This window comes from Schistocerca piceifrons, chromosome 5, assembly GCF_021461385.2.
Source record: "Schistocerca piceifrons isolate TAMUIC-IGC-003096 chromosome 5, iqSchPice1.1, whole genome shotgun sequence".
NCBI classification, from domain to species: Eukaryota; Metazoa; Arthropoda; class Insecta; order Orthoptera; family Acrididae; genus Schistocerca; species Schistocerca piceifrons.
In genome coordinates, this window is record NC_060142.1 from 704,709,329 (window position 1) to 704,853,507 (window position 144,179).

A 144,179-nucleotide genomic window follows, 5' to 3' on the forward strand; every position below is an offset into this window, starting at 1 on the left:
GAAGACTTACAGTATTCTAGAGAGAGGAGTGGAAGCCTAGCCATGAAAGAGATCGGACGTGTGCAGTTGTAGTTCCGATGGAAATGATAAGTTGCCGGATATAGCAGTGTTTCATACATCAAAAGTGTTGGAAAGTGACGGGCATAATTATTCCGATGTGTGTGTAGAAATCTCGGAATTTCGAAGTGAATTTTGAGACGAGAAAAGACATAAATTCCGCGTCGCGTATTGAGTAGGTCGGTGGCTAAAAACTGTGACTGCATTTGGTACCGACAGACTTAATATTTGGCGGGCATTCTTAATCAAAAACAATCAGTATTTTTGTAGCTATTACGTTTTCGGGAAATGCAACACCATAAACTTGCTAACGTGAGTGAAAGGGATTGTGAGTGACTGTGTTAAGACTAGCACGGGCTTGGCAGTGATACTTGTTCACCTAAGTTTCAGAATGTATTAATTGAGGACAAAATTTCCAACCTTTCATTTCGTGTTTCTCCCGAAATGTAGATTGGTGACGCTAATTGCAGCCTGGTTCACGTCGAAGTACAGTAGGTTTCACTCGGCTTTCCTACTGATGATCTGCTGAGGCAATGTTCACAGGTAGGTGTGCAGGTCCGTCGTAAAGGGACGGAAAGAACCGCGCCGCCGCATAGCTCTTTGCTTCCAGATTTACTCATCCTTCGATATCGGTGACAGATGGTAGAGTTTTGTCTGTGGAAGACATACACAAAATTCACATCTCCACGATACGCAGGGCATCTCCGTGGTGACATTGCGAAGTTTACACTGAGGCGACATCAGTCATGGAACACAGTGTCGGACCGGACCGCCTTTTGCTCCACATAGCGCAGCAACTCGAGGAGGCAGGGACTCAACAAGTCGTTAGAAGTCTCCTGCTGAAATTTTGAGCCATACTGCCTCTGCAGCCGTCCATAATTGGGAAAGTATTGTAGGTGCAGGATTTTGTGCACGAAATGACCTCTCGGTTGTGTCCCATGAACCTTCGATCGGTTTCATGTCGGGAGATCTGGGTGGCCAAATCGTAGCTCGAATTATCCAGAATGTTTATCTATATCTACATCTACATTGTCACTCTGCAATTCACAATTAACTGGCTGGCAGAGGGTTCATCGAATCATTTTCATACTACTTCTCTACCATTCCACTCTCGAATGGAGTGTGGGAAAAAGGAACACTTAAATCTTTCCGTTCGAGCTCTGATTTCTCTTATTTCATTATGAGGATCATTTCTCCCTACGTAGGTGGGTGTGAACAAAATATTTACGCATTCGGAATAGAAAGTTGGTGATTGAAATTTCGTAAATAGATCTCGCCGCAAACAAAACCGCCTTTGTTTCAGTGACTGTCACCCCAACTCGCGTATCATATCAGTGACACTCTCACCCCTATTGCGCGATAACACGAAACGAGCTGCCCTTCTTTGCACTTTTTCGATGTCTTCCGTCAATACTACCTGATAAGGATCCCACACCGCGCAGCAATATTCCAGCAGAGGACGGACAAGTGTAACGTAGGCTGTCTCTTTAATGGGTTTGTCGCACCTTCTAAGTGTTCTGCGAACAAAGCGCAGTCTTTGTTTCACCTTCCCCACAATATTTTCTATGTGGTATTTCCAATTTAAGTTGCTTAATTGTAATTCTTAGGTATTTAGTTGAATTTACAGCACTTAGATTTGTGCGATTTATCGGATTTCTTTTAGTACCCTTGTGGATGACCAGGCACTTTTCTTTGTTTAGTGCTAACTGCTACTTTTCGCACCATACATAAATTTTCTCTAGATCATTTTGTAATCGGAATTGATCGTCTGATAATTTTACTAGACGGTAGATTACAGCGTCATCTGCAAACAATCTAAGGGGGCTGCTCAGATTATCACCTACATCATTTATGTAAATCAGGAACAGCAGAGGGCCTATGACACTACCTTGCGGAACGCCATATATCACTTCTGTTCTACTCGATGATTTACCGTCTATCACTACGAACTGTGATCTCTCTGAGAGGAAACCACGAATTCAGTCACACGACTGAGACGATACTCCATATGCAGGCAATTTGATTAATAGTTGCTTGTGAGGAACGGTATCGAAAGCCTTCTGGAAATCTAGGAATATGGAATCGATCTGAGATCCCTTGCCGACAGCACTCATTACTTTACTATATTACTTGAACAAGAACAATATTTTCTGAATCTGTGTTGGTTATGTATCAATAAGTCATTTTCTTCTAGGTGATTCATAATGTTCGAGTGCAGTATATGCTCCAAAATGCTACTGCAAATTGAGGTCAGTGATATGGGTCTGTAATTCAATGGGTTATTCCTATTTCCTTTCTTGAATATTGGTGTGACCAGTGCTACGTTCCAGTCTTTAGGAACAGACCTTTCGTCAAGTGAGCGGTTTTATATGATTTCCAAGAAAGGCGCTGTTGTGTGTGCATACTCTGAAAGGAACCTGATTGGTATACCATCTGGACCGGAAGACTTGCCTTTCTTAAGTGATTTGAATTGTTTCGCAACACCGAAGATATCTACTTCTATGTCACTCATGCTAACAGCTGTTCTGATTTCGAATTCTGGAATATTTACTTCGTCTTCTTTCGTGAAGGAATTAGGGAAAACTCTATTTAGTAACTCCGCTTTAGTGGCACCACCATCGGTAACATTTCCATCGCTATCGCGCAGTGACCGTATTGACTGTTTTTTGCCACTGGTGTACTTTACATACGACCAGAATCTCTTTGGGTTTTCTACCATATTTTGAGGGAGTATTTCATTGTGGAAACTACTAAAAGCATCTCGCCTTGACGTCCGCACTAAATTTCGAACTTCCCTGAAACTTAGCCAGTCTTGGGGATTTTGCGTTCTTTTGAATTTAGCATGCTTTTTTTCGTTGCTTCTGCAACAGTGTTCTGACGTGTTTTGTGTACCATGGTGGATTAGTCCCGTCTCTTATTAACTTATGCGGTACGAATCTGTCTATTGCTATCGATACTGCAACTTCTTCGAACCAATCGCAAAACAATTGTAGCCTGGTGTCATGGCGCATTGTTATCCATAAAATTTCCTTTGCTGTTTGAGAACATGAAGTCTACGAATGGCAGAAAATCAACTCAGTTGATTCATTTGGACCGAAGGATACGGTCCATTTCATTTGAACACAGCCCACACCATTATGGAGTTGCCAGCAGCTTGCACAGTGCATTGTTGACGACTTGGTCCATGGTGTCGTGGGCTCTACACCATACTCGAATCCATCGGCTCTTACAACTGAAGTCGGGATTCATCTGACCAGCATAAGGTTTTACAGTCGTCTGGGGTCCAACTGATCTCAAGAGAAGCGATGTGCGGCGCGAGTGGCCGCGCGGTTTGAGCCGCCTTGTCACGGATTGCGCGGCCCCTCCTCCGGAGGTTAGAGTCCTCTCTCGGGCATGGGTGTGTGTGTTGTTCTTAGCATAAGTCAGTTTAAATAGTGTGTAAGTCTAGCGACCGACGACCTCAGCAGTTTGGTCCGCTAGGAATTCACATACATTCACATTCAGAAGCACTGCAAGCAATGTCGCGCTTAGAGCAAAGGCAAGGTCCGTCACTTTGTTGCACGCAGTGAGGTGTAAAACCTGAAATTTGATACTCTCGGCTCACTCTTGACACTGTGGACCTCAAAATATTTAACTCCCTAGTGATTTGCGAACTGGAATGCCCCACACGTCTGGTACCAACTGCCATTCCGCGTTCGAAGTTTGCCCGTAACTGACGAGGTGACGTTTCTGTAACGTATACTGCGAGATGTGGTCCTGAGATCCTTAACTTTAAACTAAGATTTAAATTGCAAATCATTTGAAAATTTAATTTGTATTATATATCATATATAGTTACAACTATATAATTGTTGTTTAAATAATCCTTGTTGATTTTATTGCACTAAATAAAGCCAATAGTATTTTATTTTTGTATCAAGCAAAAATCACATTCTTCTGTGAAGCTTTTTCAATAGTACATAAAACGAAGTTAGAGAATGGAATTTTACGGTCTGAAAAACTACGGCATCACTGTCGAAAGCAAATTTTCGAACAAAACTGACTTCAGGCATCTAAACTTGCATATAAAAACTGAACACGATAGCCAGAAAAAGAAAGGTTTCAATATTAATATTCAGTACTGAGATCTACAGCTTTCTTTACCACCACTCACAACACATTTAATTTTAACTAACACTAAGTATTTTCGTGAAAAAACAGAAGGGTCCTCATCACCATTGTCCTCAAGTTCTTCCTCGTAATGGTCCTCTTGTTCGCTAGCAGAATTTTGATCATTGGCTATCGAAAATCGTTGTCTTCGTCTACTTCTTGTCCTATGTCACTGACATTTTCCAGACACTGACTAAAAATTTCATCCAACTTATAATATGTAAAATTGTCACATTCTTGCTAACACATTTTGTAATGAACTGACGAAAGCAGGTGCGTAGTTGACGAGGCGCGGTCTAGGAGACCCCATCAAATGACAACACCACATGTAAACAAAAATCAAATAAGACAATAACGTAACTCACAATAATAATTTCTATCGTTGGCGATTAAAAAGAGGATAGATGGTGTATAAACCGGTCATCCATAATTGACCTACGAGAGCGACTTGGAAAATTCTGGCACGAACTGAGAGACCACATCTCGTGAGTTAAGGGTTATTTCTCGTCGTGCGGACATAATAACGTCAGAAACCGTTTCACGTGAATCACTTGAGAACAAATGACGGCTCCGACAATGCATTGCCCTTTTATACCTTATGTACCCGATACTACCGCCATCTGTATATGCGCCATCGCATGACTTTTGTCACGTCAGTGTACTGCTAATAATTACAGGACAATCAAACGAGACGAAGCCTGATTCACAGGTCGTTAAGTCTGAAACACATACATCAAAAAAGTTTTGCATCACCCGGTTCCCAGAACTTCTGAAGATAGACGTTGACTACGGATATTGTATCAAAGACACAGTCTGACTGTTCAGAGATGTCACTAAACGTGCCCATGCATGAACAGCGCCTACTGGAGGGAGTGGACCCGACAGCCGATCAGTTCGAGTCATTCCACCAGGAAGTAGGTACGCTGCTCGCATTGTCAGTAGTTCAACCAAGCCTAGACGGTCAATTCCGCGGTTCGATCGCGTCCACGTTGCTACTTTTTGTCAGGAAGGGCTCTCAACAAGGGTAGTGTCCAGGCGTTTCGGAGTGAACCAAAGCGATGTTGTACGGACATGGAGGGGATACAGAAAGACAGGATCTGTCGATCACATGCCTCGCTCAGCCCACCCAAGCGCTACTATTGCAGTGGATCACCGCTACCTACGGATTTATGGCTCGGAGGAACCATGACAGGAACGCCACGATGTTGTACAATGGTTTCCGTGTAGCCGCAGGACGTCGAGTTACGACTCAAACTGTGCGCAATAGGCTTTATAATGTGCAACTACACTGCCGACGTCCATGGCGAGGTCCATCTTTGCAACCACGACACCATGCAGCGCGGTACAGATGGGCCCAACAACATGCCTGAATGGACCGCTAAGGATTAGCATCACGTTCTCTTCACCGATGAGTGTCGCATATGTCTTCAACCAGACAATCGTCGGAGACGTGTTTGGAAGCAGCCCGGTCAGGATGAACGCCTCTGACACACCGTCCAGCGAGTGCACCAGGGTGGAGGGTCCCTGCTGTTTTGGGGTGGCATTATGTGGGGCCGACGTACGGCGCTGGTGGTCATGCAACGTGCGGTAATGGCTGTACGATACGTGAATGCCATCCTCCGACCGAGAGTGCAACCATATCGGCAGCATATTTGCGAGGCATTGGTCTTCATGGACGACAATTCGCGCCCCCATCGTGCATATCCTGTGATGACTCCCTTCAGAATAACGACATTGCTCGACTAGGGTGGCCAGATTGTTCTCCAGACACGAACCCTATCGACATGCCTGGGATAGATTTAAAAGGGCTGTTTATGGGCGACGTGACCTACCAACCACTCTAATCAATCTACGCCGAAACGCCGTTGAGGAATGGGCCAATGTGGACCAACAGTGCCTTGATGAACTTGTGGATAGTATGCCACGACGAATACAGACATGCATCAAAGCAAGAGGACGTGCTACTGGGTATTAGAGGCACCGGTGTGTATAGCAATCTGGACCACCACCTCTGAAGGTCTCGCTGTATGGTGGTACAAACTGCAATGTTGGTTTTCATGAGCAATAAAAAGGGCGAAAATGATATTTATGTTCGTCTTTATTCCAATTTTCTGTACAGGTTTTGGAACTCTCGGAACCGTGGTGATGCAAAACTTTTCTTGATGTGTGTACAAACGTACTGTCTCATGTTTGGAAAATATAATCCGCCGGCTTCGCTTCTTGAGCTTCCGATAGTGAACGGTGGAAGCAGTGCCATTCAATCGGTGATGGTTCACCAATTCATCTACTGTCTCGTTAGACTCTCTTAGCGACAGAAACAGAAGCGGGTCTCGTTGTTGAATACCACAGAATACTGCTCAGCAACCAAGCTCTCTTTGGCTCTACATTATTTAAGTCGCTATTGTCGGCGGTATAGTGCCCGCGGTAAACGACGCAATGCAACCGATATCCCCGCCCAGCTTCCAGTAATATATTCCCGTCTGTATTTCGTGACACACTGCATGTAACCTCTGCCTGGATTTCAGCAGCTGTGATCGGTCTATTCGACAGAGGCACTCTAACAACCCTACGGTATTCCAGTGGGGCAATCCCCTATATGGTTCTCCTGAATCCGTCTTGTCAGCATTCATTCAGAACCCATTGCGCTGTAGCCAACTAACTTTGTTCTCTGTCGTTATGATGCTCCTACGTTGGCCACCCCAACGATTTAACCTTTCACAAAGTCCAAGCTCTACGTACAAGTCCTCTGGGCACACAGTGTACTGATCTACACTCATGCTCATAAATTAAGATTAACTGCAGAATGTGGTGCCACATAACGTGCCACTACACAAAACTGACGCTAATAGCATAGGCATATAGGGAACACACACGACACAGATCTGTAAGTCCACGTTATTGGTGATAAGTTGAAAAAACCGTCCCGAAACACATGTGCTACAAAACGCCACTGTTTCCTGCACATACACCCCGACAGCAGTACGGGATATGATCGCCATGCACACTTACACAGACCGCACAATGGGTTGGCGTACTCTGGATCAGGTGGTCGAGCAGCTGCTGGGGTGTAGCCTCCCATTCTTAGACTAGTGTCTGTCGGAGCTCCTGAAGTATCGTAGAGGTTTGAAGACGTGCAGCGATACGTCCACCGAGAGCATCCCAGACGTGCTCGATGCGGTTTAGGTCTGGAGCAAAGGCAGGCCACTCCATTCGCCTGATATCTTCTGTTTCAAGGTATTCCTCCACGATGGCAGCTTAGTGGGGCCGTGCGTTATCATCCATCAGGAGGCAGGTACGACCCAGTGCATCCCTGAAAAGGCAGACATTCTGGTTCAAAATGACGTCCCGATACACCTGACCTGTTACAGTTCCTCTGTCAAAGACATGCAGGGGTGTACTTGCACCAATCATAATACCACCCCACACCATCAAACCACGACCGTCATACAGGTCCCTTTCAAGGACATTAAGGGGTCGACATCTGGTTCCTGGTTCACGCCAGATGAAAACTCGGCGATAATCATTGTTCGGACTATACCTCGACTCGTCCGTGAACATAACCTGGGACCACCGTTTCAATGACCATGTACTGTGTTCTTGACACTAGGCTTTACGAGCTCTCCTGTGACCAGGGATCAGTGGAATGTACCTTGCAGATCTCTGGGCGAATAAACCCTGTCTGTTCAGTCGTCTGTAGACTGTGTCTGGAGACAGCTGTTCCAGTGGCTGCGGTAAGGTCCTGAGGAAGGCTACCTGCAATACTCCGTGGCCGTTTGTGGCCACTGATGGTGAGGTATCGGTCTTCTTGTGGTGTTGTACACTATGGACGTCCCGTACTGTAGCGCCTGGACACGTTTCCTGTCTGCTGGAATCGTTGCCATGATCTTTAGATCACACTTTGTGCCACACAGAGGGCCTGTGATATGACCTTCTGTGCATGACCAGCCTCCAGTCGCCCTGGTATTTTACCCCTCATAACGTCATCAATATGTATTCTTTGAGCCATTTTCAACACACACTCACCATTAGCACGTCTGAAAACGTCTGCACACTTTCTCGCTGCACTGTACTCTGACATGCACCAACACACCTCTGCGTATGTGAACTACTGCCAGCGCCACCGTGCGACGACCGCAGGTGAAATGCATCGCATGGTCATACCCCGAGGTGATTTAAACAAGCAAACCGCCCACCAGCACGTTGTTTGATCATATATCAGCATTATCATTAATGAGCATGAGTGTAAATCTGGAAAGTTCCAGTGTCGTTAGGCATTGCCAGTAGCCGTTATGTATTCACACAGTTCTTCTTCTGTAGGCATGACCTTTTTCCCGCAATGAAAAATCGTATTTCGTGTGGATGAAACCTTAATGTACATATCGACAGGCCTGGAATTACTATACTATCCAGTAGATGTCACACAAATTACTTTCAGACAAAACTTGTCGAACCTTAGAATTTATGGTGTAACCTCCCCACAAAATTTTTTTAGAATGTAAAGACAATACTTAATAGAAATGGGACCCAAACGTAACCTCCCTGCAATTAAATTTAATGACAATAAAAGTGAGAATCGCAATCTGACTCAAGTATAAGTTCTTCATAAAAAATTAAAGTCCATTCAGTGATAAGAAAATCTCAGTGATAATAATGATTCAATTAAACCGAAATATCGGTCTTTGGCCCTGTGCAAAAAATCAAAATTAAAATTCTTACCTCATTACAACACCTAATCAAATTTCTGCTCTTGTTCTTGCGCACCGCTTGGAGGAACTGCATTGCAAATAATAATATTCCCTTTTTTTTTTTTTTGTAATCTAATTGAAAACTGAAACTTTTGTTTAGGGGAAGTGGAACGAAATAGTTACTTCAATTAAATGAAAATTTTATGTAAAATTGCTTTTGAAATCAAAGTTATTATTGGGGGCACTTGTTGAAAATTAGTTACAATAATTAAACTTTACATTATCCGATGATTATCTTAATTAACAGTATACCTCATTCAGCATCTTGACCAGTGTTGTCGCCAGACCACATCACGCAACCCCACTGGGCTGCTACCACTGACCGACCGCTCTGCATGATGACTACTAGCGTACTGCACGCCACTGAACAGAGCTACTGCTCGCGACCACTACTGACAGAGTACTGCCCTCAACTAGACAGAGCTACAGACTCGCAACGACGACTGACAGACTGAGACTGCTCGCAACACTCGCGCGGTCAAGCGCATACTCTCTGGTCACAGATGCTACAATGCCTCGCCATCGCTGCTATGTTACATACGTGTTTCAATGGTTCTTTGAGTGTAAAATGATTGTAGCACTATTTTCCATCGTAGTAGTAGAAATGAACACAAACAAAACCAAAACAGGGATAGCAGATTATGGTCGAAATAAATCAGGTGGTGTGGAGAGAATTAGATTACGAAACCGGACACTTAAAGTAGTCAATGATTTTTGGTATTTGAGCAGCAGAATAACTGATGCTGGTCGAAGTAGACAGGATATAAAATGTGGCCTGGCAAAGGCAAGAAAAGCGCTTGTTAAGAAGAGCAGTTTGTTAACATCGAATATAGATTTAAGAGTTATGAAATCTTTTCTAGAAGTATATATTTGGAGGCTAGTCATATATGCAAATGAAAGAGGGACGATAAACGGTACAGACAAAAAGAGAATGTAACTTTTGAAATGTGGTGCTACAGAAGAACGCTGAAGATCGTGAAGATCGGATGGGTATATCACGTAACTAATGAGGAGCTACTGAATAGAGCTGGGAAGAAAAGAAATTTGTGGCGCAACCGGACTAGAAGAAGGAATCGGTTCATAGGACACGTCCTGAGACATCGAGGGATCACCAATTTAGGACTGGAGGAAAAGGTGAGGGGGTAAAAATCGTAGGAAGAGATCAAGAGATGAATACACTAAGCAGCTTCAGAAGGATGTAGGTTGCAGTAGTTATTCAGAGATGATGAGGCTCGCACAGGATAGAGTAATATGGTAAGCTGCTTCAAACCTGTCTTTGGATTGAAAACCACAAGAACAACAAAGGACCAGAAACGTGTGAATAATGAACATTATTCGTCGCCAAAAATACATGCTAATTAATGTACGTTACCTTGGTTTCAAGACAAGAGTCGAATTTATTGCCAAAGAATACAATATGGAATAAGCGTGTACTTACAGAAAATCTTAACAATATGGGGAATTCAGAGGTGGGCTGCAGGATTTGTTACAGATAGATTCGAACAACACCTAAGTATTGCGAAGATGCTTGGTGAACTGAAACGGGAGTCAATGGACGGAAGACGCTCTTTTTGTGGAACATCAGTTTAGAGAATCGGCGTCTAATGGTAACTGTCGCCGACATACATTTCGCGTACGGACAATGAAAGTAAGATCGGAGAAATTAAGGCCCCTAGGGAGGCATATGGATACTCATTTTTTGCTAGCTCTGTTAGCGGGTGGAACAGGGAAGGAAATGAATAGCAATGATACAGAGCACCATCCGCTAGACACCGTATTGTGACATGCGGAATATATATTTATATATATATAGAAGTCTCAAATATAGAATCATGGGGCCAGGAGGTAGCGAGTGATGGGAAGAAGAGTGAAAGTCGAAGTAACTGGTCTTCCTCTACGATTTTTACACCCCTCCCTCGTTCCCTTCCAGTACTTGACCACTTGACGTCGCGAATTACGAAACTCAGAGTATATTCTTGCCAGTGTAGACTCTAATAAAAAGTTATTTCCAGGTCAGGTTGGTATGCAGAAATGCAAATCCGAGTTTCAAGACTACGCAATAATCGGCAGAGTTTAGCAGCAGCGTTACACGGGTGTCGCTGGTGACGTCTTTGATTCTGATGATGCTATGGTTAGACACAGAAACCCATCTGTCAGGTACTCGAATCTTGTGGTGTTATACTGCGGTAGGCTGAAGAACGCTGACTATTCACCAGTGCGAGCAATTCCTTGCCGTCTTCTTCGTCTCTTCCATGCCATGTGGACCAGTCTACCGTTATTCTTAGCGATTTCAACGTATCTAATCCTTCCACGCAGCTCTTTTTCGACAGTGAACATCCACCCACTCCTCAGATTTCGTATTCAAACGCAGTTATTTCGATAAAATTTCAAGCTGGTACTATAGCATTTTTTGTTACTATTGCAGCAAGCTGAGCCGAAACGAGGCTGTCTTCCTCAGATGTTGCACTGGAATTCTTTTGCGCTGCTGCGGGGACCGCAGCGTACGTGTTTCCAGGGTGTCGCGGCCATCCTCGGGCGACGTCGGGCCTAAGCCTGAAATACTCGGCCCTTTGAACTGGGGGATCAGCGCCGCTTGCAGGAGGGTACCGGCGCCGACGAATTACGGGCTGACGCGGGGCGTGTAATTGAAATATGTAAATAGCCGAGCGTCGGATAGGCGCGCGTGCCGCAGACCTTAACTACCTGTTGCTGGCCGGCGCGCCGTGCTCTGTCCGACACGTCAGAAATATTTATTACCGATCCAGGATTCGGTTCTGGGCGGGGAGGGACACAACTTGTTATTCTCTATCCCCCATCATCACCATACAGATACATCACGCCATCACGCCTCCTTTCAACATGCCAAAGATGTTTTTCATTTTAATAATAATAACAATATCCGGTAACAAATAAAAAGTTGTTTCATTACACACACATACAGGGGATAGGCAAAATAATGTGAACAGTGGTAGTAATTGGATGGTTGTGTTCGACGGTCAACAATGCAGGCGAGGTACACGTCGCACTGGACTGCGCGTGTTCTGTACGGTCTAGGCCTCAGTGCAGGTTGTTTACGAGTAGTGCACACTTCGTATTTGCGTTCAGAGGCCGACGTCGACGTGTAATGACCTAACAGAGTTCCAAAGAGGGCAGATTGTGGGGGCCCGATTAGCTGGAGCATCAGTAAGGAATCCGACCGCTGCGGCCGAGCGGTTCTAGGCGCTTCAGCCCGGAACCGCGCGCCTGCTATGGTCGCAGATTCGAATCCTGCCTCGGGCATGGATGTGTGTGATGTCCTTAGGTTAGTTAGCTTTAAGTAGTTCAAAGTCTAGGGGACTGAAGACCTCAGAGGTTAAGTCCCATAGTGCTCAGAACCATTTGAACCTTCAGTAAGCAAGACAGCCAATTTACTGAATGTTTCAAGAGCTACTGCTTCAACTGTCATGACAGCCTAAACAAAACATGGAAAAACATCATCACGTAAGCGTAACAGTGGGCGCAAATCAAAACTAAATGATAGAGATGGTCGGTCGTACGTTAACACCAATTGTGTCGAAACAATTCAAAACTATAAGCGAGACGGAACAGTTCAAGTTCCTAGGCGTTCGGATAGATAGTGAGCTGTTGTGGAAAGCCCATATTCAGGATCTTGTTCAGAAACTAAATGCTGCTTTATTTACCATTACAACAGTATCTGAAAGAAGTGACACTTCAACACGAAAAGTAATCTACTTCGTATATTTTCACACGCTTATGTCGTCTGGTGTTATTTTATGGGGTGATTCTTCTTATTCAAAAAGGGTGTTTTTGGCTCAAAAACGGGCTTTTCGAGCTATATGTGGTGTAAGTTCGAGAACCTCTTGTCGACCCCTATTCAATAGTCTGGGAATTCTGACATTGCCCTCACAGTATATATGTTCTTTAATGTCGTTCGTTGTTTGCAATATTAGCTTATTCCCAAGAGTTAGCAGCTTTTACTCAGTTGATACTAGGCAGAAATCAGATCTGCATGTGGAATGCACTTCCTTGACTCTTGTGCAGAAAGGAGTGCAGTATTCTGCTGTATCCATTTTCAATAAGCTACCACAAGAACTCAAAAATCTTAGCAGTAGCCCAAACGCTTTTAAGTCTAAACTGAAGAGTTTCCTTATGGCTCACTCCTTCTATTCTGTCGAGGAGCTCCTGGAAGAGCTAAAAAATTAAGCAAATTCCAGTGTTACATTGTTGATTTTCTTCATTTAAACTTACGACTTGTCACCTGAATATGTTTCTTTATATTTAATTTTATCTGTTTCTACTATCGTGTTATAATTTCATGTATTGACTCGTTCCATGACCATGGAGACTTCTCCTTAATTTGGTCCCACGGAACAATAAATAAATAAATAAACTAAAGTGCTGCAGAGCCAGTAACCATCTTCGAGACCCCGTATCTACTCCATAAAGCGAATATTCATGGACGAACTTCTATACCAAAACCATTAGTGATGACAACCAATACAGAGAAGCGTAAAATATGGTGTCACGAGCATAAATCCTGGACGGCTGATCAGTGGAAACACGTCATATGGTCCGACGAGTCGGCGTTTTCATAATTTCCAACATCGGGCCGGGTTTACGTCTGGAGAACGCCAAAATTAACCTACAATCCCGATTGCTTGATTCCAACGGTTAAGCGTGGAGGTGGAAGTGTGATGATGTGAGCAGCCATATCGTGGTATTCTGCTGGTCCCATTATTACTCTCTTTCGTATCCCGCCTGGAAAGCGGCGCGTGGGTCTACTCCTGAGATCTATAAAATAGGCCGAATGAAGGAAGCGAGTAGGAGCAGGTGAGGTAAAGCACTTCGGTACTGCAAGTAAAGTTAAAGCACCTTTACTGGTGTATAAACATACACAAACACATTACTTAAATTTTGGTACAGGTGAGCATGTAGGTGCGAAGCCGTTCATGTGTCAAAGCTAAGAGTTACCAGAAGTTACAAAGGCAAAGTCTATAATGGCTAGCCCCCCTACGAGTAGAAGCTAAGGTGCTAGGTCGTCTGCTCTTGATCAACTGGGCAGAAAGTAGAGCGGCGCTCGTTGAGCTACACAGCGTCGGCTGTGGTCGGCGTAGTGCCAACCTGTGAGCGTGTACCTAGCTGTGGCATCGGAACTATCGAGACCACACTCTCTAAGGCCGTGTTACAGCCAATGATCATATGAATATTTCAGGTGATCAGGTGCATCCCATGATTCAAATGCTGTTCCCCAACAATGATGCCATATTTCAGGATAATAATGCACCCACTCACACAGCCAGGACATTACAATCGTGATATGAGGAGCATGCAACTGAACTGCAGCGTCTTCCCTGGACAGCACATTATCGAACACTTATGGAAGGTATTGGAGCGCAGACTCCGGAGCAGATTTCCCCCTCCCTCGTCACTACAGGAGTTAAAAGAGGTTCTGATCGAAGATGGTGTAACATTTGCGATGCCACTATCCGAATGTACTGTAATATTTTTAGACCACGCGGCATCGGACGTCTGGAAAGCGGCTATCGCGTGTAATAAGCCTGAATAGCTTTGCTATGTAGTTCAGACTACTACACGGAATTACTGAATAAATATTGGCGATGGCGTACAAGAAATCGAATGTTAAATGAACTCTGATTTTTATTAACAAAAATAACCTCTTTGGAGTGACTGAACAGAATGCACTAACTGGTGTACGTTAATCACGCCTAGCAGGCGGACAACATTTACGTAACACAATATACACACACATATGATAAACACTTGAACTTGCTATAAGTTAGATTGATCTACACCAACTGTCAGTAATAATTTTAATGTTACTGAATTTGCATTTTGCTGAAGGTACAATGGGTACTGTGGTGGCAATAAATTCTTTAATTGAATAATCAATGAACACTGTAGAACTGATGGTTACTAGAGATGTTAAAAACATCACTTTAGAATCATTTTGTTCTAATGAAACTGAATGAGTCTTTACGATGATAATGTACTGAAAAGCCACCACATCAAGTTGAACTGTAATTAATGTGGCACACAACCTGGCGTCTTCTGTCAGTTGTATAATCTGGCGTTTGTTGGAAATTTTCGGCGTTAACTCCGATTATATCCTCTTGCATTAATACGCCGATACTCACTGGTATCGCTGCACACACAGTGATGGATTGGAATAATAATGAACTATTTTCTGTAAATAATTGATGACACTCGTGGACTGCACTTTGCATCAGAAAATTATTATTTCACTCCGACATTAGACTGTAGAGAACTTGACTTGATAAAGACATAAACTGGTTCGCTAAAAATAAATGTACTTGTTATGGCGGCGGTATAAAATGCACTGTTCCTAAAAACACTACTAGTTCGTTGCTTGTGCTGGCGTGAGCTCATCAATGGATCTCATATGGTAGTAAGATCACATTGCAACATTAGCTGCACACACTGGTCACTTCATACCTTGCTGCTAGTCGCTGCAGTCCGCCGTAAATTACGTAGACTTCCACAAGGCATGCCATGTGCTTTTTGAGCGGAACAGCAACTATATCGCTCGCAAGCCGTCTCCGTCGAAATGTTGCATCCTGCAAGTCTCACTGTCCATTTGACTTGCTGACACACGATAAATCCAGTTCGTGTTTGTTGTAAGCTCACTTTTAACTGTCTATAAGCAACGTTACCGTACCGTACTTAAACCGTCACTTTCGCGCCGCGTCATCTCTGTTCTGCATCTGAACAGCTCCAGAACACATATCTCTCTACTGCCAAATTCACGCGCCAACCTGCATTGTCCGCGTTCTCGGGGATTTCCCTCACATTTAAACATTAGTTTACACTATGTCAAGTTCTCTATTTACAAATGGACATACCATAACATGACCACATTCAATTACAGTCATTATATACATATATACATATATATATATATATATATATATATATATATATAATATTAAATTAATATTTTTACTATACGTATTAATATTATCCTAGTTTAATGCTTCTTTATTTCGTCATCCAAGCGCAGCACTATTCAGATACTGTCTTACTTGTAGCGCTATTTCATTTGACTGCCGCCAGGTGGAAGCACCTGTGCTTTTGTTTGCGCCACTATCCAACAGATGGCATGAGCATTCACTTATTCAACTACTGCGCCTTGGCTATGCTTCGTTGTGGCATTACACATTCCACTGGAGACTATACAGTTATTATATGCAAGTATTTCAAGAGAGTCGCAGCTGTATTATGGGCAAATGAGGGTCAAACCCCTTATTAATAAACCATTCCCAAGCAAGTACATGTGTTCACATTATTAGCCTTTCATCTGTCTACCCTGTTTAATACAATCGTAGTATTACATTACTTATGCTTAACACCCTAGGAATTACGGTTCAGGGAAGTGCAGTGAAACACTTGTTAGCTAAGCGATGTACTCACAAATCGAAGTTTCTGTAACTGTGTGTGGAAATACGCAGCAGCTTTTGCACCAACCTGCTGACAGTCTCAACATAAAGCTTTTGGATTAGTATGGAACCTTCTGGTACCTGAATCCAACAATGCCGTAAGCTGGCTCCTCACATGAAGATCAGTTGGCGTGCGTAAGAGTTCTACGTAGACGTCGCGTCGCCGCTAGATTCTGTCGGGGTCTCCCTGATGTGAAACGTGGGGTTGTGATGAAGTTTTAATTCATAATTAATTAAACATTCCGGGCTAAGATGCCGTGTTCGAAAGGACTTTACGTTAAAACCCGACGTTTCGTCTCCATTTCGGGAGGACAAGTCGAAGGGGTGATCGTAGCTTCTTTGAGTGTCCGATTCACGCCCTGACTCGCTACTGAGTGCAGCAAAATTCCGTCTATACGTGCTCCCGAGCAGCGATGTCACGCCACATGCTTGAAATATCCGATCGCAATTGGCTGCTGTTGGTTACCGTCGTCCGCTGTTGCTATCATTCTTTACTGGAAGACTAGTGCACATCATCTTCAGCAACGGGATCGAAATGTAATTCAGTTTCAAGCCCTTCTCTTTCCTACTGAAATTCCTGAGATGTTTAACAGTCTTTGTGACCTCTCTGTATACCCTTAAATGGTATTCGCTTATGGCTACCAGAGTGTGAGTCCTACCAAAAGGAATGTGGCGGTCTTCTCGATGCCAAACATATTGTGCAATAGCTGATCTGTCAATCTCCGCCCTTCTGCAGTTGCCATTGCGCTCCTCCAGTCTGCTTTACTGTTATTTTTGTAGTGCCCACGCGCACCTCCTCACAGCTACACGTAGCCCATAAATTCCTGCTTTTTCCAGTAGTTTGCAAGCATTCTTGGTCCATTTTACGTGATTCTGTATATTCTGGGTGACTTTGTAGATTATCTCAATATTCCATTTTGTCAAAATTTTTCCTTTGAATTCAGTAACATCCTTAATGAAAGGCAGGAAAACTTTTGACTTTACAGGTGCTTGGGCATCGCTATGATTTTAGCAGTCGAAAATGATCTCGTCGTCCTCCTGAAAATGCGTGTCATGTAATGGCTTATTCATCCAATGAAAAGAAGGAAGTGATTGGGTACCATATCAGGAGAGTACTTTAGATGACATGAAATTTGATACCCAAAAGAAGCAGCATACATTGTAAGGTAGCAGAGTAAATGAAGGTCAATTCCACAGCTTTATACATTGTAATGGGAAGGTGAATATGACACCTGACTTACTTCGGCGGTAATGAACGGATTTGCCTACAAGTGTGTAATGCAAAAGGGACGACACTCAATGGACGGTATTAACACACCACTCCTATGTAATGCATGTCAATGAGAGGAAAGTGAAACAAGCATCGAGAGGAAACGTTTTGTATGGAAGCAAGTGCGAGCAGAAGCAGTGGGAATCAGTGACCGGACAGGAGACGCATACTGGAGAGCAATTAACGGGCCACCGGAAGTAGGACAGAAAGAAGCTTTAGAAAACTGCGTTTCGGAATTCCAAATGGATACAAACAAAACCAGTGATGCGGTTGGTCACGTGAACAGCGAATGGTGCCCGCTATAATTTTTTGGCGTCTGGAGCGGACACAAAATGTCCGATTGGCGGAAACGAACTAGGAAGGAGTAAAGTGCGGGGATTTCGACGCAGTTCATTGGTAGGGCCCTTGCGATTGGCAAAGAGTGATTCCACAAAATAAGAGGAATGTTCCTATTGGTCGAAAAAAGCAGTGACGTGGAGAATCTACATGAAAGACAAGAGCGAAGTTTTCGGGGGACTCTTCTCTAAACTGGTGTCAAGTGCAGAATGGGGCGCATAATGCTCTGTACGACGCAGAGAAGAAATTCTACATCTATATCCATACTCCGCAAGCGACCTGACGATGTGTGGCGGAGGGTACCTTGACTAACTCTATCGGTTCTCCCTTCTATTCCAGTCTCGTACTGTTCGTGGAAAGAAGGATTGTCGGTATGCCTCTGTTTGGGCTCTAATCTCTCTGATTTTATCCTCATGGTCTCTTCGCGAGATATACATAGGAGGGAGCAATATACTGCTTGACTCCTCGGTGAAGGTATATTCTCGAAACTTCAACAAAAGCCCGTACCGAGATACGGAGTGTCTCTCCTGCAGAGTCTTCCATTGGAGTTTATCTATCATGTCCGTAACGCTTTCGCGATTACTAAATGATCCTGTAACGAAGCGCGCTGCTCTCCGTTGGATCTTCTCTATCTCTTCTATCAACCCTATCTGGTACGGATCCCACACTGCTGAGCAATATTCAAGCAGTAGGCCAACAAGAGTACTGTAATCTACTTCCTTTGTTTTCGGATTGAGTTTCCTTAGGATTCTTCCAATCAATCTCAGTCTGGCATCTGCTTTACCGACGATCAACTTTATATGATCATTCCATTTTAAATCACTCCTAATGCGTACTCCCAGATAATTTATGGAATTAACTACTTCCAGTTCCTGACCTGCTATATTGTAGCTAAATGATAAGGGATCTTTCTTTCTATGTATTCGCAGCACATTACACTTGTCTACATTGAGATTCAATTGCCATTCCCTGCACCATGCGTTTATTCGCTGCAGATCCTCCTGCATTTCAGTACAATTGTCCATTGTTACAACCTCTCGATACACCACAGCATCATCTGCAAAAAGCCTCAGTGAACTTCCTATGTCATCCACAAGGTCATTTATGTATATTCTGAATAGCAACGGTCCTACGACACTCCCCTGTGGCACATCCGAAATCACTCTTACTTTGGAAGACTTCTCTCCATTGAGAATGAGATGCTGCGTTCTGTTATCTAGGAACTCTTCAATCCAATCACACAATTGGTCTGATAGTCCATATGCTCTTACTTTGTTCATTGAACGACTGTGGGGGACTGTATCGAACGCCTTGCTGAAGCCACGAAACACGGCATCTACCTGGGAACCCGTGTCTATGGCCGTCTGAGTCTCGTGGACGAATAGCGCGAGCTGGGTTTCACACGATCGCCTTTTTCGAAACCCAAGCTGATTCCTACAGAGCAGGTTTCTAGTTTGCAGAAAAGTCAAAGAAATTTGGGTAAACACTGCGTTCACTGATGCTGACATTCAGCTAGGTATTGGCTGTAGCGTCATTCAGCTCCAACTGTGGAGAAACGAAACAGCCAGTTGGTTAATTGTTCTTGCGAGGAGTGAGAGGGCATTTTAATACACATCCTGCTCCAGACATGCGCGTGCGTATCACCGTATTCCAAAACTTGGGATAGTACATGTTTTCTCGCATATCGACAAACATAGAGGGAATTTCTGCTGGAAAAATCAGCAAAGGCTTAATTAATTTTTATAGGAATTTCAGTGGGCGAGAGCAGCCAAGCAGATGACAGCTCAGCCGGCCGGAGTGGCCAAGCGGTCTAGGCGCTAGAGTCTGGAACCGCGCGACTTCTACGGTCGCAGGTTCGAATCCTGCCTCGGGCATGGATGTATGTGATGTCCTTAGGTTAGATAGGTTTAAGTAGTTCTAAGTTCTAGGGGACTGATGACCTCAGAAGTTAAGTCCCATAGTGCTCAGAGCCATTTTTTTTAGATGACAGCTCATCGCAGCTGAGGTAAATACTGTGGACAGAGTCGTGAGCACCATTGTATTTACATGTTTCGGAGATATGTGGCTTTCCACTGTTGGTTTCCACTTGTCAGTGCAATTTTACAGAACGACAAAGGCGGCCAGTCACGTTTAATTTTACACAAGCTTCAGTACCTTTGCTTCAATTGACGTATCGGTAATTCTATTTCAAACAGTAGATATAAAGTACACTTCCCGTGTCATATGAAATTCTTTACCCCCTTGAAAGAAAAAGTGGGATATGAAATCTCTCCTGCAGTAGCCTGTGAGCTTGGAGTTGCATAAAATGGGACGTTTTCGAATTGTCATTCAAAGCTAATGTTCACAACCTGTTCGTATATCCTCAAATTAAACCAATCCAGAGCTGTGTTCGAGGACACGACGCTACTCATATCGCTTGGCAACGCGGGTGCCTGTTTGCTGGCCACTGGTTTGCAACACGTTGCAAGCGATTGACTGGTGAGTCTCACTGAAGTCGCTCCTTATGTAGAGCAGTGCTTAACTACACAGCAAGTGATTCGCTGCCAACGCGTAACCAACTCACGTCGAATGCAAGTTGCTTTTGAGCCGCTTCGTGTGCCGAAGACAGTAGCGTCAATGCATAGCTGTGTTATTTATCATCATAGCTGCTGCGTGCTACGGATGTAGCGGCGGACACGACGCTTCAGAAACATTAAGACTACTCCAAGTAACTATCGTCTTATGTCCTTGACACCAATGTTCACGGAGTAGGGTGTTCCGAGAGTGGTATCTAGAGACGAATGCGGCCGCAAAGTGCCAGCTAAGGTAGCTATGAACCAGCATCGATTCCGAGCTGGACTAACAAGAAATGACGAATACATAGCGTGGTAGACAATTTATGTGCTATGGAGGTCGAATCCAGTCACTACAGGTTAGGCATCAAACGACAGTATAGTTTAGTTATGTCATGTTCCGTTTATAATTTTTACCATTATTTTATCCATATGATGTGGAACACGTCAGATTACAAGATTATATATACACTACTGGCCATTAGAATTGCTACACCACGAAGATGACGTGCTACAGGCGCGAAATTTAACCGACAGGAAGAAAATGCTGCGATATATAAATGATTAACTTTGCAGATGATTCACACAAGGTTGGCGCCGGTGGCGACACCTACAGCGTGCTGACATGAGGAAAGTTTCCAACCGATTTCTCATACACGAACAGCAGTTGACCGGCGTTGCCTGGTGAAACGTTGTTGTGATGCCTCGTGTAAGGAGGAGAAATGCGTACCATCACGTGTCCGACTTTTATAAAGGTCGGATTGTAGCCTATCGCGATTGCGGTTTATCGTATCGCGACATTGCTGCTCGCGTTGGTAGAGGTCCAATGACTGTTACCAGAATATCGAATCGGTGGGTTCAGGAGGATAATACGGAACGCCGTGCTGGATCCCAACGGCCTCGTATCACTAGCATTCGAGATGACAGGCATCTTATCCGCATGGCTGTAACGGATCGTGCAGCCACGTCTCGATCCGTGAGTCAACAAACGGGGACGTTTACAAGACAACAACCATCTGCACGAACAGTTCGACGACGTTTGCAGCAGCATGGACTATCAGCTCGGAGACCATGGCTGCGGTTACCCTTGACGCTGCATCATAGACAGGAGCACCTGCGATGGTGTACTCTACGACGAACCTGGGTGCACGAATGGCAAAACGTAATTTTTTCGGATGAATCCAGGTTCTATTTACAGCATCATGATGGTCGCATCCGTGTTTGGCGACATCGCGGTGAAAGCACATTGGAAGCGTGTATTCGTCATCGCCATACTGGCGTATCACCCGGCGTGATGGTATGGGGTGCCATTGGTTACACGTCTCGGTCACCGCTTGTTCGCATTGACGGTACTTTGAACAGTGGACGCTACATTTCAGATGTGTTACGACCCGTGGCTCTACGCTTCATTCGATCCCTGCGAAACCCTACATTTCAGCAGGATAATGCACGACCGCATGTTGCAGGTCCTGTACGTGCCTTTCTGGATACAGAAAATGTTCGACTGCTGCCCTGGCCAGCACATTCTCCAGATCTCTCACCAATTGAAAACGTTTGGTCAATGGTGGCCGAGCAACTGGCTCGTCACAATACGCCAGTCACTACTCTTGATGAACTGTGGTATCGTGTTGAAGCTGCATGGGTAGCTATACCTGTACAACTCATCCAAGCTCTGTTTGACTCAATGCCCAGGCGTATCAAGGCCGTTATTACGGCCAGAGGTGGTTGTTCTGGGTAGTGATTTCTCAGGCTCTATGCACCCAAATTGCATGAAAATGTAATCACATGTCGGTTCTAGTATAATATATTTGTCCAATGAATACCCGTTTATCATCTGCATTTCGTCTTGGTGTAGCAATTTTAATGGCCAGTAGTCTATATGAATAGTGCTACTATTAATATTACTGAAATTTTTAGTTCGACACATGCAGCTACATTTAGAGGTACAATTTTTTTTTACCAGTTCTGAAACAGCACCTAGTCCTTGGAATAGAAGGAGCTGTCCACAAGAAATGACTTTACATTTAGAACTTGATCTGTTACCTGCCAGACACTTTATGTTGTTGGGCAAAAGATCAAAGTTTTTTTTTTTTTTTTGCTGAATAATGTACTCCTTTTTGAGCAACTAACAACTACAATAACGGATAGGAAAGGTCATTTTTACCTCTAGTGTTGTACGTATGAACATCACTGTTCTTTGCGAATTGTGATGGATTATTTACAACGAATTTCATTAGCAAATATATGTAATCTAAAGATGGTTCAAATGGCTCTGAGCACTATGGGACTTAACATCTGAGGTCATCAGTCCCCTAGAACTTAGAACTACTTAAACCTAACTAACCTAAGGACATCACACACATCCATGCCCAAGGCAGGATTCGAACCAGCGACCGTAGGGGTCGCGCGGTTCCAGACTGAAGCGCCTAGAACCGCTCGGCCCCACTGGCCGGCATATGTACTCTGATGGTGCAGTTAAAATACCTAATTCCTTGAATAGGTGCCTACGTGACGTCCTTGTGTGAATACCACTAATTATTCTCACTGTTCTCTTTTGCGCAATCAATACTGCATGTCGAAGTGGCGAGTTACCTCGGAAAACTATTCCTTAAGAGATTATTAAGTGGAAATAAGCAAAGTACGTTAGGAGTATAATCTGTTTATTGCCAAGACTAGCGATTATACGAAGAACGAAAGAAGCTGAACTTGTTTGAGAAGCTCAGTAATATGCTTCTTCCAGTTCAAGTTGTCATACACGTGAACACCCAAAAATTTGGAGAAATCTACCCTATTAACTGAACCCAGTTCGTATGCTACATCAATTGTCGGTGCGACTCTATTCAAGGTACAGAACTGAATATGGTGAGTTTTTTTTAAATTAAGGGGGACATGCAGCTTAGTGTTAAAAGTGAACATTCTGGTAGACGCTTTGTTACCAATTTTACGCAGTTTGTAGTCCCACTCGCTCGAGGTCTCACGCGAAGTGTTGAAGAGCGGTTGTCGCAGTACCTGGCAATGGTAGCCGAGCACTGCTGCGATAAATTTGATGGCGCATGGCCAGGAACGGATCTTCACAGACGCTAGTGAGTACAGGATGATTTTGTAATTAAAGTGCAGCTACTCACAGAGGTCGATTGTGGACTGTAATTGTCGTATGGCAGCGAAACTCGGTAGATATTCTAATGCGTTAATATGGAACAGATGAATGCTGGAAAATGTTAGTTCAAATTTTGGCCACCAGCTTCAAATCTAGCGCTGTTAATGCAAGGAAGACGTATAGAAATGTTTCCATGTATAATGACTGAGGAACGGGAAGCGATCAGGGAAGTTGAAAGAAGTGAGAAAGGCAAAATACTGATTTTATTATTAACCACTGTTTACACAATTATTTGACCAATATGAGCACCGCTTCATCTGTAAAACGACGTGAGCAGCAGTTGTTCCCAGCAGCTCCGGTGGAATCTCAGCGACGTGTTCCTATATACTGGCCTTCAGATCGGGTAGAGAACAAAATGTATCGCTAGTAAACGTGTTCTCTTAGACATCCCTATAGCCAAAGGTCACATGGATTCAGATCAGTTGATCTTGCAGGCAATGCATCTGGAAAACCTCTGGAAAAGGCCCGTTCGTGGAAGGTTGCATTAAGCAGATCTTTCGATGTGCGAGTGACTTTAGATGTTGTTTCATCTTGCAAGAAAACAGTGGTTTCCACACAGTTTCGCCCTTTCGAAGTAGGAATCACACGGAGTACAAGGAGGTCTCGATACCATGCAGACATCACGTCATACCTCTGTGTGTATTCTCCTCAAAGAAGCACGCATCTAAAATATAGGTGCTGGTGAATTCACACCACACAGATACATACGGCGAAAATATTGACTCTTCGTGCACAACACGCGATTTAACAATACCTCAAATTCGGCAGTTCTGTGTATTCACTGCATTCTTCTGTGTGAAATGTGTGTCGTCACTCCACAGAATATTGCCAGGCCACATCTCATCAATCCGTGCGAGAAACTGATGAGCAAATTCTGAACGTTGCTGTGGACCATGAGGCCTCAGTTGCTACGCTGTCTGGATCTTGTACGGGTACGAGAGCAAAATAGACCGCAGAGCTTTCCGTACTGTTCACCACGGGACACACAGTTCTCGTGTGGCTGCAGAGCACTATCTCTACGCCAGGGCACGTGCTGCGTGTTCAGTTACAGCAAGAGTAATCTCGTTAGTAGCTTCCACTGTTACAGCACGCCCTCCTCTTCCACGTGCCCTGACAAACTCACCCGTGTTTTTCGAACTTCAGCATTATCAGAATCTTTAAACCATTTAATGACGTCGAGCTTCTTCTCAGACATTTCAGGCGGCGATACTCTCTCAATGCAGCTCTGTAATCGCTGCCGTTCACACAGAACAGTTTCACTGACAGCACACTGTCTCTTTTCTCAATACCCGTACTGTGCACTTCTCAGAAGACAGTGTGGATGTCATACCGTCCTACAAACACTGTACTGCGCCAGGTTTTGACTTGGGGCTGGAAATGGAACTAATTTCTCTCGTAGAGTAAATCGGTTCTGTATTTACGCGCCGGCCGGGGTGGCCGTGCGGTTCTAGGCGCTACAGTCTGGAACCGCGAGACCGCTACGGTCGCAGGTTCGAATCCTGCCTCGGGCATGGATGTGAGTGATGTCCTTAGGTTACTTAGGTTTAAGTAGTTCTAAGTTCTAGGGGACTGATGACCTAAGATGTTAAGTCCCATAGTGCTCAGAGCCATTTTTTTTTTTTTTTTGTATTTACGCTTTAGCGCATCTATCGAGTTTCGTTACAATACGATAGTCACAGCTAACTCTGTTCCCCCGTGACTAAGTGTACCGTAATTATAATCATCCGGTACATTTTGTATTGAAGTTGAGCCGGTGACACGTGCGTGATCGGAAAGAAGCTCGCGGCAGATAACATTAGAAGAGAAATTAGCTGTTTTAGCTGATTGATTTTGTTATATTGCGTCTTCTCTGTTCAATGGACTGTGTGTTCCAGTGAAGACATAAGAAGAACACAGTTTCCGTTGTGTACATCTTCCTGCATACCACAAATAAAAGGCGTTAAAAAATATCAGGTATTCCTACAGTAGATAGTATTTGTCAAAACTAAAAGAAAAGTTTCTGGAATTGTGTGTCCGGAAACCAATACCTGAGGTACAAGCCGGTTTACTTGTGACCAGTAATGTGTGGTGTTCGATGGTGTAGGCTGTCTTAGTCTTGCAGTTCACTGTGCAGTCTCAATGGCTGTCATCTGCAGAATACTGATGGTAACACTCATCGCAGTGCAGGAGTCTGTTTCATCGCTCAGCTGAGGTAGTGTTGCCCATGTTCTACGTTAGGAGAACAAGATTAGTGTTTCTGTGCAGTGCGAACCAACTGTAGCCGTAAACGCCTACTACTCGTCTCGCGCACTCAAACCCGACACGCAGGCTCAAAATACAGGATTAAGACGTGTAAAAAGGTGTCAGGATAGTAAAATATGAATGCAGTTATTGAAAAAAAGCAAAACAAGGCAGTTTTCTTTACTTGAGGTCCGCTTCTGTCACATTCAGGAAGCTACGGGCAGCGAAATCCCAACAACTATGTGACACGAACATTTGAAGTGGATCTGATGGATGCTTCTACTTTGTTAAAGCACAAGTGATATACACACATCAAAAAAAAGTTTTACATCACCTCGGTCCCGAGAATTCCGGAAACTGTACAGAAAATTGGAATAGAGATAAACACAAACATCATTTCCGCCCTTTTTATTGCTCATGAAAACCACACATTGCATGTTATACCTCTTTACCTTCAGAGGTGGTGCTCCAGATTGCTGTACACACCGGTACCTATAATACCCAGCAGCACATCCTCTTGCATTGATGCATGTCTGTATTCGTCGTCGCATACTATCCACAAGTTCTTCAGGGCACTGTTGGTCCAGATTGTCCCACTCCTCAACGGAGATTCGGCGCAGATCCCTCAGAGTAGTCGGTGGGTCACGTCGTCCATCAACAGCCCTTTTCAATATATCCTAGGCATGTTCGATGGGGTTCATGTCTGGAAAACATGCTGGCCACCCTAGTCGAGCGATGTCGTTATCGTGAAGGAAGTCATTCACAAGATGTGCACGATGGGGGCGCGAATTGTTGTCAATGATGACGAATGTCTCGCAAATATGCTGCCGATATGGTTCCACTCTCGGTCAGAAGATGGCATTCACGTATCGTACAACCGTTACCGCGCCTTCCATGACCACCAGCGGTGTAAGTCGGCCCCACATAATGCCACCCAAAAACAGCAGAGATCCTCCACCTTGCTGCACTCGCTGGACAGTGCGTCTAAGGCGTTCAGCCTGACCGCGTTGCCTCCAAACACGTCTCCGACGATTGTCTGGTTGAAGGCATATGCGACACTCATCGCTGAAGAGAACGTGTTTCAATTCTTTATCGGTCCATTTGACATGTTGTCCCATCTTTACCGCTCTGCATGGTGTCGGAGTTGCAAAGATAGACCTCACCATGGACGTCGGGAGTGAAGTTGCGCATCATGCAGTCTCTTGCGCACAGTTTGAGTCGTAACACGACGTCCTGTGGCTACACGAAAGGCATTGTTCAACATGGTGGCGTTACTGTCAGGGTTCCTATGAGCCATAGTCTGTAGTTAGTGGTCATCCAATGCAGTAGTAGCCCTTGGGCGGCCTGAACGATGCATGTCATCGACAGTTCATCTCCCTCTGTATCTCTTACATGTCGGAACAACATCGCTTTGGTTCACTCCGAGACGCCTGGACACTTCCCTTGTTGAGAGCCCTTCCTGGCACAATGTAACAATGCGGACGCGATCGAACCGCTGCAGTGACCGTCTAGGCATGGTTGAAATACAGACAACACGAGCCGTATACCTCCTTCCTGGTGGAATGACTGGAACTGACCGGCTGTCGGACGCCCTCCGTCTAATAGGCACTGTTCATGTGTGGTTGTTTACATCTTTGGGCGTGTTAGTGACATCTCTGAACCGTCAAAGGGACTGTGTCTGTGACACAACATCCACAGTCAACGTCTATGTTCAGGAGTTCTGGGAACTGGGGTGATGCAAAACTTTTTTTGATGTGTGTATCAGTTCTTTGCAGTCGTGTAGCATAGGGTGAGGCGCACGTGAACGCAGTATCACGCTGTTTTTTTATCATGGTATATTGGACCTCTGGCGTCGTAGTCTCTCTTTTCTCGTGGTAATTACGAACACAGATCATTACATATTTTTATTCACGAGATTCTGAGTTATTACATGTTCGGGTAACTATTAATCTTCTAATTCAAAAGAAATACTTTTACCTCTGTTTTACGGTGATTGGTGAATACCGCTGCCCAGCTATCCTCAAGGGAGATGCCTTGTCAAGCATACACATAATTAATGAAAGTGGCCGCAAAATTCACTCCAGTTGTAAAGATGCTATATGTTATATTCCCTCTTGTCTTGCATTGCAGCAGAATCACCGTAGTTACTAGAAGTTTCCAATTGAGGCAAATGCACCAAACAAACTTTATTTGCGATTTATAATTAGGTTTTTAATCAGAATTAATAAATATTTTGAGAAATATTTCACACCCTAAATGACAAGTTCTTGTAGTGATTATCAGTGTTTAAAATACCCATTCTTGATAGCAGCTGTTGGAGGATCTGTTCACCATCGATTAAACTTATTTCAGCAGAATTTCAGCTTCTATCCACAACACGAGACACGAAAAGAATTTTTAAATTGTTATAAATATCGTAGACTTTCATTACATTTGTATACTTTAAAATACCACAACATATATCAGTCGATCATCGAAAGTAACCTACAAAATTACAAAGGCGGGTAGTCTGACATTTACAAAGGGACCATTACTTCAGGCCACACCATCGATACGCTAGTAGCTCTGGAAGGCTGTTGATATGGAAGTGAGATATTATAGTTGAAATGACTAAGCTAGAGTGGTTTAATGTTTCGTCAAAGGATTATAGCTTGTGAAAGTGTACCAAAATAGCGTAATCTGCTCATTACTAACATCGTGAAACAACGAGGCTCAGAGTATTCTGAGGCCTTCAACTGGGCGCTGAATGTACGTTCTACTCAAAATTCCCTGCATCTCTGTCTGCTTTTCTTCTCGTTGCATGCTTCCCTGATAAAGGATGCTGGCACGTATTTCATGATAACGTGCAATTGACATAAGCAAATAGTGTGCAGTCGAGACCTCAGACTTGAAATAAAATATCTTATTTACACATTAACAATTCTAAGACCGTCTTCATTGTATTAGGGCATATCGTACCCGCACTTGGTTATATCACTGTGTTGTTAAAGTGAAAACGCTTCTGAAATTTTGGCGTCAAACGCGCTGCGTATGGGAGATAAAAGTTTTAATGTTAAAGAGTGTGTACTCGGAAACTGTACCCAAGAGAGCTGCGGTTCCAACATGTTAGAATTCTGTGGAAGCTGGCAGTTTGCGAACGGTCCACAAACCGTACATTCATTGCTCTCCGTAGATTTGTGCCATTCTTCGGTGAATTTTCCTTCCCCGCACTCCTTCCGTTGAAAAATGGTCAGGGAAACTCCCTAACGCCTTAGCGATTATGGATGAGGATAGCTCGGCAATGCTTTGATGGTCACGGACGAAGATAGCTCTGCAGTGCCTTTAGTGGTGATAGATTAGGATACATCATCAACGCTTTAATGGTCACCTATCAGGACAGCTTCTCATCGCCTTAGTGGTTATGGATAACGAAGCTCTCCAGCCCTTTCAGTATCTCGATGAGTCCATGCCCTTATGAATTGCGGATGTAGTCATCAAAGGGAAAAGTGCTGGTACACATCATTAGGTACGTGGCTTTAATTCAACCGCTTGTAATTGTGCATCCACAGAAACAACTAATAAAGATCCGATTCACAGATTGTCTCGATAGCTGATACCGCTCGCTTTCAGCTACCTGTTTCTCAACGACTAACGGTAGCACAGTGAGCCGTCTGTATACAAGGACCCCAGTGAGAATAGCATGGTGTGAAATCTGAGAACACCGTCTGTTGTTCGGGTGTGACCAAGGCTACACAACGTTTGTTAGCGGAGTCTCAACGCGGAAGGGCACTTCAGTGAAAGTCACTGAAAACTATGTTTTAAAAGCTTTTCAGAAACTTGACTGCCTCGGGCTACAGTAGCAGCAACATATCTAAGCACGTTACGGGTACTTATTTGGAGCTGTATACAAGACTGTACGAGGTGCATTCAAGTTCTAAGGCCTCCGATTTTTTTTCTCTGGACTGGAAAGAGATAGAAACATGTGCATTGTTTAAAAATGAGGCCGCGATCATTGTCAATACGTCCCAGAGATGGCAGCACCGTACGGCAGATGGAATTTTACCGCCAGCGGCGAGAATGAGAACTGTTTTAAATACTTAAAATGGCGACGTTTTCCTTACTTGAACAGCGTGCAATCATTCGTCTCGGTCGGGCACACAGTTTTAATCTGCCAGGAAGTTTCATTCGTTTACTGAACTTGCGTGGTGTGAAACCAACTGAAATTCATCGACAGTTGAAGGAGACATGTGGTGATGGAGTTACGGATGTGTCGAAAGTGCGTTCGTGGGTGCAACAGTTTAATGAAGGCAGAACATCGTGTGACAACAAACCGAAACAACCTCGGGCTCGCACAAGCCGGTCTGACGACATGATCGAGAAAGTGGAGAGAATTGTTTTGGGGGATCGCCGAATGACTGTTGAACAGATCGCCTCCAGAGTTGGAATTTCTGTGGCTTCTGAGCACACAATCCTCCATGACGACCTGAAAATGCGAAAAGTGTCATCCAGGTGGGTGCCATGAATGCTGACGGACGACCACATGGCTGCCCGCGTGTCATGTTGCCGGGCAATGTTGACGCGCAACGACAGCATGAATGGGACTTTCTTTTCGTCCGTTGTGACAATGGATGAGACTTGGATGCCATTTTTCAATCCATAAACAAAGCGCCAGTCAGCTCAATGGAAGCACACAGATTCACCGCCACCAAAAAAAATTCGGGTAACCGCCAGTGCTGAAAAAATGATGGTGTCCATGTTCTGGCACAGCGAGGGCGTAATCCTTACCCATTGCGTTCCAAAGGGCACTACGGTAACAGGTGCATCCTACGAAAATGTTTTGAAGAACAAATTCCTTCCTGCACTGCAACAAAAACGTCCGGGAAGGACTGCGCGTGTGCTGTTTCACCAAGACAACGCACCCGCACATCGAGCTAACGTTACGCAACAGTTCCTTCGTGATAACAACTTTGAAGTGATTCCTCATGCTCCCTACTCACCTGACCTGGCTCCTAGTGACTTTTGGCTTTTTCTAACAATGAAAGACACTCTCCGTGGCCGTACATTCACCAGCCGTGCTGCTATTGCCTCAGCGATTTTCCAGTGGTCAAAACAGACTCCTAAAGAAGCCTTCGCCGCTGCCATGGAATCATGGCGTCAGCGTTGTGAAAAATGTGTACGTCTGCAGGGCGATTACGTCGAGAAGTAACGCCAGTTTCATCGATTTCGGGTGAGTAGTTAATTAGAAAAAAAATCGGAGGCCTTAGAACTTGAATGAACCTCGTAGTGTCCAACAATACGTGCTCAATGATCTTACTTCCCGAAGTGGCAGCAGGATCTTTCTTCACCAACAGACCAGCGGATCTGCTCGATGCACATTAAAGGGGAAACGTAAGAGAGACATGTCGTTTGAACTGGCCGTTCGTCATTAGACGTCGAAGTGATATGCCAGCAAAAGATCAACAAAAGTATCTTTAGCGACAGTACGCCGGTGACGGTGGACGAAACTACACAGCTGCTGGATGACGGAAAAAGCGCCATTTTGCTAAATCAATCAATACACAGACGGCAGGAGTTGCTGACAATGTTCCAGTCTTCCAAATACGCTTAACGTCCTCACACATTAACGAGGTATCGAGAAACATAATGTTGCGTCCACAGCAATACTTTACTATTTTTATCAGCATGATTGGGCCCGGTAGTGGAATGAGTTACTTACTGAGTGTTTATCTCTGTGTTATGTTACAGGGTGAATACAGCTAACTCTTCACATACTTCGTGTATGCTACCGACGATACTCTACCAACGACTGACTTTTTCACTAATGCAGTGAGTCGTACGATAAGCAATATATCGTTAGCTATTAGCTTACAGCACCTTATGCACGAATCGAAACGTTAGCCGTCAAGATGAATAAGAAACATTTTACTGTTTTTGCGGTAACAGGAAACGGTTCGTACGTAATGAAAATTCTCCATCTAAGGCAACAGCGCCATCTATAGAGACGAAACTGGTTTGCAAAACTTCTAGGGATTTGAAGAGACATGTCAGGACAGCCTCGATTGGCTGTGCTTCCGTTGTCCAAGAAGATTTTGTGGATGATAATGGATACGTGAAACGTCCTGGTAGATTAAAGCTGTGTGCTGGACCGAGACACGAGCTCGGGACCTTCGCCTTTCGAGCACAAGTGCTGTACCAAGTGCGCTACCCCGCACACAGTTTTAACCTTCCAGGAAGTTCCATATCGGCGCATTCTCCGCTGCAGAAGTAAAATTTAATTCTGGATGAGTACGTGTTCCGTCATTTTCGTACCACAGTTTTTAATTAAAGCAAGCACTTCAGACAGATAGAATACAGCTCAGCTCACAGAAGGCGATCATGGTCTTCCTGAATTTCACTTCGAAAGGAAAAGCAGGACCTGATCTTCTAAAAAAAGTTAGCAGAAAATGTGGAAGTCATAGACAAGTGTCTTTGCGAATTATCACAGTGACGGCTAAGTAATAAATCTGCACTGGAGGGCATCAGTTGTCTTTTTTTTATTTTTTTATTTTTTATTTTTTTAAAATCTTTATTTACCATCAATAATAATATTTATACATCATAACCCACCACCTTATTTGCATCAGTTGTCTTGAAGCATATACAGGGAATCACGTAGGGCTGCAGTAGCGCGTTCGAACAAGAGGGTGACAGAAGAGTGATCACGCAAGTGAGAGTCGTGGATAATGGACAGGGACAACGCTGAAACAGGAGTAAGAGGGAATAATTACACAACCCTTTTCATCCTCAATGGAAAGTCGGCGATGCTAGACAGCGTTTCCGCTTGTCTTATACATATGTATCGCGAAAAATTGCTGAGACTAAGAGAAAAAGAACATAGTGCTAGCAGAAGGAACCCCGTGATACAAATATAAGGGACAACTTAACTATAACAATTCTAAAAGTGAATGCTGAGCAGCACACCCCATGTGATCAATGCTTCACCATTCGCATTTATGCTGTAACAGAAAATGCTTGCTTTGACTTTGCGTAATTATTACTTTGACAGAACGTGAATAGCTGAGGCAATGAAATTACAAGTTTTCCATGCTCATGTTACTGGGATTCATGTGTCCTGTTAACTGTTAGATACTTTACAAATAACATCTACTTACCAGAAAAATGAAGTTACATCGCTTTTTGTCACACGGTCAGGCCCTTACCTGAAACAAAAGGAAACACCCATATTAGTTTACACGTCATTATTTACGGTAAATTCCTATAGTACTAATATGATGATGAAAGACAACATTAAAATTATGTAACGCGGAATTCCCCTTTCAAGTCCAGTTTTTACACAGAACTAGGCTTTCATCCCTCATAGGGTAGTGTCACAGATTTTGTTATTTTAAAATTAAGTTTTTCTTTCCATACGATTCTCCGCAGTGCCTACGTTGGAACTGCTGCTTACTCGTCTGATGTTCTATGCCAACCACAGCACATTTTCGTAAAACTGCACAGAAAATTATTTACACCCATAATACTACTAATACTAATACTAATAATAATGATAAAAAAACAAAAGTGGTCCATTGTACATCTTTTTCTATGAAAAAGAAATTTGCCGTTTTCTCTTTTACACAAATTTAACCAGTTTTTTCTTTCTTAATCTAACGAACGGTGCAGTTTCTATCACACAGAAGATTTTTTTTTACTTACCTTGTTACCTCACAATTTGCGAAAATGAAAAATTCGTCGTAGAAAATCACTGTCTTGATACAGGAACACTTTTTACTTCATTTCCGTCGATTCTGGCCAATTTCTTTGACTATCCACTACATTTTCTTATTCACTGTTACTTAGTTCCATAAATAGTGGCGCGCTTTGACTCTAAGTGATAATCGTATTAAACAGTAGTTACGTACTTTTTCTAGGCTTGTCTACTTGTTCTCTCATATCTGTAACCGTTGCTGCCGTTTTCCTCTTGCAACATACTAAGATTCAAAGATACTTCTCTTTCGTCACTGTTAAAGTATCTTCTCTTCCCGAACGTTGTATGTTCATCAATTAAATCCCATAAATAACGATAATGGGTCCCTTCTTATTTATCTTAGGGAGAGTTACCTAAATTGTACCACTTCTGAGATTTTATTTTTCATAATGTCGGCAGTAAGATGCAGAATCAGTAAATAATGCCATCTTCAACTTCGATATGTTGTTCTTGGTCTGATTTACAGAATGTAAATTCCGAGAAAAATAAACACACTGCACTTAGTGGTCTAAACGTCAGAAGGTGCTACAGATTAGGAATCTGGTTTCCCGATTTGAACCATTGGGTACATCAACTATGTCCCTGAGCTTATAGATTAGATATTTACTACATTAAGGAAATGTTTCATATTTTATCTTTTACGTCACTATTTTCAGGCTTTCAAAACAACTTTTTCACTCATTACCCCACCTCTACGAACTTAACGCGAATTCGTATTTTGGATTACGTCCATCTAATCATTTTCTCCTTCGATATTCCTTGCACAACTCGCTATACTGCTTTACGAGAGTGAATTCGCCACAGAGTCGCCAAAACAATTCCTTTTGACAGGTAGAGTTGTAGTCTAGATTTCTTTTCGTTCGGTTGGATCTAAAAAAACAAGTTCCTTCGCTAGTTACTGGGGTTCATTTGTAATTTTTATCACTTCCCTCGGATGCGGCGATATTTTTTGGATGGATACCTTCAGCCAGCTTTTTGTCTGTCATGACTCCTTCAGCATTGAAATTAAGGAGAAATGAGTTTCGTTCTGGAATATCGATCTTTTCTTCGGCCCTTTATGCTTAAATCGAACGTCATCTCTACAAATGTGAGAATATGTTATTCCCATTCGTTTTCAGATGCGCTGGAAAAAACTTTACTGCGGTCAAAAATATGTGTATCCCCGTTTTCGTTTTTATTTTCAACATTCCGTTTAACTGTTGGCTTAGGTAAATTTTATATGCTTGCACATTCATTTAATCCATGATTCCCATTTAGATATACTGTTACAGCTAAATGCAGTTGGTCTGTGCTCCATTTCTCACAACGCCCTTTGGTTGGCACACCGGAATACTAAATAATATTTAAATAATAGCATAGGATAAAGAAGGCATTAGAAAATTCACCACATCATTTCCTAACATTATGTTTAATTAATAATACTAAAACCATGTTTTAACAGATATAATACACGCAAGTTTCTTAAACTGTAGCACAACAGTACCGGGAACTTTCAGCGATACACTATAGGCAGAGTCGCCATTTTCTCTTTGTCAGTTTCCTATAAAGAAACCACAACGAATACGGTTTCATGACTTTCTAAAACTCAACGTTACTTTAAGTATATTTATCGATAAATGAAACACTTTGGGGCATGGATGTGTGTGATGTCCTTAGGTTAGTTAGGTTTACGTTGTTCTAAGTTCTAGGGGACTGATGACCTCAGCAGTTAAGTCTCATAGTGCTCAGAGCCATTTGAACCATTTTGAAACACTTTGCTACTATTTACCTTCTAACAGTAATTCTCTTCGCAACGTACACAGAAAGTTATATGAAAACTACAGTAGCCGGCAGCGGTGGTCTAGCGGTTCTAGGCGCTCAGTCCGGAACCGCGCGACTGCTACGGTCGCAGGTTCGAATCCTGCCTCGGGCGTGGATGTGTGTGATGTCCTTAGGTTAGTTAGGTTTAACTAGTTCTAAGTTCTAGGGGACTGATGACCACAGATGTTTAGTCCCATAGTGCTGAGAGATATTTGAACCATTTGAAAACTACAGCAAAAACAACCTTCACTTTAGAATATCTGTCCCTCAACATCCAGAACTTATAGCTGACAAAATGACCCCAAGAAGCGCATGCTTCATACTGACATGACTGAATGTCATACAAGAGTTTGGAATTTTATAAAAGTGGTACAAATTTGGAGCCTGTACAATATAGGGAACTCTCCCCTATATTACACGTGTTTCAAGACTACTACTTCATCTTCGAATGGATTCATCTGATACGATATTGCAATATTGTATGTATTCACCGACACCTGGAAAGAGATTTTTAATTAAAATGTCTCCCCGGTACAGGAATATACACAATGAACGTACGAGTCCAGGTTGTTGTCACATGGTTGAAGACATATGGAGGCGTGCTCGGACAGCCTGCTAGTAAGGCGACTGTTCGCGATAAGTGGGTAGTCCGGGTTCGAGTCAGGGTCCGGAACAAGTTTTAACTGTCGTAATTCCATCATATAGCTGATGGTTGTTCGCATTCGCAATTGTGAATACATCTGGAGGATTCATTTGAATTAAAGAAACATAGGTGGTTTTTGCGAACGAATTTCTAGACGACCTGCGGCAGTCTCTATTCACTCTATACATACGTCAGTTCAAGAAAATGAAGTGTGTAATTTAAATACATTTCGGAAAAGCAGCTTGTGGCCTCTGAAAGACAGAGCAACAGGGTCGATGGGAAATTCGGCCCATGCAATGTTACGTTAAATTAAATGTATCTATTTGATGGTAAAAGCGTTTCAGTTGTTATTCAAAATACTCATGGTTAGATCTAAACGACAGCGCTTAATTTCGATTATTATTATGATAATGAGCAAAGTTGTTGTACCTTAGGTTGCAGCAACCATTTCATATCCGTTATTCTGGACTTTACTTTATGAAGACATTTCATAGTTATCTCAATATTTAAAGTTCAGGGGAAAAACTGGGCCACTTGTGTAGATTTTGTGAACTGATTTCTAGCAGTTTTACTTTCTTTACTTCAATCTTTGGGGCCACAGCAAACTGTGGATCTAGCAATACTATACCTATAACATAAAACTGTCGTCAGAATGTTGGGGGGGGGGGGGGGGAGGGGGATGGGGTGTTTTGGTGGAGGAGACCAAACTGCGGAATCATCGGATTCCGGAAGGACGGGGAAGGAAGTCGGCCGTGCCCTTTCAAACGAACAATCCCTGCATTTGCTTGAAGCCATTTAGGGAAACTACGGAAAACCTAAATCAGGATGGCCGGACGCGGGATTGAACCTCCGTCAGAATATTGTTACTGCAACTAAGGCACAGGAGAGTTCGAGCAAAACCAGTTAGGAACTTTGTTTTGTTTACTAGTGGACTACAGTGAAAACAGACAATCCGAAGGAAGAAATGGACATTTCAGTCGCCAAATGAAAACATGTTAAGACTTAATTTGATTCCTATTTCGGTCGTGCACGTGGCATGTCAGAGAAGTCACATTCGCAACACAAACCCTTCACGCAGGAACATTCTGAAGAGGGTTGTGAGAGACGTGTGGGTGCTATTCTGTCATTCTGCGCAACGGATTAATCTCAGATGTACCCTTTACCCTGTGGCTCTGCAAGATGCAATTTCCACCCCCACACTACTACAGAAGTCATTCAGACGCTCCTAACGTTCTAAAGAGAAATGCCTAAAAAACCTTCAGCAATAAATATCTTCTGGAGTCGTCCGCTGTAAGGAAATGACACAAAAATTCGCAAAATTTCTTACGTAACTAGTGGGATACTTGGGTACTGGAGTAGTGTTAGTTAGTGTAAGAAAAACATGAAAATAACGAATTTTTTTTTTTTGCAAAAATTCTGAGAAATCGCAATGGAACTTTTAGTTATGAACTGCACAAGTTATTTCTCGGTTCTTTTCGGAATGTGAAGTTACCTCTTAAGGATAGGATTCGCTAATGAAATTTCTATACAAAGTTTAAGATTGTTATTGACTTGGCAGAATGGCTAAGAGCCACACCTACTGTAAGGGGTCCGTAGGCCCTTACTATAAGTTTTGCGACAGCACAGGTCGACAGGACAGACAATCGGTAGTGTGCGTCGGGTGGCGAGAGCGAGAGCGAGTGTTGAGGCAGTAGAGTGGGACCCAGGCTGCGGGCCGGGCCGTGGGGCGGCCGGTGGCCGTAATGCAAGGCCGTACCGACAAAAGGGGGGGCCATCGCCGCGGTTTCACCCCTTTTGTGTTAGAAATATACGGGAAAGTGAACAAGTACAATTACTAGTGTGATTCAGTGATATTTCAGTGCCGATATTTGTATTTTCGCGTCTACCGCGCCGGCATTATTTGGATTGCAGTGTTGGATGCAGTGATTAAAATTTGCGTGTGACGATAATGAATAACAAAGAGGCCTGTGCTGAGATTAGCCGTTATTAATTTTGTACGACGAAGGCAGTGGCTGTCTCCTTACTTTGTGTTTTTGGTGATAAATATAGGTTGTTGATTAATGAAGCTGTGTTGTTGTTCTTCTTGGCACCAGACATATCATTATTACAGCATTTGAGAAGGACAAAATGGAATGTAACAACTCCGTAGCAGTCCAATCCGATTGCCAGCCCCATTAGGTACACGGTCACATTAATTATTATCTATTTCGGCTGCTATCAGATCTCGATCGAGCGGGATAAGTCAGTAGATTAAACCGGAGTGTTACACTACTCAACTTGAATAATTATCCTTTAGAATGTTGCTAGGTATGGTCGAGGCTGTCGCGTGTGAAATGCAGTGAAGTGTACTGTTGTGGAAGAAATATGGGGCTCGCAAGAGCTGTAGTGCACAATACCGTAAGCTGCGATGACTGCTGTCTGCGCCGCTCGCTGCTGACAAATAAGATAACTCTCGTTCTACCTGGATTGACCTTCGCCAATCAAACTCTCCCTACGCCTTGATGAAGTCAAGGACTCCTATTCGCCTCTAGTCTAACTATTGGCGTGGTACACCGGTCAGATAACCAGTTCACCGCGATGCCACTCAAAAAGTCGCTCACAGGCGTTTAACTATAGCTCTGTCCATTCACACCACACAATAAGTGTGGCGGCCAACACAGTGAACAACGCTTAATCGCAAGGACTCACTATACAGTCGCACTCCGATTCGCTCTCGACAGAGGTGCTCTCCCAGTGAAGTACTGAGGAGAGACTTGTTCCTCGCTCTTTGAGTACACGTACGAGCGCACACGCTCTCGTTACGTGTTCTCGCTCCAAGAGCGACAATGGAACGGCTCTCTCCACGCCAGATGTGAAGTGGTATATCTTTCGGTCTCTTCCATTACTCCTTCAGCTCAAGGCGTCAGGAATGTCATCTGCCAATCAGCATTGCTCTTCTAAAACGGGAGAATGACGTTTCGTTTAAGGCGACCAATCCGTAAATCTGTAGCATCAGCGTTTGGCGTTTGCTGTCTCCCTGTGAAAACCTCTGAAAGTGCGTGCTATGTTTGTAAAGAATGCGTAGGCTGGGCGCTGTCACACAATGTATCGGAATTTGCTTTTAAGCCAAACACGGGGTCGTTCTCCCTTTCACTCGGGCAAACGCTGTCTGCTCTATGGGCAGTCGCCGGCCGATATAGATAGTTGACTCATCATCTGAAGGGACCAGCCTCCTGGCGTGCTGTTTGCCTCTCCCTAACTAAAAGCTTTCGTGACCATCGTGTCTTGAATGTGTGTGTGTGAACGCCAGCCTCGAGTATTTCAATCTCGGAGCGCATTTGCGATTTACTAGTTATTTGCATATCGTTTACATGAATTCATACAACATTGACTTTATCTTATCGAGTTAGGGTTCGAATGAAGCGTCTTGATGTGCGGAATATAATTGTGAGGGCGGAATATGCAAGCAATGCAGGTGAGGAGACCACGACGTCTTACAGGGTGATCTGATTAAATTTTCAGTTCACCATGTATAGGTTTCGACAATGATGGGAAACGACTTAATACGTTAGGTACGAGTGGTGATGATATTACTTTATCTACCAGCTGGTGCACATTTAAATCTCCCCACCACAGTACAGTATCACGCTGCTGTCGTCGTCGTTGTCTTCAGTCCGCAGACAGCAGATAAAGTAGTCCAGAATAGCCACCACGCCATCCTCTAACTACAAAGGCTGGGGAAGGAGGTGTCTTTCGGCTGGGTGCCAGAGCACAGGGTTATCCCGGGGAATGAGGGGGCTGATGTAGCAGCCAAGGAACCGTGTCGTGACCCTCACTTAGTTCAGTGTGCCATCCCCCCGCACTCTATCACTTCACTGCTGAGGTGCAGAATCTGGCGTCGATGGGAAGATGAATGGCTGGAAGTGACAGACAACAAGCTCCGCCTAGTAAAGCCCACAACGCGGCCGTGGAGCACCTCCCCCAAGCCGCGCAGACGAGACGAGCTCCTGCTTACCCGTCTCCCCATAGGCCACAGCCATATGACGCACGGCTGCTCACTCCGGCGAGAGGACCTCCCAAAGTGTGGCGTTTGTGGCGTACAGATTTGTTAGACTACGTTTCATTTTCAGACCAGCGAGCATCGGCGGATTTGCCACCGGATCTGCCCTCTATTTTAAGCAACGTTCAAACGAATGTGGAGAGAGTTTTAAGGTTTCGTGATCTGTCCAAATTGTTTCCTAAAATTTTAGGGAGACGTTATTAATGTGTTAACAAGGTGACTAGCTCTCCTGTTGTTTATTGTAAGTGGTCAGCCAGTCACATTTCCTCTTGTCTTCCTTCTAGACCTTCTGACGCTTTACTTTGACTTAAGCCCTGTGAGATAGAGTGATGATGTTGTTGAACGCAGGTCAGGTTGGAGTGAGTGAATGAGTTTAATTTTATAGGTTTTGTCTTACTGTGTGACAAAAGTTTTAATCGTTGTATTCATATTTGTTCCTTTTAATACGTGTAAGATATATGCTGGGTGCGGGGAGGGGGGGGGCAGGGGGGGGGGGGTGCTCGCTCTTCGGTCCGAAGACTGATTTGATGCATCTCTCGTTTTACTCTACGCTGCGCAGGCTTCTTCATCTTCGAATAACTACTGCAACCTACATTCTTATGAATCTGCTTACCGGATTAATTCCTTGGTCTGCCTCCACTATCTTAACCCTTGCCAGCGTCCCCCCCCCCCCCCACCCCGACCAGACTTCCTTCAAAAACTAAATAATAAATCTTAGTCCTTGTAGCTCCAAATAGGCCGGGCCGTATCGACAATGTCAGTATAGAAACGGGGATTAGCGATCATGATGCCATTGTAGCAACGATAACTACGGAAGTCAGTAAATCAGTCAAGAAGGCTAGGAGAGTGTTTCTGTTAGAGTAGATAAGCAGCTATTAGCATCTCACTTAGACAATTAATCGGCATCACTTAGTTCCAGTATTACGGATGTAGAGGAATTATGTGCAAAATTTAAACAGATCCTGGTCTGGAGAGTTATGTGCTTATTAAGTGGATAAAGGATGGAAAAGAACCACCATGGTTCAATAACGAAAGTCGGAGGACACTGAGGAAGCAGAGGCTATTTCACGCTCAGTTCAAAAGGTAACGTAAAAATGACGGCAACAAAGGTTATTAGAGGTTCGAGCGTCTGTGAGAAGATCTATGCACAAAGCATACAACAAGTACCAGCGTCAGACCTTAGCGGAAGGTCTAACAGGGAACCCAGGAAGTTCTGGTCTTATGTAAAATCGCTAAGAGGGTCTAAGGCTTCCATTCAATTCCTTGTTGACCAATCTGGTGTGACAGTTGAAGATAGCAAAACGAAAGCCGAAGTTTTAAATTCCATGTTCCAGAAATCGTTCACATCCTAGAATAGTACAAACACACAGTCATTTGACCATCGGACAGACTCCCGTATGGATAACATAGTAATAAGCATTCCTGGCGTAGAGAAACAACTGAAAGATTTTAAAGTAAATAAATCACCAGATCCGGATGAAATCCCAGTTCGATTTTACTAGGAGTACTGTACGGCATTAGCTCCTTACGTAGCACGCATTTACCGTGAATCGCTCGCCCGGCACGAAGTCCCAAGTGACTGGAAACGGCGCAGGTGACTCCAGTATATAAGAAGGGTAAAAGAACGGGGCCACCAAATTGCAGACGAATATCACTAATTTCGGTCTGCTGCAGAATCCTTTAACATATTCCCAGTTCGAACATAATAAACTTTCTTGAGACTGAGAACTTATGTCAACAAATCAGCATGGTTTTAGAAAGCATCGCTCGTGTGAAACTCATCTGTCCCTTTTCTCACATGACATACTGAAGAACTATAGAAGAAGGTAAACAGGCAGATTCCATACCTCTAGATTTCCGCAAGGCGATTGACATAGTGCGCTTTGTTGTTAACGAAGGTACGAGCATATCGAATAAGTTAACAGATATGTGAGTCGTTCGAACACTTCTTAAGTAATTGAACCCAGTATGTTTTCCTCGACGGCGAGTGTTCATCAGAGATCGTATCGTTAAGAGTGCCCCAAGGAACCGTAATAGGAGTGTCGTCGTTCTCCATATACATAAATGGTTTAGCGAACGGAGTGGGCAGCAATCTGCGATTGTTTGTTGATGATGCTGTGGTGTACGGTAAGATGTCGAAGTTGAGTGACTATAGGAAGATACAAACGACTTAAACAAAGTTTCCGGTTGGTGTGATGACTGGCAGCTAGCCCTAAATGTGGAAAAATGTAAGTCGATGCGGATGAATAGGAAGATCGAACCTGTAATGTTCGATACAGTATTGCTACTGTCCTGCTTGATACAGTCAAGTCGTTCAAGTATCTGGGCGTAACGTTGCAAAGTGATATGAGGTGGAAGGAGCATGTGAGAACCGTGGTAGAGAATGTGAAAGGTCGACTTCGCTTTATTTGGGAGAATGTTAGGAAACAGTGGTACACCTGTAAAGGAAACCGCGTAGAGGACGCTGGTGCGTCCTATTCTTGAGTAGTGCTCGTGTGTTTGGGATCCGCACAGATCGGACTGAAGGAAGACATCGCAGCAGTTCCGATGCGGGCTGTTACATTTGTTACCGGTAGGTTCGAACAACACGTAAGTGTTACGGAGATGCTTCGGCAACTCAAATGGGAATTCCCGGAGGGAAGGCGACATTCTTTTCGAAAAAACACTATTGAGAAAATAGAGAGAACCGGCATTTGAAGCTGAATGCCGAACGATTCTACTGCCGCCAACATACATTGCGCCTAAGGATCACGAAGATCAGATACGGGAAAATGGCTCTGATACGCAGGCATGTAGACAGTCGTTTTCCCTCGCTCTGTTTGCGAGTCGAACAGGAAAGGAAATGACAAGCAGTAGTAAAGGGTACCCTCCACCACGCACCGTTCGGTGACTTGGAGTATTGATATGGATGTAGATGTAGGTGATCTCTTGACGTTCCAGAATGTATCCTATCAACCGATCCTTTCTTCTAGTTAGATTGTACCATAAATGATTTTTCTTTCTAGCTCTGCTCAGTAACTTGTCATTGTTTACATAATCTACCCATCTAATCTTCAGCCTTGTTTTGGAGCACCACATTTGTAAAGCTTCTATTACCTTCTTGCCTACGTTTCACTTCTATACGCGGGTACTCTCTAGAAAAATACTTTCAGAAAAGACTTCCTAACTTTTAAATCTATTTTTTATGTTAACAAACTTCTCTTCTTCAGGAATGTTTTCTTGCCATTATCAGTCAACATTTCATATCCACTGCGCAGTGGCCATCACCTGTAATTTTACTACCCAAATACCTAAACTCATCTACTAATTCTAGTGTCTCGTTTCCCAATCTGATTCCCTCAGGGTCGCCTTGGCTTTATCGACTACATTCCATTCATTACCCTCGTTTTGGTTTTGCTGATTTTCAGCTTACATTCTCCTTTCAAGACACTGTCGATTTCGGTTAGCTGCTCTTATAAGTCCTATGCTGTATCTATCATAATTACAAAAAAATGGTTCAAATGGTTCTGAGCACTATGGGACTCAACTTCTGAGGTCATCAGTCCCCTAGAACTTAGAACTACTTAAACCTAACTAACCTAAGGACAGCAGACAACACCCAGTCATCACGAGGCAGAGAAAATCCCTGACCCCGCCGGGAATCGAACCCGGGAACCCGGGCGTGGGAAGCGAGAACGCTACCGCACGACCACGAGCTGCGGACTATCATAATTACAATGCCATCGGCAAATCTCAATTTTTTTTATTTATCCTCCCTGTACTTTAATTCTTACTCCAGTTTTTTGTTTGGTCTCTTTTACTGTTTGCTCAGTCTACGGATTTCACATGCCCCTCCAGTCTGATAACTACCGTCTGATTTCTGTACAAGTTGTAGGTAGCCTTCCTCCTCCTTTATTTTACCCCTATCCATCATCATCAACATTAGGATTTCCTTCCATCGAGCCCGGTAAGTAATTTCTGAACGATATGCCTCCATTGATTTCTGCCCACCTTTTCCTTAGACCTGCCCAATTGGTCTTTTTCCCCAACCCTCATTCGCTTCACATGATCTAACCACTTCAGTCTCGCAGAACTCATTGTATCCTCCATGGTTAAGCTCACCTGCATGTCTGCCCCCACATATTCATTCTATTCATTCCTGACTGGCTATCCTGTTTTTTTTTTCCCTATTGTTTGTAGAGTGGACCTATGGCATTTAATTTCACATGCTTGTATTTGACTCTCTTCCCTCTTGACCGACCGAGGTGGCGCAGTGGCTGGCACACTGGACTCGCATTCGGAAGGACGAAGATTCAATCCCGCGTCCGGCCATCCTCATTTAGGTTTTCCGTGATTTCCCTAAATTGCTCCAGGCAAAATGCCGGGATGGTTCCTTTGAAAGGGCATGACCGACTTCCTTCCCCTTCCCTCCCTAATCCGATGAGACCGATGACTTCGCTGTTTGGTCTCCTCCCCCAAACAACCCAACTCTTCCCTCTTATTTGTGTAACAGGTCTCCAGATTGTGCGTCTTGATAGGCAGAATATTTCTTTTATACACTGTCTGTTTAGCTTTTAGAGGGGCTCCCTGGTCCCACATTAGGCCTCGTACTTGGTGGAAGAAGTTAGGTCCTTTTGCTACTGCCTTCCAAATGTGTGTGAAATCTTATGGGACTTAACTGCTAAGGTCATCAGTCCCTAAGCTTACACACTACTTAAACTAAATTATGCTAAGGACAAACACACACCCCCATGTCCGAGGGAGGACTCGAACCTCCGCCGGGACCAGCCGCACAACTGCCTTGCAGTTTGGCACTTCCGTCACTTGATATGACACTGTTCAGATAATCAAAACCTTCGAAACATTCAACTTTCTCTTCCTGCAGTAAAATGTTACAAACAGTGGTTGTCCTATTCATCTCCATTGCCACCGTCTTGCTCTTACTCACTGTCACCTTGAGTTCTTTAAACTTTTAATTCCAGTAATCCAGCCTCTTCTGAACCTCCACATCTCTCTCTCCTCAATGACGATGTCATCAGCAAAATCAAAACACTGAGATCTTCATTTTCTACTTCCTTGATTTCTTTCATGAATGTTTCCGTAAGTGTAATGAAGGATAACGGGGAAGGTGAATTGCCTTGCTGAACACCTCTCTTTGTGTTAAACAATTTTGATCTTCCACCTCCTACTTGTACACTGCTTCCCAAATCTTCATACAGTAACTGATTTCTTTAAATTAATGAATCAAGAACATTGTTCCCTCAAGCATTACGTATTTTAGCACATGGTACACTGCCGTCTACTTTTTCCAAATCCAGGAACACTACTGTTAGGTCTTTTCCTATTTTCGAATACCTCCCCATTAAGTGACGTAGGGGAAAAAATGAGATGTATTGTTTCCCTTTTACTTAAAAATCCGTGCTACTGTTCCTCAGATTGTTGTTCTAAGATTTTTCTCAGTATCTTCCCTATGATCTTTCACATTACCTTCAAGCAACCTGGTACCAGCGTGATTCCTCGGTAGTTGCACTTCCCTTCGTTTCCTTTTTTGAACAATGGTATCATAATTTCCCTTTTCCAAACATAGCCGCGGGGTCTAGGCCGCATTGCCACGGGTCGCGCGTCTCGCTACCCCCGCCCCCCCCTCCCCCCCATGCCCCGTCAGTGGTTCGAGTCCTCCCTCTGTTCCCCTGCCATGGATGTGTGTGTTGTCCCCTAAGCGTCAGTTAGTACACGTTAGATGCAGTAGTGTGTAAGCCTAGGGTCCGATGACCTCAGCAGTTTCGTCGCATAGGAACTTACCACAAATTTCTATTTTTTTGCAATCATACGGTACTTTGTTCTCTTTCCACATCACACCTATCATGTGATGTGACCATTGTATTCCTTAGTTTCCAGCTGCCTTAACCATAGCCACTGTCAGCTCATCTGCTGTTGTCGGCTTTACACCTTTAATCTGTTCCATGGCGTTTGCAGTTTCTGTCCAAGAAATGCTGTTCTCCCTCTACGTCAGTGACTTCAGTGTCACTTTCTTGTTCATTTTCCTCATTAAGTAAGACTTCAAAATAATTCTTAATCACTTCCTGATGCCTTCCATGTCCCTGGTAATATCCCTATCTTCTGTTTCAATCGCTTTTATATCTCTGTAAGATGTTTTAGTTTTCTACAACGTATATAGCAGTTTTTGATTCTGCTGCCTTTAGAATTTCAAAACGTATGTTCCAGTCAATACTGTTAAAGGCTTTTTCTGAACCTATGAATGGTATACACGTAGGTTTGCTAGCGGCGCTGGAGGAGCCACATCAAAATGGCGCCTCTCATTGGCAACTCGCGCTGTAACTGGTTCCTTGCGTTTGAAGGGAAACGACGCTGCTACATTTCACACCGAATTCGTGCAAGTATACGGCAGGAGTTTACCACCATGTGATACAGTGGTTAGGAGGTGCAAGACTTTCAGTGCAGCACATCAATTCTGCACGAGAAGAGCGAAATGACAGGTGTTCTCTTTATGCAGAACTAGGAATCACAAGGGAAGTGGCGTCCTTCGTACTCGAAGACTGTGGTAACAAAGTCGAAGTGAGTGATAAAAGTTAAAACCTGTCAAGGATCGGTTTTTAACATTTTGAACATGATAAAGATCACCACCCTTTACCTTTCGCAAGACCTTACACCATTACAAGAGACCCGCCGGACCAAGGCAGCAGCGGAGATGTTGTTGCTGTGTCAGGCCAATATAGACCATGTATTAGGCGCCTAATGCTTATGGAAGAGTGCTGGTGTATCACTACAACTCCTAAATGAAGCAGCCAAGCAAGCAGTGGGAACACGTAGATTCACCACCGCAAAAAAGGCGAATTCCTAACCATCATCGGCCAAGATAATGCTGACAGTTCTTTTTGACAGCCATGGTGTGCTGACAGGTTTTGCTCCTAAGGGTCTAATCGTCCCAGTCACATAATAATTAAATTTTTGGACGAAGCTATGTGAGGCATCGCGAGAAGATATCCAAGGAGATGTTTACGCTTAACGATAACGCCACAGTTTGTGTTGCACAGGACACATTAACACACTCAGCTTCTTTGGGCCAACAGACTTTCGTGTGACAGTTTGTAAGTTCAAATGGTTCAAATGGATCTGAGCACTATGGGACTTAACATCTATGGTCATCAGTCCCCTAGAACTTAGAACTACCTAAAACTAACTAACCTAAGGCCAGCACACAACACCCAGTCATCACGAGGCAGAGAAAATCTCTGACCCCGCCGGGAATCGAGCCCGGGAACCCGGGCGTGGGAAGCGAGAACGCTACCAGTTTGTGAGTCTTCGTATTGCATCTGTTTGTTGAATTATAATTGTTTGAAGATGGACAGTGGGTTGTGTAGGCGCTGCTTCCAGCATGCCTTGACAGCAAGGTTACGCCATTTGGCGACAGTGTATTGGCAGGGCAACACCAGTAATTATTACACATGTTACAATCAAACTAATACGTGTGCGTTAGCAAGATACAACACTATTTCATCGTCTACAGTTCGATATCTCTCCTTCCATTTACGAAATCTGTGCTGCTTCAACACAACGGCATTACTACTTGAGGTTGTCATCACATCAGTTATCAAATTTCCAGAAGCAGATTTCTGAGAAGTCAGTGCAAAAACAGTTTTACTTCACAAATATACAAACGCTAGTCGATTTCACTTAAGCACCCAGGAAGACATGTTTTTACCCGTGGCTTCAAACATACTAAGGTCTCTAAAATTTTAAACCTCTCTACGGATAAAACGTAAGATGTTCCGCCGAATCTAGATCCGAATGCTACCAGATTGGTATCACTGCTGCACAGCTAGATGTACCGCTGTGTACCCGACTAGTTGACACAAAAATAAAGAGAACCGAGGAAAAGCTGTTCCACAAAATGGCAGTGAATACTTGCACATATTCAGCCAGTTTTAACCGCGGCTAAGAAGAGTCAACAACACGGACTGAAATGGAAGTCCGAAGAAAAAGTGCTAGAAGCACTCAGAACTTCAACTATCATTAGAGGCTGTATGTGGTTCTACACTTCTTAGATGGGAGAACGAAGTTGTCTGCTTACTGAATAGAGGAAGTATTGAAAGAGTAAGAATTCAGTTTAGAATGATGTTTTCTTTCCAAAAATTGAAAGACGATACCAACACATCGCTACTGATGAAGTTGAAGAGCTCCACTCACTTGCCACGAACAGCCAGCAGTGGGACACGCTGCTTAGTTTCGTGTCTGCACCTACCGGATGCGACATACATGTATGCAGCATTCAGAACCTTTGTATATTGTTACTTAACACACTAACAGAGTAGCAGTGCCTTCGCTAGAGCCTTTTGTAACCACTTCCGTATTCAGTAAGTGCTCACCTATGATACTGTTTCTCTTCGGATGCGTGTAATGGCCAGTGAATAATCTTTAAAACTGTTAATAAGTGCCACTCGTTCCACAGTTTATCAGTCATCTCTATCTGTTATTTACATACTCCACAATATGTACTCAATGTAGAACTACACACTTTCGCTTAATGTCACACAAGCCGCACCCCCGAAAGTCACAAAACCGACTTCACAAGCAGAAACTCTAATGTCCCGTTGTACTGCCACCTGCTGACAGGGACTATGATACATCTATGGAAAGCAAGAGGAAATACGAAAATTAATTCCTTACCATTGTGAAGACCGTTTTCAAAAGAATGATCTCAGCCCTTGTAAGCAGGACGTATAATTATTGATAGCACAAGGTAACTATGTGGGCGATTGCCCGCACGGTTACCCGTTTGGTCTAAGGCACTGCTTTCCGGGCGGGAGTGGGTGCCGGTCCGAATCCGTCCGGCGGGTTAGTGTTGAGGTCCGGTGTGTCAGCTAGTCTGCGGATGGTTTTTAAGACGGTTTTCAACCCGCCTCGGCGAATGGGGGCTGGTTCGCCTTTATTCGGCCTCTGTTAAACTATGTCGTCGATTGCTCCGCAAATGTGGTCTAGCGGTTCTGGCGCTGCAGTCCGGAACCGCGTGACTGCTACGGTCGCAGGTTCGAATCCTGCCTCGGGCATGGGTGTGTGTGATGTCCTTAGGTTAGTTAGGTTAAAGTAGTTCTAAGTTCTAGGGGACTTATGACCTAAGATGTTGAGTCCCATAGTGCTCAGGGCCATTTGAACCATTTGATTGCTCCGCAAACACTTTCTCCACGTACGCGTACACCATTATTACTCTTCCACGCAAACAATGCGATTACACTCGTCTGGTGTGAGACGTTCCCGGGAGGAACCAAGGGCGACCGAACCATGCAATAACCCTGGATTCGGTGTGGGGCGGCGACGGGGTGAGTGGACTGCTGTAGCCACTGGGGATACGGTGGCGACGAAGCCTCTCCGTCGTTTCTAGGTCCCCAGTACAATACAATATAATATAATACAATACAACGTTGGCGATCACGTGTTGTTTTGTAATTACTATTTCCCCCCTGCTTGAATAGTCATACACAAAAGAACCAGTGATTCTTACACACAAACAAATGAGGACAGATACTTCAGATCCGTATGCATAGACTTGGATTATTACTTTATGAGTCTATTTAACTTACAACCAGTCAAGAAACAATGTTACTACGTCTCAATAGCACATACATTCAAGCGCTACACAAATGCTACACGAATAAAATGATGCCTCCTAGAACTCTCCTTTAGTTACGTTATACGTATTCTTTTATTTTGGAAATTTGTTGTAATTTCCTATGAGACCCACCTGCTGAGGTCATCGATCCATAGGCTTCCACACTACTTAATCTATCTTAAACTAACTTGCGCAAAGAATGACACACACACAATCATGCCCGATGGAGGACTCGAACCTCCAACGGAGGGACCTGCACGAACCATGGCAATCTGCCTCAGACCTTTCCGAAACAGCTAAGTTTCTAAATGCCCGCGTTCCGCCGTGGTTAAAGCACACCGTGCATGGCAAAACGACGGTACCGAAAACCGGCCCCGAGGCAACTGGTGTGTAAGTACTGTGGCCCATAGTTGACAAGCGTGAACGATGACTGTGGGGTTGTGTACGGGCGAACAGATGTGCAACTGACCGTGCAGATGAACCAAGGGGCTACCACTAGTGCCTTCTTAACTACCGTCCTTTGGACAGATGGTCGTTCACGTGTACGGCGTTGCGAAAATCGTCGGAAAGCCCCAGATTGGAGGAGTGAGCATTACGGTCTGGCGAATATTTTCGTGGAAATCCCTGGCTGATCTCGTAATTCTGTGAAGCACCATGGATGAACACAAGTAATATGTATCATTTGGGACCATGTCCACCCCTACTTGCAGTTTATATTTCCCTCCTCACGATGACCTCTAGCAGCTGGACAATGCTACTTGTCACACATCTCGCAGTGTGCGTGCGTGTTCCGAAGAGCCCCAGCGTGAGTTTACAGTGCTCCCCTGGTCACTAATCTCTCCGGATTGAAACGCAATCGAGAATCCGTAGGACCACCTCGATCTCGCTGTTCGCCTCGTGGATCCTCAATCGAGAAATCTGGCGCAGCTGGCCACAGCATGGAGTAGGCATCTCTCCACATCCCCCTCATTGCGTTCCAGAACGTCACTGGCACTCTCCCAGCACGTCTCGCACTGTGAATGACGGTCACTCAGGCTTCTAACACATGCTCACATTACTGTGACAAGACAGTGTATGAGCATTTACTCTTCCGACTACCACTCTGTGAATGTAATGGGACTAAATCGTAAACAGCGGTTCAGTGAAATGTACTGCGTGTAACACACTTTGAATGTGTACTGATTTGCCGAGTACAGCTGTGGGCCTCTCCGATTTACGATTCAGGTGTTCCCCTCCAGGCTGTGCGACGCACTTTCAGTTCTTCGCGAACGTGTTGCATCAGGAAAGATTGTCCTCTACATGAGATTACTATGCGAAGTAAAACTTGCTTCTCAGTGAGCATCATTATATCATAGGATCTCTTTGCAAGTCTGCATTGCGATTTACCACAAAGGTACCTACAGAAAAAGAGGTAAAATAAATCAACTGCAGCAGAAGGACGCAACAGTTCTTGCTGACCTCGCTCAACAAAGAACCTCAGAAAGTTCCACTAATTACTATAAATAGCCGGTCACGAATATCCGCCTTGTTTTTCAACGGAAGTTTTTTCCCACTCTGATCCTCGAAACTTTAGACTTCAGCCAGCTGAAAGACCGTTTCACTGAATTCGTCTCGTCTTTTGAGACTGTGCAAGGCGTGCCGTTGAAAACTTTTCTTATTTATTTTCAGTCAAATTAAAAGAGAAGGAATGGAGCTGTGGGCGCTATCGGCTTTCACATTCAAGCCTCTGTTCGTTGAAGGTTGTTCATTTCTCTCAGCTAATTACCGCTGTGTTCTCAAGGTAGTATTGATTGTGTGTACCCCCAGCTAGCCTGTGTAGTACTTGAATGGTATTCTCAATTGCTAATCATTCAGAATCGACAACGAAGCCAAAAGTCCGAGCAGTGTTAAGTCCGAGAAGCACTACTCCAGTTGCCTAAGTTTCAGCCGGCCGTGGTGGCCAAGCGGTTAAAGGCGCTACAGTCTGGAACCTCGCGGCCGCTACGGTCGCAGGTTCGAATCCTGCCTCGGGCATGGATGTGTGTTATGTCCTTAGGTTAGTTAGGTTTAAGTAGTTCTAAGTTCTAGGGGACTGATGACCTTAGAAGTTAAGTCCCATAGTGCTCAGAGCCATTTGAACCATTTTGAACCTGCGTTTCAGCTGTAAATAGTCAAAATATAAATTTAAAGTAAGCAAGATAATGATGTAATACGGTTGCAGTATTAGAAGTGCAGTAGGTAACAACTGAGTTGAAAGCCTCAATTTGTGAAATATTACGTCGGTTTCCACTATTTACCTCCCAACACCTGTTGTTGTGTTCCTTAACACAGAAATGAATTTGATTATATTTCACCCGTTACGAAATATCTACCACTTAACGAAACTGCTGTATAATAACCGACTCAGTCATGTGGAATATATATACTCTAATATTTGTGCACATGATTGCAACTTGTCTCATTTCTTAATTTGCGCATTTTTATCTCTTACGTACACGAGAAAGTTTATTTGTAAACTGTATTAGCGAAACACTGTACTGGCTATAGATACCCATGAATGACGTAAATGTGGCAATACATAGGGCAGTCGGAAACAGTCTGAAAAGCTTGTAAGGGTGTTTCAGGGTAGCTTAAGATCACAAATATTTATTAAGAAATAAATTCGATAGTTTTGTCCATTTCCGTGTTGGTTAGCGCTGAAGTTAGCCCGTAAGATCGTTGCGCCCTCGAATTCAACGGGCTCGCCAGATACAATTATTACCAGTTGTTCTGATAGCGTAGATCACAGCCCGTAAGACTGCCCCGCCTTTGATTCGTGTTCGATCCTTGCTGCCGACCCATGTTCCATTTTTGTATTGCTTTCTTATTCGGTTTTAGGAAACAATACTAACAACAAGTTTGGCGACATCGTCTCTAGTGGGTCGCTTGAATTTGTGCGCGCAACGTCCTGACTGGCTAATTTCAATGATCATGAACTGTGAAACGGCACAAAGTGTCCATTTTTTTAACAATTATTCCTCGGCTCAACATATTCTGCAACACCCATACAAGTTTTTCTTTCTGACCACCCTGTATATCTGTTGCCGACAGCAGGACATTTTCAGCAGAACGAAAAACCACCTCAAGTTGTAAATTTTGACTCTTTATTCTTTCGACGACTAATTTCGGGCCGAGACGCATTTTCAAATCATCACAACATAGTCGAAAATGGCACTTCCGAAGATGTAAAAATGTGCAATGAATATTTTTGACATCTCCGTCCTTTTTCATGGTGTACTGTAGCAATTCTACGTTACATGGGCTCAACAAGTTGTTGGAAGTCCCCTGCAGAAATATTGAGCGTTGCTGCCCCTATAGCCGTCCATAATTGCGAAAGTGTTACTGTTTCAACATTTTTGGCACGAACTGACCCCCCCCCCCATATAATTTCGATGAGATTCATGTTGGGCGATCTGGGTTCCCAAAAAGTTCGCACGAAGTGTCAAGAATGTTCTTCAAACCAATTGTTAAAAATTGAGGCCCTGGAAAAAAAAAAAAAAAAAAAAAAAAAAAAAAAAAAATTCAAATGTGTGTGAAATCTTATGGGACTTAACTGCTAAGGTCATCAGTCCCTAAGCGTACACACTACTTAACCTAAATTATCCTGAGGACAAACACACACCCATGCCCGAGGGAGGACTCGAACCTCCGCCGGGACCAGCCGCACAGTCCATGAGCCCTGGGACAAGGCACAGTGTCATCCACAGAAGTTCAGTCATTGTTTGGGAACATGAAGGGTCCTTGAATGGCTGCAAATAGTCGCTAAGTAGCCTGGTATAAACATTTTCAATTAATAATCGGTTCGTTCCATCTAAACAAATCGTTCTGGAGCCACCGCTAGCTTCCACAGCGCCTTGTTGACAACTTTGTTTCACGGCTTCGTGGGGTCTGCTCCACATTATAACCTCACGTCAACTCTTACCACCAACTGACATCGGACCTCATTTGAACAGACTACGGTTTTCCAGTAGTCTAGGGTGCAACCGGCGTAGTTACGAGCCAAGGAGATGTGTTGCGGGCGATGTCGTGTGTCATGCTGTTAACAAAGGAACTTTGCGTTCCAGGCCTGTTAATTCCCTCCGTGTGATATCTTTTCATGTGGATCACCTGAATACAAATGACAGTTCTACCAACGCGCTGCCCATTTATACCTTATCCACGAGATACCACCGCTGTCTGTATTTGTGTATATCGCTATCTCGCGACTTTTGTCATCTTATTGTATAAAGCTTGTTGAAACACATAATAATCACTCTTGAATGTTAAAACAATTTAAGTGATTCAGTTCTGTATGAACACTCTGCTTTTCGCTGATTCCGTGCACTTCATTAAAAGAAGACGCGACTGAAATTGCAGCAGTGGATTTTAAAAAAAAGTGGTTGAAACAGCCAAAGGCACAACGATATCTTTCAGAAAGTAGTAGGCGGTATTTTCCGGGATAACAAAGGAATTCATTTTATTTTTTACTTTCCAAAAGGTTAAAAGATATGTACCGAATACTATGCAACCCTAGTATATATATCAATTCGATGAAATTTTAAATGTGCTTAATTTGAAGTACGAATTGTAGAAAAATTCGCCATTCGCCAGATTTTGACACACTCTGACTTCAGCCTGTTTGTGGATTCGAGGCAGTTTCTGACCTGTGAACGTTCTGAGTTCAAATAATAGCTTACGGTAGTAGTAGATAGGCATGAAGACTTTCTGTAATCTTAATTCATGGAATAAATTCGATCAGTAGAAAAACATTAAACAATATTCGTTCACCTAAATGAGACTATCTGGGAAAATAAGGGCACTTTATCCTAAAATTAGTGTTGTTCTTTCAAGATGAGAATTGGTAACAGTGACTGCCATTTAAGTTTTAGTCTCAATTCCTTTGTTTTTACTCTGCTTTGTTACGGTGCCACTTTTCGCAAAGGTCAGTTCTTGCTGCTTTGATCACTGGTAAAAAGTTGGTCTGAGGTAATTACATTGTTCGAGCAAGGGTTTGTACCACTCTGCTTTCCCGGTGTCAGTCATTTTGCTCACTCGCATTTTTCGCGTGTGGAAAGAAGGGTTGACAAACAGTAGACTTTCTCCGCTCAGTTCGACACGTATTGTAAAATTTAATTAAATACGATATGCAAATGACACACGCTGTCAAAGAGAGAGAGATTGCGAAAATCAATAACTTAATTAAACCGCGATGTTGCGTGGGCCGGCGTGGTACCGACCGCACAGGCCGCATTAATGACAGCAAGCTTCTGGCGAGCTGCACAGATAACGTCGCGCATGAGAACAACACATTCTCTCTCTCTCTCTCTCTCTCTCTCTCTCTAATTCTGCTTGTGTGGGTGTGTGCTCGCGCGCCCGCTTGCGTGTGTGTGTGTGTGTGTGTGTGTGTGTGTATCTTTCTTCTTGTTTCACGTTACCGACAATGGACTTGCTCTTGCTGGAGATGTAGATATACCGATAATTTCGTAAGCTGTTACCCATAACGTGTACGGAAGAGAATTGTGAAAAAGCCGCAATTCATAGTATCTTAGTATTTCACCAGTATTATGGGTCTGTTACTGTACGATAGCGGAACCTTTGTTTAGCGAATGTATAAAAGATAATTTCTTTCGTTTTTAATTTTTCTTCAAGCTCGTGACTCAGGAAGTGTGCCCTTCCAGACAAATGCTTTTCGCAGAATCTGCAATTACTAACGTCGAGGGATCTTAATCTATTCCCAGAGAAACTTTTTTTTATGAAAAAATATTCATCCTCCTAACGTATATATCTTTACACAGGATCTACGAAGTAAAGATTAAATACTAAATCTACCGAAAAGCACAGTAACTTCTTGCAAATGAAGGAAGAAGAGCAGGCTATTGTTTTATCTGGAAACGTGACTGACCTGTGAGTAAGACATCAGTTTGCTACCTGTGCTGTAGTTCAGAAAACGATTCCATTTGAGCTTTTCTGTCGAATCAGTTCCTTGTAGTATCTAAAATCTAATGGGACTTTCTACTCTATTCCTTCTATTACTAAACAGGAGTCCATTCCGACTGACGTCTCTTATAACTGGTGCTGATCCTCACTTATTTTTATCAATGTTTATCTTACAATAAAATTGTCTCATAATTATTGCTCATTTAAGTCAGTCATCATTGAAGAAGTTTTCAGCCTACCAGGTACCACCATAACATACAGAGACAAGTGGACCATGGCAGCAATTACACTTTTCCTACTTAAATTTTTGGCGGAATTTGAGAAAGAAAGCATATTCTGTATGTTGTTATTGTTAACATAACTCCCTCTTCAGTACATCTGCATACGAGAATAATGTTGAAGGTGAGTACGTTTCGTCTTGTTGCTTAGAAGCCGGCCGGTTCTAGGCGCTACAGTCTGGAACCGAGCGACCGCTACGGTCGCAGGTTCGAATCCTGCCTCGGGCATGGATGTGTGTGATGTCCTTAGGTTAGTTAGGTTTAATTAGTTCTAAGTTCTAGACGACTGATGACATCAGAAGTCGCATAGTGCTCAGAGCCATTTTTTTGTTGCTGAGAACAGATTTAATAATAATAATAATATCTCCCATTCCAATTTTGCAGACTTTCGGTACTGGACAACATGCATGGTCGAACAAAGTCGTCCTACTGCTACAACTTCTTTTTATCTAGTACACAGTATACCATAGACGGCGAGACTTCCGCTCAGAAAAGCTAAACAGCAGGTGGCAAATACGGAAACCGTATACTTGTTACTCAGGTTTCAGAATAAGGGGTATGTATATCTATATCTACGTCATACTCCGAGAGCCACCTAACGGTGTGTAGTGGATTGTACATTCCGTACCACTATCTCATCCCTACAGCCCTGTTACGCTCACGAATAGTGCGTGGGAGGAATGATTGTCGGTAAGCCTCTGTATTGGCTGTAATTTCTCGAATTTTCTCCCCGTGCTCAATACGAGAGATGTATGTGGGGGAAAGTAGTAAGTTCTCTGACTCCTGAAAAGTGCTATCCTGAAATTTCAGTAGTAAATCTTTCCGTGATGCACAACGCCTCTCTTGTAACATCTGCCAGTGGAGTTTGTTTAACATCTCCGTAACGCCCTCTCGCCAGGTAAACGATCCCGTGACAAAACGCGCCGCTCTTCGTTGGATCTTCTCTATCTCCTCTATCAGTCCTACCTGATAGGGATCCCAGATAGATGAACAACTGATTAAATAAATCACTTTATTTACAGATTTCTGAAATAAGTTTATAATATTGGAAAGTCAATATCATCCGTATTCTTTCTCACATGTGCGCTACTTATAAAATAAATAAATAAATAAATAAAATAAAATAAAATATTAGTTATTGTATATGTATGATAGTGATTGGTTGTGATTAATATTTGCTTATCTGGAACGTGGACGTTTAATTATTTGGTATCAGACGCTTGACAATGGCTTTTTCGTAAGTGCAATGTTATTCGTAGTTGACCGTGAAATAAGACTCAAATACTCGGACTTCGTATTTAAATCGTTTCCAAAGACTGCTGCGGTAAGTGCGGACTCAAATCTAAATCTCAATATTAGAATAATTTGCCAGCCATGTCAATACGTCGTACAGAGGTGGCTGTCTACTAAACATAAAAAAGTTTACACAGTTAGTTAAATCAGATATATCCAACGAATAAGCCTACAGTTAAATAATTCAACTTACTTTCATAAATATAGAATCTTTACAGGGCCGAGTGCCTATTGCAATTCGCAGTGTTCTTATATAACATCAAATACGGCGGTGTGCCAGTTAATAAAATATACGTGCTTCCCGCACCAGTTATTGCACATGACCTACTTCCTCTTAATGAAACATAAGAGTGTCGTAATTGCATTTTGTTTTATCAGCGGCATAGCGCTGCAGTTCTGTGCCATAGGCTTTATTTATTTGTCAGAGATTAAGATTTCGCGTTTCCGAGGAAACTCACGCACGGCATGCAAATGTGCCTTATATATTTCAAAAAGCCCTTGTACAGTTAGGTAGCGTAAGACACAGGTACCAGCACAGTGGAGATTTGTTTCGTGCTATGGTCATGGATAACGAAAGCTGTAAAAGTGTTTCGCGAGAAACACTAAGGTCTAGTTTCGAGTCTCTGTGTACCATACAGAACGATTTCAATCTGATTCGCATTTTCACAGAGAGTGAACGAAGATAGAAATAGAGAAATGTTGCCAAATTTTATTGTCATTGGACATAGTGCTACCGATTCATGAGTTTGTTGAAGACTACCACTATCAAGCTACTTACTTCACAGTATCAAAGGCAGTTGTAATAAAGATCACGAATGGACTTGAAAACGAGATAAACATAAAAACTTTGCAGATAACAAGTAGGTCTTTCTATAGTAATGATTGCTATCTGCTCATGCATGGCGCTACAAATATTTTTCATCAAATAATTCACGCTGGTATATTAACTGTATCCTGAGGGTAATTTATATGCGTCACAGAAAAGACTCTCATAGAAGAGCGTAGAAACCGAGAGTGTATTGAAAGGACTTATAGGGGAAACGAACATCATCATCAATCTCTCTCTCAACAACAAATGAAATACTTCACTAGTAGTAGTTACTGGGCCCCTAGACAAACTTTCCCGTTAAACAGAATTTGTTTCGAGCTTGAATTACTTGAAACCACTAAAGATCGTGATCATGTAAGAAGAAAATGGCACATATATCAAATGAATTCGCTCAACCTACTGATTCAAATTCCAACAAACTCTGAGACTGTGTAAAGCGTGGTACCTTTACAAGAAAAATTTTATGTTTCCCCTCCTGAATGAAGGCTCGGGTACTGCTTCTGATAGTTGAACCTGGTGAAGAAACTGGTAAATTAGAAGACGCTGGCACTATAGCGAAGATGTGCCAGTGACAAAGAACATTCCACTATGTTTATCGCGGACATTGTGCGCTTCAGAGATCATATGTGAATCTGATTAAGGGAGCCAACCACGGCAAAATTCTACCATCTGGTGAGCAAGATGTATGAGACAGGCGAAATTCCATCGGACTTCAAGAAGAATATAATAATTCCAATCGCAAAGCAAGCAGGTGTTGACAGATGTAAAAATTACCGAACTGTCAGTTTAGTAAGTCACGGCTGCAAAATACTGACAAGAATTTTGTACAGACGAACGGAAAAACTGGTAGGAGCCGATCTCTGTGAAGATCAGTTTGGATTCCGTCGAAATGTTGGAACACGTGAGGCAATACTGACCCTATGACTATTCTTACAAGATAGATTAAGGAAAGGCAAACCCACATTTCCATCATTTGTAGACTTAGAGGAAGCTAAAAGCGGTGGCTCGTTATTTTCAGGTTACTATTCCTTGCTGCAGGGGCCGTGATTTTTGATATTTTTTTTGTCTAAACCAGCAAGGTAAAACAGGTGCCACTACTTCCACCACATCAAGTAGATTTAGTGCTCACGTACTCACACTGAGCAGTGAACACTTCCCGGTTTATCAGTGGGGAATACTTGAACATGATTACTACTGCTATCGGTGCCATGCGTGCAATGGTCGCGGCATTGAATCTTTATCCTATCGTTAATGGTCCGAGACCTGCACGACCTTATAGCAACCGTTATAGTTCTGCATTATTCTGTGACACAAGGGGTGATTTCACGCAATGAAAGGGAGAATGTAAGATTAAAGGACTCATTTATTAAACAGTTAAAGACTGAACAATAATACAGCCAAAGGGGGGTGGGGGAAGAAAGGTTCGAGTACAGCAGCCTGCCCCAACGTACGTCATAAGCCACGATAGCAGGAGAAAAGGAATTTTAGTAACGATCGCCGTATTATCAAAAGGGGTCCAATTTCCTAAAGGAAGAGGTTGCAGGCATGCAACGACCACCACCAGGAATGAGCCAAAGACTAAGAAAGATGCTACTGTGCGTGAATCGCTAGGTAACCTCCCGTACTAGAGGAATAAAACCCGCAAGACACGAACTATTCACAATGACCTATCAGGTTCCCTCTGGGCCGCAGGGCGCGAATCTACAGTGCACGTCGGCGCTCATGCTTACCGAACTTCATCTCCTGGAAGCGGCACCTCCGGCCTCCGGCACGGTCACACTAGAACTACCCCACTGCCCCTTTGTCCACTATCCACCCGCGGAGGGCGGTTGGCGCATACCCGCGAAAAACGGGCGCGCACCTGAACTGGCCAATCATATGGCCGGAATTTCACAGGGAGGCGACCTCGCGACGTTAAAATCGATCAGAAATAGCAGTTACAGGGTTGGTGAGGCAGGTTGGGGAACTAAGAACAGGAGAAACTTTGGCCACTACTGAACCTTCAAACGACACCACGTGCTACCCTGGCGATCGGAGAAAGGAAGGGAAACGGGGAGCCACATGGCTGCTAGGAAGACTGCTGCCCTCGCCCATAAATAAAGACAATTCCTGGCGCCAAGCTCCTCTCACAGATCAGTGTGAGACAAACTATAAAAATCGTCAAATAAGTCAGGCAACCCAAAGAAATTATTAATATTGCCTGAATTATTATTTTACCGAATACCAGAATGCTGGGATTACAAATATGAAATGCGAGCAATGAATGGCGACTGAAGTGCACGTCTTTCAAAGCTTTTGACAATGTTGACTGGAACACTATTTCAAATTCTGAAGGTGGCAGGGGTAAAATACAGGGAGCGGAAGGCTATTTACAATTTGTACAGAAACCAGAAGGCAGCTATAAGAGTGGAGGCACATGAAAGGGAAGCAGTGGTTGGGAAGGGAGTGAGGCAGGGTTGTAGCCTATCGCCGATGTCATTTAATCTGTAGATTGAGCAAGTAGTGAAGAAAACAGAAGAAAAATTTGGAGTAGGAATTAAAATCCATGGAGAAAGAAATAAAAACTTTGAGGTTTGCCGATGACATTGTTATTCTGTCAGAGACAGAACTGTGAATATAGTTGACAGCAACCACACTGACAGGTATTTGCTGCATACTGAATCCTTGGAGAACAATAGAGGAAAGGTTCCTGATTTGTTAATTGCGTTCTGTAGGTCGTTCGTAACAGCAGAGGGCTTGCAGCAGAAGAGATGTACTTCACAGAGGTGAAGATGAACAACTGCTCGTACCTCTTAATATATGCAGTTAAGAACCTACGTTTAGTTGACGTTCTGGTTTTCGTCCATACTACCACCTGTCAAATTGTTGAATGCTTTTTTAATATCCTGTGCACATATCTTAATTAGTTAATATCGGCCTTTCCGCCTATTTACTACGCCCTCATTGTGTCCAGTAATCCACAAGGAAGGTTTGTTTTCGTGTTTCATCCCCATTTTGTTCATGTGATGCAGCACAAGTGCAATACAAGCAAATAGTAACACAGAGCTGATTAGTACGAATGAGTACAATCAGGAACATTGCACACGTATTTCAGTACTTGCTTCTGTATCCAATGAAATTCATATTATTTGGAAGAGTACTTATCACGTAAGCACTAAACCCAATCATGACGCTGCTATGCCTTAAAATAATTTGGCACGAGTCTTTGTAATACTCTCCCAGTTGTGTCAAATTATTCACGCAGTATCGTATTTCCCATTTCATCTTCATCTACGTCCTCTTCCATTTCCATATTACCCTCATGTACATCGCCCTTGTATATACAGTCTATACACGCCTTCCACCTTTCTGCTTTCCCTTCTTTGCTTGGAACCGGTTTTCTACATGAGGTCTTGATATTCATACAGGTAGTTATGATGTCAATTTTACAACAGAACAGCAAAAATGTATTGTTTCGGGACAGTACATTTCCATTTATCGGAAAAAGAGTAATGGATGTCATGATTATCTATGAATGGATGTCAGTAATAGCCGAAGCTTATTTAAGTACGTATTTAATTAGAAAAGAAACATGCCTGCATGACTTTGTTGCTGTGAATTTTCTTGGAGGAACAACGAAGTGTGACCAAACTCAAAAATTATTAGTTGTACGGTTGAAAATCAGTGCAGGTGATCCAAATCCAGCCTATATGCGTCGTAGACGTAATATTATTCACCATTGGGTACGTCGTTCTCTGCTAAAAACTGAAGAGAACAATCTCAAGTTAGTATCCCTATATTTGTTACGAGTTTTCCTACATCTACAAATATACCAGTATGACTACTCTGCAGAGGGTTCATCGAACAGCAAGTTGGGAAAACAAACTCTTAAATATTTCCGTGCGAGCTCTGATTTTTTTTGTTTTATTACAATGATTATTTGTTTCTACGTAGACGGGTCATAACAAAATATTTCAGTACTTGGAGGAGAAAGCTGGAGATTGAAATTTCCTGAAAATAGCTCGCCGCAGTGGAAAACGTCTAGCGATTGTCACTCTAACTCGCGTGTCACATCCATGACATTCACCCTTATTTCACGATATAGGAATGGAGCTGGCCTTCTTTGAACTGCGTCGTCTTCCCTCAATCCTAAATACCTTTGTTGTATAAAGAGCTTATTCCTCTATCATAATAGAAAATGAGGGATTTGTTAGATACGTGTAAACACCGTGATGTACAATACAGGGAATTTTATGTGAACTTACCTTTGGAATGAAAAAGTTCAATTTATGCCTCCTCTACATAATATTTCATTGTTATTGTTTCTTTTCCTGTGCGGACTAGATATTTTTTTTAGTTTGGAAGTTACTTAAAAAATACATTATATTATTTCAGTATGTGAGATAATATATTCTATTAATACTTCCCATTGTCTCTGCCATTTTAAGAGAGAAGTATGCTTTTTTTGGTATATAACGTTACTCCATAATATACTTTTAATTAAAACGGAACGTTCTTACATGTATAGCTACACAAAAATTGAAATAACTTTCTAAATATTGTAAAATATACAACATACATGTTGCTGTTCTACGGTTGTGTAAATAAATGCTACCTAAGGGCAAAAAAAAATTGCTTCCTGAAAAATTATGAAACTATGGTGCACAAATTCTTTGAGGGAGGTAGTGATACATTTTTAGATATAAACGTAAGTGATTTTGTGCCCAGAAAGTAGTCATGATCGCGTCTGTCTTACACAATGGACACGACAGTTACAAAGTTTGTTGATATAAATACTTAATCGTTTGATCTGTGGAGGCGCCGACGGAATATCACGACGCAGGGGAATTCCTTACATGGCGATCCACTTAACATCCCGGAGACAGACGACTGACGGTGCAGCGGACCCCTTTACTGCCTCTAACGTTACGTCAAGGTGTGGAAAGGCTCCGGTAACGAGGTGGCGACGCAGTATTTCGAGCGGCGCCGCCACAAATAGGCAGCCTCGGCGGCCTACCAGCAGTGAAGGGTTCGGCGACAGAGATCAGTTAATCTGTGTGTCGCGGGAGGCACCCACCAGGCAGCTGCTGACCACGCTCCCCAGAGACCGAGGTTCGACGCCGCAGAACTGGCCCTGTGAATGCTGCGGAGCATCGGCAAATAGCTGCCGGATGTGCTAACCGTGCCGCCTCCTGAGAACTTTCTCTCATACTGGAGAAATCCACAAAACGTATTTCTGAACTGACATTTGGAGACATCATGGACAACAATTCGCGCCCCGATCGTGTACATCTTGTGAGTGACTTCCTTCAGGACGACATCGTTGGAGTAGAGTGGCCAGAATGCTCTCCATACACGAACCCTATCGACATGCCTGGGATAGATTGAAAAGGGCTGTTTAAGGAGGACGTGACCCACCAACCACTCAGAGGTATTTAAGCAGAATCGCCACTGAGGAGTGGGGCAATCTGGACCGAAAGTGCCTTTATGAAGTTGTGGATAGTATGCAACGACGAATACAGGCATGCATAAATGCTAGATTTTACTTTACTTCACTTATTAAAACTAATCTAAACTAAACTCGGGCCGAACAGGTGATGCACAACGGCACCGACTGGCCGCCGTGACGTCTCAGCCCACAGGCGCCACAGGTTAAGGATATGGAGGGCAATGTGCTCAGCACTCCGCTCTCCTGGCCGTATGTCATTTTTCGAGACCGGAGCCGCTACTTCTCAGTCAAGTAGCTCCTCAGTTTGCGTAACAAGGGCTGAGTGACCCCGCTTGCCAACAGCGCTCGGCAGACCGAATGGTCACCGACAAAGGTGCTAGTCCAGTTCTACACCGCTTTAGCTTCGGTGATCAGGCGGGAACCGTGTTACCACTGCATCAAGGCCGTCGGCTACTTAACTTATTACGTTGACAAAATAGTAGTAACACATAACAGTATACTAATATGCATTATCGTTGTTATATTGGTTCAAATGGCTCTGAGCACTATAGGACTTAACTTCTGAGGTTATCAGTCCCCTAGAACTTAGAACTACTTAAAGCTAACTAACCTAAGGACATCACTCACACACCCATGCCCGAGGCAGGATTCGAACCTGCCACTGTAGCGGTCGCGCGGCTCCAGACTGTAGCGCCGAGAACCGCTCGCCCACTCCGGCCGGCATCGTTGTTATACACACCATCAAAATAATAATCTCTGATTTGCATTCCATACACTTAAATTCCTATAGACAATAATTTCCCCTATAACTGTCAAGAAACAACAATGAAAAGTCAGCCTGTTGCTAAAAACATGTGTGATCTGTAAACTGGATGTATTACTACAGACGTAACTCACAAGAGGCAAGTCAAATTTCAGGATTGATCTCACTTCTTTCGATTACAGTAAGACACTATGCCACTTGGCCACCAAGACTTACAGTATTTTATCATTAAACGAGTATGAGACGCATTTTGTTATGCACTAGGTGAATAAATTTAATCGTAGTTTTGGGCCAACGACTGATATCATCGTGCGATAACTGTTTCGCACTAAAAATGTGAATTTTCTCTTCATTCTTGTTCTCGCAACCTACGTATTATACCCACATCAAAAAAGTTTTGCATCACCTCGGTTCAGAGAGTTCCGGAACCTGTACAGAAATCTAGAAATCAGCATAAACATAATTTCTGCCCTTTTTATTGCCCATGAAAACCACACATTTCTGTTGCACCACCATACAGCGAGACATTCACAGGTGGTGGTCCAGATTGCTGTACACACCGGAACCTCTGATACCCACTAGCACGTCTTCTTGCATTGATGCATGCCTGTATTCGTCGTTGCATATTATCCACAAGTTCAACAAGCTACTCTTGGTCCAGATTGTCCCACTCCTCAATGGCGATTCGGCGTACATCCCTCAGAGTGGTTGGTGGGTCACGTCGTCCACAAACAGACCTTTTGAATCTATCCCAGTCATAATCATAGCGTGTAGGCTTTCACGGCCGGCGTCTTCAGTAATTAAAACTTCCGGGCTAAGAGGCCGTGGTCCAATAGTAGAAATACTTCTCCCTGACGTCTACGACTCACCTCAGATGATGTTGCCCGCTGCTGGCAACGAAACGTCAGGGAGAAGTATTTCTACTATTGGTCCACAGCCTCTTAGCCCGGAAGTTTTAATTACCATCCCAGACATGTTCGATAGGGCTCATGTCTGGAGAACATGCTGGCCACTCTAGTCGAGCGATGTTGTTATCCTGAAGGAAGTCATTCACAAGATGAGCACGATGGGGGCGCGAATTGTCGCCCATGATGTCGAATGCCTCGCCAATATGCTGCTGATGTGGTTGCACTATCGGCCGGAGGATGGCATTCACGTATCCTACAGCTGTTACCATGCCCTCCATGAGCACGAACAGCGTACGTCGGCTCCACATAATACCACCCCAAGACAGCAGGGAACCTCCACCTTGCTGCATTCTCTGGACAGTTTGTCTAAGGCGTTCAGGCTGACCGGGTTGCCTCCAAACACGTCTCCGGCGATCGCGTGGTTAAAGGCGTATGTGACACTCATCGGTGAAGAGAACGTGATGCCAATCCTGAGCGGTCCACTCGACATGTTGTTGGGCCCATCTGCACCGCTTTGTATGGTGTCGTAGTTACACAGATGGACCTTGCCTTGGACGTCGGGGGTGAAGTTGCGCATCACGCAGCCTGTTGTGCACAGTTTGAGTCGTAACACGACGCCCTGTGGTTGCACGAAAAGCATTATTCAACATGGTGGCGTTGCTGTCAGGGTTCCTCCGAGCCATGCTCCGTAGATAGTGGTTATCTACTGCAGTAGTAGCCCTTGGCCGGCCTGAGAGAGGCAAGTCATCGACAGGTCGTGTCTCTCTGTATCTCCTTCATGTCAGAACAACTTCGCTTGGATTCACTCCGTGACGCCTGGACACTTCCCTTGTTGAGAGCTCTTCCTGGCACAAAATAACAATGCGGACGCGATCGAACCGCGATATTTACCGTCTAGGCATGGCTGAACTACAGACAACACGAGCCGTGTACCTCCTTCCTCGTGGAATGACCAAACTGGTCGGCTGTCGGACCCTCTCCGTCTAATAGGCCCTGCTCATGCATGGCTGTTTACATCTTTGGGCGAGTTCAGTGAATGGTTCACATGGTTGTGAGCACTATGGGACTTACCATCTGTGGTCGTCAGTCCCCTGGACGTAGAATTGCTTAAACCTGACTAACCAAAGGACATCACCCACATTCATGCCCGAGGCAGGATTCGAACCTGCGACCGTAGCAGGAGCGCGGTTCCGGACTGAAGCGCCTAGAACCGCTCGGTCACATTGGCTGGCGGGGTTTAGTGATGTCTCTGAACACTCAGAGGAAATATGCCTGGGACACAATATCCAAAGTCAAGGTCTATCTTCAGGAGTTCTAGTAACCGATACGAAACGTTTTTTGATGTATGTGCAATACAACACTGAATAGTCTTAGAACAATACTAGATACAACGAAATGTTATTGGCTACATATTACTACTATCACTGTACAAAATTCGTACTGCACATCGAAAGGAGGCAAATTCTCAGTTTCAACAAACGGTCTTTACTATTGCAGTCTTCTGGGTTAATTTTAACAGCCCACTGTTTGCGCCTTCATTTATCGCAACTAACAGCCTCATGAACCCACCTTTACTACTATTTTTACAATGAGTGGCAGAACAACCTGCAATTTCTCTTTATTATGGTTAAAAATGGATTACGTAAGCCATGTTAGTTTCGTTCATTAACTGCCCCATCAGTCGAACTTAGTCTACAAAAACTGCTGCGAAAGTGTGATGGGGCAATCATCGGTGCTCATTCGGCCTATAGCATGATTCTTTGTCGATGTTAAATTACAAAAGATAACTGACTAAGGAAGCAAAGAAGTGCACCAAAACACTCTGTAATTCTATATGTAAATGATTATTGCAAGTTGTATGTATTGGCGTCGTTAAAATCGGTTTATGAAGCACTGCTCACGCTGCTGCAGCCACATTTAACCCAAATCACGTAAAAACATGGCGTCAGCTCTCAGCGAAACAGCGACGGTATCACCAATGGCCAGTCTTATCACCGTTATCGGTCGAGCAGGCTAAACTACATTTCTACCATACTTGCCAACTCGGTGCACATGACGTCTGCGCAAATTGGAAAATATCGCCGAAGCCAGGAAACATGATAAATGCGCTATCGGTTGGGTCTTCGATGAGCACATTGGAAACCTGTTCCAGAGGCAATGCAGCAACATCTTCGATAAAGAGATTTTAACACGCTAGTGTTCAATATGCCCAAGTTCAGAGATAAAGAACACAATCAACCTAAAATTGTGTGTGTGTGTGTGTGTGTGTGTGTGTGTGTGTGTGTGTGTGTGTGTGTGTGTGTGTGTGAAGAAGGACGTGAGAGATTGTAAAATAATATGAAACAGGCTCATTTCAGATCTCAAGGAGACGAATCAGTGGCGCTCAACGATTATGCCTAGCTCTAAGTGACTCGTATCTCTCTAATTCTAAAAGAAAATTTTATACAGGTACAGTGTGCCAATCTTAACATCAACGTCTCCCGGCACATTTTCTGACTGTACATGAACGCTTCTCATGGATTGTAGCAGGGATTTGGATACGATTTACACTGACTACAGACTGATCTACTGGAAAGGTTCATATATAGAGTCCACACAGAATACTGTGGCCAGTAGCTGCACAGTCGGCAGGGTAAGTGTGGGGAGAGTGATAATGGTGGGGTTTACTGACAGGTGCTGTAGGGAGGAGGAGGAGATTAGTGTTTAACGGCCCGTCGACAACGATGTCATTAGGGACGGAGCGCAAGCTCGGGTGAGGGAAGGATGGGGAAGGAAATCGGCCGTGCCCTTTCAAAGGAACCATCCCGGCATTTGCCTGAAGCGATTTAGGGAAATCTCGGAAAACCTAAATCAGGATGGCCGGAGACGGGATTGAACCGTCGTCCTCCCGAATGCGAATCCAGTGTGCTAACCACTGCGCCACCTCGCTCGGTCGTGCTGTAGGGGAAATGCCAAGAGTTGGAGGGGAAATGTCGTTTTAAATTGAAACCTGCGCTCACACGTTTTCTAAATATTAAGTGGAGCCCGTCCACACCGACACTTGCATGTTGACCGTTCAAAAAGATCTGTCACCTCAGCTTTGGCTAGTATCTAAAAAGAATTCCGCTGAAAATGCAGCGATTTATTTTCGCCTGGCTTGTTAATCATCTGTAACATTCTGGAGACTAGAAATCTACTCTGCAGGAATCAGCATGGGTTTCGAAAAAGACGGTCGTGTGAAACCCAGCTCGCGCTATTCGTCCACGAGACTCCGAGGGCCATAGACACGGGTTCACAGGTAGATGCCGTGTTTCTTGACTTCCGCAAGACGTTCGACACAGTTCCCCACAGCCGTCTAATGATCAAAGTAAGAGCATATGGACTATCAGACCAATTGTGCGAATGGATTGAAGAGTTCCTACATAACAGAACGCAGCATGTCATTCTCAGTCGAGAGAAGTCTTCCGAAGTAAGAGTGATTTCAGGTGTGCCACAGGGGAGTGTCATGGGACCGTTGCTGTTCACAATATACATAAATGACCTGGTGGATGACATCGGAAGTTCACTGAGGCCTTTTGCAGATGATGCTGTGGTATATCGAGAGGTTGTAACGTTGTAAAATTGTACTGAAATGCAGGAGGATCTGCAGCGAATTGACGCATGGTGCAGGGGATGGCAATTGAATCTCAATGTAGACAAGTGTAATGTGCTGCGAATACATAGAAAGATAGATTCCTTATCATTTAGCTACAAAATAGCAGGTCAGCAACTGGAAGCAGTTAATTCCATAAATTATCTGGGAGTACTCATTAGGAGTGATTTAAAATGGAATGATCATATAAAGTTGATCGTCGGTAAAGCAGATGCCAGACTGAGATTCATTTGAAGAATCCTAAGGAAATACAATCCGAAAACAAACGAAGTAGGTTACAGTACGCTTGTTCACCCATTGCTTGAATACTGCTCAGCAGTGTGGGATCCGTACCAGATAGGGTTGATAGAAGAGATAGAGAAGATCCAATGGAGAGCAGCGCGCTTCGTTACAGGATCATTTAGTAATCGCGAAAGCGTTACGGAGATGATAGATAAACTCCAGTGGAAGACTCTGCAGGAGAGACGCTCATTAGCTCGGTACGGGCTTTTGTTAAAGTTTCGAGAACATACCTTCACCGAAGAGTCAAGCAGTATATTGCTCCCTCCTACGTATATCTCGCGAAGAGGCCATGAGGATAAAATCAGAGAGATTAGAGCCCACACAGAGGCATACCGACGATCCTCCTTTCCACGAACAATACGAGACTGGAATAGAAGGGAGAACCGATAGAGGTACTCAAGGTACCCTACGCCACACACCGTCAGGTGGCTTGCGGAGTATGGATGTAGAGAGAAGCGTCATGTGTCGTGAATTTTGAGTAAAACCTACACGTTATTGTAACCTCTCCTCCCCCCCCCCCCCCTTATATGTATGTACCTGTATGGAATTTTTTCCAAATTTACCTCCTACTCTATAAAAGGTGTATGTATTACGAAAACTATGTATCCGCAGCCTGTTATCCAACTTACAAATATATCCTACCCTTTGAATTAACAGAACTTAATTTGAACTGAACTGTAACTGGTCTGAATACAACTTGTCTTTATATTAAATATGCAACTTAAGTAAAACAATTTTCTGGCCTTAGTCGAAATTTCCACTTACCACATGTGTTGACAACATTGTTGCAGATTTCTGGAAAGCACGACGGCAAACTGCAGGCAGGCAGCGCCTAAGCTAGATTTCTGTTTCTAAATAAAAATTGAAACTATTGCATACCATGTGGTGCAGTGTGGTAAATAACGTTACTCAAAATATTTATTCCTTTCGCCTTTCAATATATCCATCAAATTCATCCTTGTTGTCCTTTACAGTAAACAAGTAAACAAAGCGCTACTAAATAAGTACATCACCTACTACACTTCAACAAAGAATGCATCAGACTGCACAGAGGCAAAGACTGTGCTTTGAGAAGACCAAACATTAACAGTAACGTATCTTTCTTTGTCTCTCTCTCTCTCTCTCTCTCTCTCTCTCTCTCTCTCTCTCTCTCTCTCTCACTCACACACACACTCACACACACACACACACACACACTCTGATGTGCACATCGATATCATACAAAAATCAAAATGACATGTCCAGCTTACAACGTTTCTCTTATTGCCATGTCAAATTTTGCTTCTTCAGCCATAACACAGCGGGGTTTGCACTGTGTCACCTCACAAACGCATTGTGCAGGCGCAATTGTGAGAGAATTCTGAAACAGTGGTTTTATTTTCTTAAGTGAGAAACTGAGGAGAGGTAAGGTCAATTGCTTACGGAAAAAGCACGTCCTCGGTACAAATTGAACATGTAGTTCTCCACTTACGTTGTTCCGAAACCAACAGCCTTTCTCGTTTCACCAGATATCCATGTTCATTAAAAATCACACTCTTTCATCAAAAAAGTCAGTAGTTGGTGGAGTAACGTGGTAGGTAGCTACCTTTGACATAGTAACCATTTGGCAAAATACTCTCCTGTTGTCTGCTGTGAGCACTAATATCTGCTAAAATCTAATTTCGATATCTCAAACCTTTTATGAAATACGAGGTCTGTCTAAAAAGTATTCAACCTTTGATTTTCCCGCGCAAAATAGAGACGATAGCGCCGCGCCAGTGTACAGAATAAAGGAAGAGACCTTTATGCGCATGCGTGAATTTTGTCCCCGCCTTCCAGCGCGTCAGTCGCTGCCTGTCGGTCGCTGAGTGGGGTGCTTGCTGCACAACGTGTTCGCCGGATTACCGATTCTCTCAAGATGACTGAACATGTTGAGGAAGGATACTCCATCAAATTTTGTCAGGAGCTTGGTGATCGTCAAAGCGAAACAATTCGTAAGGTTCAGCAGGTGTCTGGAGAAGATGCGATGGGCGTAACACAAATTAAGGAGTGGTTCAACCGATTAAAAAATGTCCGCACATCGGCGGATAGTGTCCAGCGTTCTGGCAGGGCCCAAACTGCTCGGAGTGCAGTTGTTGTTGAGAGGGTGCAAAATTTGGTGATGGCACATCGTCGTTTGAGCGTGCGGGAGATTGCCCGAGATGTTGGAATGAGTAAAGATTCTGCACATGCCATTTTCCATGATGATTTCAACATGCACCGAGTGTCTGCGACATTCGTGCCCAAGTTGTTGTCGCTGGAGCAAAAAGACCTCCGTTTTGACGTTGCACAGGACCTTCTGGACAACATCAACACCGATCCTCTGTTTCTGAACACCGCGATAACTGGAGATGTGTCATGGGTGTACGGGTACGACCGAGAAACAAAAAGACAGTCGTCGCAATGGAAGCATCCCGAGTCTCCAAGGCCAAAGAAAGTGCGGCAGGTACGAAGCAAAATCAAGGTGATGCTGGCTGTCTTCTTTGATGTCCGTGGAATTGTGCATCAGGAACACGCGCCGGAAGGACAAACAGTGACAAAGGAGTACATCAAGATGTTCTCCAGCTGCTCTGTGACGCAGTTCGGGGTATAAGGCCAGACATGTGGACGGCGAAAAACTGGCAACTGCATCATGACAAGCCCCCGCACATTTTTCACACTTGATTCAAAATTTCTTGGCCAAACATGGAATTACAGTCGTTCGCCAATCCCCCTACTCTCCAGACATGGCTCCTTGCGACTTGTGGTTGTTTCCAAAATTGAAGACGACTGAAAGGATCCAGTTTTGAAAATACAAAATAGATAAGGCGGAACACGACGACGGAGCTGAACACCATTGCAAAAGAATACTTCCAAAGGTGTTTCCAGCAGTGGAAAGACTGGTGGGCTAAATGTGTGCAAACACAAAGGGCCTTCATTGAAGTGGATTACAGTCCCAACCCTGTCAGGTATTCGAAATATTTTTTCTGGCCAAAGCTCGGATACTTTTTAGACAGGCCTCGTATTTGGAATGCTGCGGGTATTTCACTCTGGCTTTATCATCGGTGCAGCGCGATCGCAAATGAGTGTGCTACATCAGATCAATTTTCTCGAGACTGGCGACAGATGTCCAAAGAAAAATTACATATTTCAGCTAAATTTCATGTCGAGCAACATATTATGTAATATGCAACGAACGCAAAATCATAGCGAGCCTTATTTTTCATTGCGAACTTTTTCAAATTTCGCTCATCTTCCACATACGTATTACAATAAACGCGGTAATTAAGGAAATATGGCCACATCATCATGAACCTGACATACAAAGCTATGAGTGAGGCAAAACAGTTTCTGTACCACCGTTTGACAAAGACTACAGGGTGTGCGTCTCGATTCTGTTATCACCGACTGTCCGACAGGTGGCAAGCAATGATGGACTCCCCTTCCGAACAAGCGAATGAACGCGCCCAGCGCTTTAGACGAAAACTGGTCTCTGCGCATCGGCCACCGTAACCTGGGCAGACTCTATCACTACGTAATACAAACAAGTCTTTTGGCCATAAATAATTAGTTGTACCCATACGAAGCCAGGATGGATTGTTAGTAACGTATATTTTCGGACGCAAAGCCGGCCGTACACACTGGCCATCCTCAATAGAGTGACCAGTGAATTCTGACCACGTGGTGTACGTTTCGTAATCCACCACCCTCACGTCGGAGCTGACGGTTTGGACTATCTATCTGCTGCCAACAGAGAAACTACAGGTCCCAGGGAAATAGCTGTAGTTTTCAGAGACCTCAACTGCTTTTTCTGACAGACAGTGCACTCCCAATACGCCTTCCCGGTCACGTCTGTGGAACAGGAAGCCCGTCTTGACCCGGTTGACGACCCCTGCCCGGTGCAACGGTCGCCGCACCGGGGTGCGGCGGCTGATTCGTTCAGCAGGCGTGCGCGAATTGCGTCACCAGCGCGGCACCCATTCGCCGCGGTGACAATCTGATTTCGCGGCCTGCCTCGACACGCGTGACAGGCCCGTACGGCCGTCAGCCGCGCCCGTGTCTCGTCACCGCGCAACCAACCTACGACTCTACACCGACCAAGTCGGCTGACTCGAACAGTGTGCTGCCCAAAACTTCCGAAAAAGAATTTAATCCAAGGTAAGTATTTTTACTCTAGTAAGACTGATCTCTGTCTTAAATGTAGTGCGTATAGAAATGTGGCTCTTAGTTCCGCAGCCTTTCATCGTGGCAGAGTGGTCTAGTGCTAAGACGCGTGCCTGGAAACCGAAAAAGTCGTGGGTATGAATCCCGATCGAACCACGGAATTTTCAGTCCGCTTTTAAGTTAGACTTCACACTCAGTGACCTGAATATTCGCCAGGAACAACACTTGGCTGGGACTCCAGGTTCAACCTGAATGCTATGAGGGCGTGCTGGCAGTAATGCTTCCGAATTTTTTATGGTTTCTCAATATTGGTTGAGGTATTACGTGTCATGCATACCACTCGGCCGATTTTCCCGCTTCGCTGACTGAACTTGCAACTCTTGTACATCTGAAGCGCTCCGAATCACAGCGTGTAACGTGGCGGTGTGTGACGTAACTAGGTCGGTGCGTGGGAGACGCTCAGAAAAGTGAAAGCATAAATTCGAAGAGTTCGCTTGCACACTGAGCACCCTTTTCTTCAGCGTGACACTGCCCGACCGTACACGAGTGGTGCGACATCTGAAACAATCTGCCGCCTTGGGTTCGCTGTAATCGATCATCCTCCATACATTTCCAACATTGCCCCATCCCATTACCACCTGTTTGCAAAACTTGAACACCATCGAGATCTTCCCTTCGATAGTTATGAAGTGGTGCAAGCAGGGGTGAGGTTGTGGTTCTATCAACGAAGTCACAAATTCTACAGTGACAAAAAATGAATTTGTCGTTGCGGAAAATGTGTCCGTTGCCAGAGTAGCTATGTTGAGAAATACGTATGTAGACATGAAGAATAAATGGATAGAACGTTAATAAGGTTTGTTTTATTTAAAAAGCATTAGGAATTTCACATACAAAATTCAGAGTTATTACTTTTCAGCACGCCCTCGCATCTATTACCTGTCAGACTAACCCCGTAACAACTGAATAAACTGCTACTTAAAAGAAAAAAAGTCGAAAATCATATTTTGTAACCAGTAGTGAAGTGGTATGAGTACACAAGGTAAACTCTAATATATGCTATAGCTGTCAGATATAACTGGGTATTTCGCACATTTCTACATCTATGTCTATACTCCGCAAGCCACCTGACCGTGAGTAACGGAGGATACCTTGAGTACCTCTATAGGTTCTCCCTTCTACTCCAGTCTCGTATTGTTCGTGGAAAGGAGGATTATCGGTAAGCCTCTGTGTGGGCCCTAATCTCTCTGATTTTATCCTTATGGTCTCTTCGCGAGATATACGTTACAGGTAGCAATATACTGCTTGACTCCTCGGTGGAGGTATGTTCTCGAAACTTCAACAAAAGCCCGTACCGAGCTACTGAGCATCTCCCTTGCAGAATCTTCCACTGGAGTTTATGTATCATCTCCGTAACGCTTTCGCAATTACAAAATGATCCTGTAATGAAGCGCGCTGCTCACCATTGGATCTTCTCTCTCTCTTCTATCAACCCTATCTGGTACGGATCCCAGACCGGTGAGCAGTATTCAAGCAGTGGGCGAACAAGCTGAATCTCAATCTGGCATCTGCTTTACCGACGATTAATTTTGTATGGTCATTCCATTTTAAATCACACCTAATGCCTACTCCCAGATAATTTATGGAATTAACTGCTTCCAGCTGCTGACCTGCTATATTGTAACTAAATGATAATGGATCCATCTTTCTATGTATTCGCAGCACATTACACTTGTCAACATTGAGATTCAGTTGCCATTCCCTGCACCATGTGTCAATTCGTTGCAGATCCTCCTGCATTTCAGTACAATTTTCCATTGTTACAACCTCTCGATATACTACAGCATCATCTGCAAAAAGCCTCAGTGAAGTTCCGATGTTATCCACAAGGTCATTTATATAGTATATTGTGAAAAGCAACGGCCCTACGATACTCCCCTGCGGCACACCTGAAATCACTCTTACTTCGGAAGTCTTCTCTCCATTGAGAATGACATGCTGCGTTCTGTTATCTAGGAACTCTTCAATCCAATCACACAATTGGTCTGATAGTCCATATGCTCTTACTTTGTTCATTAAACGACTGTGGGGAACTGTGTCAAAAGCCTTGCGGAAGTGAAGGAACACGGCATCTACCTGGCAACTCCTGTCTATGGCCCTCTGAGTCTCGTGGACGAATAGCGCGAGCTGGGTTTCACACGATCGTCTTTTTCGAAGCCTATGCTGATTCCCACAGAGTAGATTTCTAGTCTCGAGAAAAGTCATTATACTCGAACATAATACGTCTTCCAAAATTCTACAATTGGTCGACGTTAGAGATGTAAGTCTATAGTGCTGCACATCTGTTCGACGTCCCTTCTTGAAAACAGGGATGAGCTGTGCCCTTTCCCAATCTTTAGGAACGCTACGCTCTTCCAGAGACCTACGATACACCGCTGAAAGAAGGGGGGCAAGTTTCTTCGCGTTCATTTGCGGCAAGAGGCGTCTGATAAAAATGGATATTAATACTTAGAACATTTCATTTAGTAAGTTATTCCTAGTGATCATTTTGAGGATTCACCGAAAGAATTTACATTATTAAAGATGAAAAATGCACTGATCAGCCAAACGACTATGACTTCTGTCCACCGCGACGTTGGATGCCGCATAGTGGCGTTGCGGACACGTGACGCGGTAGCAAAGGTATGTATGATCAGCAGACACAGACGGGGATCACCCTGGCGGAGAAATGGGCTGCGAACGGGGAAATCCATTGAAATAAGCGACTTTGACAGAGGACAGATTATTATTACGCAGAGCCTGTGAACGAGTATCTCTAAAACGGCGAAGCTGGTCGAATGTTCACGTGCTACAATCGTGAGCATCTACGGAAAGAAGTGGAAAGACAGCGAAACTACCAATGGGGCAAATGATTAGACGTGCACGACTCTTCACGGAACGCCTGGTCCGGAGGCTTGTCCGCTCTGTAAACTAGGATAGGTGGTGACCTGTGTCACCTCTGCAGAAAGAGCACAACGCTGGTGCAGGCGACAAGTGTTTTGGAGCACACCGTTCATCGTACATTGTTGAACACGGAGCTCCACAACAGACCACCCCTCTGTGTTGACACGTTGACCCAACGACATCGTCAATTACGATTGCAGTGGGCACATCGGGATTAGACCGTCGATGAACGTTAATATGTCGGTTCTTCGTCTGAATCACACTTTTGCTGCTCCAGGTCGATGATCGTCTCCATAAACGTAGTCATCAAGATGAACGGCGTCTCGAAACGTGCAGCGTGCCACGGATTCAGACTAGCGGTAACAGTATTATGGTACGGGAGACATTCTCCTGCACTCCCATGGGTCTGTGGTTGTAATCGAAAACACTTTGTCAGCTGGTAACTACCTACATCCCTTCATGCTTCATGTTTTCCCCAATGGAGACGTCACCTTTCAGCAGTGTAATTGTCCGTGTCTTGTACCCAGAACTGTGCTGCAGTGGTGATAGGAACATTAGAGTGAAATCACGTGATGTCTCGGCGACCAATTCGTCTGATGGAAATCCTATGGAAACCATCTGGGTCGCTATCGGGCGCGATCACCGCGTACGCCAATCAGCGGTTCTTTATTTACGAGAATTACATGCCCTGTCCATAGACATCTAATGACATTTAATGACACCTACCAAGAAACTGTCGGATACGTGATACGCAGAATCAGTGAATCGTTCCAAAGACGTAGAAACACGCTATATATCAAGTGGTCGTAATGTTTTGGCTCATCAGTATATTGTGTTCCAACGTTACGAGTTACCTTGAAGAGAGGGTGCATGGGGGAGGAGGAGGAGGAGATTAGTGTTTAACGTCCCGTCGACAACGACGTCATTAGAGACGGAGCGCAAGCTCGGGTGAGGGAAGGATGGGGAAGGAAATCGGCCGTGCCCTTTCAAAGGAACCATCCCGGCATTTGCCTGAAGGGATTTAGGGAAATCACGGAAAACCTAAATCAGGATGGCCGGAGACGGGATTGAACCGTCGTCCTCCCGAATGCGAGTCCAGTGTGCTAACCACTGCGCCACCTCGCTCGGTGGTGCATGGGGGCTTATTTATTAAAAATGATGACAATGCAATAATTTTAGTAGCTGTGTATCCGGTTACGAAGTCTCGTAACCGGTTGGCCCTGAGTAGTATTAGTACGCAATGTGACTGCATAAAATAACAATAAAGAATGAAAGGAAATTTCCGTTAACACAATTGATTAATTAAGTCCCCAGCAACTATAAAAGCTACGAAACAACGAAGCACAAGTGTAACTGTTCTGTGTGTGGAAGCGTGATTCAACGTACACGTATCTGGCACTGTTCTTCCTCAGTACCACGAGATATTTTAAACACCATTCACAATGAACTAATTGAAAAACCAGAAATACTATAATTGCACATAGAAACCAGAATTACAAGTCTAATACATGAACACGAGCCAGATGCTTTGTTGACTGAACCTGTGACCAAGAGGCATTGTTGTTTAGGAAATTTGAAATAAATAAAAAAAAAATTTGTTACCTCCATATATATTGACGAAAAATACACTGTGATCATTGCAACATCTTCCACCTATACATTACACCATCTACTCTCTCGCCCAACAGAACAATAACTGCACACGACATGCTCTCAACTAGTATTGCTCTCGACATCCTCTCAACAAGTACTGCCCACGACAACCTCTGAACTACAACTGCTCCAGTGGAGGCGGCGGAATAATACTCTTTGGCGCAATCTCTGGCGCTGTGACTCAGTGTAGCCACCTTTCAAACGGTGTAGTGTAAGTGTTCGTGTTTCTCCGCGCGCTGTTCTAGAATGGAATAACAGAGAATTAATGTGAAGGTGCTTCGATAAGCCCTCTGCTAGGTGCTTAGGCGTGACTTTCAGATTAGCCATGTTGATTTAGATGTAGATGAGTTTCTTATCAGAACTTTATCTACTACGTTCTGTGCACAGTCTTCAGCCCACAGAAATCTGTACCAGGATTTGTGAAACGACCTGTATAAAGAAATCACAACCTACCGCAACGGTATCTGGACGCTTGTTTGGTTCTCGTCTACCAACGGGCACCGCTTTTATTAACTCTCAATTAAAAAGCAACAGAACAAACCGCAGTTCACAGATATGTGAATGAGCTGGGTCAGCATCAGCGAGCAGACTTGATGGTGGAAGAATGATGCCAGGAAGTCTGAACGTCCTCGCAAAGTCGTTATCAGTACAGCAATAAATAGCCTGTATAGTAATCCGTACTTTGGCAGATTTGTGCAGTCCTCACTCGGCGTACGATGTGAGTGCTGGGCACCCGGTCGTTACCTGTGAACGTATTCTACTCCATAGGTTGGATAAAATTTGGATGGTATCGACCATTTCATCAAAAAATGTTCAAATGTGTGTGAAATCTTATGGGACTTAAATGCTAAGGTCATCAGTCCCTATGCTTACACACTACTTAACCTAAATTATTCTAAGGACAAACACACACACTGATGCCCGAGGGAGGATTCGAACCTCCGCCGTGACTAGCCGCACAGTCCATGACTGCAGCGCCTACGACCGCTCAGCTAATCCCGCGCGGCGAACATTTCATCACTTGAGCAAGTTCCGAGGCGACTAGATTCGTAACAAAGGACATCCATTCATCTACTGTCCCATGAACACATCAAAGTTCTCACATTAAATGCTCGTTCCCATGCAGAAGACTGATTCAAATACAAGCGTCGCATAAAGAGCGTTATACGAAGTCAAAAGCGCCCCGTACTAAGCTGTAGCCGGAACGGGGCTACGGTCGTATTCCTCGTTATAAAAACATTCCTCCAATGTCGCAAGACGATATAGTCTGCATGAAAAAAGTCAGAAGCTTTGTGTAAGTTTTAACCTAGACATAGGGTTTTTATCTCCAAGGAAACCACCCGATTTACCAAGCCCATATTTTTCACATGCACGCATATACATTTTACAATTACGTATAGGATCAAAGTTTTCATTTACCTTTCGCAAACGTTCGATATACCATCTACTGCATGTATGACGAACAGCTGGATGATAGTCGAGCTCTTACGATAGTTGCCCGAGCGTGTCTGGAGTTATCTACACTCACTACCGTTGTTACGCGGCGTTGCAGATCAGCCAATGTTGTTCGAAAAGCAGGAACACAGACAGTCTTTCACTAACCCCCACAGAAAAAAATCATGTATCATGACTGCAGGTGACCTTAGCAGCCAATAATGCAACGCAAGATACGTATGACGTTTACTGCCTATCAAGTGATGAAGCACGTCATTGTTAGTAAATCACCTTACGTGCAGGTGCTTGAGTGGTTGTGCTCCCACCTGCTGAAAACTGGAACTTTCGACTTCTTCACAGATGTGAAAATAATCGGATCACTAAAGTATCTAAGCCGCGAGGAGTGGCCGAGCGGTTAGAGGTGCGGCCACTCCCGTGGGAGGTTCGAGTCCTCCCTCGGGCATGGGTGTCTGTGTTTGTTCTCAGGATTATTTAGTTTAAGTAGTGTGTACGTCTAGGGGCCGATGACATAAGGAGTTTGGTCTCTTAGAAATTCATACACATTTGAACATTTTGGAAGTATCTAAGCACATGTTTCAATTCTTTTCCGCAAAAAGCAACGGTCGTATATTTTTTATAGGGAAAGTGAAAGAATCACAGGAAGCTCTAGATGGTCTCTAGCTTATGCCATTAAGGTATGTCACTGTTGCGAACACCATATTCTTGCCGGCGCTGTGGCCGAGCGGTTCTAGGCGCTTCAGTCCGGAACCGCGCTGCTGCTACGGTCGCAGGTTCGAATCCTGCCACGGGCATGGATGTGTGTGATATCCTTAAGTTAGTTAGGTTTAAGTAATTCTAAGTCTAGAGGACTGATGACCTCAAATATTAGGTCCCATAGTGCTTAGTGCAATTTTTGAACCATATTCTTACGTTGTGGTACGTCACGTTTCCACTTAAATCGAATGTAGTCTCATAATTTCATACTAAACGTGAAAAAATATTGTTATTTCAAATCACCAAGCTCAGAATGAATTCCCAGAACCCTGCACGCTGTTGTTCATCATCATGAATGCTTTGTAGCAATGGAATCCTGTGTGTTTCGGAACACAAACGCCGTTACTGAGCACGCAAACAGATGTATTAAGAGTAGCTAGCTCTCGACAGGCATGGCGAGTGGACTTGTGTGGACTACGTGAAGTGCCCTCTCGAATGCGCCCTACGTCTTGAACGAGCACACGGAACGACCTGTGGATTTCCCCTTACACGAACAACCTGCGTCCTCAAACTGCTAGTGTCGCCGTCACATGTTTTGAGTTGTGGACGTGGGCCGACAGATCGGAACCCGTCTACATCTGTATACATACTCCACAAACTACCATATGGCATATGGCGGAGGGTACTTTGTACCACCACTGTTTCCTATTTCATATGCAAATGGAGCGAGCCTCTCTTATGTTGTCTTCGCAGTCGTTACGCGGGATCTACATTATCAGTAGCAATACTCTGCAGTCAATCGCTCATGGCAGTTCTCTAAATTTTCGCAATAGCGTTTCGCGTAAAGATCGTTGTCTTCCTTCCAAGGATTCCCATTTGAGTTCACGAAGAACCTCCATAAATTCACGTGTTGATCGGACCTACCAGTAACGAATCTAGGAGTACGCTTCTGAATTGCTTCGATGTCTTCCTTTAATCCTAATATTTGGGGATCCAAACCACTCGTGCAGCGCTCAAGTATGGACAGCACTAGTTTTATACAGGGCGTGTGTGTTATGGATGACCTAGACTTTCTTACACGTCTGTAATAAATGGAAAGCGACCATTCGCCTCCCCTGCTACTGTCATTCCATTTCATATATAGCTTTGGAACGTGACGCCTAGATATTTAATCGATGTGATTATATCAGGTAGCATACCATTGTAGTGTGTTCGAACGTTAAAGGACCATTTCTCCTCTTCACCTGTTACAACTTAGATTTTTCTACATTCAGAGTAAGCTGCCATTCCACATACAAAATACAGATTGTGTCCAAGTCATCCTGTATTGTTCTACCGTCACATTTTCAGTATGCTTCAGTGCCTTAAGCAAACAGTGGACTGTTTATGTATCTAGAGAACAAGACCGATCGTATCACACTTCTTCGGGCACTCATGACGATTCTATTGCCTGTGATGAACATTCGCCGGCGACGACAACGCACTGTATTCTGTTATCTAGGGTATCTACGAGCCACTCATATACTTGAGAACCAAATTCTTTCTGGAAATTTGGAAATATGAAGCTTGTCTCTTGCCCTTTATCGGTGTTTCGCAAGATACCGTTGCGAGTAAAGGGCAATCTGAGTTTCGCACTAGAAATGATTTCTAAATGGGCGCTGATTTGTGGACAGAAGCTTTTCCAGCTCCAGAAAATCTATTATACTTGAACGTAAAATATGTTCAAGTATTCTGAGTCATAGCGACATTAAGAATATGGTTTTTAATTTTGCGGATGCGTTCATTCACCCTTTCACCCTTTCTTTTTTCCATTCGATTGGGACTTCGCGCTGGACAAGAGGTTCATGATTGACTCTGTGGTGCAGTTGTCCGCTGCAGTGGAGAGCTGTTAACATCTCTTCTTTGGCGTTTTTAATTAGTTCTGAGGCTGCAGACGTACATAATCTACTGCAGTGAACACCCACTACTGCACTTAAGCCCTGCGTGCGTTTGCAACCTCAGGAATGATCAAACACGCCAAAGAATCGACCATTAAGAGCTGTATACTGCAGTGGGTAACTGCACTACAATACAAGCTAATTAAGAGGCCAATATCACAGAGCAATCTCTTTGATATCTATCTGGCAACTTATTTGCTTCACATGTTTCTCTACGCCAGGGTCCGCAGCTCGTGGTCGTGCGGCAGCGTTCTCGCTTCCCACGCCCGAGTTCCCAGGTTCGATTCCCGGCGGGGTCAGGGATTTTCTCTGCCTCGTGATGACTGGGTGTTGTGTGATGTCCTTAGGTTAGTTAGGTTTAAGTAGTTCTAAGTTCTAGGGGACTGATGACCTCAGATGTCCCATAGTGCTCAGAGCCATTTGAACCATCTACTTCTAACAACAATGTTGTGTTTCCAACCATTGGTAGTTGACGGTTGGAGAGACAAGAAAGTTGTTGCAGGTGGTCAGCGAAACCATTTTATAGATGTTGGCCACTGATGAATCGTGTATACAATTGGAGTTAACCCCTCAGCGTGAGTTACGGCCTGAAGATGGTGCACTGAAGCACCGAAACTGGTAGCCATATAATTAATAACGCTGTAAAGACAGCTGTAGGTATTCCATTTTGTTACGTAAGTGAACGGCCGAAGTCCCTCAAATCTCCAACCAGAAGGATGGGCATACAAGAACAATACTTACAGTGTGATTGAGCTGCTCCTTCCCATGGGTTTTATGGAACACATAACAGCTAAAAGGTATCAGATAGATTATATAATGGTAAGACAGAGATTTAGGAACCAGGTTTTAAATTGTAAGACATTTCCAGGGGCAGATGTGGACTCTGACCACAATCTATTGGTTATGACCTGTAGATTAAAACTGAAGAAACTGCAAAAAGGTGGGAATTGAAGGAGATGGGACCTGGATAAACTGAAAGAACCAGAGGTTGTACAGAGATTCAGGGAGAGCATAAGGGAGCAATTGACAGGAATGGGGGAAAGAAATACAGTAGAAGAAGAATGGGTAGCTTTGAGGGATGAAGTAGTGAAGGCAGCAGAGGATCAAGTAGGTAAAAAGACGAGGGCTAGTAGAAATCCTTGGGTAACAGAAGAAATATTGAATTTAATTGATGAAAGGAGAAAATATAAAAATGCAGTAAGTGAAACAGGCAAAAAGGAATACAAACGTCTCAAAAATGAGATCGACAGGAAGTGCAAAATGGCTAAGCAGGGATGGCTAGAGGACAAATGTAAGGATGTAGAGGCCTATCTCACTAGGGGTAAGATAGATACCGCCTACAGGAAAATTAAAGACCTTTGGAGATAAGAGAACGACTTGTATGAATATCAAGAGCTCAGATGGAAACCCAGTTCTAAGCAAAGAAGGGAAAGCAGAAAGGTGGAAGGAGTATATAGAGGGTCTATACAAGGGCGATGTACTTGAGGGCAATATTATGGAAATGGATAGGATTTAGATGAAGATGAATTGGGAGATATGATACTGCGTGAAGAGTTTGACAGAGCACTGAAAGACCTGAGTCGAAACAAGGCCCCCGGAGTAGACAATATTCCATTGGAACTACTGACGGCCGTGGGAGAGCCAGTCCTGACAAAACTCTACCATCTGGTGAGCAAGATGTATGAAACAGGCGAAATACCCTCAGACTTCAAGAAGAATATAATAATTCCAATCCTAAAGAAAGCAGGTGTTGACAGATGTGAAAATTACCGAACTATCAGCTTAATAAGTCACAGCTGCAAAATACTAACACGAATTCTTTACAGACGAATGGAAAAACTAGTAGAAGCCAACCTCGGGGAAGATCAGTTTGGATTCCGTAGAAACACTGGAACACGTGAGGCAATACTGACCTTACGACTTATCTTAGAAGAAAGATTAAGAAAAGGCAAACCTACGTTTCTAGCATTTGTAGACTTAGAGAAAGCTTTTGACAATGTTGACTGGAATACTCTCTTTCAAATTCTAAAGGTGGCAGGGGTAAAATACAGGGAGCGAAAGGCTATTTACAACTTGTACAGAAACCAGATGGCAGTTATAAGAGTCGAGGGACATGAAAGGGAAGCAGTGGTTGGGAAGGGAGTAAGACAGGGTTGTAGCCTCTCCCCGATGTTGTTCAATCTGTATATTGAGCAAGCAGTAAATGAAACAAAAGAAAAATTCGGAGTAGGTATTAAAATTCATGGAGAAGAAATAAAAACTTTGAGGTTCGCCGATGACATTGTGATTCTGTCAGAGACAGCAAAGGACCTGGAAGAGCAGTTGAATGGAATGGACAGTGTCTTGAAAGGAGGATATAAGATGAACATCAACAAAAGCAAAACAAGGATAATGGAATGTAGTCTAATTAAGTCGGGTGATGCTGAGGGAATTAGATTAGGAAATGAGGCACTTAAAGTAGTAAAGGAGTTTTGCTATTTGGGGAGCAAAATAACTGATGATGGTCGAAGTAGAGAGGATATAAAATGTAGGCTGGCAATGGCAAGGAAAGCGCATATGGAGTGTAGCCATGTATGGAAGTGAAACATGGACGATAAATAGTTTGGACAAGAAGAGAATAGAAGCTTTCGAAATGTGGTGCTACAGAAGAATGCTGAAGATTAGATGGGTAGATCACATAACTAATGAGGAAGTATTGAATAGGATTGGGGAGAAGAGAAGTTTGTGGCACAACTTGACCAGAAGAAGGGATCGGTTGGTAGGACATGTTCTGAGGCATCAAGGGATCACCAATTTAGTATTGGAGGGCAGCTTGGAGGGTAAAAATCGTAGAGGTAGACCAAGAGATGAATACACTAAGCAGATTGAGAAAGATGTAGGTTGCAGTAGGTACTGGGAGATGAAAAAGCTTGCACAGGATAGAGTAGCATGGTGAGCTGCATCAAACCAGTCTCAGGACTGAAGACCACAACAACAACAACAACAACAGCTTCAAATACCACGTGCAAGGTTTGCATATTCTCTCATGCGCTATGTGCAAACTGTTATTCCCACATATTATGAACACGATCTTTTGTAGAAAATTTAATGTGGTTATATTTTGTATTGTTTTCGCTGGAACCTGTAGTTCTCCAATTATTAAAAATAGATACCGAAGTGATCATCAAACGCGTTTTTCTTGAATAAATCTAAAGCCCTGGCCTCCAGCGAAAACACATCGTAGTACAAAATTTAACTAGATTAAAATTCTCTACAAAAAGGTCCTGGTCATTTTTCCTGTGGGACTAACAGTCTGTGTGTCACGTATGAGAAAACATGTGACTTTGTCTGGTGGTATTTTAAGCCGTTGCGGGACAGCGTATAACTTATCGGTAGGGGCAGTTGAATCAACCCATAGAAGACCACCATAACTGCAGTCACGACAGTTAGCTGCTTCTGATGAACATAATGGTGGCAATCGCAGAAAGCCTGAGGTGCTATACAGACTTCACACGATTAGAAATCCGAGAATATTTTATACAAGTACGATTTGTTTTTTCAGTTCTACTGGTCACAACTCGTCGTTATCTATGATAAAACGCTGTTTAACGGTTTTATGATTTTTATTAGCGATCGTGGTCGGAAGAAGTGTGGAAGCTGACTTAGTGGCGGTCTCAATGGCGTGTGTCGTAAAAGACTACGGACCGAGTGGGAGCGGCGGACCGCGAAAAATCCGCTCTGGGATCAGCGTTCCTGGCACGTAGCACGTAGGCCTAGTGGCGGGGGGCAGATAGGCGCTATAAATCAATAGGGCCTGGCGAGAGAGGGCGCCCGCTGACCACTGATAGCAGAGAGGCTGCCCCCCGGGTCTGGCGACACTGCCCTCTGCGGCCACAGCCTCAGCAGCAGAGGCTGCGCTGGACGCCTGCCACGCGCCGACGTCTTCCTCACTTCTCATCGATGCATTTTTCACAATATTTTCCCTTAGTTTTCAAATTGCAGAACTCGGTATTATCTAGTCTTACGACGATCAACAATTGCAGTTCGAATATGACGACTAACATTTTTATCCACCAGGTGCGTCAGTAAGTAATGCAACACGTTTTGTTTCTCTGACAATTTCTGTTGGAAAAATGCGGAATTTGCTGTGGGACATTGTGGAAAATTCTTGCTTCAGTCTCTATAGTTTCATGAAGCTCCGATAGGTGGCGGCGCTATATGTAGCGTCTGTAAGGGACGTACGTTCCAAGCACACAGCTGTCATTGAGTTTCTTTTGGCGGAAAACCAGAGTATCGCAGAAAGTCTACGGAGACCTGACAGTGGACAAAAGCACGATGAGTCGTTGGGCGAGGCGTCTGTCATCATCACAATAAGGTTGCACAAACCTTTCCGACCTCCTACATGCCAACCGACCAAACACAGCTGTGACTCCTACAATATTGGAACGTGCGGACACTCTCATTCGAGATGATTGACGGATCACAATCAAACACCTCGCTGTACAACTGGACGTCTCTGTTGCTAGTGATGACAAACTTGAGATTGCCGTCTTCTGTTAGGAGGCTTTGACAAACAGCAACGAAGTACCAGCTGAACGAAACTGATTGCACGTCACAAGGCTGGTCGTGACAATCTTCTGTCGAAAATCGTCAAAGGCGACGACACCAAACGTCTATCTATGGAGTGGCTCCACAACACCTCTCCCCTAAAAAAAAAAAAGCCACACCCTCAGGCGGTGAAATCATGGCAACGGGCTTCTGAGACTCTGAAGGGGTTTTCTGTTTGATGTCCTCCAGTGTGGTACAAGGATCAACTCTGGAAACTGAAGAAATAACTTCATGGAGTTCGCCACCGCAAAAATGCAAACAAACTTCTTCTCCATGACAACGCAGGACCACACACAAGCCCGCTCACCCTAGAGGCGCTAAGGAAACTTCATTGGGCTGTTCTCTCTAATCGACCCTACAGCCCGGATCTCACACTCTTAGACTTCCGTCTCTTCGGCCCAATGAAGGATGAACTCCACGGAAAGCTGTAGGCGGATCATATGGAGATCACTGATGCAACAAGATGTTGGATCCGAAGTCGACCAGTGGAGTGGTACAATGCGGGCATACAGGCTCACCCAGTAATGTGTCGTAAGGCCACCACATTAAACGGGGACTGTGTTGAAAAATAGGGTTCCGTAGCCAAAAGTGTTGAGATTAGTATTCTGTATTGCAACCCTGAATAAAACCAACCTCCAATCAGGAGAAAATGTGTTACATTATTTAATAAACACCCCTCGTATAAAGAAATACACATTCAGAAACGGCACATATAAAACTCATCCACATACCCAACATGGCACTCGTATCATCGACCTGTTACTGACCAAATCCGCACAGGCATTAAATTTCGTGAAGACACGGTCGACGGCGAAACTTGAGGCCTGCACATATAGCATATGTAAATCATACGTACGAGGGCGGTTTGGGAAGTTTCACGAAACTGCGTCAGATGTCAGCTCTGGCGCAACGTGGTTCCAACATAATAATACATCATCCTTTATGTGTAAATATACTTGGCACATCAGTTCTCTGGGTAGAGATGCGTGCTGTGGACGTCCCTCTGCTATTGTTCCCGTGTAGTGATTTGTGAAGATGGGAAAAATCGATATTCGAGCAGCGATGAAGTAGTTAATAAAGAAAGGTATGAAAGCAAAGGAAATTCATACAAATTTTCAGAACACGCTGGAAGACTCTGCTCCTTTGTATTCAGCTGTTGCCAAGTGGACAAAAGGGTTTTTATTTTATTTCTTTTTTTTTAATCTTACAGTCCCTAAGCTTACACAGTACTTAACCTAAATTATCCTAAGGACAAACACACACACACATGCCCGAAGGACGACTCGAACCTCCGCCGGACCAGCCGAAAGGGTTTTTATTTGGTCGCTGCCCTTGCGGAAACGATTTATAGGGGTCTCAGACAATCTCTTAGGTTATTCGCTTAACACTGGTCCTAGAAATTTTGTAGATAGGTTTCCGTGATGTAATTGGTGTCATCTTCAAGCGCCCACCAACCCAGGTCTTCAGCATTTCCGAGACGTCATCCCGTGAGGCAAATAAAACGGATGAACAATTATGCTGCCCTTTTGTGTTTTACAACGGTCTCTGTTAGTACTACTTTGTGTTGGTCGCATACACTATGGAAGTTTAACCTGTGAGTTCGCAAGAGACTGTGGCGGCGGTGTTTAATGCTGAAAACATTATCCTCTTACATAGCACAACGACCTATATCTGTATAAACCTAATCTCAGGGGAGGGGAGCGTGTGATTTTTAACAGGAATTAAGCCAAGACGAAACAACTATAACCCGTACAATAGACCTCGCACGGTAACTGACTAGATAAGTCTAAGAATTTGAAGCTGTAGAGTAATTCATATGATGCAAATATTTTTCCCCCCTCTATTCTACAACATATAGTAAACTGAAAAAAACCTGAGCTAGAGTGATAGCAAAAATTTATTTTCAAGTCTCCGTTTGCGGGAACACGTATATTGAACTTTGAAAGCAACACGAACTTACCTGCAAAGCTGAAAATTTTATTTAATATAGTGTGATCACTGCATAAGAAAGCTTAGGTCGTACATTCGCGAAAGTATTTACTAAGTGTGTATGTGCGGAGGTATGGACCGCGTGGATGTTTATCTTGAACAAAAAACGAGGAGAAGAAAAATAGGATCTTAAGAAGCCTAACTTCGCACTTCATGTTTTCCTTAACAATTTAATACAAAAATCTCATGCTTTATATACAAATCCCATTTTATAGACGACGTACCTTTGCATGAACATCCGTACACGATAAACGAGGAAAATCGCACCATATTAGTGACCGAAATATTATTCGATGAGTAAGAGCAACGAGATAAGCACTTAAAAGCTTTAATGACTGAATGAAAGTGTGATATTCGGTCTCGCATGCTCTGAAGAAGTACTGAACGCTAACAAAGACGTAAGTTTCCCAACGTCAAACACGACTACAATATATCTTGCGGAAAGGCACCTTACGTCCCAAAACCTGAAACTTCTACGTAATACACAAATTCGTAAATGCTGTGCAAGCCAGTAACCACCTCACTATATTCAAGAACGATGTCACTACAGTGCATTCATTTCGTTATCACTAGACAATGCGTCTTTACTAAACATAGCGGCACGTCCTAACGCTATCAGGCGAAAGAGTGTTCAGTGAAGACTGTCCATTCGTCTGCTGACCACGCGAAGTCATTGTGCACCCAAGTTTTTCTGTTGTCTGACTTACGTTAAAGTTCGGACGACACGCGAACACACACCGAAGGCCCCCTAATCGCACAGGTTGTCCATTGCAAACATCGGGCTATTTTAAATGCACCTCGGTGGCTATTGTGGTGGTAAACTTACGCGCCATTGGTTATAACACTTCTGCGTTTGACTTACGTCACAACACTATATCTCATTCAAGAAAGTGACTACAAGGTAGTAATTTAATATAAGAACAAAAGGCAACCAGTCAGTGTTTACCGATTTTTTTTTACGTACTATGAGGAATTTTGTCACAACTGTTTGTTTTCTATTGAACACAGCTTATTACGTTAGCTTTGTCTGTCTTTGTAGCTGAGGCGTCAAACTGATTACGACCGTTCCTGACTGCTTTCAGTAATATCTATTTCCTGTTCTGCACGAGTATTCACATATTTCTGTTGCGCTTCTTCTAACTAATTCCGTTTCCCTATTGAAAATTTTCCATATTTACGTTTATTTTCTTTCTTCCATTGTGGGTTAACTGCGTGCGTGGAATACTCAATAAATTACTGTTAATGAAAAAAATAAAGAAACGTTATCAGCGCGGTTCGCTGCTGTGCGGAGGACCGGGATTCGATTCCCGCTACTGACAGGAATTTTCCCTCGGTTCTAGAACCGGTAAGCATTGCATTCAGCCTCTTGAGTTCAGCTGAGGGATTGGTCTCGGTGTGCTGACTGTGTGTACCTCCATACCACAGCAATTACGTCATTGCCATAGGATGACACGGCAATCGGTAGCGTGCGATTGGTCCGTCTAGGGCCAGAATGCCGAACTTCACTTTTACGCCACGTTCTCATGAGCGCGAATTGTAGCATTTCGTTATTTAATGCTCCTAAGTTTTGAAGCGAAACGTATTTGGCATCACATTTGTTTTTCCGGTATTGAGTACATTTCATTGGTAACATGTCATGCCATATGCTGATGAATCGTAGTACTGAGTGTGTGGTGTTCTCATCAGTATGCGAGTTATTTTACAGCACCAAAAAATGAACTTTTTTGAACCTGGTGTCCACCAGTACTGCCAAAAATAGCAGCTATTGTTGAAAAATAAATGTAAGGTCAATGATGAATTCTTTGTAAAAAAGTAAGTGCTCTGACTAAAGTCCTTAAAACAAAACATCTAACAATAGCCTCCTACCTGTGAAAGGTAATACTGGCACCCTTGCTGAATTTATTTCTGCTATTAAAGTGCACACCTCTTCACCGTTTTCTCCACGTGCATTGGAATGTGTAGACAGTACAGTCACGACTAACAAATACTTTATTTATGCACCAACGAATGCATAGAAGCCACAATACAAACGTACTATACTCTTAACATCACAATATGTTACAGACGAAGTCCGAAACCATCCAACGCCTGCTGCTCTCTCCGGGAGTCTAGTTACCCAAAGATGTACAGCCCCAGAAGACAGGTGAGTAGCTACAGAGTCTTTGAGGGAGACAAAGTGGCCGTCGAAGTGCGCATGAATACGCGGCGTGAAACGTGTTCAACAACAGCTTATAATGCACTAGCGTGTGTGTCACGCTGCCCTGACAACCGAACCTTTACTCCTGTCACGGGAAAAGCCACATATAACACTAACGTGCCGTGAAACATGCTAATGTTATCCTCTGAGACGATTTCGAATTATGAGCGCGCGTGTGTCTAATGGACAATGGTATCGGACTATAATTTTGAATATTATGAAATTAACAAAGAAACTAAAAGGAAATTACCCTCGGGAGTTAATGAAAGTGGTAAAATCATAAGTGAATGAAACAAATGAATGGTCGCCAGCCCAATTAGGGACATTAATTTGAAAATATCTGTTTAAGAAAAACTAAATATTTGTTATTGAAGTTACTTTCGTTGATATTTCCCTTTGAACAGGATACAAACTAACACAGTGCATTCTGTACTGTGAGTAGCAGCAGTTACTAATGACGCACACACCAGTAAATTATAGGAAGCAAATAATCACCAAACTCATACTAATGACAGCTACTCTCAAGAGCATTACTTAATCAACTACTGAATATGATGGGACTCATAAACTAGTGTAGTTAGACTAGTCAACGCTCTCTGATTATTACAGTAGAAAAGTCTAATTAAAACAGCTTATCATTCACTTCACTTGGAGTAGTACATAATTTACTTTGCAAGTCAATAACATTCAACACTGGGCTAAATTAACTTAAAAAAAAGGAACCATTCATGATAGAAATCAAAACCACACTATTTCAAAATGAGCTTAACTTATTTGCCTTTTTATCACCTGTAAAGCAGTTATTCTACACAACAATATTTACACAATCTTGCACTGTAATGCTACGAAACTATATTTTGTAATAAACTGAGGATACTTTAGCAAAAGCCTATCCAACTTCATTTTGTGGTTTTAACTTTCACTTTTATATTAGACAAAAAGTCACTTTTAAACACTTGAATGCAAGAACTGTTCATTTAAATCAGGAACTCGGTTAAAGCAGCACTAACGTGAAGAGCCTGCGTAGGTTTGTGATCAGGATAGAAAATATGCTTCCGGACACGGATTTATAATGCTGTGATTATTATTCAAACCACACCTAAATTAACTGGTCCATATCTATATACATTACTGACGGTATGAAGTTAGTGAAGCAATGGCGATGACTGGTGGCAAGTGACGTGACGACTAACTGTACTCACGGCTCTTGATGTTCGAATGCTCCATAAAATCTCTTCTTGGCGTCGGCTTTTCAACATATTAGAGCCATTCCTTTATGGCGAGAATACCAAATTATAGCTAGGTCCACATCCGAGGCAACTTCTTTGTAAAGCAGCTTCCAATTGCCTCTCTTAGCACCGTCGAAGTGTATCCTTCTACGGCTAGCCACATACTGCGTGTCGTTCACACAAAGGAGCCTCTCAGTTCGACCGCCAAAACCACCTCTTACATCGCGCCATTCCACTTCCGTTGCTTGGGCGACTTCCCTACAGCTTTTACATGTTACAAATTCAAGTGCCCTAAGCATGAACCAGATTGCAACAAACATTTTCTTTTTATAAACATACACATAATAATTTATCATTTTAACATATCTTTTAGCTTTTTTCATATGTACATTACAAAACTCTAAGTTTCTTGTCATAGCTTAAGGACTTTAAAAAACAAAGAATACACACTCCATAATTGCAGATACAGTTACATAACATAAACCTAATTCTAATCGATGTAAGTGTTACAAGATGCCTTTCAACTTGAGCAATATGTTAAGATGAGATGCACAGGCGATTTGTGAGAAGTCTCCTTTGGAGCCTGACTGGCAACGAAACGATGTCTGATGCATGCTTTGCCTACGCCTGAGCCTATAGAATCACTTAATTTCAACTCAGAGAAAATAGGACTTTGTCTGTTTTGCTGTACACATTGTTTCCAAAAATTCCTGATAAGTTACACGGATATTAAATTTCCCCTTGGCCATATTCAGCGGAAGCTCAACGATTTCGGATTTTGGGAGACCGCACTGTGAATATACCACCAGATAATGAATGGTTCGTGTTTTTCAGTAGAACAAGGGATCATTTCATTTTACATAACAACGAGGAAGTACACTAATGGCCATTAAAACTGCTACACCATGAAGATAACGTGCTACAGACGCGATATTTAACCGACAGGAAGAAGATGCTGTGATATGCAAATAATTAGCTTTCCAGAGCATTCACACAACGTTGGCGCAGGTGGCGACACCTATAACGTGCTTACACGAGGAAAGTTTCCAACCGATTTCTCATACACAAACATCAGTTGACCGGCGTTGCCTGCTGAAACGTTGTTGTGATGCCTCGTGTAAGGAGGATAAATGCGTACCATCACGTTTCTGACTTTGATAAAGGTCGGATTGTAGCCTATCGCGATTGCGGTTTATCGTATCGCGACGTTGCTGCTCGCGTTGGTCGAGATCCAATGACTGTTAGCAGAATATGGAATCGGTGGTTTCACGACAGTAATACGGAACGCCGTGCTCGATCCCGACGGCCTCGTATCACTAGCAGTCGTGATGACAGGCATCTTATCCGCATGGCTGTAACGGATCGTGCAGCCACGTCTCGATCCCTGAGTTAACAGATGGGGACGTTTGCAAGACAACAACCATCTGCACCAACAGTTCGACGACGTTTGCAGCAGCATGGACTACCAGCTCGGAGACCATCGCTGCGGTTACCCTTTCGAATGAATCCAGGTTCTGTTTACAGCATCATGATGGTCGCATCCATGTTTGGAGACACTGCGGTGAAAGCACATTGGAAGCGTGTAATCGTCATCCCCATATTGACGTATCACCCGGAGTGGTGGCATGGGGTGCCATTGGTTACACGTCTCGGTCACCTCTTGTTCGCATTGACGGCATCTTGAACAGTGGACGTTACATTTCAGATGTGTTACGACCCATGGCTCTACCCTTCATTCGATACCTGCGAAGCCTAACATTTCAGCAGGATAATGCACGACCGCATGTTGCAGGTCCTGTACGGGCCTTTCTCGTTACAGAAAATGTTTGACTGCTGCCGCGGCCAGCACATTCTCTAGATCTTTCACTAATTGAAAACGTGTGGTCAATGGTGGCCGAGCAACTGGCTAGTCACAATACGCCAGTCACTACTCTTGATGAACTGTGGTATCGTGTTGAAGCCGCATAGGCAGCTGTACCTGTACACGCCATCCAAGCTCTGTTTGACTCTATTCCCAGGCGTATCAAGGCCATTATTACGGCCAGAGGTGGTTGTTCTGGATACTGATTTCTCAGGATCTATGCACCCAAATTGCGCGAAAATGTAATCACATGTCAGGTCTAGTATAATATATTTGTCCAATGAATACCCGTTTATCATCTGCATTTCTTCTTGGAGTAGCAATTTTAATGGCCAGTTGTGTATTACTTTCTGCAGCCTATTTGCTAAAATTGGCCCAAGGTGTCTGAAAATTTATTTGTGCTCAGGTCCTGAAGATTGTCATAACAGATCTAAATTAATTACCTAGTTTAACTATCGTGGTCCGTAAATATAAAATAAACCTTTCCTGGATCAGTGTTGATTTTTGGTGCGACCATGTCGCAACTATTGAATATTTCATTCGTTCGCTAGATATTGTCTTAACCTCTTTCCCATTCTTGGAAACTGAATTCTGGAAAATAGCGGACAAGTAGATAGTGTAAAAGGTAGTTCTGAAAAACACCCTGCCGCAGGTGAAAAGCATCATCGAGATTCTGCCGACGCCGCCCTGCCTAAGTTGTCACTCCGATGCGCTACCAGGCTTCCGTCAGTCGTCGCACTTGGGTGTTTACCACGACTTGCGCGGGAAGAATGTTCTACTAGGTACTGCAGGCAGTGAAAGTGTCTATGTGCACACGAGAATATCTACTGTTTGTTTACCCCCAATAATAATACACTGCCGCAAGAAATCAGTACAGCCTTTTATAGAGATACAGTTCACTCAAGATTTAGTGTTGCAACAGTGCATATGATTACCTTTACAGATGAATGACACGAGAGGGGCTGGGGTATTAGGTATCGATCCATGCTCAAACACCCAAGTCAATGTGTGGTGTAGCCTTCACGGACGATATTGCAGGAGCTGACCCTGGCATCCAGTCGATCGAACAGGTGGCGAATACTGTCCTGGGATACGTTATACCACACCTGCTCGATCTGTTAACATAGTTCTGTGAAATTTGTTATTCGACGAGTTGCACGAGTCACTTCTTGCCCCATCATAACCCACAAGTGGTCGGTTGGAGACAAGTCTGTGTTCTGCAAGACTGCAGCAGCACAATCTCCATTGTGTTTCATAGGCAGTGTGTGGGCCAGTATTATCCTCTTAGAGCAACATTATGGGACTAACAACATTCTGCAGGTACAGAGCAGTGGTTAGTGTCCCCTCCAGAAGCATCAGAGGTGAACGAGAGTTGTTGTTTATCGCACCTCAGACCATAAGGGCAGGGTTGGGGCCACTGTGTCTCGGACGAAGGCACTCTACGAGACAGCGCTCACCAGTTATATATCGTACGTGCAAACGACCATCAGTTGCATGTGGGCAGAATCTGCTTCCATCGCTGAAGAACATGGCATGCCATTCCGTCTTCCAAGTGATCCTCTGACGGTACCAGTCGATCCATGCCATGGTTTATTCGCCCAAGGACCTGCAAGGGGCATTCCACTGACCCCTGGTCACAAGAGAGTCCGTAAAGCCTCGTGTCAAGAACACAGTACATGGTCATTGGAACAGTGGTCCCAGGTTATGTCCACGGACGAGTCCAGGTATAGTCTGAACAGTGGTTCTCGCAGGGTTTCCATCTGGCGTGAACCAGGAACCAGATACCAACCCCTTAACGTCCGTGAAAGGGACCTGTATCGAGGTCGTGGTTTGATGGTGTGGGGTGGAATTATGATTGGTACACGTACATCCCTGCATGACTTTGGCAGAGGAACTGCACGTCCACCTTTTCAGGGGTGCAATGGGTCCCACCTTCCTCCTGACGGATGATAATGCACGGCCCCACCAAGCTGCCATCGTGAAGGAGTACCTTGAAACAGAAGATATCAGGCGAATGGAGTGGCCTGCCTGTTCTCCAGACCTAAACCCTATCGAGCACGTCTTCAAACCCCTACGACACTTCAGGAACTCCGACAGGCACTAGTGCAAGAATGGGAGGCTATACCCCAGCAGCTGCTCGACTACCTGATCCAGAGTATACCAACCCGTTGTGGGGCCTGTGTACGTCTGCATGGTGATCATATACCTAATGATGTCGGGGTAAATGTGCAGGAAACAGTTGCGTTTTAGAGCACGTGTCTTTTGGGACGGTTTTCTCAACTTATCACCAATACCGTCGACTAACAGATCTGTGTCGTTTGTGTTCCCTATGTGCCTATACTATTAGCGCCAGTTTTGTGTAGTGCCACGTTGTGTGGCACCAAATTCTGCAGTTATCCTTAATTTATAAGCATGAGTGTAGAAACAGAGCGCATACCGTCGATAGCTGCACTTCTGTGCACTATTTTCAGTGCAATACATACGCAAATGAAACGAGGCAAATAAATTTTTGAGTAGGAAAATATAGCTTGCCACTATCCATTCCAATGATCATCTCGAAGACCTTACAGCATCATAATCCACTGCTGAGGTATCTACACATTCTAGAAATAGGTCTGTCACGTGAACGAAATGGTTTAAGTGTCATTATCCTCACTTGAGAAATGTGTATGTAGTGTCACACGTAGCTCAAATGAAGATCTGTTATTTTGTGTTAGAACCATCATTAGAATTACACTAACACGCAGCAGAAAAAACTGCGGGGCGCTTCAGACCATTTTCCCAATCCAGTCCTTTCGTGGCATCTGTGTAAATCCTTCTGCAGCCATTTTATCTCGGACCTGATTTGACAGCGAAGGGGAAGGCGGGTGTCGTGTTTAATCTCCAATCGATATCCAATTCATTCCCGGCGTAGAATTTCCCTACGGATTTCCGTGGTTATTCGCCGGCGATCAGTGTAGGCTTTCATTGATGGAATACTTGATTTTCTCCTGGAGTGATCTGTAGATACTGAGAGTTGCTTTACGTAACATTTTTCAAGAAACTATAGGAAGCACTCAATACAACTTACAGTTTGCAATAATTGCATACTAAAATAAGAGATGCGTGTCAGAATTGCAATCAACATACACTCTACGATTTCTGCCACTTTATCGAGCATCCGGTTAAGGAACCGAGGTAAGTGTCCATTAAGTCAGTGGACTCTCATGTCGGCTGGACAGAAGGTGATTCATAACTGGCACCGACAGTGAGATTGTACATAGTTTCCCAAAATCGTTTACGCGATACTACCCTTGGAAAGGCCACAGTCGACTATATTCATATTGTTACCCTTCCCTAGCCTGTGCTTCGTCCCGAAGGACCAAGCCATAGACGAGACGCTAAAACCTCATCTTCTTTTCCCTTTCGATTAATGTTAATAAATCGACAGTATATTAAAAACCTCTATTACTACCGCAGTGATCATTTCCATTACGTTTTGACAGCGAAAGATCAGTGAATTTAAGAAGGTTTCTTACAACAGTATAGGAATCCCCTAAAGTTCTATCTATTTTACTATTTTCTGGATTCTACGAAAACGTAGCAATCTTTCAGTGAAGTAATTTACTAAAGCATATTACCCAGTCATTAATTTTTTAGTGAGTCACGGTAGCAAAATACGAGCTCGAATGATTTACAGAAGAATTAAAAGACTAATGAAAGCCAGCCTTGGAAAATGTCGTTTGGGTTCCAGAGAGAAGTAGGGCCATGCAAGGCAATACTCACATTATTACTTATCTTAGAACAATAAATTAAAAAATGGTAAAACATTTTTTATTTCATTTATCGATTCAGAGGAAGTTTTCGACAATGATGACTTGAAAATATTCTTCTAAATTGGGTAGGTAGCAAGGATAAAACACAGGAAGGAAAAGTTGCCAACAATTTTTACACTAAAGGGTATAAAAATGTAGCCTACGAGAATGCAGACTATCCCCAATGTTATTCAATATGTACAGAGAAAAAGCTGTGAACGAAACAAAGGGTAAGTTGGTGAGGGGAATTAAAGTTTTGGGTAATAAATGAAAACGCTGAATTCTTCCGATAACAGTTTGATTGTGTTAGAGACAGCAAAGAACTTGGAAGAGTAGTTGAATGCAATGGGCAGTGTTGGAGAAAAGAGAGAATAAGGTAAACATGAAGTACAACAAGGAAGATGAGATGTTGTCTAATTAAATAGCGCGACGCAGACGGAATCAGATTAGCACATGAGTACTCAGTGGCCGAAGTAGAGACGATATAAAATGCAGATTGGCAATAGCAAGAAAAGCGTTTCTGAAAACAGAGAAATTTTTCAGTATCTTATATAGTTGTGTTTCTCATGTTCAGAGGCTGCAGTTATCTCGCAGCTGTATATTCACCTCATGAAAGGCCGCTCTAATTCCTGGTATGCACTTTACTTGAAGCCCATGAATCGCTTTCTGTATTAAAATACACGTGTCTTCCAAGTCCAGTTGAATGTGTGTGTGTTACGAAGCATTTTCTGAAATTATTTGTTTGCAGTGTAGCCTTGTAGCGAAGTGAAACTATCACGTTAAACAGTATACAAAAGAACAAAATAGAAGCTTCTGAAACGTGTTGCTACAGAAGAATTGTGAAATTCGATGTGTACATTGAATAACTAACTAAGGAGAACTGTATCAAATTGGAAAAAAAAGAAATTCATGACATAACCTGACTAACAGAAGGGATCTTTTATAAAGCACAACTTGAGGAATCATACAACAACTAATCGGATAGCAAATTGAAGAACAGGGGATAAACAGAAAATGGAAACAAGACTTGACTACATTAAGCAGGTTTAAATGGATAAGGCAATAGCGTCGTAAAGATGAGGAGGGTTACATAAGCTAGCGTCGAGAGCTATATCAAACCAGTCTTCGGAGTGGAAACCACTACCAGCACCACACCATCAATATCATCACAACAACAACAACAACAGTAGGGGGCTAGGCTGGTATGGGAGCATTTTGTTAGTGCGAGTTGCCTATATCAGGCACATGTATGCAGTCAGACGCATACATATTGTTCTCCTTTGATTGACTAGTACTTAACCTACTGTTCTGTTAAGTGGTTTTCCATGTCACCCCAATTTCCTTTTGATTGATACTCACTTATCCAATTGTCCCCCCCCACCCCCTCCCCCTCCCAAACCCCCACCCCCTCATTGCCTCACATACACTTTCAGGTCTGAGTTGTTGCAATTGCTCCCCCTCTCACTCTTATAAATTTGATTGACTACCTAATTAAATTGGTCAATTAATTTACCTCACTGGTGGGAAAGTGCCATGCCCCCTGGTGGGAAGTTCAAACTCCATCAGGACAACGCAACCTCTACTAACCTAAGAAAATGGTGGGAAGATAGGTCAACTGGGCTACCTCCACTAACCTAAGTCATCCGACTGCCACCTCTTCCTAGGACCTGGGGGAAGTTTGAATTTTGGAGGACAGACAGGTCAATTCGACTATCTCTAGTAACCTAAGAAAATGGCAGGAAAGAAAGGACACTTGGACTACCTCCACTAACCTAAGTCATCCGACCGCCATTTATTCCTAGGAAATGGTAGGAAGAAACTCTACCTGTGCTGGACATAAGTCTTTATTTTGCATGCAGTGTCTCTACCAAGAGATCTAGAGTCCAACTGACTTAGTAGACAGTACTGCCACCAGAGGATGCTGTCATCCCTCCTGTGACACAACCCAAGATGGGTTATGGAGGGGAAAATGACTCATCCCGCGCTGGACTGCTGGAAAGAGTAAGGAAGGAGTGTACTTTATTTATTATGGAAAATTTTTTTTTTGGGACCGATTTGAGACAGTATATTTATCACACTGATACAAAACTCAAGTTCTGACATGCTTGCAGTCACACTACACACCCCACATACCTGTAAACTACTCCTAAATAACGGTCTGCAGACACGCAAACAACTCCTAAATCACTGAAACGATTTCAGTACAGACATACAAATTCCTCCTAAATAATGCAGTACACTGGTGCGTAGACATGAAATCAACTCATAAACTGTCCAAATAAAGCATAGCACAGCCTACAGACCTGCTCACAAAATGGTGCAAAAGACACGCATACAACATGTGCATGCACTGCCCCCTGTCACCCTCTCCACTGGACTGCACAGGAGACTACTGCACACACTCCACAAACTTGGGAAGCACCAGCAGCCCCCTGTGAAGTGACATGGCTGTCAGCTGCCAAGCCACCCACAGGTTCCCTCAAGTATGATGTGGCGGCATCCCTTTCATTCTTGACAACTGAGAAATTCCTCTCGAAATACGTGTTCATCTAGGCACCACTGCTGATGCAACTGGACAGGAAATAAGTCCAATTTGCAGAGCACTGACGCACCATGGAAGTGAGCCACTGCCAGATGCAAGCCAGTGCGAGCAGTCACTCTCATGTCGCTGCTGATGGCATGTGAATATTCTTCGAGTGTTATATTGACATCACATGCCTTAAGTGCCAAGTCATCCTCTGGATCACATGCATGAGTGTTCACTGCTGCCGACGTCTTCCCTCTCTCTACCTGTGGTCCAGCAAAGACCTACCTGCTGAGTGACTCACCCTCGCAGACACTATAGGAAACTGTTCCACTGCTCGAGATTCCTAACGGAACATGTTTGACGGACGTACTGACATCGCAAATCGTACTATAGAAAAATTGTTCCATCTCTCGTGACATGTGTGACATGCATATTGACGCATCGCTGCGCTTAGCTACAAACTATTCCAAGTGCACCTAACAAGGTTCTAAGTCTTATACTGATGTCAGATGGCTATGTAAAATGAGAACCGAGTCGACCTCTCCAAAACTGTATAGTGTCCCAGAAATAGTTAACACTCGCTTTCTTGATGTCTCAGCTTGTATGCACAGAAATTCTTGCCCTAACAGAACCTGTTTATGAAAATAGCTCAGAATAACCTTGAATGCTTTCTTCCTCGTGGTCCTAACATGGAACCCCACCGATCATGTGTTACCCTTCCTGCCTTCACCATACACAAACGTTCTCATTGCTATGTAGAGACTCCTGTATCCCAGTACGAAGGATGTCATGTCAATGAATCGAGCATTATGATTGGCTCTTAACGAATTTACCCTCTGAACTACCGATGCAGCCCGTGTGGAAGCACCATCCACCTTTTCTTTCTTTCTGCAGACAAGGCTTTCAGCAGCAAGAAACTATTTTACACTGATCGCCATATTGCACCGACAATTAAGCCCAGCAACCCTTGAAAAATCTGCGTCCATTCACATCTATCATCGTTATTCTGTACTATCCAACAGAGAAAAATTATGAACTATAAAAGCCCCACCAACTTCATCCGATATAGAGCTCACCTAGGCACTGATGCTGGCACGATGATACATAGCTGCAGTGGGAGCCTAGTAAATATACAGGTATTGATCCACCGCAGATTCCAGTTTAAAGTTTCATCACCGGTACTGTAGGAAGATGATCGTATCCTGGAGACTATACTGTAAATCGCAAGTGACGGTCCATGTGGCCCTGTCACAATGTTTGAAACACTATTTTTTTCTGCCGTTGAATGCTGTGTACATTGTCATACATTTTGTTTTTCTGCCATGACTTCGATGTCTGCATCAGGTTCTAAACTGACATTAAAATACTCTGATCCATGGCCTCTCGAAGAAAACTAGACGTCGCACAGTGTAAATCATATTGTTACTGTAGCTACCATAACACACCACACACACTGGATGATTTGAAAATAAAAGACAGTTACAACATAAGGAAACAGGAAGAGTTTGGTTGCACTGTGGAGAATTTCCAAACTATAGTCTGAAGGTGATCCACGAGCTCTATGTTTACACTCATCCGTCATAGTGACAGAATAGCTGATGACTCTAAGCTCCATTTCGACTGATTAATCATATTGCAGTCATGTACACGATCACTATTTCGGTGCTGTCCAACCCAGAAGGTGCTGTCCATCCACCAAAACACTTTCTCCAACTCAAACAATCTATGTCAGTCAATCACTATTGGTAACCAACAGTTTCCCAGGGGACAGACGGGATGGCGAAGACACCATCGATATACTCTAATAATAAGCATCACAGTTGATAGTGCAAACAATTTTAGCGATTTTACAATAATTTCAGTACCGACCAATGATGTAACAGCATGTTTCCCAATTTCAATATCATAGCTAAACCACCCCTTCTCCACTTTGCGAGTATCATTGCGAATGTGGATAGATGACTGTGCAGGACGTCCATTCAATGTTAATTGTTGAAGACATACACCATCAAAGTATATCAGACAGTGCTCTACATATTTCTAACACCTCGAGCACAGTGCTTAATTTACGACCCATCTCTCTGCTTATGGGAGTCACAGAGCATTCTCGCTGTCTTAGGGTAAAATTAGAGAGTGAAAGACTCCCTCACACTGTCATTGACCAACCGGCCCTGCAGCACCGTTACCGATTTCATCTACAACTGACCAGAAGTGGACCACTACACTTCACGCCTCGTGAATGAATGGAGCTTACCGACTCCTCACCCATCCAAGTGTAAATGATTTCTTGAGGTGTGCCCATGTCGAGGAGGTTAGCGATCCTTATTGATGTATAGTAGCAGATTTGAAAGTGTCGAGATGTAATAGCAGACAGTTAAGAAGAACAAGAAACGGATGATTTTTATGCGCGATGGAGCTCCAGATGGATAGAGTTCGAAGCATTTTTACGTAAATCAACCAAGCTATCAATTTTGAAGAAATATTCCAGTGTCTAGGATCAGTACCTGGAAGATATTGGTAAGAGTGAACATAAACACCTGCACTCCAAAGGCTACAACGTTCTGCGCTTAAAATGGGCTAGAATGTGTGATCACTTGCATTTCCAACCAACCAGTCATATGGAATATAACACTGTTAATATTCCAATGTAAGAAATATATTTCAACCACGTGACTTACATCCTTCTTCCCAGTTTCTCTACGATAAACTATGTTATCGAACCGTAAAACGAAAAATATAAATTGTGCTAGTATCATGCAGATCAAATGTTTTAAGGAACTAGTTGTTGCAATCTGGTTTTTTAACATATGAGACGATTAGGCCTATCCTTCTAAGACACAGTGGTATCACTCACAAGAAGAATTTATTAGATATGTCGACCATCGCTGTTTTTCTCTCAGTATTATTTCATATCATAGGCAATCAGTTATTGGTGGAGTATTATACTTATTAGTAGTAGGAATGGTGGAGTATTATACTTATTAGTAGTAGGAATGGTAAAGATGTTTCTATTTCCAAAGCCGCAGCCATCAGCAAGATGCATTTCCAATACTTTGCTCATTGTCAAATGTCATTCAACTGAAATCACAATCATTACATTTAATTGCAACTATAGGAATCAAATATATATGTGACCGATTTCGTAGGATGATTCCATTTATGCTTAGCCTATGGTGGGAATGATTCGCATTTCCAGCTAATGATAGAGGTTGTCCGAATGGAGACAGCTGAATAGCGAACTAATACTTAGTATGTGTTGGATAACTTTCGCGATCACGTGGAATTTTGAGATTGAATATGGAGATGGGTTTGCACTGGACCGTTATTCCCTCCAATGTAAATTGTTCAGTTGATTGCTTCTGCACATTACGCGCCTTTATTTAGTTAAGAGAATACCGATGGTGATGTGGGCATCTAGCACGTGGAAGACACGTTTGGCGGTTCTCTAGACATGAGAAACACCTTAGTTGACACTTGAAACTTCCCGGCAGATTAAAACTGTGTGCCCAACCGAGACTCGAACTCAGGACCTTTGCCTTTCGCGGGCAAGTGCTCTACCATCTGAGCTACCGAAGAACGAGTCACGCCCAGTACTCACAGCTTTACTTCTGCCAGTATCTCGTCTCCTACCTTCGAAACTTTAGTTGACTTTGTAAATTATAGGGATGATTTGGAATCTGCTACATCACCAACATTGGTATTTGCGAGTGGAAATATCAGTTTTCTCTATTCTTTTTTTTCGAGTTTCCGCCTAAAAGTCTAAACAGACATGCAAAGTTTTTAGTCAGTCAATGGTTTACAGATCGCCCCACGTAGCTAAAGTTTCGGGTTTATAGATAAATAATTTCAAGTCTATATCTTCCGAACCACGTTGTGCAAGCGATAGGTAGGGTACTGCCGTGTGCTTGATATCGAGAAGTACCGCGAAAATGGTATAATGTTACGGCAAACCATGCAGAAATACCGGTGTTCTTGTAGTTCCCGAGTCTGGAGATGGGTGTAGAAGAGCAAGCAAGCAAGCAGCTCCGACCCAGAAACAGTAATGCATTTGTACCGAGGGGGGGGGAGAGCCCGAATTTGTAAAACTGTTCTGAGAGTGACTTCGGTTTGCTGAGGTCTCTCTGGCCACCCATCGAGGGTGGATGACTACCAACCTTGCAGGGGAATATCTAGTGCTGCGAGGAGTGTATACGGTGCTGTCTGCCTTCGTGGTATGTGTATTAATGATGTAAAAGGAATGATTTTGTATGGCACAGGATTCGAATTGCATGTTTACTACATCGACACAGTATGCGGTGATATTTTGCTGGGTTGGAGAACTGTTTCATGCTCTAATATTCAAGCTCCTGTCCTCAGATGGAGAGCAGTGTAATTGAGTAAGAGTCTTTCCATATTCGACGATCTGTGGGGCACATTGCAGGGTTTAATTATCGATGCAATATGGTGAGCTGTGTAAAATAGTTTTCTGCCCCTGAAAGTCTTGTCTGCAGAAAGAAAGGAAAGGTGGATGACGGTGCTTCCACACTGGCTGCATCAGTAATTCGGAGGGTAAATTCGATAAGATCCAATCATAATGCTCGATTCATTATAACGACATCATTTGTGCTGGGATAGAGGAGTCTCTACATAGTGGTGAGAACGTTTTGCGTATGGTGAAGGCAGGAAAAATGTATTCGATGTTATTCTGAGCTGTTTTCTGAGCATACAAGCTGAGACATCAAGAAAGCGAGCATTTACTGTTTCTGGGACACTATACAATTTTGGAGAGGTTGACTCGGTTCTTAGTTTACATAGCAATGTGGCATCAGTTTAAGACCGAGAACCTTGTTAGATGTGCTTGCGATTGTTTATAGCTATGCGCAGTGGTGCATCAGTATGTGCAGAGGTGGAACATAGCACGATTTGCAATGTCAGTATGTGTGTCAAACATGTTCCGTTAGGAATATAGAGCAGTGGAACAGTTTTCAGTAGCATTTATGAAGGTAAGTCGGTCTGCAGATAGGTCTTTGCTGGTCTGCAGGTAGAGAGATGTCAGCAGCAGTGAACACACACACATGCGGTCCAGAGGATGACTTGCCACTTAAGGCATGTGATGTCAGTATAATACTCAAGGAACATTCACATGACGTCAGCAGCGGTGTGAGGGTGATTGCTCACACTGGCTTCCATCTGGCAATGGCTTACACCCATGGAGTGTCTGAGCTCTGCAAATAGATCTTCACTCCCGTCAAGGCCGTGTCAGCAATGGTGCCTAGGTGAACACGTATTATGAGAGGAATTCTCAAGTGTGAAGTATGAAAGGGATGCTGCTGCTGCCTCATGCTTGAGGGCAACTGTGGGTGGTGTGGCAGCTGATGGCCATGTCACTTCGTGGGGGCTGTCAGTGCAGCCCGACTTCTGGGAGTGTGTGTGGTAGTCTCATGTGCAGTGCACTGACGAGGCTTGACAGTGGGCGGTGCATGCACATGTTGTTTGCGTGTCTGTTGCACCATTTTGTGAGCAGGTCTGTAGGCTGTGCTTTGCGTTATTTGGACAGTTTACGAGTTGATTTCATGTCTGCACACCAGTGTACTGCATTATTTAGGAGGAGTTTGCATGTATGTACTGAAATTATTTCGGTAATTTAGGAGTTGTTTGCGTGTCTGCAGAGTGTTATTTGTGAGTAGTTTACAGGTCTGTAGGCTGTGTGGAGTGGCTCCAAGCATATCAGAGTGTGTGTTTTGTATCAGTGTGATAAATATACTATCTCAAATCAGTCCCTAAATAAATTCTTCCAAACCAAGTGAAGTACACTACTTCCTTACTCATACCTCGTGGTTAACGCAATGGATGGAGGTGCTGCTTCTAATTGTTTAAATTGATAGTGCATCCAAAAAAAAGGCTTATTTCCAGCACAGGTCGAGTCCTTTTCCCATCATTTCCTAGGAAGAGGTGGTCGTCGCATGACTTAGGTTAGTGGAGGTAGCCCAATTGACCTATCTTCCCACCATTTTCTTAGGTTAGTAGAGGTTGCATTGTCCTGATGGAATTTGAACTTCCCACCAGAGAGGCATGGCAGGGGGGCATGACACTTTCCCACCACAAAGGTAAATTAATTGATCAGTTTAATTAACTAGTGAATCAAATTGATAAGAGTGAGAGTATTGCCTATTCCAATAACTCAGACCTGAAAGTGTACCAGTAGCAGCGTGGGGGGTGAGGATGGTGGTTGGGGGACGGGGAGGGGGAGTGTTTGGGGGACAATAGGATAAGTGCCTGTCAATCAAAAGGAAATGGGCGTGACATGGAAAACCACTTAACAGAACAATAGGTTTAGTACCTGTCAACCAAATTAGAGCAATGGGTTTGCCACTGAGTGCATATCTGCCCCTGATGTAGGCAACCTACACTAACAAAATGCGCTCGCATCAGCCTAGCTCCCCTACTAACAAGATCATCGTCATAATCATCAGCGACACTAACTTGGAGATCAAATAGAGATACGTAATCTCTCTTGGTAACAACTTGAATACTGGCCAGATTCACAGAGCATATAACTGCAAATTCAGAAATCCAGAGGCACCTTATGTTTCCATTGTGATTTGTGTTGGAACCATGACTGGGATACATTCGAGAAATACGAAATGAAACACTCACCTAAGTCACAAATTGAGACTACTCTAATGTAACATGCAGCGCATCACACCACCCTAGTACACACACAAATATATTGTACATTGCCCACTCTTCAAAGAGCGCCGGCCGAAGTGGCCATGCGGTTAAAGGTGCTGCAGTCTGGAACCGCAAGACCGCTACGGTCGCAGGTTCGAATCCTGCCTCGGGCATGGATGTTTGTGATGTCCTTAGGTTAGTTAGGTTTAACTAGTTCTAAGTTCTAGGGGACTAATGACCTCAGAAGTTGAGTCCCATAGCGCTCAGAGCCATTTGAACCATTTTTTTCAAAGAGCACCTGTTGGTGAATGATGTAAAGCCAACATGGCTACAGTAACTTCTATAAACTTAACTGGCAAAAAGAAGCAATAATTTACAGGGGAGACCAGATCCAGAAGATAAAGGAGCGAGTCTCGGATTTTAGAGGCATTTTGTTGTGCATGGCAGAGCCAGTCAGTAGCTGTGAGAGAAGGTGAGCAGAGGTAGCATCATGGGGACTTATCTCAGACAGTGGTAGCGTGGAAGGAAGTAAAACACACTGTGGTGGTGAATTTTTTCCTCTGGCTAAGATTCGACCCAGTTATCTCCGCAGCGAGTCGTATCTCACTGATATGCATTATCAGTGACATAAGCTTGTGGTGCACTCCAATAACATGTCCCATCTAGAAATAAAGTGTTTACGTAATGTCCATTTCGAACGCTCGTTCAACCAAATGTTCAAATGGTTTAAATGGCTCTGAGCACTACGGGACTTAACAGCTATGGTCATCAGTCCCCTAGAACTTAGAACTAACCTAAGGACATCACACAACACCCAGTCGTCACGAGGCAGAGAAAATACCTGATCCCGCCGGGAATCGAACCCGGGAACCCGGGCGCGGGAAGCGAGAACGCTACCGCACGACCACGAGCTGCGGACAAAACCAAATGTTAAGATGAACTATTTTTATGGAGTACACAATTTTTTAGCTTTTAGAAACTATGAACGTAACAGTTTTTAAAATATTTTTGCTAGGTGACTGTTAACAACCATCAAATAATTCATGAAATGCATATTTGACCATCAGCTGTTTTCAATAAAACCTTAAGAATCAACCGGCTTGTATCTTAGCCCAGTATCAACGGAAGTCTATCCAGAAGCACAAACACAGACAAATGTAGTGCATAAAATTGTGTTAATAAATTATAAAGACGTAGAAACAAAAAGTGAATTCTTACAATGTTACCAACAGATCACGTAAATACAGCCCTCATGTCATTGTTTGACAGTGGGCACATCTCAGATGTTATAATGTGAGATAAATTCCAGTATAAGTAGTTCTACACTGGTTATCTCTTGTCATTACTGAGTGCACCCTAATATTAAAACCGTAAATATTCGCGTCTGTTTTGTACTTGTTTACAATTTCTTAACAAATTTATGTGCACGATATTTATCTGTGTATGTAACCTTGGATATATATCAGTTGCTGATGGCCTAAGATCGAAGCCAGTTGATGCTTCAGGTTTTCAATAAAACTGCTGATGGTCAACTATGCATTTCATGAAGATAACAGTGTTCATGCCTTAAAAATATTCGGCCACTCACGTAGCTGTTTTATTCACCTTAAGTGATTCGGAAGCCAACAAAATAAATCACAAATGAACTCAATATCAACTCAGGAGAAGAAAATTCGAGGGTAAGTGTATATTCCATATTTCATATTTACTAGCTTTCCCAAAAGATTTTTTTTTCCTAGTGGGGCTTTATACTGTTCACAACATAAAATCAGATAATAGTAAGAAATAAAACTGTTATACATGCAGGCCTAAGCAGAATATGTGTTGCTTACAGTATTTGTCACACACTCGGAAACGTCTACACATGTTTCAAAGAGCCCGTCGACGTATTTCTCCTAAGTCATCCTCTTCAATCAGCCACACCTGAACTGTAAATTTGTGAGACTACAGTACGCAGGTGACAAACCCAAAATTTTACACACTTGTAGTAAACGAAAGAGTCTTGACGTTTTTGACGAATTGGAAATTTACTTACACATCCGAAAACTCCTTATAACACGCTTAATGAGAAGACCAAATTTTAACCGCTGCAAGTTTTTATCAAATTTTCAAAAACATTTTTGGAAAACAGAAAGCTGGGTACAAAGTTATTTTCAGATGAACCTTTTTTGTAACAACCTGATTGCCGTATACAATCTCAGGATAGCTTGATGTGAAAACTTCTCTTTGAATCTGTCACGAATATAGAAAGAAACACGTGCAGAGGAACACATGCAGAGAACAGAAAATATTATCTGTGAGTGTACTCACACCACCACGTTTAAACAATTTTGCAAATAACAGGGTGGTCCATTGATCGTGACAGGGCCAAGTATCTCACGAAATAAGCGTGAAACGAAAGAACTACAAAGAACGAAACTTGTCTAGCTTGAAGGGGGAAACAAGATGGCGCCATGGTTGGCCCGCTGGATGGCGCTCCCATAGGTCAAACGGATATCAACTGCGTTTTTTAAAATAGGAAGCCCCGTTTTTATTACATATTCGTGTAGTACGTAAAGAAATATGAATGTTTTAATTGGACCACTTTTTCGCTTTGTGATAGATGGCGCTGTAATAGTCACAAACATATGGCTCACATTTTAGACGAAAGTTGGTAACAGGTAGGTTTTTTGAATTAAAATACAGGACGTAGGTAAGTCTGAACATTTTATTTCGGTTGTTCCAATGTGATGCATGTACCTTTGTGGACTTATCATTTCTGAGAACGCATTCTTTTACACCATGATTACCTGTAAATACCACATTAATGCAATAAATGCTCAAAATAAGGTCTGTCAACCTCAATGCATTTGACAATACGTGTAACGACATTCCTCTCAACAGCGAGTAGTTGGCCTTCCGTAATGTTTGCACATGCATTGACAATGCGGTGACACACGTTGTCAGGCGTTGTCGGTGGATCACGATAGCAAATAACCTTCAACTTTATCCACAGAAAGAAATCCGGGGACGTCAGATCCGGTGAACGTGCGGGCCATGCTATGGTGCTTCGACGACCAATCCATCTGTCATGAAGTATACTATTCAATACTGCTTCAACCGCACGCGAGCTATGTGCCAGACATCCGTCGTGTTGGAAGTACATCGCCACTCCGTCGTGCAGTGAAACATCTTGTAGTAACATCGGTAGAACATTACGTAGGAAATCAGCGTACATTGCACCATTTAGATAGCCATCGATAAAATGGGGCCGAATTGTCCTTCCTCCCATAATGCCGCAAAATACATTAACCCGCCAAGGTCGCTGATGTTCCATTTGTCGCAGCCATCGTGGATTTTCCGCTGCCCAATAGTGCATATTATGCCGGTATACGTTACCGCTGTTGGTGAATGACACTTCGTCGCTAACGAACGCGTGCAAAAAATCTGTCATCGTCCCGTAATTTCTCTGCGTCCGGCCATCCTGATTTAGGTTTTCCGTGATTTCCCCAAATCGCTCCAGGCAAATGCCGGGATGGTTCCTTTCAAAGGGCACGGCCGACTTTCTTCCCTGTCCTTCCCTAATCCGATGAGACCGATGACCTCGCTGTCTGGTCTCCTTCCCCAAAACAACCAACCGTAATTTCTCTTGTACCCAGTGGCAGAACTGTACACGACGTTCAAAGTCGTCGCCATGCAATTCCTGGTGCATAGAAATATGGTACGGGTGCAATCGATGTTGATGTTGCATTCTCAACACCGACATTTTTGAGATTCCCGATTCACGCGCAATTTGTCCGCTAAAACACCTACTTGGGCATCATCATTTGTTGCAGGTCGTGGTTGACGTTTCACATGTGGCTGAACACTTCCTGTTTCCTTAAATAACGTAACTATCCGGCGTACGGTCCGAACTCTTGAATGATGTCGTCCAGGATACCGCGCAGCATACGTAGCACACGCCCGTTGAGCATTTTGATCACAATAGCCATACATCAACACGATATCGACCTTTTCCGCAATTGGTAAACGGTCCATTTTAACATGGGTAATGTATCACGAAGCAAATACCGTCCACACTGGCGAAATGTTACCTGATACCACGTACTTGTACGTTTGTGACAGCGCCATCTATCACAAATCAAAAAAAGTGGTCCAACTAAAACATTCATATTTCCTTACGTACTACACGAATATGTAATAGAAAATGGGGGTTCCTATTTAAAAAAAACGCAGTTGATATCCGTTTGACCTATGGCAGCGCCATATAGCGGGCCAACATTAGTGCCATCTGGTTTCCCCCTTCAAGCTAGACGAGTTTTGTTCTGTGTAGTTTTTTCGTTTGATGCTCATTTCGTGAGATATTTGGGCCGGTCACTATCAATGGACCACCCAGTATTTTACATTGAGGCGAAAAATTTTTATTTGAAAATAAGAAAGCTCCGTGTTCTGACCCAGACACGCCTGCCAGAGCACACCTACTGAGAGCCGTGGTATTCTGTACCGTATGGTGTCTTTTGGATGAGAAATGGAGGGGCCTGGGATCAGCACACGGCCCTCCTGGAGTTATGGGCTTTCCTAGAGCTCGGAGCTGCTACTTCTCATTCAAGAAGCTCTTCCTCTGTCCTCACGAGGCTGAGTGCAACCAATTCCAGTCCTCCAATGAAGAATACATTCCTGGCAGTACCGGGAATATAAGCTGAGTCTTTCACATAGCAGCCAGGTACGATGACCACCGAGGTACAGAAGCAGACATTTGCATAGAAGGCATTCTAGCAATAAATTTTCTGTTTAAGACTATATTATGGCTGTATACAGCATCTGAAGACGATCCGACAGCGCTAGAACTAATGGTGTATCAGTACATAAAAGACAGCGCCATTTAACAAATAATGTTTGTCATTGGGTATACAGAGTAATTCAGCTACCCTTATCGATGTCATTTTATGCATCCCGCAATGCTGGAAGCGTCTTTCGTAAACAACATGCCAGATTTCCGTCTTACTTCGCTCGCTATATGGAAACTGTTAGTCCTACAGAAAAAAATCAACTGGACCTTTTTTCAGGATATTTAATTTAGTTAAATGTTGTACTGGGATAGGTTTCCGCTAGAGGCCGTAGTTTTCGAGTTATTCAAGAAAAACGTACAGAACCGACTTTCAAACGCACCCCCATCGGCACATTCACCCCACACCGGACACTATTTCTCGTATGTTGCTCATGGCGCTCCCTCCCGCCACTACACAAAGATTAGCAACTGCACAAATTGTTTCCCATATTCGCCATTTTTTGCTCTTAACTGACTGGCCGCACTACGCCACCGGCTTAGCCGAGCACTTAAAATTAGTAAGACTGGCGTTTGTGTAAATTTTACCTAACAATTATGTTAATTTTAACTGTATAAAGTAAACAATTACACCGTTATATTCGTCAGACATTCTGGTTACGAAACCACTATGCTTGTAAGGGTTAAGTTTGAATCGAATTGTCAGCATAGTTTGTTTCGGCGCAACGTGTTACTAAAGTCATTTTTCTTTAACTATCCCCAAGGGAACACTTCAATTAATAATGTTTACGAAATAGCCGTCTATGCTTGTAGCTTGACAGCCGAATCAATAAAGTGTAAAAATGATAGAATGTCGGAAATAGTTTGCACTCGGAAATGTTGTGCAATGATAGGAGGGAGTGACACGAAAAACATACCTAAAATTCTGACTGGTGAGGGATGAGTGTGGGGGTGAAAGAGTGTTTGAATTTCACCTTTGAACGTTTCTTGAGTAACTCGAAAACCGTGGCCTCCAGAGGAAACGATTCCACCACAAAATTGAACTACATTTAATTTCCTACAAAGAGATTCTTTCCTTTTTTGTGTATAATTAATAGTTTGCGAGCAGCTAGCGAGAGAATATGGAAATCTCGCGCGTGGTTCATGAAGGCCAGATATAACATTGCGGATTGCATAAAACGACATCGGTAGGGGCAGCTCAGTCACTCTGTTGCTGTATTCGTGTGTAATAAAGAACCATCTCGTCTTCCACTTTTCTTTTTGATTCGTTTGTTGACCACGTATTCACACTAATTAACGTCACATCCTACAGAAATTCTAACTCTGCATTTGAATTTACTGAACTTAGTATCTGCAAAAGTAATATTGGTGAATTCAGTACTCCTGGTAACTGATTCCCTGCTATCAGCTGCAACCAGCCACTTTTTGTGTGTGTGTGTGTGTGTGGGGGGGGGGGGGGAGGGGAGGTATTCGTTTATTTTATTTATTTATTTATTTATTTAAGCTGATCAGATTAGGGGCATCAGGCCATCTCTTACATCGGACCAGTGTTCCACACATGCAGCATTTCACACATCAGAGTTACATCATGACCATAGTTTAAATAAGAAAATTGGATTACTCTAGTGACAATATGAATAAAGAGTAATGGCTAAGACCTAATTAAGTAAATGCTGGCAGTATTTTTACAACAGGTGCTATATATACAAATTATGATAAAACCAGTAATACTGACAGTAAAAAAAAAATCAAATAATGATGATAAACATGAGAAAAATTGACAATAGTAATGAAGATTTGTGCAGATGTACATTAATATCTTGGTGTGTAAAGTAGATGTTTAGTAGTATAGCGAGTTTTGGGGAAGGTGATTTAAGGAGGGGGAGAGAGGGAAGTAATGAGGTGAAGTGCATGCATGTATAGAGGAAGGCATTACTGTTGTTTAAGTAGATACGTCATTAACTGTTTTTTGAAGCCGGACATGTTTTTAAGTTCTCTAACATAACGAGGGAGGTTATTCCAGAGTCGGGTTCCCGCTACTATAAAGGACTTGGAGTAGGTGCCTGAGCGAAGCAGTGGAACAGAGAGGATTTTATTTTGATGGGAACGTGTTTTCTGTCAGGTTGTTCCGACATAAGCGTTAAGGACGAGGAGAGATATGAGGGACAGTGTAAATTTATAAGACAGTAGATGAGACAGAGCGTATGGAAATCTCTGCGTTTGTCTGCACGAAGCCAGGACAATTTTGCATATGCTGGTGAAATGTGATCAAAAAGTCGAACGTCACAGATAAATCGGATGCAGGCATTCATGACCAGTTCCAGACGTCGCAAATTTTCCTGAGAGAGGCCTTGTAGGATAATACCGCTGTAGTCAATGATTGGGAGTATACGCGTTTGTACTAATTTCTTTTTCAGATCGAAAGGGAAGAGTTTTTTATATTATTGTAGAACATGAAGGGATGCTGATACTTGTTTGCACACTGCAGTTACATGCTCTGTCCAATTTAGATTTTCATCTATTATTACTCCCAAGCTCTTTGCTGAGGGAGAGAAGTTAACATTTGTCCCATTTAGGATAAGAGATGGTACGCATTCCCGATGTTTTGGGATAATCAGCTTAGAGTGACCAACAAGTACAACTTGGGTTTTAGATGGGTTTAATTTTAGTCCTATGTCCTGTGCCCATTTTGATAGTGCATCGAGGTCAGTATTGAAATATTCAATAGCTTTCTTAAGATTGCTTGGTTTCGCACTTAGATACAACTGAAGGTCATCAGCATACATATGATATTTGCAATAGGTCAGAACCGATGACACATCATTGACATACAGAGAGAAGAGTATAGGACCTAACACTGAGCCTTGGGGGAACCCCTGACACTACGTGTCGCCATTGTGACTTTATATTCCCGGACAGGACGCGTTGCTGACGAGACGTCATGTATGCACTTGGTCAGAAATTTAGACCGCTAAGTTTGGCTAGTGAGATGTCGAAGTCGACAGTATCAAATGCTTTGCTGAAATCTAAGAAGCAAATGATCTTCAGATAGAGAACATATTAAATGTTTATTTCCGTAGCTTGAGGCTGGGTACTAGGCAATTGGCAGTGACCATGGAAACTGCCAGGTGGATAGCAGTTACAAAGCCACCCATACTGCCACTAGCATGTAGGGGAAGGTGGGGTAGAACCGGGTATCTGAACTTTCAAATGATATCAGTTATTTTCAGTGATTAATAATTTTGAAAATTACTGTTGTTCAAATCTCTAATATAGTCAAGAACGTGACACTTGTCCAGTTTTAGCTTAAAACAAAGAACATCATCATAAAAAATAATAACTGTGTTAAGTACAAAATATCCAGTTTTGCCTCGCCCATGGAGTAAAATGGGGTACACACAGAAATGAATGGAAAAAACTTGATACCAAGACAAAAGTTTTATTCTACTGCAAAAAATGTATGAAATCATACAGAAACTCTTACAAATAATGTCAAAGGATACGTTAGATCCATACTAATCACAAAAGCTGATTTTTATCTAAAGAACTTCAAATTTTCAAGACATTACACTAATATTGGCAAAGTTCTCAATAACTAGTCCTCATAAAATAATAGAATACGTGTTATTAAGAACAGAAATCGTGGACTTATTAGCTGTCTTCTTCTCCAGCAATGACACTTGTTCATGAGCCGTGCCATGACGAAACAGACACTGGATCCACCTCTAATTCGACTATGAGTCTGAAGATAGACTATTACGAAGTATGCAAGCTTCGTCTTAGTTTTCTTCGCATGACGAAGTCTAAGAATCCTGCTCTTTCCATTGCTTTGGGCTTGTCTGGTTTTTCAAGCTGTTTTCTTTCGCTTCTTCGCCTTCTTATAGTTCGGCCCTTTGGCTACTCAAAATTAAAAATTTTCGATTTGAGTGTTTCTTTTCTCCTTTCTCTTCCCAGGTTCAAAATAATTTTTGCATGGAGTGGCGGTCAATATTACTGTTTTGCCCTTTTGGTGATTTTGTTTGCACTTTCTTCCAAGTCATCACTGGAGGAAACATTACATACCTTTGCGACACAAAGAACGACGATGGCCTATCAGAAGTTCTACCAACGACAAGCAATGCATTCGATGTTATTTCTGAAGACCCAGGAACAGGTAACAACTGACCTTGTGCTTCTAGAAATTTTCCTGTTGTAGAAGATCGAAAAACTTCGTCTTAGGTCACGGTAGCTTGAGATACGTCATCTTCAAATGCCTAACCTTCTGATGCTTCCCTTGTACTACTTTGGTTTGTGGTTCTCTCCATTTTTAAAACACTGTTGGTACTATTTTGCACCTGCAAAATGTAGCAGAACATGACTAGACACAGAGATCTGGAGGTGCCCAGTTTCAGCCACGTACCCGCTTGTACGCTACTCCCACCAAATGGAATTCATTTTCCGATACAACTAGCAATATACACTGTGGAAATAAACAACGAACTTCCATCTGCCCCATCTGAAGATGAGTCTGAAAAGTTTCGAAAACTAATAAATGAAATAAACAAACATTTCAGGAAAGTGACTAATTGTAGTTTTCAGTATTTATTTTCAATACGCAATCCCAGCATCTAGTATGTCCCTTACGGATAAGTTTCATCTGTTTCAGGATGTATTCCACGGTGTTTCACAGAAAAAAAAGAAAATGTTCCAATGTGTATGAATCCCTAAGGGACCAAAAGTGCTGAGGTCATCGGTCCCTAGACTTACACACTACTTAAACGAACTTACGCTAAGGACAACACACAGACACCCATGCCCTAAGGAGGTCTTGAACCTCCGACGGGAGGGGCCGAACAATCCGTGATATGGTTCCTTAGACTGTGCGACCACTCCGCGCGGTTGGTGTTTAGCACTATCATGGTGTTGTCCTACGTCTGCATACATCAGAAATATTACGAAGTGATCAAAAAATACAACGGAGTCTTTATGTAGAGAACGATTTTGCGCTTTTGGTAAAGGCCAAGAAGATCCTTACGAAGGAGATGAGTAATTTTCACTATTTCATGTCTGTCCACATTGAGTTATTCTCACAGAGATTCATACTATCTAGCTGAGACGGGAAGCTCCTGTTTCCGCTTGTCCGTTTTTGTGAATCAAATTTTTGTTCTTAAGATTTTGTGGCCGAGCGGTTCTAGAAGCTACAGTCTGGAACCGCGTGACCGCTGCGGTCGCAGGTTCGAATCCTGCCGCGGGCATAGATGTGTGTGATGTCTTTAGGTTAGTTAGGTTTAAGTAGTTCTAAGTTGTAGAGGACTGATGACCTTAGCACTTAAGTCCCATTGTGCTCAGAGCCATTTGAACCATTTTTTCTTAAGATTTAGACCTTCTACAAAACAATGTTTTTCAGGCATTAAACGTATGAAAACAAGCCAACATGTGCAAACCCATTCGTAAAATTAATAGATTTTCATGCGAAAAAAACAACAAAATAACAATTAATATGCCATAGTTTCTAGGTCCAAAACAGAAACCCAACCAAACGTTTTCTATATTGTTTAATAGGAATAGAGAGAGACCCGTTCTAGATGACCCGTTGATGTCACTCGTTTGGGCTGATCTTTGACAAAAAGCCGGTGACGAATGAGTTTTCAGTATAAAATATACTGCGAACGTGTCCACAGTTAAATCACGTCTTCGCGAAAACTAAATCTCATGCTACGAAATAGCTGCTGTGGGTATGAAATAGGGATAAGAGAGAGAATAAGGGAGACAATTCTGGCGTGAACTAAGACAGCGTCTGTAATTTACACAGTCGACGAAGAGAGCTAGCTACCGATCAGGGTAAGGGCGAATCGCATAGCTGAGTAAAAGAGAATCACCTACTGTGTTTCGTAGGACACACCCACAACAAGAGCACCGCCTGGTGTGGAATAATGCGGGTCATTTCACAGGCAGCTTCACTGACATGGAGCGACCGGCACGAGAGGAATGCCAAACAGCCCTAGGCCGCTCGAGACCACCGTACCCAGGGCCAACAAATCACGTCAGTCGCGTAATAACGAAATCACACGCTACGCGAGCGTCGTAATGGACGCCAAATTGCCGTGACCAGGAGATTGTAGCGCGCCACACGGCACGTCAAACTGCTCCGTATCGAGATCGTGCCGGGGGCGACCCGACTGATCTCTGCTCTCTGCTCTCTCTCTCTCTCTCTCTCTCTCTCGTCTCTCGCTGGCCCTAATTTATATGCTCGTACTTAACACGCTGGCCCAGCAACGGAACTCCTACTGCGAGAGGAGCTAAACCACACGTTATTTCAGGGCGAAAACAGCGACCTGCCACAGCAGAAACACAGGCTACAGACGTGCGAACTATATAATGTCGACGTTACTGAAGACAGCTGTTCGATACTGACTATGGTCGTATCAAATAACTACAATCTGACGCTTCACGGCCGCAGGATCCGTACTGTGAATGCAGAGTAGGATGCCCTGTGGTGGGCTTGAGGATGAAGGACCGAGCATCGTTGCATTACATAGTGAATGCTAATCGGGAATTTGTCTTCAGTAAGCATTTTCATGACCAAGATCATCATAACTTACAGAGGTGAGTCATTGCCAGCTACTGATGTACTGTCAGAATATGAAGAAGTTGATGACTTTGTCTACCTGGGCTCAGTTGTTCAAAGAGAGAGTGTGGCTCTACACTGAATATACGATGTAGAATTGTTCTGTGTAGGGATACTGTATAGAAGGTGACAGTGGTTTGGAAAGATCGAGCCCTAGCCAGACATGCTAAATTGAGTGTGCTGAAATCTCTGGTGCTTCCAGTTTTCATTTATGGAGCTGATACGTGGACAATAACTCAACAGGAACCCAAAGGACTTGATGCTTTCGACGTTTGGACGTTTAGGATGTCACAGAGAATCATGGATGGACAAATGATTCAAAATATCAGTCCCTCAAGAACTCAGTGTGGAGAAGAGGTTGTCCACCATTTGTTTCCAGCGAATCCTGCAGTTCTTTGGATCCATAGTTCAACGACAGGAAGATAACTTGGAAAACATAATTATCCAATGTTAGTCTGATGGGAAAATATTGCAGGGAAGACCACCGAGACGACCACTGGATCACATAAAGGAGAAGATACACACGAACATTGGGCATGCTTTTCCGAGAGGCAAAAGACCGGAAAAAATTGAGACAGACTTAACAGGATTGTGTGATGGGTCATCAATGTTAGCTGTGAAAGACCGAGTGTTGATGAAGCATTTTGATACTGGTTCAATGAAGTGGTAGTGTACAAGTGGTCCGTATGGGATCAGGGTTAGCCGAACTACCGTTCTTGGAGTCCTAGGCCGGCCGGGGTGGCCGAGCGGTTCTAGGCGCTACAGTCTGGAACCGCGCGACCGCTACGGTCGCAGGTTCGAATCCTGCCTCGGGCATGGATGTGTGTGATGTTCTTAGGTTAGTTAGGTTTAAGTAGTTCTGTTCTAGGGGACTGATGACCTCAGAAGTTAAGTCCCATAGTGCTCAGAGCCATTTTTGGAGTCCTAAATCCGTTACACCTAGAAAGAAGGCTGTTTCAGTTCGAGCGTCTTTTATAATCGCTTACTCGCGCGCCACGCTCAATTCACTTGTCAACCCAAAGACGATTCTATCCCAGCCGACTCTGTCTGCTGGGGACCTACATATTTGCAATAGGAATAGGCAGGTATCTCTTAGGGAGACGTGATAGTTTCGACTGGTGTCTGCTAATCCGAACGCTTTGCCCCTATTTTTCAGTTCGACGCTTCGTGCAGTTTGAGCACAAACCACTCTGATTTCTGGTAGAACACCAAACGGACGTCACTCAGACACCTGTCTCGTGCTTACGGAGCGGAAAAGGTTACGCCTTTGATCTCTTCACAACACGCTGTGATCCGTATCTGTTTCAGATTTAACTATCTATTCAAGTGACTTATAAACAGGTTCTTCCACTCTCAAGATCACTTTTCGGAAGTTCGTAATTATACGTCGAATATTCTTGTATTGCGTGTCTTGCAATATGTCAGACGTGGATAACGAACTGCTTCATATGCATTTCAAAAGCATATGTAGAGGAATGAAGGTAATATTTTTTATTTAGTTGCAGTGCAGTCGCCATTGCTGAATGAGACATCCGTATAGGGGAACGTTAGATTTTTCATTACAGATCGTGTAATTTTCACTGTAAGGTAGTTATTATGTCTATCAATTATTTGTCTAACATTTGTGAGAGTAAGAGTTCAATATCAATGATACTGAGTCTCGTAACATGAATTTCATACAACTAATAAAATATCACATAATTTAAAAACAGTTTTTAAAGGAATATTTCACCTAAGAGCATTGTCCACCTCCTCGATCCAAATGATTTTTATTAAAAGTGTGTCTCATTCAATGACGTGTATAAAATAGTTTGCTTGTTGTCTACAGCATTACATTATGTTGTGACTTGGCAAGACAGCCAATCCACTAGGACGGGAGGCCGAAGGGCACGCGTTTAAGCTCACGCAGGATGGCGTGAGGTCTGGAAAATGACAAGGTCTTTATAGTAGCAAAAATAGTACGTAGCTTCTGGAATACTTAACTTTAATCCATAATTGGTAAACATCGGTCTGACGGTACATGCCTCACAAGATAAATAGGAATTGATAATGACGCCTTGCTAGGTCGTAGCAAATGACGTAGCTGAGGGCTATGCTAACTATCGTCTCGGCAAATGAGAGCGTATGTAGTCAATGAACCATCGCTAGCAAAGTCGGCTGTACAACTGGGGCGAGTGCTAGGAAGTCTCTCTAGACCTGCCGTGTGGTGGCGCTCGGTCTGCAATGACTGACAGTGGTGACACGCGGGTCCGACGTATACTAAAGGACCGCGGCCGATTTAAAGGCTACCACCTAGCAAGTGTGGTGTCTGGCGGTGACACCACACATTACGAGGTAAGACATTGTCATTTCAGGATCAGTCTGCTACGAAAACTATCAACGCACAGGGACCATTTCATGAACAGCATTGTTAGGCAGATCATTATTACGCAGAGACCACTTTGTTTAATTAAACAGATTAATACTAAAGTTCAAGACTTAATCAGTTTATATATAGTTTTTTTTACAAATATTACAAAGCAAGGCCAAATTCGTGTTCTACTGTCGCAGACACATCCACACATCAAAAATAGTTTTGCGTCACCTTGGTTCTGAGAGTTCCGGAACGTATACAGAAAATTGGAATAAAAATGAACATAAACATCATTTCCGTCCTTTTTACTGCTCATGAAAACCACACATTGCATGTTGTACCACCATACAGCGAGACCTTCAGAGGTTGTGATCCAGACTGGTGTACTCACCGGTTCCCCTAATTCCCAGTATAACGTCCTCCTGCATTGATGCATGCCTGTATTCGTCGTGGCATACTATCCACAAGTTCACCAAGGCACTGTTGGTTCAGATTGTCCCACTCCTCAACGGCGATTCGGCGTAAATCCCTCAGAATGGTTGGTGTGTCACGTCGTCCATGAACAGCCCTTTTCTGTCTATCCCAGGCATGTTCGATACGGTTCAGGTCTGTTCGTTAACCTGAAGCAAGTCAATCACAGGATGTGCAAGATTGTGGCGCGAATTGTAGTCCATGAAGACGAATGCCTCGCCAATATGCTGCCATAATCCGTAGACAGCGGTCATCCACTGCAGTAGTAGCCCTTGGGCGGCCAGAGCGAGGCATGTCACAGACAGTTCCTGCCTATCTGTATCTCCTCCGTGTCCGAACAACTTCGCTTTGGTTCACTCCGAGACGCCTGGGCACTCCCCTTGTTGAGAGACCTTCCTGGCACAGAACACGTAACATTGCGGACGCGATCGAACCGCCGTATTGACCGTCTAGGCATGGCTGAACTGCAGACAACACGAGCCTTGTACCTCCTTGCTGGTTGAACGACTGCAACTGATTGGCTGTCGGACCCCCTCCGTCTAATAGGCGCTGCCCATGCATGGTTGTTTACATCTTTGGGCTGGTTTAATGACATCTCCAAATAGTCAAAGGGATTGTGTCTGTGATACAATACACACAGTCAACGTCTATCTTCAGGAGTTCTGGAAACCGGGGTGATGCAAAACTTTTTGTGATGTTTGTATATTTGGTTTCTCTCTCAGTTGCAAATACAGAAAGCTACATAAAGTTAAATAACAGCAAGGTTACAAACAGCCAACCAAACCAGTAAGAGTTCAAAAAAATCAAACAAAAAGAATTTTTGAAGGAAACTTTAAATGTGCTACAGCCCTTGGACAAATGTGTTTTCAAGACACTCAAAACACATTGCTTTGAGATGGCACCAAAATGATATCAAAATATCCCGATACAAAAATGGTCAAAGTTCATTTCAGTGGATTGCTCTGGAGAGCATGGCTGTCAACCGCGTCAGTCCGCTTAGCTCTAACCGGGTTTTCCTGTATGGGGATCTACCCATATAACCCAGATGCGATCGACGATTTACGGTTTGCTCCTCTGAAACCCTAAGAGCAAACACGGAAACAACCACAGAAAGGGGTGCAACAATCGGTAATTCGTCAACAGCCACCCCAGAATACTCCAATCAGGGTATCCATCCTTCTCCACGGAAACATCCTGAAATAAAAAGCTCCGGAGCTGTACCAAACGCTCCACACAATATCTCCAAAGAGCACTGCTGTAGTGAGGGTAAAGTAGTAGTGTGGCCTACTGATGCAGAAAGTAGCAAAATAGAAAGTTTCTGAACCTGATGGTGATGGAAAAAGAAGTGCCGGTACCATTAAGGGAATTAACGTTGGCCTATTCAAGAAGACAGCTAACAAAATCAAAAGAAAAGTTTAAGGCACCGATTCAGACTGCAATGTTGACGATCTTGTCCTCTAAATGATTCTGAAAATGAGGCGACGGAATGGAAGTGTGGATTCTGTCAGAGGAAATGGTCACCTGTTGCAGGTGAAGATAAATGGCTCTGAGCACTATGGGACTTGACATCTGAGGTTATCAGTCCCCTAGACTTAGAACTACTGAAATCTAACTAACCTAAGGACATCAGACACATCCATGCCCGAGGCAGGATTCGAACCTGCGACCGTAGCAGTCGCGCGGTTCCGGACTGCGCGCCTAGAACCGCTAGACCACCGCGGCCGGCCATAAATGTTTGACAATCCTGTACAACCACTATTCGATAGGATAGGTATGCCCATAGAAGTAATAATACGCGACCAAAACGAAAATATAGTTAATAATTTTCCGGAAAACTTTCATGTGAGTTGAAATTATTCTTGTAGCCCCACTGTCCCTTACATTCATTGACTATGAGAGCACATAGTGAATTCCAACAAACTTTGTACATAGTTTTTAACCTTTAAGAAGCTTTTTCTCACTGAGACCCCGCCCTCTCAAAATAATGACGGGGGAAAAGTGAAAAAGTTTGTTGATAACTACATTTACATTGCTCAAACAGGAAAACTACATCAACCACGAAGTTTAAATTTGTTACTTCTTTGCTACGAACCCCATTCGCGAGACATTTTGTTAACACACACAGACACACACGCACACACACACACACACACACACATACACTATATATATATATATATATATATATATATATTATATATATATACTCCTGGAAATGGAAAAAAGAACACATTGACACCGGTGTGTCAGACCCACCATACTTGCTCCGGACACTGCGAGAGGGCTGTACAAGCAATGATCACACGCACGGCACAGCGGACACACCAGGAACCGCGGTGTTGGCCGTCGAATGGCGCTAGCTGCGCAGCATTTATGCACCGCCGCCATCAGTGTCAGCCAGTTTGCCGTGGCATACGGAGCTCCATCGCAGTCTTTAACACTGGTAGCATGCCGCGACAGCGTGGACGTGAACCGTATGTGCAGTTGACGGACTTTGAGCGAGGGCGTATAGTGGGCATGCGGGAGGCCGGGTGGACGTACCGCCGAATTGCTCAACACGTGGGGCGTGAGGTCTCCACAGTACATCGATGTTGTCGCCAGTGGCCGGCGGAAGGTGCACGTGCCCGTCGACCTGGGACCGGACCGCAGCGACGCACGGATGCACGCCAAGACCGTAGGATCCTACGCAGTGCCGTAGGGGACCGCACCGCCACTTCCCAGCAAATTAGGGACACTGTTGCTCCTGGGGTATCGGCGAGGACCATTCGCAACCGTCTCCATGAAGCTGGGCTACGGTTCCGCACACCGTTAGGCCGTCTTCCGCTCACGCCCCAACATCGTGCAGCCCGCCTCCAGTGGTGTCGCGACAGGCGTGAATGGAGGGACGAATGGAGACGTGTCGTCTTCAGCGATGAGAGTCGCTTCTGCCTTGGTGCCAATGATGGTCGTATGCGTGTATGGCGCCGTGCAGGTGAGCGCCACAATCAGGACTGCATACGACCGAGGCACACAGGGCCAACACCCGGCATCATGGTGTGGGGAGCGATCTCCTACACTGGCCGTACACCACTGGTGATCGTCGAGGGGACACTGAATAGTGCACGGTACATCCAAACCGTCATCGAACCCATCGTTTTACCATTCCTAGACCGGCAAGGGAACTTGCTGTTCCAACAGGACAATGCACGTCCGCATGTATCCCGTGCCACCCAACGTGCTCTAGAAGGTGTAAGTCAACTACCCTGGCCAGCAAGATCTCCGGATCTGTCCCCCATTGAGCATGTTTGGGACTGGATGAAGCGTCGTCTCACGCGGTCTGCACGTCCAGCACGAACGCTGGTCCAACTTAGGCGCCAGGTGGAAATGGCATGGCAAGCCGTTCCACAGGACTACATCCAGCATCTCTACGATCGTCTCCATGGGAGAATAGCAGCCTGCATTGCTGCGAAAGGTGGATATACACTGTACTAGTGCCGACATTGTGCATGCTCTGTTGCCTGTGTCTATGTGCCTGTGGTTCTGTCAGTGTGATCATGTGATGTATCTGACCCCAGGAATGTGTCAATAAAGTTTCCCCTTCCTGGGACAATGAATTCACGGTGTTCTTATTTCAATTTCCAGGAGTGTATATATATATATATATATATATATATATATATATATATATATATATATATATATATATGAGAGAGAGAGATGAACGTACCTGCAAAATTTTATCATTGCACGACACACAGTCGGGAGATATGATGTCCTAAATATCGAAGAGAGCGAAAAACTAGTTTCTGCTTAAAATGGAGTGTGTATTAACCACAGTGTACTCATCCAGTGTTTGCTAATGAGAGCACTTACCAGTTCCAGCCATTTTTAACATAATTTCCCTCCTTTTCTAAACTTTCTCTCACTTACATACTTGATGTCAAATATTTAACACATTAGACGGATGACGCTGTTTTGCGCATGGGAGTTTGATTCTTCAAAGAATCGGGGCTTTGGTGGATGATGTGGCTACTGGTGCACTGCTAAAGCGTGCGAGGAGAAATGACGTGCGGGATGGCGATAATGCACTGACATGACAAAAGTCTTGGGATACCTCCTTACATCGTGTCGGACGTCGTTTTGCCCGGTGTAGTGCAAGAATCCGACGTGGCATGGTCTCAACAAGTCGTTGGAAGTTCCCCGCAGAAACAATGAGCAGCATCTAACACATGGCGTTACACTGCATGAAAGAGAAGTTCTGCAGCCTATGACAAGTATTCTACTTGCCTTAGAGGTTTTCTGAATGCGTAGGCATAACTCTGTTTTGTATGCATTTTGCAATAAAACGTCGTGCTTGGCGACGTCATTGGTTTATGAGCCTCGCTAGAGTGTGCATGCACGTTATCCACGTGATGAGGCGTAAGTAGATGCTACCATTCTGCGAGATACCTGCAGAAGGTATGCGAGTTGCATTGATAAACAGAGTAGAAGTGAAGGCCTCCGTGGCACAATCGGCTAGCGCGTTCGGCTATTAACAAAGGTTACTGGTTCGATCCCACCCGGGGGAGAAATCGCTTTAATCGTCACCGAGGTGAGGACAAACGTCGTCTTTGTTACACATACACAGCTACTGTGACGATCCGGCTGCGTTTGCACGATGCCACAGAGCCTTGTACACATTCAGCCAAGTGACAATTGTAGGTAAAAACATGCCCCTGCACAGACGTTCTAGTGTTTTCCTATTTATTCGTCATGTGTGACACTGCAGTAGAGCGACGCCCACTAAAGAAGACGTATCATTTACATTTAATTTCAGCGTATACACAGCGAGTGCCACATGACAGGGCCTCTCTCTCGATGTCGATTTGTATTTGGTGTCCCTTAAGCGTCGGTCTGCAGAAGGCCGCTGTTAGCCGAGCCATGTTGCCTCTGTTGTTGTTGTTGTTGCCTTCCTCTCCCCAATTCCACTCAACACTCCCTCTAATCTTCAGCATTCTTCTGTAGCACCACATTTCCAATTCTCTTCTTGTCTAAAGTATTTATCGCTTATGTTTCACTTCCATACATGGCTTCACTCCATACAAATACCTTCAGAATCGACTTCCTGACACTTAAATCGATACTCGATGTTAACAAATTTCTCTTCTTCAGAAACGCTTTCCTTGCCATTGCCAGTCTACATTTTATATCATCTCTACTTCGACCATCATCAGTTATTTTGCTTCCCAAATAGCAGAACTCCTTTACTACTGTAAGTGGCCGCGCGGTTCTGGCGCTGCTGTCTGGAACCGCGAGACCGCTACGGTCGCAGGCTCGAATCCTGCCTCGGGCATGGATGTGTGTGATGTCCTTAGGTTAGTTAGGTTTAACTAGTTCTAAGTTCTAGGGGACTAATGACCTCAGCAGTTGAGTCCCATAGTGCTCAGAGCCATTTGAACCATTTTACTACTTTAAGTATCTCATTTCTTAATCTAATTCCCTCAGCATCACCCGTCTTAATTCGACTACATTCCACTATCCTCGTTTTGGTTTTGTTGATGTTCATCTTATACCCTCCTTTCAAGACACTGTCCATTCCGTTCAACTGCTGTTCCAAGTCCTTTGCTGTCACTGACAGAATTACAATGTCATCGGCGAACCTCAACGGTTTTATTTCTTCTCCCTGGATTTTAATATCTACTCCAAATTTTTCTTTTGTTTCCTTTATTGCTTGCTCAATATACAGATTGAATAACATCGGGGAGAGACTACAACCCTGTCTCACTCCCTTCCCAACCACTGCTTCCCTTTCATGTCCCTCGACTCTTATAACTGCCATCTGGTTTCTGTACAAATTGTAAATAGCCTTTCGATCCCTGTATTTTACCCCTGCCACCTTCAGAATTTGAAAGAGAGTACTCCAGTCAACATTGTCAAAAGCTTTCTCTAAGTCAACAAATGCTAGAAACTTAGGTTTGCCTTTCCTTAATCTTTCTTCTAAGATAAGTCGTAAGGTCAGTATTGCCTCACGTGTTCCAACATTTCTACGGAATCCAAACTGATCTTCCCCGAGGTCAGCTTCTACCAGTTTTTCCATTCGTCTGTAGAGAATTTGCATTAGTATTTTGCAGCTGTGACTTATTAAACTGATAGTTCGATAATTTTCACATCTAGCCATTCATAAGTGCCAACGAGCTGACCCATAAATTTTCGATGGGATTCATGTCGAGCGATCTGGGAAGCCAGTTCATTCGCCCGATTTGTCCAGAATGTTCAAGGCAATCGCGAAGATTTGTGACGCGGTGACATGGCATCGTTGCTTGAGAATTTGAGTAGCCGAACATAACCATTTCCTGTCAAATACCGGTTCAGATCGACCAGAGGACCCAGTCCATAGCAAGCAAACACAGCCCACATCATAATGGACAGCTAGCACAGTGCCTTGTTGACAGCTTGGGTCGTGGGTTCGTGGGGTCTGACAGAACACTTGTAAGTAGGCTGTTTAGGTTTTTATATTGGTAATGCCACGTAGCGCTCTATATGAAAATCATTAGCTGTGCTGTGTTAAGTCTGTGGCTGGTTTGCATTGTTGGAATATTTGCTATTGTAGTGTTGAGCAGCTGGATGTTAACAGCCACCAGCAGTGGTGGATGTGGGGAGTGAGATGGCGGAGTTTTGAGAGCGCATAATCTGGACGTGTGTCCACCAGAAAGAGTAAATTTGTGAGACTGGATGTCATGGACTGTTATATATATTATGACTTTTGAACGCTATTAAGGTAAATACATTGTTTGTTCTCTATCAAAATCTTTGATTTCCTAGCTATGCCTGTCAGTAGTTAGTGCCTTCAGTAGTTAGAATCTTTTATTTAGCTGGCAGTAGTGGCGCTCGCTGTATTGCAGTAGTTTGAGTAACGAAGATTTTTGTGAGGTAAGTGATTCATGAAAGGTATAGGTTAATGTTGGTCCGGGCCATTCTTTTGTAGGAATTATTGAAAGTCAGATTGTGTGTCACTTTAGCGTTGACCAGAATAAGTAAAGAGGAAAATGTCTGGGTACGTTCAATTTTTCTCAGCTGTTTGAAATTCAAATAACGTAACGGGTTTACGAGCACAGTAATTCATAAATTTTCCTAATGGGACGTTTCACACTCTAACTGTACCATCAGATCTTACCAACTGAAATCGGCACTCACCTGACCAGGCCATGGTTTTCCAGTTGTCTAGGGTGCAATTGATGCAGAGTGGTTCAGCCTGACCACGCCCACCTCTACTGTCACGGACTTCGCCTGAACTAACAGACTACAGTCTGTCGTCCACTCGCCGTGAAACTGCGACTTCATAAACGTAAGGTATTCGGTACGCCTCTGGGAGCCAAGTCGTTCCAGAGCAGGTGGGGAGATAGGCGGGGATCATTACTGCCGGCTGGCGTCACGCGAAGGGCCGCCGCTGAGCTGTGCTGTGCTGGGCTGGGCTGGGCACGGTCAGATAAGGGCTGGTGTTATCGCGCGGGCCGCCGCCACCGCACCCCTCGCGAGGGCAGTAATTACCCGCGCGGGACCAGCCGCAGCCACGGGGTGGGGTGAGCACGGAGTGCTGGAGTGCTGGTGAACGACGGCGGCGCGTACTGCGGCCAGCTCGCGGACACCGCCGCCGACTGCCGCCCCCGCCGCTAATTAACCAATTACGGGCCAAACGGGGGCCACGCGGCGCCATCTTGCCGCCGCGGTTACCGCCGACATCGATCAACAGGCGGCGTCTCGCAGGCCGTTCGTAACGAGGCGATAACTCAGTGCGGGCTACTGACGACGCCACGCGGTCACGGCCCGCGTCGCAAATGAACGGCTCTTTGGCGCAGGTGGTGGCACCGGCGGACAGTCTGCGGAATGTCGATATTGATAAAGTGCCGCGAGCTATCCGTAATTGGCTCCGCCTTCTCTTTTTGTCTCGTGCTGTACCCCGCCATTATTCTCTCCCGATGAGGACAAGATTATCGTAGGATCCAGCGGTGTCGTAATTCGTTCTCCAATAGCATAGCTGTTTTAGTGCCTTAGTTGTCATATTTTATCTTCGTTCGTCTTTATCCAGTATATCTCAGGACTAACCCTTAACAGTTGTGGCCGACTGAAGCTAGGCGCACGATCCAAAGAAGCACGTAGACATTATCTTCAACAAATATTGCAGTATCTGTGTAGAAGAGCTGTGTAATGTATCAATACTAATGATCTTTCATTTTCTTTACTTTTGTCAATACGCCTACTTTCATTAAGTTAACTAACATTATTGCTGATTATGTACATATAGTGACTACCCTGAGACACAACTTTGTAGTCAATCAGAACATGTGACAATTTCAAAAAACGTTAAAAAAGACGACCTGTAGTATAAACGGAACCTCTAACAATACCACCACTTGCAAAGTAGGTTAGAAATCAGATTAATAATGTTGCTCACGCAGCATATCTTCGCTTTATCGGGCAACAACAAAGTTATTGACTGTGGATGGTATCGTCAGAATGGAAATAATGAAGTCACTGTAAGAAATGTCGATTTTGGCACTTCTCTTGAATGGATTCCCACGTAGATTTCGTCGAAGTCGTTATGGCTCATCTTGTTGATTCTAGGGTGATTCAACTTTGACTGCTAGAAGGTCCAGATCTGTATTTTAGCAATATTTGAAGACCTAACAAATGCGTTTTTCAGGAAATTCTTAATGATCAAACAATCCCAGATCAGAACAATCGTATGGTAGAAATAATTTTGGACTTGGTGTTCACGATCCACATTTTTATTAAACTTTTTCTAAATTCCCACATACTTCTTCTTAATTGTCACATCATCAAGAAAACAGTTTTGTATCAATCTTCATATATTTAATATCCACTTTAACCAAATACAAGACCTGACTGTTCTTTTACAAAGCGAAGTAACAACTTAACTTCTGCAAAGTGAAACAAATACTGCTCTGTGCGAATTCGCGCCAAAACGGTTACAAGTAAGTCAAAGATTATGACAGTGTCACAGAAACAAATACACACAAGAACCATACCACCGTAATATATCGATACATGGGAGTACCTATACATTAATAAAACCCAGTGTGAATATTGTCACAAAAATATGTCTGTTACTTCGCAGAAAAGTAGTACGATATTACTGGTATCGAGAACTGGGGTTGGACTGCCGTAATGGTCACGTAAATAAAGAACCATTACAAACCGGAGTTCTAAAGTAAGCAATAAAATAAGTCTGTGGCTATTTTGATCCTGATCTGTGGAGAAAAATCGGTAAAAACAGAATTAGCAACTTTTTCTGAAAGTCAAAATCAATTTGTCCGCTACAGGCTGTTTGTTCTTTTTATTTTTACTTTTTTATTTTACTTGTCTTGTTCCATGCGACAAAATTGAAGACCAGAACTCCATGGACATGGGATGAGTCAATACATGAAAACACCATCAGAAGTGTTAATAAAAGATTAAAAGAAATGTACATGTATCCTATACATACGGCAACGTGCTGAGTATATACTACCATAATAACGTAACGTATGAAATGGTTTAATTTTTTCCAGAAACTCCCGAACAGAACGGGAAGATTGAGCCATGAGGTAATTCTTCAGTTAAGATCTGAATAGGCGCGGAGTACTGAGAAAATTTTTGGAATTCTTCTGATAGCTTATTGAAAATGGATGTAGCAGAATACTGAGCGTATTTTTGCTCAAGAATCAAGGAGCGCCAATCGAAATGCAGATAGGGTTTCTGCCTAGTATTAACTGAGTGAAACGTATTGATTTTTGGGAATGAGCACATACAGTCAATAACAACAGACGCGAAACAAAATATATATTCGGGGAGCAATGTCAGAATTCCCAGCCTCCAGAATAGGGGTCGACAAGACGTTTGTGAACTGACGTCACATATTTTTCCTATTCAAAAAAGTCTGTTCATATTATTATTCAAAAATGTTCACATGTATGTGAAATCTTATGGGGCTTAACTGCTAAGGTCATCAGTCTCTAACCTTACACACTACTTAACCTAAATTATCCTAAATACAAACACACACACCCATGCCAGAGGGAGGACTCGAACCTCCGCCCGGGACCAGCCGTCTTATTATTATTATTATTATTATTATTATTATTATTATTATTATTTCCTTCACTTTCTCAGACGTTAAGTCCGGTTAAAAATGGAGTGACACGGACCTTGATCAAGTGTCACTTCCTTTTAACTGTACGGTATGTGTTATATTGCATTTAGGAACTTTAGGGTAATTGAAAATGTATCAATAATTACGGATTTCTGTAGTTGTATATATATGTTTGGATGTAGCTGTATTGCATTGATGTACTGGTGGATATTGTGTGGTATGACTCCTGTAGTTAATAGTATAATTGGTATGATGTCAACTTTATCCTGATGCCACATGTCTTTGACTTCCTCAGCCAGTTGGATGTATTTTTCAATTTTTTCTCCTGTTTTCTTTTGTATATTTGTTGTATTGGGTATGGATATTTCGATTAGTTGTGTTAATTTCTTCTTTTTATTGGTGAGTATGATGTCAGGTTTGTTATGTGGTGTTGTTTTATCTGTTATAATGGTTCTGTTCCAGTATAATTTGTATTCATCATTCTCCAGTACATTTTGTGGTGTGTACTTGTATGTAGGAACGTGTTGTTTTATTAGTTTATGTTGTATGGCAAGTTGTTGATGCATTATTTTTGCTATATTGTCATGTATTCTGGGGTATTCTGTATTTGCTAGTATTGTACATCCGCTTGTGATGTGATCTACTGTTTCTATTTGTTGTTTACAAAGTCTGCATTTATCCGTTGTGGTATTGGGATCTTTAATAATATGCTTGCTGTAATACCTGGTGTTTATTGTTTGATCCTGTATTGCAATCATGAATCCTTCTATCTCACTGTATATATTGCCTTTCTTAGCCATGTGTTGGATGCGTCTTGATCGATGTGTGGCTGTGTTAGATGATACGGGTGCTTGCCATGTAGTGTTTTCTTTTTCCAATTTACTTTCTTCATGTCTGTTGATGTTATGTGATCTAAAGGGTTGTAGAAGTGGTTATGAAATTGCAGTGGTGTAGCCGATGTATTTATATGAGTGATTGCCTTGTGTATTTTGCTAGTTTCTGCTCGTTCTACAAAGAATTTTCTTAAATTGTCTACCTGTCCATAATGTAGGTTTTTTATGTCGATAAATCCCCTTCCTCCTTCCTTTCTGCTTAATGTGAATCTTTCTGTTGCTGAATGTATGTGATGTATTCTATATTTGTGGCATTGTGATCGTGTAAGTGTATTGAGTGCTTCTAGGTCTGTGTTACTCCATTATTATTATTATTATTACTATTATTATTATTATTATTATTATTATTATTATTAATATTGAACATGTAACAGAACGACATGTTTCCATATGCATAAAAATTTGCAGAAATATGTAGTTCTTGTTTCAGTTCAGAAAAAGATGTAGTTAAAAAGTAACTGCACATTTTTCAGCCATAAATACCGTTTGTGAATGGGAAGAGTTACCGCCGAATGTAATGATGTATGTCACAAATAAGTGAAAATAAGCACGGCAGATTAATTTTCGTGCTGAACACCACTTACTGCGGATACTGTTCTAATGGTAAACATACCAGTATTCCATTTCTGAACAAAGTCGATAACATGGGCAAGAACTTACTGTGAGTTAACATCAAATTTTTCTCTACAAGACATGAGTTTATGTCTTGATGTGAATTATTTTATACATTGCCCACGTTGCACTCAACATCCTTGAGTATTGAGGTAGTGTCATCAGTAATATATATATATATATATATATATATATATATATATATATATATATATATATATATATATATATATATATATATATATATATATATATATATATATAAGAAACAGTAGTGGACCCATCACTGACCCTAAGGACATGCCCACTTCACCGTGCCTCACTCAGACTCCTTATCATATCATGGAGAACGTCCTTTTGCTGTCTCTTCTTGGAGTATGAGAGGAATCAATTGTGAGCTGCTCCTCATATTCGGTAATGGTCCAACACCTGCAGTAATATTTTGTTATTAGCACAGCCAAACCCCTTAATCAAATCACAGAATACTCCTAGTGTCCCAACCTTTCGTTTAATACATCCAGTGCTTCACAGAGGAAAGAGAATATAGTATTTTCAGTTGCTAAAACATTTCTAAAACCAAACAACGTTTGACAGCAAATTAAATGGGCTGAAATAATAAATTACCAATATACAGGGTGAGTCAGGAGGAAAGGTACATGCTTTGAGACGCAATAGTATTAGTGATTCTGAACAAGGTACTTCATATTGACGCATGCCCTATTGTGAATGGTTTCCGAGAGAGAGCACGTTTAATATCACTTTTGTACGTTTTTCTTTAATAACTCGAAAACCGCACATTCCAACGAAAACGTATCTTAGCACACAACTAAACTAAATGAAATTTTATACAAAGATGTCCTGTTTATTTTTTGTCTAGGACTAACAGTTTGCGCAGAGGGATCGGGGGGTGGGGGTGGGGGGGGGGGGATACTGAAAATCCCACGCGACGCCCGTGCGCTGTAGCTTAGTTACTTTTTGCAGGCCAGCTTGAGGTAGTTTTCCGACTTGATAGACCACAAGCGTCCTGTATCAAAATGTTCGTCTCCACTTCCTCTGTATTACTGTGGTACGTTGTAAACAATGACAATGAATAATACAGAAAACAAATAGAAATGTACACTAAAAGTGTTGTATCCCGGAAACCATTCCGAATAGGGCATATGTTCATATCAAGTTTTTTGTTCAGAGTTAGTAATGCTATCACCCGTCAATACACGTACCTTTCCTCCTGACTCACGCTGTATATATATTAGCTTTAGCAAAAGCAGGCGACGTAGAAATAGGTCTACAATAGTCTATATTATCCCTTTCCCCTTTTTCATAAAACAGTTTCACTTTGAGTACTTCAATCGTTCAGAAAACTGACCGTTCATAAAGGAAAAATTACAAATGTGCCTAATTACCGGGCTAACATACGTAGCTCAGTGACATATCGTATTATACAACCCGTCATATCCGTGACAGTCCTTTGTCTTTAACGATTTAATTATTCACTGAATCTCCCATTTTCCAGGAGAGTCAAATGATTCCCTGTAGAAACTAAGTTTTTATTTAATTCACCTGCTATGTGTAGATAGTGATTGTTAAATAGTGTACGTACGTCTGAGCTATCAGTAACAAAAACATTTTTACCACATATTGTCTTTATGTCCTCGTCCTTGTGCCCCTGCGGCGACATTTCTTTTACGACTCGCCATATGGTTTTATAGGATCGTATTGAAATTTTATTTCAAAACTTATTTTGCTGCCGAGGTGTTCCTTTTAAATTAGCAGTAATACAGTGCGCATACACTTCTAAAAAGTGTCTCTTTTTCATTGACAACGATCGTAACTAACAACAGAAAAACACACATGCAGAATCTACGTATATCACAGCAGGCTGCTTGATGGGAAACTGCTTCTTAGCGTTCTTGTGTGACATTAATAGCATTATTCCGCAAGAGACCGCTTCCAGTACGCCATGAGCTCTTGCTCATTGCTTTACAGACGGAGTGTACTAGCCAATTTCTAGCTGAAGCCATTTCGAAATACAGATGTGCAATGCCTTCATACTTAAACTAAATTCATGGTGAAACAAAAGTCATCGATGCACTTCCACATTTGAAAATGCCTCTGTTGTGCTCCGTCCTACTGAAAATTGAAATTTTCCGCGTGTTCTAGCAATTCTATAAAATACAGATGAAAGGGCGAGCTAGCTGCACCAAGGAATCCACTACAGGCAGCCACACGATCCGGCAACAAGCAGATGTTGCCAAGGTAAACCTTTAAAGCCTAAGCCTTTTGAAACACTTTTACCGTCACCCACCTTATAACGCATTTTTTTTTTTTTTTTTTTTGCCTAAAGGTGTTTGCTGTCGTCAGAATAATTATGGGATCCAGATTTGAATCGCGAGAGTGTAGCCATAGTTGTTAATAATGACGCAAACCGGGAGGGGGGGGGGGTTTGGAAAGTGGTTTCGAGCTGCGCCATTTCAGGGATTTAACCCTTATTGACAGCCACTGTGATAGGCGTGTGTTCCACAAATCAGAGCATATTGTTTTTCCATTTCACATTTCCAGGAACGTCACGTTCGTTAATCTGCCGAATTCGTATACCGCTGTGTCGAGGCCTTTTGTGTACTCAGTAACCAACAATACAAACAGGTTATGCGAGCATGGACATCGGAGGTGACAGCGCTTCAGATGACAGCCAACAGAATCTCAGTGTAGACAAGTGTAATGTGCTGCGGATACATAGAAAGAAAGATCCCTTATCATTTAGCTACAAAATAGCAGGTCAGCAACTGGAAGCAGTTAATTCCATAAATTATCTGGGAGTACGCATTAGGAGTGATTTAAAATGGAATGATCATATAATGTTGGTAGTCGGTAAAGCAGATGCCAGACTGAGATTCATTGGAAGAATCCTAAGGAAATGCAATCCGAAAACAAAGGAAGCAGGTTACAGTACACTTGTTCGCCCACTGCTTGAGTATTGCTCACCAGTGTGGGTTCCGTACCACATAGGGTTGATAGAAGAGATAGAGAAGATCCAACGGAGAGCAGCGCGCTTCGTTACAGGATCATTTAGTAATCGCGAAAGCGTTACGGAGATGATAGATAAACTCCAGTGGAAGACTCTGCAGGAGAGACGCTCAGTAGCTCGGTACGGGCTACATACGGGATTTCGAGAACATACGTTCACCGAGGAGTCAAGCAGTATACTGCTCCTTCCTACCTATATCTCGCGAAGAGAACGTGAGGATAAAATCAGGGAGATCAGAGCCCACACAGAGGCATACCGACAATCTTTCTTTCCACGAACAATACGAGACTGGAATAGATGTGAACACCGATAGAGGTACTCAAGGTACCCTCCGCCACACACCGTCAGGTGGCTTGCGGAGTATGGATGTAGATGTAGACAGGCAAGAGGTGGCAGCCACCATCCGACTACCAGGCGGCAACCTAAGCATACCAGAAGTGACTGGCCCCACGGACCTTTTATCCTTCGTGAACCATGTGACCGAAAGTAGTACCTGCGTATTTAGGCAGGTGCCCAGGCTACACTTCATCAGCCAAGTGAGTTACCTGGGCCTGGCGCTGATTGCAAAAGCATTCCCACAATGAAGAGCTCACTCTGGAGACGCTTCTGTGATGTTGGCGCCGTCCATACTGACCATCTCCACGGGATGCCAGCTACAGGTCTAAACCATTCGTAGTCAGTTCACTGAAGAGATGTGTCATCTGAAGCCATGACCAGCAATTGAACTTTGTAATATTTGTCTTTGTTTTTCACCGGCAACACGCCAAACTTAAACTTTTGTGCGTCATTCTGGGGCTTTATCTTTTGTTCATCCTCTCAGGACTTTAACATTGGCACGTCCCTTCTAGACTTTCATTTTCGCACGTTTAGTGCATGGAGATAAATTTTTCCCTGCTTCTAATAGTCTAGTCGAACGCTTCATCTGTACCATTCGTTGCCAGCTGTCCACACTCCACCACCATCTTCCTTTAGACGAATCCCTACACCCTTTCTTGCTCTTATCATTCCACTCCTCAAGGTGGTTCAACCCTAAAAGGAAAACTCCATGGATGACCGCATAGATTTCAATTATCTATCATAGATTCCACCAGTGCCCTCCTCCCATCTTGGTCCCACCATTCCTCTCTCCGAGATCCTGTGTGGGCGCTTGTCTTCACCAAATCCCCCCCCCTCCCCCCACTCTCACCCGTGGGTTCCCTATGGTCATTTCGAGTCATCTGACGAGGACCATGGCCAAGGTAACACTTAAAGATGGCACAGTGTGTCGTAAGCGCAATAACCAATTATGGCCATTGTTGTGGTCATCTTCCATGGTACTCTGTCATCATCTTTTCTTCCAGAGGATGAGTCCTCCACAATGCCAATCACAGACGTAATTGCCCATCTCAGCTACAGGCTGTGGTCATCTTCCTGGAGTGGCCCTCAGCTTCTTCACATACCACACCAGCGTAAACGCCAATGGAGTGGGACCGAAGAACAAGCATCTCTCGTCACCTGTGGAGAGACAGCCCCTTCCTGCAACATCAGAATTTACTACCACCTCTTCTCCCCTTCAGAGAGGGGGAGGAGGAATCCTGTGCCGAAGCCTTGCAACTACTCAGCCAGCAACCAACAACACAGACGGATTATGCAGCTACAGACCTCACAGTGGACGACTCTTCAGACATCACACAAGGGACAGTCACATTCCGCCTCACCATCAGGTGGAAACCCAAACGCTGCCATAGGTTCATTGGCCCCAAGGACCTTTTCTCCTTCACGGGCCGTATGGCCGAAATTAGTACCTGCAGTACATTGGCGCCTCAGCAATATATTGCTTGTTGCCCAGGCTATGTTCCACATATTCGCTCTGGGTGAACTTTCGGTGTCAGGTACTGTTCGTAAAAGCACTCTAACAATCAGGATCTCACTCGGGACCAGCCGATACGACGCCGTCCACGTTGACTTCCACGTCTAGGCGCTGCCAGCCTCGGACATACACCATTCGTGGCCTCTAAACCGAATACACTTGGTCTCAGTGTTTGTTACCAGCAATTAGACTTCGTAATGTTAGTCTTTGTTTTTCTTCGGCAGTACGCCAGACTTAAAAGTTTTGTGTGTCTATATCTACATCTACATGGATACTTTTTGCAAATGGCAAATGGCATTTAAGTGCCTGGCAGACGGTTCATCGAACCACGTTCACAATTCTCTATTATTCCAATCTCGTATAGCGCGCGGAAAGAACGAAAACCTATTTCTTTCCGTACTAACTCAGATTTCCCTTATTTTATCATGGTGATCGTTTCTCCCTAAGCGAGTCAGTGTTAACAAAACATTTTTGCATTCGGAGGAGAAAGTTGGTGTTTGGAATTTCGTGGGAAGATTCCGTTGCAACGAAAAAAGCCTTTCTTTCAATGATGTCCAGTCCAAACCCTGTATCATTTCTGTGACACTCTCTCGCATACTCCGCGATAATACAAAACGTGCTGTCCTCCTTTGAACATTTTTGATGTATTCCGTCAGTCCTATCTGGTAAGGACCCCACACCGCGCAGCAATATTGTAAAAGAGGACGGACAAGCGTAGGGTAGGCAGTCTCCTCCGGAACTAACTTTTGCTCATCCTCTTCTGCACGTCCTTTCCGGACTTCGATTGTGCCACGCTTAGTGTATGGAGGATGAATTTTAGAGTTTTCAGTTTACTGAAACATTTAACGCCTTCAGCCTTCAGATGATATTGTTGTTGTTTCAATTCTCACTAAGTGACTTGTTTTCAATTATTGTATACTGAACTAACTCCGACCAAAGAAGATGGTCTCTGTTTTTTACTTCATATTACTTTTATACCTAGGTATTTTCCCTGCACTCCCTTCAGCAGACATACCAGTTACCACAATGTTCTGCTAGGTTGTAGCATGGAACAGACATTTGTCATCTGCATTAGGGGGGCTGAACCACTGAAAATATCTGTGACCGAAAAATAAGTCAAGCATTCTCCAGCTACACTGATGATTAACTAAGAAGCCTGAATGTTAAAAAAATATTGAGAAGTGGCTCTGAGCTTTTCCGAGAGACAAAAGACCGGGAAAAATTGAGACAGACTTAACAGGATTGTGTGATGGGTCATCAATGTTAGCTGTGAAAGACCGAGTGTTGATGAAGCATTTTGATACTGGTTCAGTAAAGTAGCAGTGGAAAAGTGGTCTGTATGGTTCAAATGGCTCTGAGCACTATGGGACTTAACATCTGAGGTCATCAGTCCCCTAGAACTTAGAACTACTTAAACCTAACTAACCTAAGGACATAACACACATCCACGCCCGAGGCAGGATTCCAACCTGCGACCGTAGCAGTCGCGCGGTTCCGGACTGAGCGCCTAGAACCGCTAGACCACCGCGGCCGGCTCCGTCGGGCATGGATGTGTGTGATGTCCTTAGGTTAGTTACGTTTAAGTAGTTCTAAGTTCTAGGGGACTGATGACCTCAGATGTTAAGTCCCATAGTGCTCAGAGCCATTTTGAACCATAACTAGGGACTCTGCTCGCTACTAGCGAATGGAATTTGCAGTCTGATAACTGGCAGCTATGTAAGTGACGTTTCTGGTAAGACGACGTCAGTCATCGAGCAGCCGCACGTGCAGCAGCATCGACACAGACTAGTTACGCCGCGTTATTTTAGGAGGAGAAGGCGTTAGCGCCTCACAGTGTATAAAGCTCTTGATAATACAACTGTTACTACGAAGAGCAGAGTAGGTGCGCAAGTTATTCTTCATGGTCCTTCAGGGTTCCGTGGATGTGTGCTAAATTTTACGCTTAGTAACGCAGACGCTAGTGCACATGATAATGGTTGGGCATAATGGTTCAAATGGCTCTGAGAACTATGGTACTTAACATCTTAGGTCATCAGTTCCCTAGAACTTAGAACTACTTAAACCTAACTAACCTAAGGACATCACACACATCCATGCCCGAGGCAGGATTCGAACCTGCGACCGTAGCAGTCGCGCAGTTCCAGACTGAAGCGCCTAGAACCTCTCGGCCACAGCAGCCGGCTAATGGTTGGGTTACTGGGGTTTAGCACGTGATGGTAAAGTGGAGACTGTATCAGGTCTGGAGACTTTAACAGCCGGGAAGTTAGTGCTTATCGTACATTTCAGATATGTGAAGTGTGTAACAGAGATTGTGGAACTTCTTATTTTATGTCTACAATGCCATTGGTTCTTAGGACAAGGAATCGCCGTAAAGTAAATGCATCAGCCTGTGTCCATATGGGTTGAAGGTGCACAGAATTGTGCCAAGATTAAAATTGTTAGTGATGTGACACATTACTATAGAAACTATAAAGTACACTGGCCTCTCCTTATCTGCTTACCTTGATCCCAGTGACTATGTCGTGGAATCAAAAGGTGTGTTGAGGCTGTCTGCTGGGAAGCCTCATGCACCGCAAAGTGTGCAGTGATGCGGTCCAAAAGACTTACGCCTACTCCGACATTACAATGTCGTCAGATCTGCTGTAGATCGTTGCCCACCTTGCTTCAAAGAGCAGGCAGGTCTCCGATCTCCAACTTTTCTCACGATGTGGCAGCGTCCAACATTTTTTTTTTTTTTTGTCTAATCCTGGCTTTATGCACTTCAATCTCTTTCCATAGATGCTCACCATAGAAGTACGCATACAGCCGACCAGCTTTGCTATTTCCGTACTCTCGTTCACAGGCACCACGTCATATCAATCTGTCATTTTTCAAAGTCGCTATTGTCGGTGGATTTTTCCCATTTACGGCCCATGTCATCGCTGGAATGATTCGCTATTCATATCGGCCCATGTCATCGCTGGAACGATTCGCTATTCATATCTGCTCCGCTTATAAAGGATGTCCCAAAAATACACCGACAAAGCCTCGTACGTTGTGCAGGAAGGCAAACTGATCGGTTTTCAGGAAGGAATCCATATCCCGAAACTAACAGCTTGTGCGCTGGAGATGTCGAAGTCTGAGATGGGTGTACGCTCCACAATGCATCAAGAAACCCAACATGAGCAGCACATCGCGCTGTCGATGCTACAATTGGGCTTAGGACTGCCTGCCTCCTACGTCAATGCAGAGCCTACGTGGGCGATGCTGAGCCTCAAGAACACGAACCAATACGTGCGGTTGTCTCTGAAGCATTTCAATCCCTCTATGGAGTCCATGGAACTGGTCCACCCCTATCAATCCATCGACTAGGATATGGAAAATTGCGATGATTCCGCACATCTACATCAAAGTGTGCTGGAGCTGCGTCGTGTTGCGGTCACATGGCCATCCGAAAATTTAGTGGCACTACATCCAATAGGGTAGGCAAAACATCTCTACTAAATGTGAGTTAGATCAGTCCTGTTAACCTGTTTGGCAGTAGATATCGCCGATTGATATGGTCATCAAGTATCTCAGCCCAGACGTTAATGCCGACCCTGTCTTGGTGATTTTGAATCACCTGTGCACGCGTGTTTTCGTCCGCTCAGACATGCTTGTTGTACAAGTTTAACATGCCGTTTCTAGCAAAAGTGGCTTGTCTGAGAATAGCACTATGTGCGGGAACTGTGTCTAGAGTAAGGGCTGCAGTAAATACCACTGCGTCAACTGTACCCGTTGTGGGCAGTCCTCCTTCCGTAATGGCTGGACTGTCTGCAGATGGTAGGATGGAGCCGGTGTTCATGGACAACACGCCACACGGCACTTTTGCCCGCGTGCAGCGCCTCTGCCACCTGGCGAGTGCTTGTGGCCGGCTCCCCTCCGAAGGTTGTCACCATGTCCTCCTCCAACTGTAATGTTTGAACCAAGGGTGGACTACCCATATAACGTTTCGGCACCTACCACAGCACAAACCGTAGACTGCGGATAGTATTCGTAATTACGAAGCAAAATGTGCTACAACTTTATTGTACAATGGACACACCTCCGGCAGAAAATTCCTAATTGCATCCATCTAGTTTCTCTGAGGCGACTGTCTATGGCCGCGAACGTTGAATAAGAGCAGGGTACGTCTGTTTGGTAAACGGACCACGTACAATATTGCAGCAGCTCTCACACTGCAATCCGCTTTGCCCTATGCAACCACCATGTCGGTCATTTCCGCAGCTGTATACTGGTACATGTCGAACTGCTGTCAACAACGTTACTGCACTGGCAAATCACACAAGATGAACTGTATGCCAAATTTGTAAGGAACTATCGTTTTTAATCTGTAAAGACCAAATGTATGGCCATATATAGTATCCTTCTTTCCAGAATGGTCAAGAAGATGCTTCGCAAATAAAAGCGAAACGCGTCTGGTGAAAAATATCCTTTACGTGCCGTAAACTTAAGACGGAAAAACAAATAAAAGACGAAAGCAACCATGTAAGCTTGCGTATAGTATTACGTCTCTGCAAATCAACACTGTCATCAGGCAGGCTGATGGGTGTTCCTATGAATTTATTGATTTCCACTGACAGTTACTTACCCCAAACAATATGTTTACCGCCGGAGCTATTTCGCAAATACACTACTGGCCATTAAAATTGCTACACCACGAAGGTGACGTGCTACACACACGAAATTTAACCGACAGGAAGAAGATGCTCTGATGTGCAAATGATTAGCTTTTCGGAGCATTCACACGAGGTTGGCGCCGGTGCCGACACCTACAACGTGCTGACATGAGGAAAGTTTCCAACCGATTTCTCATATACAAGCAGCAGTTGTGATGCCTCGTGTAAGGAGGAGAAATGCGTACCATCACGTTTCCGACTTTGATAAAGGTCGAATTGTAGCCTGTCGCGATTGCGGTTTATCGTATCGCGACATTGCTGCTCGCGTTGGTCGAGATCCAATGAGTGTTAGCAGAATATGGAATCGGTGGGTTCAAGAGGGTAATACGGAACGCCGTGCTGGATCCCAACGGCCTCGTATCTCTAGCAGTCGAGATGACAGGCATCATATCCGCATGGCTGTAACGGATCCTGCAGCCACGTCTCGATTCCTGATACAACAGATGGGGACGTTTGCATAACAACAACCATCTTCACCAACACTTCGACGACGTTTGCAGCAGCATGGACTATCAGCTCGGAGACCGTGGTTGCGGTTACCCTCGACGCTGCATCACAGACAGGAGCGCCTGCGATGGTGTACTCAACGACGAACCTGGGTCCACGAATGGCAAAACGTCATTTTTTCGGATGAACCCAGGTTCTGTTTTCAGCATTATGATGGTCGCATCCGTTTTTGGCAACATCGCGGTGAACGCACATTGGAAGCGTGTATTCGTCATCGCCATACTGGCGTATCATCTGGCGTGATGGTATGGGGTGCCATTGGTTACACGTCTCGGTCACCTCTTGTTCGCATTAATGGCACTTTGAACAGTGGGCGTTACATTTCAGATGTGTTACGACCCGTGGCTCTACCCTTCATTCGATCCCCGCGAAACCCTATACTTCGGCAGGATAATGCACGACCGCATGTAGCAGGTCCTGTACGGGCCTTTCTGGATACAGAAAATGTTCGACTGCTCCCCTGGCCAGATCTCTGACCAATTTAAAACGTCTGGTCAATGGTGGCCGATCAACTGGTTAGTCACAATATGCCGGTCACTACTCTTGGTGAAATGTGGTATCGTGTTGAAGCTGCATGGGCAGCTGTACCTGTACACGCCATCCAAGCTCTGTTTGACTCAATGCCCAGGCGTATCAAGGCCGTTATTACGGCCAGAGGTGGTTGTTATGGGTACTGATTTCTCAGGATCTATGCACCCAAATTGCGTGAAAATGTAATCATATGTCAGTTTTAGTATAATATATTTGTCCAATGAATACCCGTTTATCATCTCCATTTCTTCTTGGTGTAGCAATTTTAATGGCCAGTAGCGTATATTATCCGTCAAAGTTTCTTGTAGAGGTTTTGATTGAATTTCAGTATTGAAATAGCTGTAAAAATTTTCGCGACCATTTAGCCGTGGAGTGCCATTATTGTCGCCGGATTTTTAGATACACATGTGCGAGATAACATCTCATAGATGTTCAGGCTCACATGCGGTTCCTCTTCGCCGGAATGTTTTGGCTCAAACTCGTCTAGGGACTGAACCGCACGTGTCGCATTACACCCCCTAAATTAGACACTTGTGACCTTTGGATAAATTGTCTGGCTGATGGTAAGTTCGCGAAATACACAGTTAATATAACATATAATACCGTAATAATAATATCGGGAACCAAATTAACGACCCATAATTGATGTAGACCAAGCTGTTCCGATTTGGTTACAATAATGTTTATTCAGAAAGAAAACTAATAGCGGAAGTGTCTCCTATTTAGAATTACTATTACGCTCGAAGGCGTATCCATTTGACACAGTTCGATCATTCACAATCTCATCGCGTAACAAGTCCAATACTCCACCTCGATATTTACACGAAAAGTTCGAGTTCACACCAGGCGCGCGGCTGCTCACCGCTCAGAGACTAAGTCCCGCGATACCACATAGCGCGAAATTTTTTAAGTCCTTTCACTTCCTAGCTGCCTAAAGACCGACCGTCCGCTTTCGCGTCTCAATC